The following is a 144,179-nucleotide window of genomic DNA, read 5'->3' on the forward strand; positions in this document are numbered from 1 at the left end:
TTCTTTTAACAGTCCTTTCTATATTTTGGGGTGGGAAAGAGGGTTAGGGCCAAGACACCCTTAAGCAGTTGCAATTTCAATTGGCAGACTCCGAGACTTCAATAGGAGGACAGCCGTGCAGGCAAAGGCCCCAGCAAGGTGCCACATCGGCATGCGCAGGATTGCTGTCTCCTATGGCAACAGTTCCTAACACAAATCGTTATGGTTCTCTTTGCTTCAACTTCTACTTGTAGTTCTTCAGCCCCCTGAGCTCCTGGTCTCTCACTGGATCCTCTAATTGACTGACTCTGAATCCCTGGAGCTCCTCAAAGCTTTGCGGTGATATCTCCCTCAAGCGTCACCCACACCTTCCTCCTGGTTCCCTAGCTTGACCCTCCAGATAATTCTCAAGCTTCAACCCTGCTAAACGGCTCTGTTCCTGACTTGACTCACACGGCTGCTCTGCCAGTGTCACCTCCGCTGATTGCGTCCTTGACTTGATCACCGCCTGAAGTTTTCCAGATTCTCCACCATGCCCGTTCGGCGAGAATGTTGCTCCGGTACTTGCTTCAGTTACTCACTATGGTCCCTGGTAAAGGTGGTTGGTCCCTTGGCGACAGCTTCCCTTCTACCTCCGACCACTGACAGGTTCTCCAGCCAGCAGAACCGTCACTTCTGGTTGGACTACAAGCTGCAATCCCAACCCTACGCTGCTCTCTTGCCCCTGGGATAGGCCCAATCTCCGGCCTAGCAGCCCTAGCAGACAGCCGTCCAGGTGGCACAGAACATAGAGCACCTGACCTCCCCTGGATATATAGGTTCTCCCAGCAGGCCAAGGGATTCAAGAAAACCCCTGCCCATTGACTGAGATACCCCATATACCCATAACCTGACCTTACGTTGCCCTTCTCCTATCTAGTACCACCAAGTACCCAGCCGCCTAGCGGTAGAAAAGTGCAACAAGGCCAATGGATCTCTAACAACTGACCAGGGTAACTACTCCTAGCAAGTAAATGTGTGTAGAGATCCCTGACTAAACCCCGGGGCACTACACAAGTATACCATGCCCACAGCCACCCCTCTGTCCAAGGTTTTACTTACCTCCTCATAAAAATAAATCAGATTTGGTTGACAACTTCTGTCTTTCATGAATCCATGCTATTTTTTTCCAGCATGAAATCGTCTATATGGTCTTTTATTAAACTCTCCAGTATCTTCCCGACTATAGAATTTAAACTAACATGTCTATAATTACTTGGTAAAGACTTTGGTCCCTTTTTTAAATATGGGCATTACGTTGGCCCTGCGCCAATCCAGTGGTACCATTCCAGTCATTAACGAGTCCCTAAATATTAGAAACAATGACACAGCTCAGTTCTTTTAGGATCCATGGGTGGATGTCATCTGGTCCAGGTGCTTTATCCACCTTTTTTCTGTCTCCATATATCTGGACCATATCATTTTAGAATGTCATGCCCATAATGGGGGTGGTAGTGAGCTCCCCCATGCTCCTTTGTATACACAGAACTGAAGAAAGTATTTAATACATTTTGCCTTCTCTTTGTCCTGTCACCCACTCTAGATTATTTTGTAAAGGACCTACATGCCCTGACCTTTTTACTACTAAAGGATATCTAAAGGTTCAGTTTAAAAAAAAAAAACATGTCATACTTACCTCCTCTGTGCAGTTGGCAAGGGTCTACAGCCCCTTTAATATATTTGAAGAGTTTTTGGGGGTTTGTCCTACTATCTTTTGCAATCTGTCATTAGTTTTCAATTTTTTTATCCTTGATTTCCCTTTTACATATTCTGTTATATTCTTTGTAAGATTTAAACGATGATAGTGTTCCTTCATTTTTATATTTTTTTTTACAAGCTCTTTTCTTATTTATAGCCATTTTAACTTTGGCCGTGAGCCACATAGGTTTTATTCTTAGCCTTTTAAACGTATTGCCCATGGGAATATACCTTGCAGTGAGTTTACATACAGTCCCTTTGAAGAATTCCCATTTCTGTTCTGTGCCCATTGATGCCAATATTCCCTTCCAGTCTAAGTCCTGGAGAGCAGTCCTCATCCTTGGAAAATCTGCTCTCTTAAAGTTAAGTGTTTTTATCTTTCCTGTATGTGTTTGTTGCTTACCAGCTAACATTAAATTTAATCTTGTTACAGTACAGGATGGGCAGGAAGGCATGGTACAGGATGGGCAGGAGGGCACATTACGGAGGGCAGGTGGCAAAAGTACAGGGTTAGGCAGGAGGGCACAGTACAGGGTGGACAGAAGGATACCTTATAGAGTGGGCAGGAGGGCACAGTACAGGGTGGACAGGAGGGTACTGTACAGAGTGGGCAGAAAAGCACAGTATGCGGGGCAGGAGGGCACAGTAAAGGGTTGGTGGGAGGGCACAGTACAGGTAGGCAAGAGGGCACAGTACAGGGTGGGCAGAAGGGCACAGTATGGGAACAGGAGGGTAAAGTGGACAGGAGGGCACGGTATGGGGGGCAGGAGGGTACAGTACAGGGTAGACAAGAGGGTACAGTATAGGGGGGAAGGAGGGCACAGTACAGGGTGGGCAAATACAAATCTGAAGGAAAACTTTTATAAATCAACTTACAAAAAATATCAAGAATTTATTTTCATAATAAAAAAAAGTAAATATAAAATATATATCTGAAAACGTCCTATTTTCCACTTTCAGCTTGCAGGTGGCACTCTCCACACAAATGAAACCGATAACTACCGCACTAAAAATTCGTCATGTAGTCTGGTCTCCCATTCTCTTCATAAACAAGCAATATCTAGCTCCTCTCTCACCATGATGTCTTCCTTTTGAGGCTTCTGCTGAAGATCAGGGGAGATCAGACTACACTGCTAGAGGGACCCAACCAGCAGTGACACCCCCTCCTCCTCTCTCCTAGAGGGACCCACCAGCAGTGACACCCCCTCCTTCTCTCTCCTAGAGGGACCCAACCAGCAGTGACACCCCCTCCTCCTCTCTCCTAGAGGGACCCAACCAGAAGTGACACCTCCTCCTTCTATCTCCTAGAGGGACCCAACCAGAAGTGACACCTCCTCCTTCTCTCTCCTAGAGGGACCCAACCAGTCGTGACGCCCCCTCCTTCTCTCTCCTAGAGGGACCCAACCAGTCGTGACGCCCCCTCCTTCTCTCTCCTAGAGGGACCCAACCAGCAGTGACACCCCCTCCTTCTCTCTCCTAGAGGGACCCAACCAGCAGTGACACCCCCTCCTCCTCTCTCCTAGAGGGACCCAACCAGAAGTGACACCTCCTCCTTCTCTCTCCTAGAGGGACCCAACCAGTCGTGACGCCCCCTCCTCCTCTCTCCTAGAGGGACCCAAACAGAAGTGACACCTCCTCCTTCTCTCTCCTAGAGGGACCCAACCAGTCGTGACGCCCCCTCCTTCTCTCTCCTAGAGGGACCCAACCGGCAGGGACACCCCCTCCTTCTCTCTCCTAGAGGGACCCAACCGGCAGGGACACCCCCTCCTTCTCTCTCCTAGAGGGACCCAACCGGCAGTGACACCCCCTCCTTCTCTCTCCTAGAGGGACCCAACCGGCAGTGACACCCCCTCCTTCTCTCTCCTAGAGGGACCCAACCAGCAGTGACACCCCCTCCTTCTCTCTCCTAGAGGGACCCAACCAGTCGTGACGCCCCCTCCTTCTCTCTCCTAGAGGGACCCAACCGGCAGTGACACCCCCTCCTTCTCTCTCCTAGAGGGACCCAACCGGCAGTGACACCCCCTCCTTCTCTCTCCTAGAGGGACCCGACCAGCAATGACACCCCCTCCTTCTCTCCCCTAGAGGGACCCGACCAGCAATGACACCCCCTCCTTCTCTCTCCTAGAGGGACCCAACCGGCAGTGACACCCCCTCCTTCTCTCTCCTAGAGGGACCCAACCGGCAGTGACACCCCCTCCTTCTCTCTCCTTGAGGGACCCAACCAGCAGTGACACCCCCTCCTTCTCTCTCCTTGAGGGACCCAATCAGCAGTGACACCTCCTCCTTCTCTCTCCTAGAGGGACCCAACCAGCAGTGACACCCCCTCCTTCTCTCTCCTAGAGGGACCCAACCAGCAGTGACACCCCCTCCCTTCTCTCTCCTAGCAGAGGAGGTCAGACAGAACTTTGAAGTCTTTATTGATCTGATTTCCTTATAAAGTGTTTCTTCCATGATAAAGATCAGAGGAGCGCTCAGCCACGTGTTTTCTAAGGTGTATATCAAGGTGAGCTTCTTCCCAGTGTGAGATCTCTGATGTATGGCAAAATATGATCCATATAGATGACATTTCCCACACTCAGGACACTAATACACCTCAAGGGTTGTGTGGGTTCTCTGATGCTGGGTAAGACAAAACCTCCATGAAAAATATTTTCTGCATTAAGGACACAAATTCACCTGGAGGGTTGTGTGGGTTTTAAGATGTCTGTAAAGATGGGACTTCTGTGGAAAACATTTCCCGCACTCAGGGCAGGAATATGGTTTCACCCCCGTGTGAGATCTCTGATGTATAACAAGGTGTGTTCCCAGTCTAAAACATTTCCCGCACTCAGGGCATGGATACGGCTTCTCCCCCGTGTGAGATCTGTAATGTATACCCAGTTTGGATTTACAAAGAAAATCTTTTCCACACTCAGAACATGTATACGGCTTCTCACCCGTGTGTAATCTTTGATGTCTGGAAAGATGGGCCTTCTGTGAAAAACTTTTCCCGCACTCAGTACAGGAATACGGCTTTTCCCCCGTGTGGCATCTAATATGTATTTTGAGATCTGATTTACGAAGAAAACCTTTCCCGCACTCAGAACAGGAATGAAGCTTCTCCCCAACGTGATATCTCTGACATACAGAAAGAATGAGCTCAGAGCTAAAACATTTCCCACATTCAGGACAGGAACATTCCTTCTCCCCCTTAATTCCGGTACCATCCCTCACAGAACGAGGTTGCTCAGAGTCGGAGGGATTCCATGGTCTATCCACACTGTGAAGTCCACCATCCATAGTGGAGATCATTGTCTTTTCTCCTCCACAATCTCCTGTGATGTCCTCATCTTCCATTCTACAACCTGGAGATAAAGTGAGACGATCCTTTGAGGGTTTCTCCATGGCGTGTCCTGGAAAAATATAAAAACATCATCAATAGATATGAGAGGGTTAGTTCACTTCCATCAAGATCCCATCTGGATCAGGTAGATATGAGTGAGGAGATGTCCCATATCTCCAACCAATCAGTCAATCAGTGAGCAGTAACAGAGCAGAGATAAGAGAAGAATATATGATGGGTCACCTGTGCCGATCTCTGTAGGAGTGTCCTCCTTTATGAATGTCCTCGTCATTCCAGCCTCCTCCGTATATTGCTGATCATCCCTCACATACGTCTCTTCTACTTCACCCTCAACTTTCATGTTCATCAGATCTTCACCCTAAACCAACAGAATGGCAGAAAATAACATCTGTAACATAGAAGTATTTATGATGTGAGATCACATAGAAAATATCATCTTGTAGAGTCCACACATCATCTCCACATGTCAGAGTGTTCAATCACTTTATGTTCCCGACCCTCAACTCCACCTACCTGATGATGGTGGGGGATGGTGTGACCTTCCTGTGTGGAATCCCGGGAATACAGAGGACGGGGACATCTCTCTGGTGGGTTCCTGGTATTAGGTGGCTCCAACATAATGTCCTCGTAGAGATCCTTGTGTCCATCAGAATGTTCCTTCATCACCCCATACTCCTCATCCTCTTCTTCATCCTCTTCTTTGACAACAATATTATAATCCCCGAGGTTTCCATTCTGAACATATAAAAGGATATTTAATGAAACAAACATGTTTGTGTATAAATCAAAACTACCAGTGATTGTTCCTCATCTACCTGATGATGGTGGGGGATGGTATGATCTTCCTGTGTGGAATCCCGGGAATACAGAGGACGGGGACTTCTCTCTGGTGGGTTCCCATTACTGGATCCATCTGTAGGAAACACACACACTGACTGAATACATTGTTTCTATGTGTTTATCAGATGATGGGGGATCTAGGTGGAGCCTCCGTACTGCTCTCTCCTTTACAATAAAGTCTCCTCTTACCCGGTGATGTGAGGGGCGGCTGATTGTCCATCATGACGTCCTTGTAGAGATCCTTGTGTCCTTCTAAATACTCCCACTCCTCCATGGAGAAATAGACAGTGACATCCTGACACCTTATAGGAACCTGACACACACAATGATACAGTCACCATCCAGACACATCCCTTGTCTGTTACTGGATAATGTCCCAGAATTCCCAGAATCCTCCTCACCTCTCCTGTCAGCAGCTCCATCATCTTCTTGGTGACTTCTAGAATCTTCTCCATGTTGTGTCTCTCAGGTTTTAGGGAGTCACATGGAGGCACTGTGATGGTCATATGATCACCTGACTTCACCAGAGGAAATCTCTGTATTGGAGAACCAATAGGAACATCATGTTAGAAACCCAAAATCCTCCTCACCTCTCCAGTCAGGTCTGTGTTTTATTAATAGAGATAAGAGTGATGTCATGTGACCTCCCAGAATCCTCCTCACCTCTCCAGTCAGCAGGTAGATGATCTCCAGGGTGAGGTTTAGTATCTTCTCAGTCATGTGACTCCAGTTCTCCTCCATCCTCATTGGTCATGTAATTTTTAAAAGTTTCCTGTAAACCAATAATAGAGAACAGAGAATTATCAGAACCATACTGTATGTACAATATCAGGATGGGGGTGTATTGGGGGGGAGGGGGTAATACAAGTGACATTCAGTTTACTGTTTCCTGTGTGTTGGGGGTTTGGGAGTCTTTTGGCCTTTAGGTCTACAGAAATTACCGTATATACTCGAGTATAAGCCGAGATTTTCAGCCTCTTTTTTGAGGCTGAAAGTGCCCCCCTCGGCTTATACTCGAGTCATCGCTGTCTGCCCGCTCGATCAGCGTGTCGAGCAGACAGACAGCGGCCATTCTATAATTCAAAAGCCGCGCCTCCGGCGCCGCCTTCGCCTGTGATAGGCGGAACACTGAATTTCCCAGCAGCCTGTGTTCCGCCTATCACGGACATCGTCTCATCCTCGTACTACGGACGAGGATGATACGATGTCCATGATAGGCGGAACACAGGCTGCTGGGAAATTCAGTGTTCCGCCTATCACAGGCGAAGGCGGAGGCGCGGCTTTTGAATTTTACAATGGCCGCCGAGGCGCCGACGAAGAGGGCACGGGACGGAGGCAAGGCAAGGCACGGCACGGCACGGGACGGGACGGGACGGAGGCAAGGCAAGGCACGACACGGGACGGAGGCAAGGCACGGCGGCAAGGAGGCAAGGCACGGGACGGAGGCTCGGGACAAAGGCTCGGGACACAGGTAGGCTGGACACACACACACACACACACACACACACACACAGGGATGGATGGATACACACACACACAGGGATGGATGGATGGATGGAGACACACACACACAGGGATGGATGGATGGAGACACACACACACAGGGATGGATGGATGGATGGATGGAGACACACACACACAGGGATGGATGGATGGATGGATGGACACACACACACACAGGGATGGATGGACGGACACACAGGGATGGACGGACACACAGGGATGGACGGACACACAGGGATGGACGGACACACACACAGGGATGGACAGGCATGTCTCACCCTCGGCTTATACACGAGTCAATAAGTTTGCCAGTTTTTTTGGGGGTAAATTGGGGGCCTCGGCTTATATTCGGGTCGGCCTATACTCGAGTATATACGGTAGCTTATTCTCTGTACTTCTCCAAAATGGAGATAATTGTTTCTGGCTTCGTAAGTGGGGAATAATATTCCCTAGAAGGGGTTACTCTAGGTTTTCTAGGTGTGCATCATCATCTGCTGGAGATAAAAGACGTCACAGTGACTATGGAGGAAGAGGACGGACATGACGGGGGGTTACTGGAAGTACACAAGAAATATTCCTCTCAACTTACTGAGATGGTAAAGAAAGACATTTTTAGCACCAAATATTAACTTACCCCCCCCCCCCCCCATACACAAACCATAAATGACTCAAAGCCCAATAAAAGTATTCCCTGTAAAGGTTTTTACATTTTCTCTACCTGTGCCACCATATACAACTCTGATGCTTCAAAAACCAAAAAGCGCATTTCCTGGTCCCCCATGGTAGTCTTTCCATTTACTTCATGTCACTGCTGTGTCCTTGTACCGTGTCCTGTAGTGATGAGGAGATCAGCAGGAGGAACCTCAGAGTTCTATGGAGGATCAGGAGATCGTCACTTCCCATTCGTGTAGATTTCTGAAGAAGACTTCAGCAGGCAGTGGAGCTCTGTGTTCCCGTACTTTGTCCATGTACCTTGTCACATACCCTGTCCTGTACTATGCCCTGTAGAGATGAGGAAAACAGCAGGAGGAGCCTCAACGTTCTATGGAGGACCAGAAGATCGTCACTTCCCATTCATGTAGGTTTCTGAAGAAGATTTCAGCAGGCAGTGGTGCTCCGTGTTCCCGTACTTTGTCCATGTACCGTGTCACATACCCTGTCCTGTACTATGCCCTGTAGAGATGAGAACAGCAGGAGGAGCCTCAGCGTTCTATGGAGGACCAGAAGATCGTCACTTCCCATTCATGTAGGTTTCTGAAGAAGATTTCAGCAGGCAGTGGTGCTCCGTGTTCCCGTACTTTGTCCATGTACAGTGTCAAATACCCTGTCCTGTAGTGATGAGGAGATCAGCAGAGGAAACCTCAGAGTTCTATGGAGGACCAGGAGATCGTCACTTCCCATTCATGTAGGTTTCTGGAGAAGACTTCAGCAGGCAGTGGAGCTCTGTGTTCCCGTACTTTGTCCATGTACCCTGCCACATACCCTGTCCTGTACCATGTTCTGTAGTGATGAAGAGATCAGCATGAGGAACCTCAACGTTCTATGGAGGACCAGAAGATCGTCACTTCCCATTCATGTAGATTTCTGAAGAAGACTTCAGCAGACAGTGGAGCTCCGTGTTCCCGTACTTTGTCCATGTACCGTGTCACATACCCTGTCCTGTAGTGATGAGTAGATTAGTAGGGGGAACCTCAGAATTCTATGGAGGACCAGGAGATCGTCACTTCCCATTCGTGTAGGTTTCTGAAGAAGACTTCAGCAGGCAGTGGAGCTCCGTGTTCCCATACTTTGTCCATGTACCCTGTCACATACCCTGTCCTGTACCATGTTCTGTAGTGATGAAGAGATCAGCAGAAGGAACCTCAGAGTTCTATGGAGGACCAGGAGAGCGTCACTTCCCATTCGTGTAGATTTCTGAAGAAGACTTCAGCAGGCAGTGGAGCTCTGTGTTCCCGTACTTTGTCCATGCACCGTATCAAATACCCTGTCCTGTAGTGATGAGGAGATCAGCAGGGGGAACCCCAGAGTTCTATGGAGGATCTGAAGAAGACTTCAGCAGGCAGTGGAGCTCCGTGTCCGTGTCCCCATACTTTGTCCGTGTAGCGTGTCACATACCCTGTCCTGTACTATAACCTGTAGTGATGAGGGGATCAAGAGGGACAACAGATATAGAGGACCAGGGGATCGGCACAAGCTGCTGTGCCTTTGTACTATATCCCTGTCCTCTAGTGATGAGGAGATCAGAGGGAAGAACCACAGCTCTCTGTGGAGGACCAGGGGATCGGCACTCCCCAGTCATGTTGGTTCCTGAAGAAGACTTCAGCCGGCATTAGAGCTCCGTTCAGAGAGATAAGAATTTACCTTTACAAGGAAAACTTTTATTTGGGTTTGATGTTTGGTGACATTGGGATCAGTTAAACCCACTTATGTTTTATTTTCACCGTTACTTTTCTTTTATACCAGTGTTTTTACTTCAATGCGGGAAGTCATCTGAACGCTGAGGAAACACTGAGAGCGATTGGGCAGAAAAATAGTATATTGATTTGTCTGTGTGTTCAACGGACTGAAAAGAGGGGCATTTAAAGGGCAAAGCAGTACAGAACAATATGGTTCCTAATAATGGACAGTGATGAGAGTGATCATAAAATAAGTTCTTATTACCTCCTCTGCTGCCAGATCCAGCAATGTCTTCTCTGTAAATCCTTGAACACGGAAATTCCTGTTTGTAACTGACATCACTTCCTATCTGTAGCTGACAACTTCCTGTCTTCCATAGGGACTTCCTAAGCAGAAGTGAGATCACCGCCTTGTGGAGCTCAGAGGAACTGCAGCCCGGAGAAACGTCTCTTGGTGTGAATACTTTGCTCTTTGCAAATGTCGTACAGATGAGCCACTTCACAAGCCGGGGCAGGGCAATGGAATGTTGCGTTTTCATTGCTTCGCTTTATTCATTACTAAACTCACTGCTCCCAGACAATTGGAAGTTTTTAAACTTCAGGGCGGCACAGTGGTGTAGTGGTTAGCACTCTCACCTAGCAGTAAAAAGGGTTCGAAGCCCAACCATGACACTACCTGCCTGGAGTTTGCATGTTCTCCCTGTGCCTGCGTGGGTTTCCTCCGGGTTCTCCGGTTTCCTCCTACACTCCAAAGACATGCAGGTAGGTTAATTGGCCTCTGTCCAAAATTGGTTCTGGTATATGAATGGGGACCTTGGATTGTGGGCTCCTTGGGGGTGGGGACCAATGTGAGTGTGCGATCTACAGGGATAGGGGTAGACACTCACTCAGGTTGAACTAGATGGACTGGTGTCTTTATTCAACCTTACTAACTATGAAACTATGAACCTTTTTTTGCTTTAGTGCATGACCCCCAGGGCTGTGCCCAACACCCAATGCCATTTATTTGACAATCCTTTGGCTATTGGAATATGGAATTCCACATCCTTACCACTTTAACAGTAGAGTGCCCCTTACACAGTCTAAGATTAAAAAGCTTCTTGTCCAACTTCATTGTGTGACTGCGTGTCTTCTTTAGAGACCTGAGATTAGTTTCCTGCCACTGCTAAAGTCACCATTCAAAGATTTGTGTGTATATATATATATAAAAGATATATACAGTATATCATCTCTCTTCCTAATCTTCTCCTCTCCAGGGAGAATAAGTTTAATGTTTAGTCGTTCCTCATAACTGAGGTCCACCATAATTGAGATCCTCCATCCCCATAACTAAAGTCCTCCATAACTGAGATCCTCCACCCCCCATAACTTAGGTCCTCCAGCCACCAAAACTGATGTCCACCATAACTGAGATCCTCCATCCCCCACAACCGAGGCACTCCATAACAAAGATCCTCCTTCCACATAACTAAAGTCCTCCATCACTGAGATCCCCATAACTAAGCTCCTTCATCCACCATAACTGAGGTCCTCTAGCCACCATAACTAAGGTGCTCCACCTCCAATAACTGAGGTTCTCCATCCCCTCCCCCCATAACTGAGGTACTCCATAACTAAGATCCTCCATCCCCAAAACTAAAGTCCTCCATAACTTAGGTCCTCCAGCCACCATAGCTGAGATCCTCCATACGCCCTAACTCAGGTCCTCCAGCCCCCATAACTAAGGTCCTCTATAACTGAGGTCCTCCATTCCCCATAACAAAGGTCATGCAGCCTCCATAACTGAGGTCCTCCAGGCTGCTTAGCTTTTTTAATGCATGCTAATAGTCTGCTGGCCTTGCATGCTGTAGCTTGGCATTGCACGCTATTGCTGAGTCTGTCATCTATGAGGACCCCCCCCCCCCCCCGAGGTTCTCCCCCTAGCCAGTAACCTCTGTTCGTATTTTTAGCTCCCAAGTGCATTACTTTACATTTTCTGTTATATAGCTGTGCACCCCTTTTTGTTATCAAGGTCTTCTTGTAGAGTTGTTATATGCTGTTGTGAGCTTATTACCCTGCTTAGTTTTGTATCATCAGCAAACACCGAAATAGAACTATTTAGTCCAAGCTCTATATTGTTTATAACCACCAAGAATTGGTCCCAGGACAGAGCCCTGGAGACACCGCTCACAACTCCATACCATTCAGAAAATATGTCATTAATCATTAGTCTCTGGACACGCTCCTATAACCAGTTTTCTATCCAGGTAAGTACCTGCCAGGGCTGGCTTAGCCCTTCCTTCTCTGGGCTGGCTGCTCAGCTGTCAGCTAATTGCCAGCTCCCATCTCTCTCCACAGTTACCAGCTGTTCCTTATCTAATTCGTCTGACCTGACTACTTAAAGCTGTCCAGCTCACTTCATATCTGCCTTCGCCTTGGTCACATCACAAGAAACCATCTCCTGCGGTTCAAAGACTGGATTGCTGACTTCCCTTCTGGCTCCTTATCCTGCTTGCTGTTGCTCTACTTGGATCCCTGACTTCTGGCCTGGCTGATTACCTGATCTGGTTATTGAACTCTGGCCTGGCTGACTACTCGATCCAGTTACTGGACTCTGGCTATGCTTTGACTACGCTTTCTCTATTTACCTTTTTATTTAATAAACAAGTGTGATTTAATTGTACTTCTGTCTCGGTCTGATTCATGGTTTCTGACAGTACCATGTCATCAATTTCCAAAGATCTCAAGTTGTAATTTCATCGTTGATGGGGTTTCGTGCCAAAATCTTTCACTAAATGTAGATCCACTCTGCCCACAGGCCTTCCTCTATCCAGATTACAGCTTACCTTCTCATAGAATGTTAATAGCTTTGTCAGGCAAGTACGGCCCTTCATAAATCCACGTTGGCTACTACTAACGGTACTATTTTCATCAGCAAATTCTTGGATATGGTCTTTTTATCATCCCCTCCAATAGTTTACATACTATTGATGTTAGGCTGCTGGTCTGTAGTTTCCATGTATGTATCTTGGCCCTTATTTTCAATATTGATACCACCATTGCTTTTTCACCAATCAACTAGTACCATTCCAGTCAGTAAGCTTGCCCTAAAAAATTATATACAGAGTCTGGCTATAACATGGCTAAGCTCTTTGAGAACTCTCGGGTGTAAGCCATCCAGCCCTTCACATTATGTTGTTTAAGTCGTTTTTGAGCACTGGCACATTCAACATACTGTTTTTAACATCACTGCCTATTATACCGTTCCCTCTCATTCGTAAAAAATTAGAAGAATGTACAGTGGTGTGAAAAAGTGTTTGCCCCCTTCCTCATTTCCTGTTCCTTTGCATGTTTGTCACACTTAAGTGTTTCGGAACATCAAACCAATTTAAACAATAGTCAAGGACAACACAAGTAAACACAAAATGCAATTTGTAAATGAAGGTGTTTATTATTAAAGGTGAAAAAAAAATCCAAACCATCATGGCCCTGTGTGGAAAAAGTGATTGCCCCCCTTGTTAAAACATACTATAACTGTGGTTGTCCACACCTGAGTTCAATTTCTCTAGCCACACCCAGGCCTGATTATTGCCACACCTGTTCACAATCAAGGCATCACTTAAATAGGAGCTGCTTGACACAGTAAGGTCCACCAGAAGATCCTTAAAAGCTACACATCATACCGAGACCCAAAGAAATTCAGGAACAATTAAGAAAGAAAGTAATTGAGATCTATCAGTCTGGAAAGGGTTATAAAGCCATTTCCAAAGCTTTGGGAATCCAGCGAACCACAGTGAGAGCCATTATCCACAAATGGCGAAGACATGGAACAGTGGTGAACCTTCCCAGGAGTGGCCGGCCACCCAAAATTACCCCAAGAGCGCAGCGACGACTCATCCAAGAGGTCACAAAAGACCCCACAACAACGTCCAAGGAACTGCAGGCCTCACTTGCCTCAGTTAAGGTCAGCGTTCATGCCTCCACCATCAGGAAAAGACTGGGCAAAAATGGCCTGCATGGCAGAGTTCCAAGGAGAAAACCACTGCTGAGCAAAAAGAACATCAAAGCTCGTCTCAAGTTCTCCACAACACATCTTGATGATCCCCAAGACTTTTGGGACAACATTCTGTGGACCGATGAGACAAAAGTGGAACTCTTTGGAAGGTGTGTGTCCAAGTATATCTGGCGTAGAAGGAACACTGCATTTCATAAAAAGAACATTATACCAACAGTAAAATATGGTGGTGGTAGTGTGATGGTCTGGGGCTGTTTTGCTGCTTCAGGACCTGGAAGACTTGCCGTGATAAAAGGAACTATGAATTCTGCTGTCTACCAAGAGATCCTGAAGGAGAATGTCCGACCATCTGTTCGTGTACTCAAGCTGAAATGAACTTGGGTTCTGCAGCAGGACAATGATCCTAAACACACCAGCAAGTCCACCACCGAATGGCTGAAGAAAAACAAAATGAAGACTTTGGAGTGGCCTAGCCAAAGTCCTGACCTGAATCCTATTGAGATGTTGTGGTATGACCTTAAAAAGGCCGTTCATGCTCGAAAACCCTCTAATGTAACTGAATTAGGACAATTCTGCAAAGATGAGTGGGCCAAAATTCCTCCAGGACGCTGTAAAAGCCTCATTGCACGTTATCGCAAATGCTTGGTTGCAGTTGTTGCTGCTAAGGGTGGCCCAACCAGTTATTAGGTTTAGGGGGCAATCACTTTTTCACACAGGGCCATGATGGTTTGGACTTTTTTTCACCTTTAATAATAAACACCTTAATTTACAAATTGCATTTTGTGTTTACTTGTGTTGTCCTTGACTATTGTTTAAATTGGTTTGATGTTCCGAAACACTTAAGTGTGACAAACATGCAAAGGAACAGGAAATGAGGAAGGGGGCAAACACTTTTTCACACCACTGTATGTAATACAGTTTCCTTTTCCTTGTCACTTGTGACCTATTCCCCTTATCATCTTTTATGGGGCCAATATGCTCTGACCTCGCCTTTTTACTATTAGCCACTTAAGGATCGAGCCTCTTTTTGAGATTTGTTGTTTACAAGTTAAAATCTTTTTTTTTTGCTAGAAAATTACTTAGAACCTCCAAGCATTATATATTTTTTTTAAAACACCCTAGAGAATAAAATGGCGGTTGTTGCAATACTTTATGTCCTACCGTATTTGCGCAGCCTTATTACAAGTGCAATTTTTTGGGAAGAAATACACTTTTTTTTAATGAAAAAATAAGACAACAGTAAAGTTAGCCCATTTTTTTTCTATATTGTAAAAAATAACGTTACGCCGAGTAAATTGATACCTGACATGTCAAGCTTCAAAATTTCGTCCCACACGTGGAATAGCGGCAAACTTTGGCACTTAAAAATCTCCATTGGCGACGTTTATAAAATTTCTACAGGTTATCACTTTACAGTTACAGAGGAGCTCTAGTGCTAGAATTATTGCTCTCACACTAACGATCGCGCCGATACCTCACATGTGTGGTTTAAACATTGTTTTCATATGGGGGCGCTAGGCCTCCTCTATAACTAGACCCTAGACCTCTATAACTCAAAACATGCAACCTGTAGAATTTTTAAAATGTCGCCTATGGAGGGTAAAAGTTTATCGCCATTCCACGAGCGGGCTCAATTCAATTTAAATCAATTTACTCGGTGTAACATCATCTTTCACAATATAAAATTTTTTTAGCTAACTTTACTGTTGTCTTATTTTTAAATTCAAAAAAGTGTATTTTTTCCCCAAAAAGTACGCTTGTAAGACCGCTGAGCAAATACGGTGTGACATAAAGTGTTACAATGACTGCCATTTTATTCTCTAGGGTGTTAGAAAAAAATATATAATGTTTGGGGTTCTAAAAAAATTCTATAGGAAAAGAAACTGATTTTAAGTTTGAAAAACTGTTCGCCCGGCGGTCGGTTCGCGGCGAATTTGGTGTGTTCGCGATTCGCCCGATCGGCAGACATATGTGTTTACAGTGTGAAAAAACTTTGACCCATGATGACACATCCATCATGGGATACAGGACAGCCAATTGAGACATTTCAGCACATGGACAATTGGATATTCCCCCTACCTTTATAAATAGACCTGATCTGGCGGCCATTTTACATTCTGTCTTATGTCAGTTTAGGGACAGGATGCTGTGTGGAGCAGGGAGAGACTGTAGTGACACAAAATCGCTAGCTATTAGGTCCACAAAAGTCCTTTTAAGGACTGGTATAGGTGTAGTACAGTATATAGGGTTCAGTGCACTGCTGTGCTGGTGATTGCAGCAGCCTGTCTTTTGTCAGTGTAGGGACAGGACGCTATGTGCAGCAGGGACAGTCAGTTTAATCACTAGCTAGCTATTACTATTAGGTCCACAAAGGTCCTTTTAAGGACTGGTATAGGTGTACAGTATATAGGGTTCTGGTGCACTGCTGTGCTGGTGATTGCTGAGTGCACTGCTGACTGATTCTGCAGCTGTCTTTTGTCAGTGTAGGGACAGGACGCTGTGTGAAGCAGGGACAGTCAGTTTAATCACTAGCTATTACTATTAGGTCCACAAAGGTCCTTTTAAGGACTGGTATAGGTGTACAGTATATAGGGTTGTACATGTATAATATACTTTCTTCCAAATATAGAAAGAATATTATACTTGACTGCTGCCCGATTCTGCAGCTGTCTTTTATCAGTGTTGGGACTGAGGGACAGTCTGCAAATCACTAGCTACTAGGTCCACAAAGGTCCTTGTAAGGACTGGTATAGGTGTACAATATATAGGGTTGTGGTACACTGCTGCTGACTGCTGCCCTATTCTGCAGCTGTCTTTTATCAGTGTTAGGACTGAGGGACAGTCTGCAAATCACTAGCTACTAGGTCCACAAAGGTCCTTGTAAGGACTGGTATAGGTGTACTATTTGGTGTGCAGTATATACGTGTGTAATACACGTATAAAATACTTGCACATATAGAAAGCATAGTATAGTGTGTTTCCACTGTGCAGCATTGTGACTGCTGAGTGGTTCTGCAGCGATACTACAAAGAGTGACAAACGCAATAAAAAAAAAGTATTAGAACTGGTGTGATAGACCAGTGGCCCCCAAAAACGACAGATTGAAGCGGGGTGTTATATACCTTCTTCCACATACATACTGCACTTCTCTAGAGACTTTTGTCACAGGGTCATTTAAAAAATGACAGGCAGAGGAAGAGGCAGGCCCTTCCGCAGGGGTGGTAGGGGTAGGGCAGGAGCAACAGGCTTGAGCCAAAGTGGCAAATTGCAGAAGGTACGTGCGATTACGTCAAAGGACGCACCAGACTTGGTTGAGTGGCTCACTCAGTCTTACTCTTCTGCACCCTCCTCATCCTCTCGATCTGCACCCTCTTCTTCACTCTCTGCTATGTGCACCCCCAAAGACACTACCACCAACAACACCATCACCACCATATACCTTCCGCTTGAGTCACAGGAATTATTTTTCGATCCATATTAAGACATTTCCGATGCGCAGCCACTCTTGGTATTGGATCAGGAAGAGGAGGTAGCAACAACTGCCACTCAGCAGTCTGACGACAGTACCCAGATCAGCCCAAGGAGGAGGTTGGTCCCCGGTGTTGCTGCCTACTCCGAGATCTCTAACTATAGCGGTGGGGAAGGTGAGATTGATGATGACGTGTCTAGTGATGTCACGTGGGTGCCCACAAGAGAGGAAGAGGAGGGGAGTTCAGAGGGAGATATGGACCAGCAGATAGGGACGAGAAGCAGGAAGAACTTACATTGCACAGAAGGGACAAAGCAGACTGCGAAGAATGTATCAGGAGCGAGGCACCAACCATGTACGGTCACATCTGGCGCTCCCAGGATGCCAGCACATGGCTCCGCAGTGTGGGCTTTTTTTAACGTGTCCGCTGCTGACAATAGTGTTGCCATCTGCAATCTTTGCAGTTAACGCATAAGTCGCGGTAAGCCCAACACTCACCTAGGGATGACCGCCTTAAGAAGGCACATGAGCAGCCATCACCGAGCCGAGTGGGAGCAACGGAACCCACAAAGCCACACTCCAGGCTCTCACCGTCCAGCCTTCTACTTCTCCTTACAATTGTCCTCCACTCCACCTTTCATCACGCCATCCTCACGTTTTTCTGCAAAAAGGCAGGCTTCCGTGGGCCTAATGTTCGAGCGTAAAAAAATGACACCGCCGGATAACCCTCTTGCCCAACGGTTGACGGCTGGCTTGTCAGAACTGATAGCCCGCCAACTACTGCCATATAAACTGGTGGACTCGGAGGCCTTTGAAAAATTTGTGGCCATTGGAACACCACAATGGAAGGTCCCAGGAAGGAAGTATTTCTCAGAGAAGGGCATCCCAGAGCTATATGGCCATGTTCAGCGGCAAGTGAATGTATCTCTGGCACACAGTCGGTGCCAAGATACATCCGACCACAGACACGTGGTCTAGCAAACACAGGCATGGAAGGTATATAACTTTTACTGCCCACTGGGTGAACCTTCCGATGGCTGTCAAGCATGTAACCCGTGGCACCCATGTAGATTTGGTTTTACCGCCACGGATTGCATGCAGGCCTTCTCCTCCTCCATCCTGCTCCCTCTCCTCCTCGGCTGACTCCTCCTTTTCATGCTAGCGTCTCTTCCGCTGCGCCGCCCAAGCTCCCCAAAACCTATTCGACATGCCAGGTGAGACGTTGCCATGCTGTGCTGCGTCTGTTGTGCCTGGAAGCCAAGAGCCACACTGGCCCTGCACTCCTTTCAGCTTTGCGTTCACAGGCAGATCAGTGGCTAACACCGCTCAATTTGACAGTTGGTAAAGTGGTGTGTGACAACGGTGCCAATCTGCTTAGCGCATTGAAACAGGGCAAAATCACGCACGTGCCATGCATGGCACACGTCTTAAACTTGGTCGTGCAGCGATTCCTTGTCAAATACCCTGGGGTCCAGGACATCTTGCGGCAGGCAAGGAAAATCTTGGCCCATTTCAGAAGATCTTACACGGCCATGGCTCGCCTTGCTGACATTCAGCGGCGACACAATCTGCCGGTCAGACGTCTTATTTGCGATTGCCCGACACGATGGAACTCAACCTTCTATATGCTTGATAGGCTGCTCCAGCAGAAACGTGCAGTTAACGTCTACCTGTATGAACTCTGCGGCAGACCAGGTTCTGGGGAGCTGGGGTTTTTTTTCACCGCACCAGTGGCTGCTCGTGCGCGACGCATGCAGACTTCTGTGGCTATTTGATGAGAGCACCAAACTGGTCAGTCGCAGCCATCGCGCCATCAGTGACATGGTACCTTATGCCTTCTTTATGGAGCGTGCATTGCGTAGTGTCATTGATCAAGCCGTGGAGGAGCGGGAAGATGAGGAAGTCGCAATGCTGGACGAATTCCCGGGGGGCTACTCTATCCGAGTTAAGTCAACAACAGGAGTCTGAAGTGGAGTCAGAGGAGGATGGTGCCAGGGCAGATGAGGAGGAGCAAGAAGAGCATGCTTTAAACCTTTCCGGGATCCCTGTTTTTGTGCGTGGATGGGGAGAGGAGAACGAGGACGATGACATTATCCTGGATGATGAGCAGGAGCCAGGCCACCACACTGCTTCCAGTTTAGTGCAAATGGGGGCCTTCATGCTCCAGTGTTTTAATAGGGACCCCCGTATAAAAAGCATAAGGGTCAAGGACCAGTACTGGGTGGCAACGTACTTAGACCCCCAGTACAAACACAAAATGGCAGAAATGTTACCGCCGTCACAGAGGGCTGTCAGAATGGAGCACTTCCAGGCTTTGCTTCAAGAAATGCCGCATTCTGCTTTTGCATGCGCTGGCAGAGGAGGAATTCCAACTCCCAGAGAAAGAGTTGCGGGTACCAATCCAACAGCACCTGCAAGAAGAGGACGGTTTGAAGATGAGGAGGATGGTGCCGGGGCGGATGAGGAGGAGCATAACTGAGGTTCTTCATCCTCCATAACTGAAATTCTCCATCCCCCATAACTAAGATCCTCCATCTGCCATAACTGGGGTACTCCAGCCCCCATAACTAAGCTCCTTCATCCTCCATAACTGAGATCCACCATAACGGAGGTCCTCCACCCCCCATAACTTAGGTCTTTCATCCTCCATAACTGAGATCCTCCCTCCACCATAACTGAGATCCTCCATCTCCCATAACTGAGGTCCTCCTGTTCTCATAACTAAGGTCCTTCATCCTCCATAAATGAGATCCTCCATTACCCATAGCTGGTATCCTCCAGCACCCATAACTAAGGTCCTTCATCCTCCATAACTAAGATCTTACATCTCCTAAAACTGAGGTCCTTCATCCTCCATAACTGAGGTCCTCCAGCCCCCATAACTATATGAAAACAATGTTTCCCCCTACAAATGGGACTTTGAAGGCACAGCAGCGTCACAACAATTGATCTAAAATATAGAGTTTTAACTGTACCAAAATATAAAAAGTTTTGTATATATGAAGAGTAAAAAACAATACTGAATTAACAAGGTATAAAGTACAGATTATCACATCACGTGGAACGTGTCAAAAAAGCATGTAATAATGTTACATAGAAGACTGCATTGACAATTCTGACATACCCCATAACTGAGGTCCTTCATCCTCCATAACCGAGATCCTCCACCCCCCATAACTAAGATCCTCCATCTGCCATAACTGAGGTCCTCCAGCCCCCATAACTAAGCTTCTTACCCCCCCTCCTTCTCTCTCCTAGAGGCACCCAACCAGCAGTGACACCCCCTCCTTCTCTCTCCTAGAGGGACCCAACCGGCAGTGACACCCCCTCCTCCTCTCTCCTAGAGGCACCCAACCAGCAGTGACACCCCCTCCTTCTCTCTCCTAGAGGGACCCAACCGGCAGTGACACCCCCTCCTTCTCTCTTCTAGAGGGACCCAACCAGCAGTGACACCCCCTCCTTCTCTCTCCTAGAGGGACCAAACCAGCAGTGACACCCCCTCCTTCTCTCTCCTAGAGGGACCCAACCAGCAATGACACCCCCTCCTTCTCTCTCCTAGAGGGACCCAACCGGCAGTGACACCCCCTCCTTCTCTCTCCTAGAGGGACCCAACCGGCAGTGACGCCCCCTCCTCCTCTCTCCTAGAGGGACCCAACCGGCAGTGACGCCCCCTCCTTCTCTCTCCTAGAGGGACCCAACCGGCCGTGACACCCCCTCCTTCTCTCTCCTAGAGGGACCCAACCGGCAGTGACACCCCCTCCTTCTCTCTCCTAGAGGAACCCAACCGGCAGTGACGCCCCCTCCTTCTCTCTCCTAGAGGGACCCACCCGGCAGTGACACCCCCTCCTTCTCTCTCCTAGAGGGACCCAACCAGCGGTGACACCGCCTCCTTCTCTCTCCTAGAGGGACCCAACCAGCAGTGACACCCCCTCCTTCTCTCTCCTAGAGGGACCCAACCAGCAGTGACACCCCCTCCTTCTCTCTCCTAGAGGAACCCAACCAGCAGTGACACCCCCTCCTCTCTCTCCTAGAGGGACCCAACCAGCAGTGACACCTCCTCCTTCTCTCTCCTAGAGGGACCCAACCAGCGGTGACACCCCCTCCTTCTCTCTCCTAGAGGGACCCAACCAGCGGTGACACCTCCTCCTTCTCTCTCCTAGAGGGACCCAACCAGCGGTGACACCTCCTCCTTCTCTCTCCTAGAGGGACCCAACCAGCAGTGACACCCCCTCCTTCTCTCTCCTAGAGGGACCCAACCAGCAGTGACACCCCCTCCTCCTCTCTCCTAGAGGGACCCAACCAGCAGTGACACCCCCTCCTTCTCTCTCCTAGAGGGACCCAACCAGCAGTGACACCCCCTCCTCTCTCTCCTAGAGGGACCCAACCAGCAGTGACACCTCCTCCTTCTCTCTCCTAGAGGAACCCAACCAGCAGTGACACCCCCTCCTCTCTCTCCTAGAGGGACCCAACCAGCAGTGACACCCCCTCCTCTCTCTCCTAGAGGAACCCAACCAGCAGTGACACCTCCTCCTTCTCTCTCCTAGAGGGACCCAACCGGCAGTGACACCCCCTCCTTCTCTCTCCTAGAGGGACCCAACCAGCAGTGACACCCCCTCCTCTCTCTCCTAGAGGGACCCAACCAGCAGTGACACCTCCTCCTTCTCTCTCCTAGAGGAACCCAACCAGCAGTGACACCCCCTCCTCTCTCTCCTAGAGGGACCCAACCAGCAGTGACACCCCCTCCTCTCTCTCCTAGAGGGACCCAACCAGCAGTGACACCCCCTCCTCTCTCTCCTAGAGGGACCCAACCAGCAGTGACACCTCCTCCTTCTCTCTCCTAGAGGAACCCAACCAGCAGTGACACCCCCTCCTCTCTCTCCTAGAGGGACCCAACCAGCAGTGACACCTCCTCCTTCTCTCTCCTAGCAGAGTAATCCAGACAGAACACTAAAGTCTTTAGTGAACTTTCTTTATAAAGTGTTTCTTCCATGATAAAGATCAGAGGAGCGCTCAGCCATGTGTTTTCAGAGGTGTATATCAAGGCGAGCTTCTTCCCAGTGTGAGATCTCTAAAGAATATAGAAGACATTTCCCATACTCAGGACACTAATTCACCTGGAGGGTTGTGTGGGTTTTAAGATGTCTGAAAAGATTGGATTTCTGTGGAAAACATTTCCCGCACTCAGGGCAGGAATATGGTTTCACCCCCGTGTGACATCTCTGATGTATAACCAGGTGTGATCCCAGCCTAAAACATTTCCCGCACTCAGGGCATGGATACGGCTTCTCCCCCGTGTGAGATCTGTAATGTTTACCCAGATCTGATTTACAAAGAAAGTGTTTTCCACACTCAGAACAGGAATATGGCTTTTCGCCGGTGTGTAATCTTTGATGTCTGGAAAGATGGGCCTTCTGTGAAAAACTTTTCCCGCATTCAGTACAGGAATACGGCTTCTCACCTGTGTGACATCTAATATGTATTGTGAGGTCTGATTTACAAAGAAAACCTTTCCCGCACTCAGCACAGGAATGAAGCTTCTCCCTCGTGTGATATCTCTGACATACAGAAAGAATGAGCTCAGTGCTAAAACATTTCCCACATTCAGGACAGGAAAATGTCTTCTCCCCCTGAATCCCGGCCCCATCCCTCACAGTACGAGGTTGCTCAGAGTCGGAGGGATTCCATGGTCTATCCACACTGTGAAGTCCACCATCCATAGTGGAGATCATTGTCTTTTCTCCTCCACAATCTCCTGTGATGTCCTCATCTTCCATTCTACAACCTGGAGATAAAGTGAGACGATCCTTTGAGGGTTTCTCCATGGCGTGTCCTGGAAAAATATAAAAACATCATCAATAGATATGAGAGGGTTAGTTCACTTCCATCAAGACTCCATCTGGATCAGGTAGATATGAGTGAGGAGATGTTCTCTGTGGAGGTCCCAACCAGCCGGGACTTTTCCCCCCTCTTCAGTCAAAGGTTCTTTGGTCCTCCACCCAGATCACTTCTACATTTACACAGCCTTGTCAGAAGAGCAGGAACCAATGGGGGCTGGGAGGTCCATGCTCTTCACACAACCACAAGCCTAGGCACTGGGTCATGTGACCTCTGATAGACAAGAGGGTCAAAGTTCAGACTTGTAGACCCTTTACTATAGAACAAGTGACCACAGGTCTAGGTTTCTGGCGATATGTTACTCAGTGTGCAGGAACAGAGCAGAGATAAGAGAAGAATATATGATGGGTCACCTGTGCTGATCTCTGTAGGAGTGTCCTCCTCTATGAATGTCCTCGTCATTCCAGCCTCCTCCGTATATTGCTGATCATCCCTCACATACGTCTCTTCTACTTCACCCTCAACTTTCATCTTCATCAGATCTTCACCCTAAACCAACAGAATGGCAGAAAATAACATCTGTAACATAGAAGTATTTATGATGTGAGATCACATAGAAAATATCATCTTGTAGAGTCCACACATCATCTCCACATGTCAGAGTGTTCAATCACTTTATGTTCCCGACCCTCAACTCCACCTACCTGATGATGGTGGGGGATGGTGTGACCTTCCTGGGTGGAATACAGAGGACGGGGACATCTCTTTGGGGGGTTCCTATTATTAGGTGGTTCCATCATTATGCCCTTGTAGAGATCCTTGGGTCCTTCAGAAAGTTCCTTCATCGCACCATACTCCTCATCCTCCTCTTTATACTCTTCTTTAACAACAGTATTATAATCCCAGAGGTTTCCATTCTGAACATATAAAAGGACATTTAATGTAACAAACGTGCTTGTGTATAAATCAAAACTACTAGCGACTGTTCCTCATCTACCTGATGATGGTGGGGGATGGTGTGACCTTCCTGTGTGGAATCCCGGGAATACAGAGGATGGGGACATTCTTTGGTACTCAATGGCTCCATCATATCCTTGTGTGCTTCAGAAAGCGCCCTCATCACTCCATACTCCTCATCCTCCACTATACACTCTTCTTTAACAACAAAATTATCCACAAGGATTCCATTCTGGATATATAATAAAACATTATTTGTAATAAACATGCTTGTGTGTAAACCATAACTACCAATAATTGTTATCATCATCCTGACACCTTATAGGAACCTGACACACACAATGATACAGTCACCATCCAGACACATCCCTTGTCTGTTACTGGATAATGTCCCAGAATTCCCAGAATCCTCCTCACCTCTCCTGTCAGCAGCTCCATCATCTTCTTGGTGACTTCTAGAATCTTCTCCATGTTGTGTCTCTCAGGTTTTAGGGAGTCACATGGAGGCACTGTGATGGTCATATGATCACCGGACTTCACAAGAGGAAATCTCTGTATTGGAGAACCAATAGGAATATCATGTTAGAATCCCAGAATCCTCCTCACCTCTCCGGTCAGGTCTGTGTTTTATTAATAGAGATAAGAGTGATGTCATGTGACCTCCCAGAATCCTCCTCACCTCTCCGGTCAGGTCTGTGTTTTATTAATAGGGATAAGAGTGATGTCATGTGACCCCCCAGAATCTTCACCTCTCCGGTCAGGTCTGTGTTTTATTAATAGGGATAAGAGTGATGTCATGTGACCTCCCAGAATCCTCCTCACTTCTCCGGTCAGGTCTGTGTTTTATTAATAGAGATAAGAGTGATGTCATGTGACCTCCCAGAATCCTCCTCACCTCTCCGGTCAGGTCTGCGTTTTTATTAATAGAGATAAGAGTGATGTCATGTGACCTCCCAGAATCCTCCTCACCTCTCCGGTCAGCAGGTAGATGATCTCCAGGGTGAGATTTAGTATCTTCTCAGTCATGTGACTCCGGTCCGCCTCCATCCTCATTGGTCATGTGATCTATACGGGTTTCCTGTAGACCAATAATTGATAACAGAGAATTATCTGGACTTTACTGGTTGTATAATATTAGGATGGGGATGTATGGGGCCTTTATGTCTACATCATTTCAAATTCAACCCACACTTCTAGCATAAGTCCTGTCCCCTGCCAAAGCCCCCCCAAGCACATAGCCTCTTAACACTCCAGTCACTCCACATATTTTTTAAGTTGTTCTCCTTCACAGCCACTCTGTCCATCTACAGAGTATAATAAAAACTTTCTAGAGACTTTGATCAGCCCATCTCTGCTCCCCCCTCCTCCTCCTGTGCGTGTATACAGAGCGGAGAAAGAGGAGGAAGCTTTGAACCACCATGTTGACACAGGCTGCCGTCAGGGAAGGGAGACCCATCAGATGGCAGAGCAGGCTCGTCACTCTTGGTGCAGTCAGGTCTGAATAATGTGCCCGGGTCTCAGGAAGGTGAAAAACCAAACACATCATTCAAAATCCGGACTGTCCAAGAGAAAACCGGACTGGTGGCACCCCCTAGTCCCCATACCCTGTCCTATACGATATCCTGTAATGATGAGGAGATCAGCGGAAGGAAGTACAAAGCTCTGCGGAGGACCAGGAGATCAGCGCTCCCCGGTCGTGTCGATTTCTGAAGAAGACTTCAGCCGGCATTGGGTCTCGTTCAGAGAGGTAAGAATTTACCTTTAGTTTCGAGGGAAGGTACAGAGATGGCAGAATTTGCCAATTACGTTGCTGGGACGAATAAATTTGTTTAACCACCTCAGCCCCGGACCATTTTGCTGGTTGAAGACCAGACCACTTTTTGCGATTCGGCACTGCGTCGCTTTAACTGACAATTGCACGGTCGCGCGACGTGGCTTCCAAACAAAATTGACGTCCTTTTTTTCCCACAAATAGAGCTTTCTTTTGGTGGTATTTGATCACCCCTGCGGTTTTTATTTTTTGCACTATAAACAAAAATAGAGCGACAATTTTGAAAAAAAAAACGCATTATTTTTTTACTTTTTGTTCTAATAAATATCCCCCAAAAATATATAAAAAAAAAATTTTCCCCTCAGTTTGGGCCGATACGTATTCTTCTACATATTTTTTGGGGGGAAAAAAAAAATCGCAATAAGCGATTATTGATTGGTTTGCGCAAAGTTATAGCGTTTACAAAATAGGGGATAGTTTTATGGCATTTTTATTAATAATTTTTTTTTTACTAGTAATGGCGGCGATCAGCGATTTTTATTGTGACTGCGACATTATGGCGGACACATCGGACATTTTTGGGACCATTGTCATTTATACAGCAATCAGTGCTATATAAATGCAGTGATTCCTGTGTAAATGACACTGGCAGTGAAGGGGTTAACCAGTGGGTGGCAGTTTAGGGGTTAAGTGTTCCTAGGGGTGTGTTATTAACTGTTGGGGGCTGGGCTTTAATTTAGTGAACACTGATCTCTGCTCCAATCACATGGAGCAGAGATCAGCGTCACTAGTTGCTAGGCAGAACGGGGAGATGCTGTTTACAATGGCATTTCCTCGTTCAGCCGCCCCGTGAGACGATCGCGGGTATGCCCGCAGCGATCAAGACCGCGGGACCCACGGCCAGACTCACGGGGGTCCCGACCAGCACGCGAGCGCGCTGGCGGCAGCAAATTTACAGGGACGTACAGGTACGCCCATTTGCCTGCCCGTGCCATTCTGCCGACGTACATCGGCGTGCGCTGGTCGGGAACCGGTTAAGATGATTTTTCTCCCCAAATTTCTGTACATCCTCTCCAATTCCCCGATGTTCGTGACACTGTGGATTTTCAAACATATTCACTCGATTATTGTTAGTTTTTTTGTGGGGATCGCGAGTCACCAGGCTATCTCTGGCGATCCTGAAGTTACCTATCACAAAGGGGGGAATGGGCCCTTCCGGACATGCGTTCCTATTTTTTTTGCCTCACAATTATCTTTCTTACACCGGCGACTCTTTCCCCAGTCTCCCAATGCCACTACTTTGATGGAGGCAGCGGTTGCCACCTCACAAGAAACCTTGCAATACATGGTGTATAGGGGGGGGGGGGGGGGGGGTCCGGGAAGAAAGGAGGAATCAGTCATGGCACTACCAGGGAAAATATTCCACCTTTGTTCTCAGCGGAGAAAAGATGAGCCATTATGGCTATCTCCAAATAACCCCTTATGGTGTAACAGGTCTTTGGGGGAATTTCTTGAATTACCAGATGGACAGGTGACCTGGGCTAAGTATGGCCCTAAAATATCTATGCCATATATGTCAGGAAGAGGGTCTCTCCACCTTTTCCCAGCTGAGGGACCAGTTTGGTATACCTGGGACATGGTTCTTCCGGTAGGCGCAGTTGCGGCGTTCGCGGCAGTTCGGAGGCGACGAGCCTCAGGTACAAAACACGGGGCTGGAGAGGGTACTGATAGATCCGGATCCAACTAAACAAATTTCTAGATACTATAGGGCAGTTGGGCTGGAAGAAATGGGGTCCACATCTAAAGCTCAAGCGAGGTTGGGTTTGAAGGTTGGTGACAATGTCGGTTAAACCCACTTATGTTTTATGTCCACTTCAATACAGGAAATCATCTGAAATCTGATGAAATACCGAGACCGATAGAAACACTTTAGGCAGATAAATATTTTTCTGAGTGTACATCAGACTGAAAAGAGGGACATTTAAAGGACAAGGATAGGCAGATGAATTTGGTTCCTAATAATGGACAGCGATGAGAGATATGATAAATTAAAATCGAATTACCTCCTCCGTTGCCAGTTCCAGCGATGTCTTCCCTCTAAATCTTCGAACAAGGAACTTCCTGTCTGTATCTGACATCACTTCCTGCTTGTACCTGACAACTTCCTGTCTTCCATAGAGACTTCCTGTCTGGGTAGACATGAGATCACCACCTTGTGGAGCTCAGAGGAACTGCAGCCCAGAGGAACGTCTCGTGGTGGGAACACTCAACTCTTTGTAAATATTGTACAGATGAGCCACTTCACAGAGGCAGGGCAATGGAATGTTCCATTTTTATTGCTATACTTTAATAATTACTAAACTCACTGCTCCCAGACAATTGGATGTTTTTCAACTTTTTTTTGTTGCTTCGGAACATGTCCCCCAGGGCCGCGCCCAGCCACCCATGGCATATTAGCAAAAATATGGCCGGACTTGATATTTAACATTCCGGATCTAATTAACTTCAATAGAGTTTGGATTTTGCACCCGAACTTTACTTATATTCGCCAAACCTGCCCAGAGCAAATCCAGGAGTGTTTGGCCCATCACTAGTCTTTCCATGATACGTTCTTCGATCCATAATAGATGTGGAGCCCTGGTGTTTAGTCAGGGAGCTCCTCACCAAAGTCCTCGTCAGGAATAGCTACTGTAGTTAATTGCTAGGGATCCATTGATTTCTCCCTAAGTTTGGCCTGGTTGTACTTTTCTCTTCTACCACCAGGTGACCGGGCACTTGGAGGTATTAGATTGAGAAGGACAACTCAAGGTCAGGTTATGGATATATGGCAGGGATATGCAATTAGCGGACCTCCAGCTGTTGCAGAACTACAAGTCCCATGAGGCATAGCAAGACACTTAGAGGCAGAGGCATGATGGGACTTGTAGTTTTGCAACAGCTGGAGGTCCGCTAATTGCATATCCCTGTTCTATGGAGTATCTCAGCCAATGGGCAGGGGTTTTATTGAATCCCTTGGCCTGCTGGGAGAGCCTATATATTCGGGTGGAGTCAGGTGATCCAGGTTCTTGTTTCCACCTGGACCGCCGTCTGGGTGGATAGGTGTCGAAGGCCCAGGGCTGCTAGGCCAGAGATTGGGCCTATCCTGGGGGCATCAGGCTGTGTGAGGACCTATCCAGAAGTAAAGAGGGCGGCGCAGGGTTGGGACTGCGGCCTGCAGTCCAACCAAAAGTGACAGGTTCAGCTGGAGAATCTATCAGTGGTCTGGGGTAGAAGGGAAGCTGTCGCCACAAAGCGACCAATCACCTTTACCAGGGAACGCAGTGAGTAACTGAAGCAAGTACTGGAGCAGTTTTCTCACTGAACGGGCACGGAAGGAGAATTGGGAAACTTTAGGCTGTAATCAAGGCAGGGACCCAGCCAGTAGAGGGAGACATTTGCAGAGCAGCCTTTTTTGCCAAGCTAGGGACCGAGCCGGTCAGCAGGGGTAAAGCTTGAAGGTTTTCCCGAAGTGCCAAGCTAGAGACCCAGCAGGGAAGCATGGGTGGTGCTTCAGGGAGATACCAACGCAAAAGCCTTGAGGAGCTCACGGGTTTCAGAGTTAGCGAATCAGAGTGTCCAGTGAGAGACCAGGAGAGACCATTATATATATATAAAAGTACTCCCCACTAGTGATGGGCTCAGGCGTATTTGGATCAAACCCACCAGGAAGCCGCCACGGCACACCACCAATTGTAGGCCATGAGGCATTTCCCGACTAGCAACTGCACATACACATGATGCCTACGCAGTCCCTGCCTCCTGGCGGGTCCGTTCCAAACTGCCCAAGCCCATTCTTACCCCTTCACATGTGATTGTGCTCCTCCAAACAGTAAGGCCCCCACCGTTGTGTAGAACCTCCCCATTACAGGAAGGTAACTCAACTTTATTGGTATCACCTTTGGTACTCCTTTATAACCACATTCCACTTGTAGTTGCCAAATGCGGCTTTTTTTTTTCTATGGCTCCTAGATGGGGCTGATGATCACAGGAAATAACCACATTGACCACATTGACCAAAATTCATCACAGTTGGATGAATGGTTGGGGCATTTATCCAACAAATTTCTTATAAATAGACCCCCATGAGATCTGGATATAATCAATAAAGAATAGTTCAAAGGTAGCAGATCAATGGCACGTAGAAAACTTTCACAGGGTCAGAGAGCATAAGCATGCATAATTATAGTTATGTGATGTTCTATCCCACTTATATATATATATATATTTCCTGTGTTGTATTGAACTGCATCAGGTTATTATTGTTTGATGTACGCTGACATCTAGTGGTGCTTTTGGGTGGCTACATGTTTACTGGTGTGATTTGGTATTGCCCTCTGTCCTCCCCTCCTGTTTAGTGCTAGTTAGTTGATTCCTAGCTACACACTCCCGCTTTCTTCTATGATGCCTTAGAGCAGTGGTCTCCAAACTGCGGCCCTGGGGCCAGATGCGGCCCTTTGCTTGCCTTTATTCGGCCCTTGTGGAGTTGTGCCTGCCACTGACACCAACAATGGGACATAATTCTCTGAGTTTGTGTGTGTTTATGTCTCTACCACTTTCCATATCTCTGTACATTGCATTCACCAAGAAACATATCTAAAAGGTTTTTAATTTATCTACGCTCCCCGCTGACACCACCCACTGTGGAAGGGAGGTCCACATCCTTACAGCTCTAACAGTAAAATATTCCTTATGCAAACTAAGATTGAATAGCTTCTTGTCCAACCTTATTTTTTTGTCTGACCTTTAGAGACCTGAGATTAAATAGTTTCATGCCAATGCTAGAGGCACCATTCAAAGATTTGTATATATAGATATACTGTATATATATATATATATATATATATATATATATATATATATATATATATATATATATATATATATATATATATATATATATACAGGCTATATGTATATATACCCTGTATATATATAGCATATCCCCTCTTAATCTTCTGCTCTCCAGGGAGAATAAGTTTCATGTTTCTAGTCATTCCTCTTAACTAAGATCCTCCAGCCCCCATTACTGAGATCCTAAAACCTCCATAACTGAGGTCCTCAATAACTGAGATCCTCCATTCCCCTATATCTGAGGCCCTCCATCCCCATAACTAATGTCCCCATCCCCCATAAATGAGGTTCTCCACCCCTCATAATATATGTCCTCCATCCCTCATAAATGAGGTCCTTCGAGCTCCATAACTGAGGTCATCCAGCCCCCATAACTGAGGTCCTCCATCTCCTATAACTGAGGCTCTCCATCCCCCATAATTGAGATCCTCCATAACTGAGGTCCTCTATCCTCCACAAGTGAAATCCTCCACCCCCCAAAACTGAGACCCTCCATCCCTCATAACTAAGATCCTCCATCCCCCATAACTGAGGTCCTACAACCCCCATAGCTAAGGTCCTCCATCCCTCTTAACTGAGATCCTCCATCTCCATAACTGAGGTCCCCTATAATTGAGATCCTCCATCCCCCATAATGAAGGCTCTCCATCCCCAATAACTGTGGTTCTCTATAACTGAGGTCCTCCACCCCCATAACTGAGATTCTCCATAACTGAGGTTCTCCTTCCCCCATAACTGAGATCCTCCACTCCCCAAAACGGAGGTCCTCCATCCCCCAGAATTAAGGTCCTCCATCCCTCATAACTGAGATCCTCCATCTCCCATGACTGAGGGTCTCCATCCCCTATAACCGAGGTCCTCTATAACAGATCCTCCATCCCCCATAACTGAGGTTGTCCATCCCCAATAACTGAGGTCCTCTATCCCCCATAACTGAGGTCTTCCATAGCTGAGGTCCTTTATTCCCCCATAACTGAGGTTCTCCATCCCCCATAACTGTGGTCCTCTATAATTTAGATCCTCCATAACTAAGGTCCTCTATAACTGAGGCCATCCATCATCCATAACAGAGAAACTGAGATCCTCCATAACTGGTGTCTTCCATCATCCATAACTGAGATCCTCCATCCCCCAGGAACTGAGTTTCCCTATCCCCCACAAATGAGGTCCACCACCCCCATAACTGAGGTCCTTCACCCCCATAAATGAGGTCCTCCATCACCCATAACTGAGGTCCTTCATCCCCCATAAATGATGTCCTCCATCCCCCAAAACTGATGTCCTTCATCCTCCATAACAGAAGTCCTTCATCTCCCATAATTGAGGTCCTCCAGCCCAAATAACTAAATCCCTTCAGTTTCCATAACAAAGGTCCTCCATCCCCCATAACTGAGATCCTCCATCCCTCTTAACTGAGGTCCTCCAGCCCCCTTATTAGCTTTGTTGCCCTTCTCTGGACTATCTCCAGTTCCAGCACATCCTTCCTGAGGATGGGTGAACAGAACTGGAAGGCATAATCAAGATGTGACCGAACTAGAGTTTTATATTGTGGTAGACCTTGTGAGACCCAGCCTGGAGTTGGAAGCGTGGACATGTGCATGCTAAATCCATCATTAATGAGGTACCATACGTGATAACGGACCCCTACATCTTAATTTACATAGAACGTGTATGGCTTATTTGGATCCTGACTGTCCACTGTGTGAAACATGTTGGAAATCTTGATGTAACAAAAGTTTTCTATCCAGGTAAGTACCATGTCCTTAATTTCAAAAGGCCTTCATTTGCAATTTAAGTGTTTATGGGGTACTGTGCCAAATGCTTTAGCGAAATCTAGATACATAGGGGTTGATTTACTAAAACTAGAGTGCAGAATCTGGCTGTGCATGGTAGCCAATCAACTTCTAACTTCAGCTTGTTCAATTAAGCAATTACAATGAAACCTGGAAGCTGATTGGTTACTATGCAGAGCTGCACCAGTTTTAGTAGATCAACCCCCCTATGTCCACGGGCCTTCCTCTATCAAAATTACCTTCTCATTGAATGTTAACAAGTTGGTCGGTCAAGAATGGTCCTTCAGAAATCCATGTTGGCTACAACTTTTATCATCAGATTTTTGGATATGGTCCTTTATTATCCCCTCCAATAGTTTACATACTATTGATGTTAGGCTGGCTGGTCTGTAGTGTCGAGGAGTATATCACCCTTTTGAATATTGGTACCATGTTTGCTTTTCACCAATCAGTTGGCATCATTCCAGTCAGTGCCCTATTACTAAACATTATAAACAAAGGTCTGGCTATAACATGGCTAAGCTCTCTGAGAACTCTTGGGTGTAAGCCATCTGATCCTAATGATTTACACACATTAAGTTTTTCAAGTCTTTTTTGAACACAAAAACACACAATCTTCTATAGTACATTCAATAAACTGGTATTAGTATTACTGTCTTGTTTATTACACCCCTATTTTTCATTCATATAAACTCAGAAGAATGTATTTAATACAGTGGCCTTCTCCCTGTCGCTCGTGGCCAACTTCCCTGATCATCTTTTATGGGACAAAAAATATGTACTATTAAAATATTTGAAAAAATTTAGATTTTTTTTTTAAACTTTCCTGCGGTATTTGTCTCCCGTAATCTATTTTAGCTGCCCTGATCGTTGGTGATTTTGCATTTCTTTTTGCATTCTTTGCATTTCTGGAATACCAACAATGACCCCTCGGCCACTGTAATCTTTTACTGACTGCTCTATAGTTTCCAGATATGTATCTTGGCCATTTTTTTTCCCAATATTGATACCACAATTGCATTTCACCAATCAACTGGTGCCATTCCAGTCAGTACGCTTTCCCTAAAAATTATAAACAAAAGGTCTGGCTATAACACGGCTAAGCTCTTTGAGAACTCTTGGGTGTAAGCCTTCCAGCCCTTGTGATTCACATGAAGTTTTTCAAGTATTTTTTCAAAATACCGTTATTAACATTACTGACTTGTCTATTATACCCCCTCCTTTTCATTCGTATAAACTAAGGAGAAGAATGTATGTAATAGTTTCCTTCTCCCTGTCACTCATGACAGATTCCCCATATCATCTTTTATGGGGCCAGTATGCTCTGACCACGTCTTTTTACTATTTTTATGTTTGAAAAAAATGTTGGTGATTTATTTTATTTTTTACTCTCTTGCGCAATGCATCTTTCGTAATCTATTTCAGCTGCCCTGATCGCCCTCTTGCGTTTCTTAGATTTTTGGAATGCCAATGATGAGCCCTCGGTATTTATTAAAGAACGTTTTTTTTTTTCCTGCTGATAATCCTTTTATTGTGAATTTATTTTCATTCTTAAAAAAAAAAAAGTTAACATTTTGTTTGTTTTTTTCAGGCAAATATAAAATGTTACATCTGAAAAGGTCAAATTTTCCACTTTCAGCCAGCAGTTGGTGATCTCCAATCAAGTGAAAAAGGCAAAATACTGCACTACAATTGTCAGTCCAGTCACGTAGGGTGATCTCCCTTTTCTTCATCTACAAGTAATATCCAGTTTTTTGCTCCCCATGATTTCTTCCTTTGAAGCTTCTGGGGAGATCAGACTACACTGCTAGAGGGACCAAACCAGTAGTGACACCCCCTCCTTCTCTCTCCTAGAGGGACCCAACCGGCAGTGACACCCCCCTCCTTCTCTCTCCTAGAGGGACCCAACCAACAGCGACACCCCCTCCTTCTCTCTCCTAGAGGGACCCAACCAGCAGTGACACCCCCTCCTTCTCTCTCCTAGAGGGACCCAATCAACAGCGACACCCCCTCCTTCTCTCTCCTAGAGGGACCCAACCAGTAGTGACACCCCCTCCTTCTCTCTCCTAGAGGGACCCAACCAGCAGTGACACCCCCTCCTTCTCTCTTAGAGGGACCCAACCAGCAGTGACACCCCCTCCTTCTCTCTCCTAGAGGGACCCAACCAGCAATGACACCCCCTCCTTCTCTCTCCTAGAGGGACATAACCAGCAGTGACACCCCCTCCTTCTCTCCTAGAGGGACTCAACTGGCAGTGACACCCCCTCCTTCTCTCTCCTAGAGGGACCCAACCAGCAGTGACACCCCCTCCTTCTCTCTCCTAGAGGGACCCAAATGGCAGTGACACCCCCTCCTTCTCTCCCCTAGAGGGACCCAACCGGCAGTGACATCCCCTCCTTCTCTCTCCTAGAGGAACCCAACCGGCAGTGACTCCCCCTCCTTCTCTCTCCTAGAGGGACCCAACTGGCTGTGACACCTCCTCCTTCTCTCTCCCAGAGGGACCCAACCAGCAGCGACGCCCCCTCCTTCTCTCTCCTAGAGGGACCCAACCGGCTGTGACACCTCCTCCTTCTCTCTCCCAGAGGGACCCAACCAGCAGTGACACCCCCTCCTTCTCTCTCCTAGAGGGACCCAACCAGCAGCGACACCCCCTCCTTCTCTCTCCTAGAGGGACCCAACCGGCAGTGACACCCCCTCCTTCTCTCTCCTAGAGGGACCCAACCGGCAGTGACACCCCCTCCTTCTCTCTCCTAGAGGGACCCAACCGGCAGTGACACCCCCTCCTTCTCTCTCCTAGAGGGACCCAACCAGCAGTGACACCCCCTCCTTCTCTCTCCTAGAAGGACCCAACCAGCAGTGACACCCCCTCCTTCTCTCTCCTAGAGGGACCCGACCAGCAGTGACACCCCCTCCTTCTCCCTTCCAGCAAAGTAAACCAGACAGAACTTTGAAGTCTTTAATGATCTCGGATTCCTTATAAAGTGTTTCTTCCATGAAAAAGATCAGAGGAGCGCTCAGCCACGTGTTTTCTGAGGTGTATATCAAGCTGAGCTTCTTCCCAGTGTGAGATCTCTGATGTATGGCAAAATATGATCCATATAGAAGACATTTCCCGCACTCAGGACACTAATACACCTCGAGGGTTTGTGTGGGTTCTCAGATGTCTGTAAAGATGGGATTTCTGTGGAAAACATTTCCCGCACTCAGGGCAGGAATAAGGCTTCTTGCCAGTGTGTAATAATTGATGTCTGGAATAATTGGTCTTATGTGAAAAACATTTCCCGCACTCAGGACAGGAATATGGTTTCTCCCCTGTGTGAGATCTTTGATGTACAACAAGGTGTGATTTTTGTGGAAAACATTTCCCGCACTCAGGGCAGGAATACGGCTTCTCGCCCCTGTGCAACCGCTGATGGCTATAAAGATGGGCCCGCTGTGAAAAACTTTTCCCACACTCAGGGCAGAAATACGGCTTTTCCCCGGTGTGAGATCTATAATGGATTTTGAGGTCTGATTTACGAAGAAAACCTTTCCCGCACTCTGAACAGGAATGAAGCTTCTCACTCAAGTAAGAGCTCTGATATGCAGAGAGAATTAGTTCTGAGCTAAAATATTTCCCACATTCAGGACAGGGAAATTTCCTCTCCCCCTGAATTCCGGCCCCATCCCCCACAGTACGAGGTTGCTCAGAGTCGGAGGGGTTCCATGGTCTATCCACACTGTGAAGTCCACCATCCATAGTGGAGATCATTGTCTTTTCTCCTCCACAATCTCCTGTGATGTCCTCATCTTCCATTCTACAACCTGGAGATAAAGTGAGAAGATCCTTTGAGGGTTTCTCCATGGCGTGTCCTGGAAAAATATAAAAACATCATCAATAGATATGAGAGGGTTAGTTCACTTCCATCAAGATCCCATCTGGATCAGGTAGATACGAGTGAGGAGATGTTCTCTGTGGAGGTCCCAACCAGCCGGGACTCTTCCCCCCTCTTCAGTCAAAGGTTCTTTGGTCCTCCTCCCAGATCACTTCTACATTTACACAGCCTTCTCAGAAGAGCAGGAACCAATGGGGGACTGGGAGGTCCATGCTCTTCATACAACCACAAGCCTAGGCACTGGGTCATGTGACCTCTGATAGACAGAAGATTCAAAGTTCAGACTTGAAGACCCTTTACCATAGAACAAGTGACCACAGGCCTAGGCTTCTGGTGACATGTAGTACCATTATCAACCTATTATTGGCTGATATCACTCAGCTCCCGCCCTACTCTGGACCAATCAGTGACCAGTAACAGAGCAGAGATAAGAGAAGAATATATGACGGGTCACCTGTGCTGATCTCTGTAGGAGTGTCCTCCTCTATGAATGTCCTCGTCATTCCAGCCTCCTCCGTATATTGCTGATCATCCCTCACATACGTCTCTTCTACTTCACCCTCAACTTTCATCTTCATCAGATCTTCACCCTAAACCAACAGAATGGCAGAAAATAACATCTGTAACATAGAAGTATTTATGATGTGAGATCACATAGAAAATATCATCTTGTAGAGTCCACACATCATCTCCACATGTCAGAGTGTTCAATCACTTTATGTTCCCGACCCTCAACTCCACCTACCTGATGATGGTGGGGGATGGTGTGACCTTCCTGTGTGGAATCCCGGGAATACAGAGGACGGGGACATCTCTCTGGTGGGTTCCTGGTATTAGGAGACTCCATCATAATGTCCTTGGTGAGACCTTTGTGCCTTTCAGAAAGCTCCTTCATCACCCCATACTCCTCATCCTCTTCATTATACTCTTCTTTAACAACAATATTATAATCTGCAAAGTTTCCACTCTAAATAAATAATAAAACATTTATTGTAACACATATGGGTGTATCAAAATCATAACTACCAACCAATTCGTCTTGATAACCTACCTTATACAGTTTTCCATAGTTGTCATCTTCCTGTGTGGAATCCCGGGAATACAGAGGACGGGGACATCTCTCTGGTGGGTTCCCATTACTGGATCCATCTGTAGGAAACACACACACTGACTGAATACATTGTTTCTATGTGTTTATCAGATGATGGGGGATGGGTGGAGCCTCCGTACTGCTCTCTCCTTTACAATAAAGTCTCCTCTTACCCGGTGATGTGAGGGGCGGCTGATTGTCCATCATGACGTCCTTGTAGAGATCCTTGTGTCCTTCTAAATACTCCCACTCCTCCATGGAGAAATAGACAGTGACATCCTGACACCTTATAGGAACCTGACACACACAATGATACAGTCACCATCCAGACACATCCCTTGTCTGTTACTGGATAATGTCCCAGAATTCCCAGAATCCTCCTCACCTCTCCTGTCAGCAGCTCCATCATCTTCTTGGTGACTTCTAGAATCTTCTCCATGTTGTGTCTCTCAGGTTTTAGGGAGTCACATGGAGGCACTGTGATGGTCATATGATCACCGGACTTCACAAGAGGAAATCTCTGTATTGGGGAACCAATAGGAACATCATGTTAGAATCCCAGAATCCTCCTCACCTCTCCGGTCAGGTCTGTGTTTTATTAATAGCGATAAGAGTGATGTCATGTGACCTCCCAGAATCCTCCTCACCTCTCCGGTCAGGTCTGTGTTTTTATTAATAGAGATAAGAGTGATGTCATGTGACCTCCCAGAATCCTCCTCACCTCTCCAGTCAGGTCTGTGTTTTTATTAATAGAGATAAGAGTGATGTCATGTGACCTCCCAGAATCCTCCTCACCTCTCCGGTCAGGTCTGTGTTTTATTAATAGAGATAAGAGTGATGTCATGTGACCTCCCAGAATCCTCCTCACCTCTCCGGTCAGCAGGTAGATGATCTCCAGAGTGAAGTTTAGTATCTCCTCAGTCATGTGACTCCGGTCCTCCTCCATCCTCATTCGTTATGTGATCTCTACAGGTTTCCCTGTAGTGCGATAACGGATAGTGTTTTCTATGTAAAATCTGTTTTGTTTTTCGCAGTTTATTTTTGCTTAGTTTTTAATCTGTCAGCAAAGAAGGCTGAATAAGATTCCTATCTATCCTCCACACATCTCCAAAATAAAGATAATGTTCCGGCCCTGTAAAAAAGGTTCTGCCCCTGGAGGGGTTAATCTACATTTCCACACTATATATGTGTGTATCATCATCTGCTGGAGATAAAAGACGTCACAGTGACTATGGAGGAAGAGGACGGACATGACGGGGGGTTACTGGGTGTAAATAGAAAATAAGATCTTATTACCTCCTCTATTGCCACCTCCAGCAACGTCTCCTCTCCACTTCTTCTCGACTCACCTCTCACCCGGAACTTCCTATTTGTACCTGACATCACTTCCGGTCTTTGTCTTTACATACTTCCTGTCCCTATCTGACATCACTTCCTGTCTTCCATAGAGACTTCCTGTCTGGGTAGAGGTGAGGTCACCACCTTGTGGAGCTCAAAGGAAACTGCATCCCCGAGAAACGTCTCGTTGTGTGAACACGGCCTTGTGCTGTGTGTGTATGTACTGTATATGCTTATAGATGGGGGTCATCTCCACTCCCACGAGGGGAATATAATTATATTATAAAAGCTATAATGTTTGCCGCACTGAACTCGTTGATCCATATCTGTTTAACAACCTTATAAAACTAGGAGTTTTACGCACACTCTCAGCTGCTAGGGCTACCAGGAATGCATGTAAATTTTACAAATCTACTGTGAACTTTAAGATGGATGGGATCCAATAGCTTCACAAAAACCAGATTGTTTTCATGGTTCCACTGGAGATGCACACCCTCCACCATCCTACTGTAGCACTGACCCCTGAAGGAGCGGCTGATTTTATTGGGCTTACGTTACCTTCTTCTTCACCTCGTGTGCGTCTAGGGGATTCCCGAGGTAGATGGCGCAAGAACTTGCAAAGACTGACTGACTGACGCCAGATCCACTTAAAGGGATTTCTATTTGCGAAAAATAGTTAACATCACAGTCTCTCAACATAGGGTTAGAGGGTTAGGTAGGAAAAATCCAGGTACTCTTCATACTAGTCTAGTATGAAAAACTCTCTCATATCAGTAAATCCAGAGAATAGCCATTCACAGCTGGATCCTCACCCTCATGGATAGTTCTTCTCTCACCAGGCCTAGCAGCCAACATGGTGCTCAAATCAAGAACAAGTCTCTGCCACAGATTTTGTGTAGATCACTTTGGTAAACTGAAAGTTTGTAGAGCCCTCGTATGGTACCAGTATCTTGCAGCCGGTCCGACGATACCACACAAGATTGGATTCACTTGGATCTCACGACTTGTCCGGGTTCTTGTTGAGAAGCCAACCGTTACGTGGCCCTCTCCCGAAGAGACCTCCCCTGGATACCTTCACAGTTGCTGGGCCTCTCCACTAACCGAGACGGCACCCGGACCACCTCCAAATCCTTCCTTTAGCTTCCTTGCCTCAGGCTAGCCAGCCCCGAGACGTAAAATCGGTTGGATCCGCACTCCAGGCCATGGAAGTCCTGGGGGCTGGTCAGGAGGACCAGGAGCATCAGCCAGAAACCCCTTCTGGACCAGAACCCCGAAAAACACGTGACATTCGCATCTTAAGTAGCCTCTCCCAGAAGGCACAGCAAGAGTGACACTCCCACTAGGCTGGTTCAGAGAGAGAATAACCTTAATGCACCCAACTGGACAGCGTTTCAATACCTGCTAAAGGCGACAGCGCCCCCTATGGTCAGGCAGAACACCATGCCGTTTAGTCAGACTGATGCTGAGGTCCAAATTTAGAATAATTAAACCCAAAACCAAACTGCAGTTCAAGGGTAAGGTTAAATGACAAAAACACATAGCGCGTGGTCTTCAGGAGCCGGCCTATGGGCTTGGGATTCGAATGAGGGGTGTCACCAGATAGGCATGCCTTCCAACTGTACCTGATTTCAAGGAACTGTCCCTGATTTGGAACAAAGTCCCTCTTTCCTCCTCATTTGTCCCTCATTTTGGTCTGATATAGATAGATGTATATAAAATGCACTTTTTATCTTTCAAAAGGTGTTTTCCAGAGCTAAACTTTTCATCCAATTTCTAAATGGCTGCATTTGTAAATTCCAAAAACGAATATAAGCAAATAGTAGTTGTTAAAAAAAAGCACTTTTGGGTTTAACTAATCTTTTTGTACAATTCATCTTCATGGGGGGGCGTGGCAAGGGGTGTGTGTCCTATGCCTACATACTTTTGCTAATAGGTGTCCCTCGTTCCTATCTCAGAAAGTTGGGAGGTATGGGATAGGCAAGATGCCATTCCCTGATCTTCCCCAGTCTTATTTCAGAGATGTTAATGAGGAACCTCCCGTACAAGAAAATCTATGGGGTTCCCTCCTAATTCCTACCAGACCCTTCAGGTTTGGTATGAATTTTAAGGTGCAATCCCCTCAAAAAAACACGAGGTCCTCCAAAAATGTATACCAGACCCTATTTCTGAGCACGAAGCCTCCATGCAAGAAAAGGAGGGGTGAGCATGTAGCCCTCTTCCTGAACCATACCAGGCAACATACCCTCAACATGTGAATGAGGACCCCTATTTATTAAAAAAAAAAACATGTAGCGCTGCTGTTGTAGGAGCCGCAGGAATACTGCCCCCCCACAAGCTTAACCAGGCATAAAGATGCATTCACACGTTTCTTCAGTGACCAATCAAGGGGTGTTGTTTTTTTTTTTGTTGAGAACTTAAGGAGAACAACAACTATGTACAACTATAGACTTAAGTATTCTTCAGGACAAGCTATAATAAAGTCTGTGTTGGTAGCAAACGTTGGACTTCATTTTTTAGTTAGTAGTAGTAGTAGTTAAAGTTAATTGTAATCTCCCTTCTTAGAGCCACAAGAGCAGAGTCCCTTTAAGTAGAAGATTATCTGGACAAACCTCTTCAAGGACAACAGCCGGTGTCCCCTTTAACTGGACACACAGCTGACTCTTTAGCACCCAGGGCTGGTGCAAGGATTTTTGACACCCTAGGCGAAACCTAATTTTGCAGCCCCCCCATTGGCTCCACCCCTGATCCCACCCCCTTTTCCCTGCCCATGTAAACCCCATCTTTTTAATGAAGCACACATTAAATGTAGCCTCACCAGCGCCCATCAAATGCAGCCTCACCAGTGCCCATCAATGCAGCTTACCAGCGCCCATCAAATGCAGCCTACCAGCACCTATCGATGCAGCCTACCAACACCTATCAATGCAGCCTACCAGCGCCCATCAAATTCAACCTCACCAGAACCCATCAAAAGCAGCCTTACCAGCGCCCATCAAAAGCAGCCTTACCAGCGCCCATCAAAAGCAGCCTTACCAGTGCCCATCAAATGTAGCCTACCAGCACCCATCAATGCAGCCTACCAGCACCCATCAATGCAGCCTCACCAGTGCCCATCAATGCAGCCTACCAGCACCCATCAATGCAGCCTACCAGCACCTATCAATGCATTCTTACCAGTGCCCATCAAATGTAGCCTACCAGCACCCATCAATGCAGCCTACCAGCACCCATCAATGCAGCCTACCAGCACCCATCAATGCAGCCTCACCAGTGCCCATCAATGCAGCCTACCAGCACCCATCAATGCAGCCTACCAGCACCTATCAATGCATTCTCACCAGCGCCCATCAATGCAGCCTACCAGCACCTATCAATGCATTCTCACCAGCGCCCATCAATGCAGCCTACCAGCACCCATCAATGCAACCTCACCAGCGCCCATCAAATGCAACCTCACCAGCGCCCATCAAATGCAACCTCACCACCGCCCATGAAATGTAGCTTCACCAGCACCTATCAAATGCAGCCTACCAGTGCCCATCAATGCAGCCTACCAGTGCCCATCAATGAATGTTTACTTCCATTGATTCTGGAGTTGGACACAAACACAGTCCTCCACCGCGCACTACGCCTCTCACACTATGCGCGAACAGAGCGGCGGCTGCCTGCTGATGCTGAGACTTAGTTGCTTGCTGCAGAGAGAAGGAACACCAGTGGCCGGGCGCCCTAGGCGGCTGCCTAGTTTGCTTAGTGGTAGCACCGGCCCTGCTAGCACCAGAGGGCTGTCATAAGCCCAAAGTTCCCCAAGATCTTTCAGAAGCATCTGTATTCACACAGCGCTCATGTTGTAATTGCTGGATTAAAATTGCATTATGAAGCAGTCGAGTGCCGGCTTTTTTTGACATTTAGAAGTGTTTTGGACATTTTAGCCCGAGCACCGACATTCCGTTGCGCGGCTGAGCTTGGGTGAGTCTCTGCACAAGGACAGCTGGTTGCCTCCTTCCAATTTCCAAGCAACACCTTACTCCAGAGATACCAAACCAGATCTTCAGCTGAAAGCCCCTCTCAGTCAGCTCTTTTTGGTTCCAGGGCTTAGCATCCAGGCTCTCAGGTCGCCCACCCGAGGCCTCACGACAGCAGACATAACAGCATTGCCTGGAAGGGCAGCATGCCCTCCAGGCTGGACTAATCTGCTCCAGGAAAAGACCCCAAATTTAGTGTGCTCACAGAATATATACAGTCTCCCAGCATGCCATGCTATCTCTCTGGGATAGTCCAGGGCTGTATCAATATTTACCCTGCCAACTGCATAGCTCCACACCTATCATCCAGAAACTTCTCAAGCCTTCTAGATGCAGAAGGAGCTGTCAGACTGGCAGGGCTGGACTGGGACAGAAATTTGGCCCTGGACTTCATCCAGACCGGCCCACTTACATTTTGAGTGTCCCATCAGCACTCCCTTACATCCGAGTGTCCCATCACCAGCCCCCTTACATCAGAGTGTCCCATCACCAGCCCCCTTACATCAGAGTGTCCCATCAGCATCCCCTTACATAAGAGTGTCCATCAGCACCCCCCTTACATCAGAGTGTCCCATCAGCACCCCCTTACATCAGAGTGTCCCATCAGCACCCCCTTACATCAGTGTCCCATCAGCAGCCCCCTTACATCCGTGTCCCATCAGCACTCCCTTACATCAGAGTGTCCCATCACCAGCCCCCTTACATCAGAGTGTCCCATCACAGCCCCCTTACAACAGAGTGTCCCATCAGCGCCCCCTTACATCAGAGTGTCCCATCAGCACCCCTTACAACAGAGTGTCCCATCGGCACCCCCTTACATCAGAGTGTCCCATTACCAGCCCCCTTAAATCAGAGTGTCCCATCAGCACCCCCTTAAATAAAAGTGTCTCATCACCACCCCTTACATCAGAGTGTCCCATCAGCACCCCTTACATCAGAGTGTCCCATCAGCACCCCCTTACATCAGAGTGTCCCATCACCAGCCCCCTTACATCAGAGTGTCCCATCACCAGCCCGTTTACATCAGAGTGTCCCATCACCAGCCCGTTTACATCAGAGTGTCCCATCACCAGCCCTTACATCAGAGTGTCCCATCAGCAGCCCCCTTACATCAGAGTGTCCCATTACCAGCCCCCTTACATCAGGGTGTCCCATCAGCACCCCTTACATCAGAGTGTCCCATCAGCAGCCCCCTTACATCAGAGTGTCCCATCACCAGTCCCCTTACATCAGAGAGTGTCCCATCACCAGCCCGTTTTCAGCAGAGTGTCCCATCACCAGCCCCCTTACATCAGAGTGGCCCACTGAGCCATCGGCCCACCGGGAAACTCCCGGTAGTCCCGATGGCCAGTACATGCCTGCAGACTGGCAGCAGCTGAACACACTGAGCAGAACTGACTAGCAGAGTGCAGCTTCACTGAGTACAATTAGTTACAGCCACACTGACTACAGAGGGGCAGGGTCTAACTAGTGATGTCATTATCCATATACACCTCGCTAGTACCAGGTTGGACCCACTTTTGCCTTCATTCTTCATGGCAGAGATACAAGGCGTTGTAAACATTCCTCAGAGATTTTGGTCCATATTGACAAGATAGCATCACACAGATGCTTCAGATTTGTCGGTTACACATCCATGATGCCAATCTCCTTTACCACCACATCCCAAAAGGTGTTCTATTGGATTGAGATCTGGTGAGTGTGGAGGCCATTGGAGTACAGGACCTCATTGTCCAGTGGTGAGATGATTTGAGCTTTGTGACATGGTGCATTATCCTGCTGGAAGGAGCCATCAGAAGATGGAGGACACTGTAGTCATAAAGGGATGGACATGGTCAGCAACAATACTCAGGTAGGCCCATGGCATTTAAATGATGCTCAATTGGTATTAAGGGGCCCAAAATGTGCCAAGAAAATCTCCACCCACACCATTACACCACCACCACCACCAGCCTGAACCGGTGATACAAGGCAGGATGGATCCATGCTTTCATGTTGCTTACGCCAAATTCTGACCCCACCATCTGAATGTCGCAGCTGAAATCCAGACTCATCAGACCAGGCAGCGTTTTTCCAATCTTCTATTGTCCAATTTTGGTGAGCCTGTGCCAATTGTAGCCTCAGTTTCCGGTTCTTAGCTGACAGGAGTGGCACTTAGTGTGGTCTTCTGCTGCTTCCATGTTGGATGTGTTGTGCATTCAGAGATGGTATTCTGCATACCTTGGGTGTAACGAGTGGTTAATTAAGTTACCGTTGCCTTTCTATCATCTGGAACCAGCCTGCCCGTTCTCCTCTGACATCAACAAGGCATTTTCCTCCACACAACTGCCGCTCGCTGGACATTTTCTCTTTGTATACCCGAGAGAGGGTTGTGTGCGAAAACCCCAGTAGATCAGCAGTTTTTGAAACACTCAGACCGGCCCGTCTGGCACCAACAACCATGCCACGTTCAACGTCACTTAAATCCCCGTTCTTCCCCATTCTGATACTCAGAAATTCAGCAAGTCGTCTTCATCACATCTAGATACCTAAATGCATTGAGTTGCTGCCATGTGATTGGCTGATTAGCAATACGTGTTACCAAGCAACTGAACGAATGTGCCTAATAAAGTGGATGGTGAGTGCATGATCAATGGCATCACCTTGAAGACCTAGCTTCTTAGCCCTTGTACACACGGTTGGACATTCCGAAGGGAAAATGTCCGCTCAGACCGTGTTGTCGGATAATCTGACTGTGTGTGGGCTCCATCGGACTGTTTCCGTCTGAATATCTGACAAAGTTTTAGAGCTGGGCTATAAAACTTTCCGACAACATGATCCGATCGGACTTTATCCGATCGTGTGTAGAGAATCCCGATCGGACAAAGTGCCACGCATGCTCAGATCAAATTCCTAGACCAAAGCTATTGGCTACTAGCCTGAACGTAGTCCCGTCGTAAGGAAATAACGTCATTACGTTACGTACGATCGGATTTTCCGACAACTTTGGCCGACCGTGTGTATGCAACACAAGTTTCGGACAAAATCCGATGGATTTTGTTCTCGGAATGTCCGACCCGCGTGTACAAGGGCTTTGTATATACCAGCTGCCATCCACTGGATCTGTCATTCAACGGGAACGGGCGTCTATCGGCAGGTGGCATTGTTTCTTTTGTTGGGATTGATGGTAGACTTCAATGGATCAATGGATGATTGATGGTAGACTTCAATGGATGTTGATGCCAATAAATGTGGCCAAAGTTGTGGCGAAGAGGTACTGCAAAAACAAGGAACAGAGGGGCGCACCAACCTAGCGCATTGCCTTTGGGATAGCTTTATTAGCATTAAAAGAACAGATGTATACTCACAAAGAACATCAGCAATAAGGCCCATCACGTCAAATCCACGATGTACTTGAAAACGGCCTAGTCATCGAGACAAGTCCCAAGCACGTGAAGACCTTCCAAAGGGTGGTTGAGGGCTCTGAGGAAGAGGGGATCTCCCCTTGAAACGCTTCAGCCTTCTGGAAGGTCTTCTCGCACTTGGGACTTGACTAAATGACCAGGCCGTTTCAAGTACATTGTGGATTTGACGTGATTGGCCTTATTGCGGATGTTCTTTGTGAGTATACATCTGTTCTTTTAATGCTAATAAAGCTATCCCAAAGGCAATGCGCTAGGTTGGTGCGCCCCTCTGTTCCTTGTTTTTGCAGTACCTCTTCGCCACAACTTTGGCCACATTTATTGGCATCAACATCCATTGAAGTCTACCATCAATCACGTCGTCCAATGATGTAGAGCCATGTCACAGTGACCGACACCCAACAAAAGAAACAATGTTTGTACATTGTGGGACTTTGATGTCCCTTATTGCTGATTTTATTTATGAGTATGCATTTATTCTTTTAACACTAATAAATCTATCACAAAGGTAATGAGCTAGGATGCTACACCTTCTGTCCCTTGTTTTTGCAGCATTTCTCCACAACGTCCACGGAGCCGCAGCAGCAGGCTGTGGGCGTAGGGACGGCATGACAGCTGCTTTGAATGCACTGTCGCCGTTTTAATGGGGGTAAGGAGAGTGGCCGCTTTAAGAGGACTGGAGTAGGCGGGGCGGTGGGCGGAGCCTGCCGTTTTACAGTCACGGGGCAGAGGAAGCCAGGGGCAGTTGGAGAGCGGAGGAGGAAGTGATTCCCACCCACCCTCCCCTTTTTTTGTTTTTCAGGGATGTTCAGCGGGGTATTATTAGGTGGGTTGGCAGTTTTTTGGGGTCAGTTGAGAAGGTCAAGTGGTGCAGGTGGAAAATAGGTGGTACCCATCCATGGTGATGGGGGTGGTTGGATTTGTACTTCACGGTTACATGGGGTTAACCGGGAAGAGTAAAAGGGGTAGGTCACTGCATTGGTTGGGTATAGCCTCCGAGACAGGGGTTTCCATCTGGAGGTCAAGAGGTTAAAGGTTATGTGCAGTGACCAGTAGGGTCTATTTATGCTATGACCCAGGATACAGTTTTACAGGAAAGTTGTTTACATGTTAATTATGGTTACCGTATATACTCGAGTATAGGCCGACCCGAATATAAGCCGAGGCCCCCAATTTACCCCCAAAAAACTGGAAAACTTATTGACTCGTGTATAAGCCGAGGGTGAGACATGGCTGTCCATCCCTGTGTGTCCGTCCATCCCTGTGTGTGTGTCCGTCCATCCATCCCTGTGTGTGTGTCCATCCATCCATCCATCCATCCCTGTGTGTGTGTCCGTCCATCCATCCCTGTGTGTGTATCCATCCATCCATCCATCCCTGTGTGTGTGTGTGTGTGTGTGTATTCATCCATCCATCCATCCCTGTGTGTGTGTGTGTGTGTGTGTGTGTGTGTGTATCCATCCATCCCTGTGTGTGTGTGTGTGTGTGTGTGTGTATCCATCCATCCATCCATCCCTGTGTGTGTGTGTGTGTGTGTGTGTGTGTGTGTCCGTGCAGCCTTGTGTGTGTGTCCAGCCTACCTGTGTCCCAAGCCTCCGTCCCGAGCCGCCGTCGTCCCGAGCCTCCTCCGTCCCGTGCCGTGCCTCCTCCGTCCCGTGCCTCCTCCGTCCCGTGCCGTGCCTCCTCCGTCCCGTGCCTCCTCCGTCCCGTGCCGTGCCTCCTCCGTCCCGTGCCTCCTCCGTCCCGTGCCGTGCCGATGGATCGCCGCTCTTCTCGGCGGCCATTCTACAATTCAAAATTCCGCCTCCGCCTGTGATAGGCGGAACACTCAATTTCCCAGCAGCCTGTGTTCCGCCTATCACGGACATCCTCTCATACTCGTCCGTAGTATGAGAATGAGCGGATGTCCGTGATAGGCGGAACACTGACTGCTGGGAAATTCAGTGTTCCGCCTATCACAGGCGGAGGCGGAGAAGGAGGCGCGGCTTTTGAATTTTAATGTCCGCCGTCTGTCTGCTCGATACGCTGATCGAGCAGTCAGACAGCGGTGACTCGAGTATAAGCCGAGGGGGCACTTTCAGCCTCAAAAAAGAGGCTGAAAATCTCGGCTTATACTCGAGTATATACGGTATTTATTAAAAGTTATATTTTGTTACATATATATATTTGGTTTAATAAATCGAGGCCTGTCGGCCATTTACTCCAAACATAGTCTGGTCTGGTTTATGGGGGGGGGGGGGGGTGTTGGGTTTGGAGAGAGGTGGATGTATTTTGGGTAAGAGTGACATTGAGGTGAGGTGTCAGACAATACAGAGGTCATGGGTTTTCCCTAATGCCGCGTACACACGAGCGGACTTTTCAAGGGACTAGATCCGACAGTCTTCCCGACGGACTTTCTGAATGAACGGACTTGGCCACACACAATCACACCAAAGTCCGACGGATTCGAACGTGATGACGTACGACCGGACTAGAATAAGGAAGGTCATAGCCAGTAGCCAATAGCTGCCCTAACGTTGGTTTTTGTCCGTCGGACCAGCATACACACGAACGGATTTTCTCGGTCCGGCGGAGTTCAGGCGGGAAAATTTAAAACATGTTCTATTTCTAAAGTCCGCCGGTTTTGTTTGCCAAGCAAAGGTCCCATGGAGCCAACACACACGATCGAATTGTCCGACGGACTCGTTCTGTTGGACCTTTGTGGTCAAAAGGTCCAGTCGTGTGTACGTGGCATTAGGGGGAAGCAAAGACGGTGCAAATGTTGGACTACCCGGAGATGTCTGATTGATTTTTTTTCCAGTGCGCTTCTCCCGAGCGCAGGAGATTGGTCTTTTTTGTCTGCATTTGGGGGGGGAGGGGAAGAGGTCCTTGTCCTCATTAACATGACAAGGCGCTTTACCAAAGGGGCTGCCTGGTAAGGTGCCCTCCCCATGTTGAAGTTTTAAAGGGGGCATGAGGGAGAGGCTAAATAGGTATATAAATGTGTAGAAAAGGAGGGTATTAGGGTTGATAGACGAGGTGAGGTAAGGTGGGGCATTAGAAGAGGGGTGAAGTAAGAGAAGATGGGGGAAGGTTAAAGGGGTTGTAAAGGTTTGTTTTTTATTTTCTACATAGGTTCCTCTAAGCTAGTGCATTGTTGATTCACTTACCTTTTCTTTTGATTTCCCTTCTAAATGTTTTTTTTCTTTGTCTGAATATCTCACTTCCTGTTTCTCCTCAGTAAACTTCTCACCATCATCCGAGCGGTGGTTAGTCAGCCAGAACAGCTTACTGAACAGCTTACTGAGGAGGAACAGGAAGTGAGAAATTCAGACAAAGAAAACAAAGAAAAAAAACATTTAGAAGAGAAATCGAAGGAAAAGATAAGTGAACCAACAATGCACTAGCTTAAAGGAACCTATTTAGAAAATAAAAAACAAACCTTTACAACCCCTTTAAGTCAGTAAATAATGAGATCCCTCAACTACAAGTTGTCCAAAACAGGGCAGCACAGTGGTGTAGTGGTTAGCACTCTCACCTAGCAGTAAGAAGGGTTGCTGGTTCAAATCCCAACCACGACGCTACCTGCCTGGAGTTTGCATGTTCTCCCTGCGCCTGCGTGGGTTTCCTCCGGGTACTCCGGTTTTCTCCCACAATCCAAAGACATGCAGGTAGGTTAATTGGCTTCTGTCCAAAATTGGCCCTAGTATATGAATGGGGACCTTGGATTGTGGGCTCCTTGAGGGTAGGGACCAATGTGAGTGTGTAATGTACAGGGATAGGGACAATTGTAGACACTCACTCAGGTTGAACTAGATGGACTGGTGTCTTTATTCAACCTTACTAACTATGAAACTATAAGACTAGTCACAGGGAAAAAAAAAGCCCTGGGAATCCATCTCCCCCTCCCTGAGGATCCTACACTAGGTAACCGTAATGCCGCGTACACACAATCGGAATTCCGGCCAGGAAAAAGACCGATGAGAGCTTTTCATCGGAAAATACAACCGTGTGTGCGCTGCATCGGAATTTAGCCGTCCGAATTTCCGCCAGCCAAAAATTGATAGCATGTTCTCAATTTTCCCAACGGAAAAACTTTCTATCGGTAATTTCGATCGTGTGTATGCAATTCCGACGCGCCAAAAATCACGCAATGCTCAGATTCAACTACGAGACGGAAGCTATTGGCTACTGGCTATTGAACTTCCTTTTTCTAGTCACGTCGTATGTGTTGTACGTCACCGCGTTATAAACGATCGGAATTTGATGTGACCGTGTGTAGGCAAGACAGCTTGAGCCGAATTCCATCGGAATTCCGTCGGGGAAAAACCATCAGAGCTTTTTCCGACGAGAATTCTGATCGCGTGTACGCGGCATAAAGGATCGGATCACATTCAAGACCCTCTGCCTGAACCACAAATGCACACAAGGAGAAGCTCCTCAATACTTATGCGGAAAAAATAAAACACTACGCTCCCAATCGCAACCTCCGATCAACCAACCAAAACCTCCTCCTCATCCCCAAGTCCCGGTACAAAATCAAGGGGAGAACGAAAATTCGCAGTCCAAGGACCACGGCTATGGAATGCTCTACCCACGAACATCCCATTGGAAGGAAACTATCGGGCCTTCAGGAAAAAAACTCAAGCCCTACCTCTTTTAAGAAGGAATCAACGCAGGTCGGATCAAGCACCTTGAGGCGATTCAGTTCTCATTTGCAGCGCTATACAAGTCATTCATTCATTCAATTACATATCAACAGCAAAAAAGTGTTGGAAATTAGCTTAATACACAAAATCCAGCAACCTGCTGAGCAGAATGGGAGATGTTGATGTTTTCAGGAATGAGAATGGAGTTGGCGTTCCAGAAACACGGCTTGACTCCTCACAAGACTGGGCCGTTTGTATTCATGCCGATCCTCTTGTTCAGGACACGGAACATAGAAAAGATGGAGGGGGGTTCCCCTGTGTTAGATGGGATGAGAAAGTGAGCAAGAAAGAGGATCTTGTGGTTGGAGATGTGGTTGGTGTTCCAGAAACATGGCTTGACTCCTCACAAGACTGGGCTATTTGTATACATGCTGATCTTCTTGTTTAGAGGGATATAAAAAAAAAAAAAGATGGAGGGGGGTTTCTCTATGTTAGATGTGATGTGAAAGTGAGCAAGAAAGATGATCTTGTGGTTGGAGGTGGTGATGGTGCGGAGGAGGAATTACGGGAGGAATGATAGACGGGTCTATGAACTGATGTATTTATCATTGGAGTCTACTACAGACATCCTGAGATTTATGAGAAGGGGAGAGTCGGCTGTTCCAACAAGTACAAGCCGGTAAAACCAAACTACTAAGACACAAGATTAAGACTAAAACTAAAACCTAGGGCCTGACGCGAATGGCAGCGGACGTGTAGTTGAGGAGCTCCCGCCGCTCACGGAGCAATCCGTCGCCATCCACCTGCCAACGAGCACAATCTGCCCAGAAAATTGTTGCGCCCGGTCCGCGCTGTGCCGCCACGGGGTCCTGGACGATTTTCTCTCGGAATTGAGGCCTCCAGCCGCCCGGACCTGCCACTAGTTTCTCAGCCGGCCGCCGCCATCTTGGGCCTCCGGGATCGCCTGAGGCCATCGGAGCCACGCCGGCGGGTGAGGTAAGGGGCTGTCATCGGTCCCCCCCAGTTGTCTCCCCCCCCCGCCCGGATCCTATTTGGGGTGGTTTCGAGCTTCCGCGGCCCTCGGGGGGCCCGCGGCCGGCCCCGGCCTAATGCGGCCTACTGAGGCCTGAGGATCCCCAGGGTTTCCTGCAACTGCTGCCCAGAAACGTGCTCCGTGGATGTTTTGGCTCGCATCTGCGGTCTGCCTGCTGGAAAACCCCCCCTCTCGGAGGATTGCTTTAGTAGACTTATCTCTCTGCTTGTGGTTCCCCATCCACCTTTGATTGTGACCCCAGCCTGCTCTCCTGGTCCACTACTCCAGGCATCCCCTGCAGCCCTCTGCACACAGACTCTGCTCTGGCTCCCTTGTCTATACATTTACTCTACTGCAGCAGGGGACTGACCACTTTACATTCCTTCTACCTGGATGATCCTTTAATCCTCTCAGATAATCAGCCACTATACCCCACAGAATTGCTACGGCGGGGGTCACCTTGATCTATCTCAAGATTGTACCTATAGAACCACGTTCTGCTTTATATGCAAGCCCCCCCTGAATGATCTGGACTTTCACCTCTAAGGGCCTGCCCCCACGTATGGAGAGGTAGGTCGGGCCTATACTCAGCTCCTGGCTCCCCCGGCCCTTCTTTCGGACAGTAAACCGGACTATACACAGCACCATGGGGAAAGACAAGCCCAAAGCACACAAGAGTGGTAATAACCGTCACCCGGGAGGGGATCTCGATGATTATTTTGGCCATGGACGGTCGTCCTCTCAGCACCGACCGGCATCCAAAGGGACGCCGGCCCCTCCATCCCCGGCACGCTCTGAATCAGCTCTGCAGTCTCAGGTGCGTCCCCACAGCCTGCTCTCACACTCTGAGGACACTGCCCTCTCCCCCAGGCTTACCAGAAGCCGCTCTAATGCCTCCCTAGGATCGGGGGATGGATGGGACATGGAATCGCAGATTAGATCTCTGCACAGCTACATGAGGTCTCTACCCACCAAAGCTGACTTTGAACACTGTGTACTCCGGATCGAGGAAACATACCGCAAGGAAATCTCTGACTTGAGAAAAGATGTGGGGGTGCGCTTTGATGATGTGGATAGCACAGTAGATAGCCTGCGGGACACTGTACAATCACATGATCGGATCCTCAATACCCACACTGTCCTGCTTCAGCAGCTCTCATACCAACAGGACGACCTCGAAAATCGCAGTCGCCGCAACAACATCCGTATACGGGGGATACCCGAGTCGGTTGACCCCAAAAACCTGCCTGCAGCTGTGACGACTATCTTCAACCAACTGCTCCAACGACCCAAGGATGACCCGATCGAATTGGACCGGGTGCACCGTACATCGGGTCCCCGTACCCCTGACCCCTCCTTCATTCGTGACACGTTGTGCCGTGTCCATTTCTACAAAATGAAAGAGAACATTATGAGGGCCGCCAGCACGCAGCAGTCGATCCTCTTCAATGATGCACCCATCATGCTCCTTCCTGATCTCTCTCGCCAAACACTGGCTTTGCGGAAATCCCTACGGCCCCTCATGCAACTCCTGCAAGCAAGACAGATCAAATACCAATGGCGTTTCCCGTTCCATCTTCGAGTGCACCACGCGGGTAAAACCGCTGTATTTCGTACGTTGGGGGACCTGCCTACATTTCTTAGTACGCTTGAACTGCCCCAAGTTGCCCTGCCTGACTGGCCGTTTGCACCGACCACTCCAGGTCTACCCTACACCCCGCAATGGCAGAAGCAAGGACGCAAGCGCACCACTCGGTCCCCGCAGCTTCAGGATCCCAACGACTGACCCGATCCAGTGGGCCCCCCGGGCCTGTTTTCTCCTCCCGCCGCTGGGGCCTTCCCCTGTGATGGCCTTGGACCCGTATGGGTCGAATATCTCACATGTTGATTAACCCTTTTGTTTACAGGTTTTTTGCATATCTTTTACAACCCCCGTTGCTGTGTTCCCCTCCCCCCTTTCCCAATAGTTGGGGTTCTCCGTTGTGCTGATAGTTCCTGGACTGATCTCAAGACTTGTCTTTGCAACCCACTGTATACAACGGTCCCCTCCGTGTTGCCCTTGACATACTTTATGATTATTGTTTTGTTTAATCTGATCCCTTTGTTGGGCCTATTGCATGTTCTTCCCCCTATGACTCATAGATGTTCTCTATTTTATGCCGGTTTACAATTGCATTTATTGATGACCACTAAGATGTTTATGCTTACTATGTTCTTTAGTTTACTCTTTAGGTCGCAACTGATACTGGTTTACCCATGGGGCCGGGGTGCTGGGAGCTGCCCGACTCTGTGTTTTTATCCCACACTCCAACCCCCCCCCCCCCCCCCCCTTTACGGGGTTTTTTTTTTTTTTTTTTTTTTGTGCGCCCCACGATGATCCTATGATCACTGTGCGATGCACTGATTTGTGCCTTTATGACAGGCTTCTTTTCTTTATAATGTTTGCCTTTTGGAGCCACCTAGTGGCCTTTTTTATTTTACTTTTCTTGCCTACTCCTCTTTTCTGCCTGACCTACTGGGCCCGTCTCCTATCACTGATGTTTCTAAATGCCCTGTTTCATGTCCCCCTGCTTATTGTGCTGGGAACGGGTTACCATACCTGCCACTGTTGTTACTACTTATGCAAGGTTGTCATACTGTTCTTTCTCTCTATTCTTTCTCCTCTTCTCCCCTTCGCCTTCTCTCTGCCTTTACCCTCCCACCCCTCCCCCCCTCCCTTACCTCCCCTGTACATCCTCTATTCCTGTTCCTTACCCCAATGGGGTTTGCCCATAGTGTCACTTATCCTATTGATCCCGAGCTCCACCCTAATGATCCCCCATGGCTAGTGACGATTCGATAACTTTTGCTTCCTTTAATTGTAGGGGTTTCAACACTCCCGAGAAGCGGAGCCAGACACTTTACCATTTTCACAAAAAGCGCGCTAAAATTCTGTTGCTCCAGGAAACACATTTTCGAGCTGGAGCTATTCCGGCACTGCGCAATAGATACTACCCTCAATGGTTCCACAGTGTTAATCCGCAGGCCAAATCCAAGGGGGTATCTGTTGCCTTTCATAAATCTTTTAACCCGGAGGTTCTGGACTCTCTCATAGACGATTCAGGCCGCTATGTATTTTTGAAATTGAAACTAAACGATTTTCTCTTTACAGTAGGCCGAACGTGGGCCAGGCTCGGTTCCTCTCTTCAGTCCTCACCAGACTATCCTCCTTTGGAGGGTCGGCTTTTATTGTTGGAGGTGATCTCAATGTTGCCCTCTCCCCATCCGCAGACACATCCTCGGGTAAGTCTTCTGTACCTTGCTCCACCTTGACACGTATTAAATCACTCCTCCATTCCTCCCATCTGGTGGATGCTTGGCGAGTCCAGCATCCCACGGAAAGGGATTACAGTTATTTTTCAGTCTCACACAACTCCTACAGTAGATTGGACCACTTTCTCATATCGCAATCACTTCTAGACACGCCTCTCCAAACGGCGATCGGTAACCTCCTATGGTCCGATCATGCCCCCATCTATCTGACTCTAGTCCGCCCCCCTGCTGCCCGCCGGGGGGCGAGCTGGAGGCTTAATGACAATCTGCTGCGGGACACCGTGTGCGTGGCGGATGTCTCCAAAGTCATTAAAAATTTCATAGGTGACCACTCCGCGGACACAACCTCCCCTTTGAACCAGTGGGACACACTCAAATGTGTGATCCGGGGTACCCTTATACAACACGGCTCCCGCCTTAAGAAGGCCCGCGCTCATGATATACGCAAACTCCTTTCTACCATAGCGGACCTTGAATCCCTTCATAAAAAAGACCTGGACCCTACGGTTTTTGTCCGGCTTTCCAACGCCCGCAGAGACTTGCTACAGCTCTTAGACGCGCACTCCCTCATTGCCCGGGATAAAGCGCGGAATCACTTCTACTCCCTGGCGAATAAATGTGGTAAACACCTGGCCAGAACTATTCACCCTAGACCCCCACGACATTCTATCCCCTTTATCGTCCAATCGGACCTTAGGAAAACGTTTAACACCTCCGGGATATCTGAATCCTTCCGGCAATATTATTCACAGCTTTATAACCTCCCGCGTGCAAACCCCTCCGATCGGTCCCCCCCCTCTCCCGACCCCACACAGGATTATATTATGGAAACTGCTCTACCCACTATTGATGATGCAGACGCGACATCCCTAGATGAGCCCCTAACTACTTCTGAATTTCTGCAGGCCATCAAAGCCCTTAAAGTGGGCAAATGCCCGGGTCCTGACGGCTTTACACCCCGGTTCTACAAGACATTTGCCCCACAACTTGCACCCCTTCTGACAAAGGCCTTTAATTCGGTAGACAGTCTTAACCTCCCCTCCAAGGAATCTTTATCTGCCAACATCTCTATTATCCCTAAACCAGGCAAGGACCCATCCCAATGCAGCAGCTATCGACCCATATCCCTGCTCAACATAGATATTAAGCTATTTGCGAAAGTTCTGGCTACCCGTCTGTCCCCTTTATTGCCTAAAATTATTCACAACGATCAAGTGGGTTTTGTCCCTGGCAGAGAAGCGAGGGACAACACCTCCAAGACGATACATCTTATCTCCCTGATCCAACGTAAAGGCCTGAAAGCTTGCCTTTTATCTTTTGACGCTGAAAAGGCCTTCGATAGGGTCAGCTGGAGGTTCCTACAGCTGTCTCTACAACAACTTGGCATCGGAACTCCCTTCATTTCTAAAGTTATGTCCCTATACTCACGACCCTCGGCTACGGTCCTAGTCAACGGTACCACATCAGCCCCCTTTGACATTGCAAACGGTACCCGCCAGGGCTGCCCCCTGTCCCCCCTCCTCTTTGTCATTATTATTGAACATTTAGCCTGTGCCATACGACAAAACCCCTCCATTCTAGGTATCCACACTCCGTCTGCGCATCACAAACTTTCCCTGTATGCTGATGACCTCCTTGTGTACCTTCAGAATCCGCACACCTCCCTACCATCCCTACTCAGAGAATTTAAACATTTTGGTACCCATAGTAACTTCAAGATCAACATTACTAAGACTGAAGCCCTTAACATATCCCTCACCCCCTCCACACTGTCCCTTCTAAAATCCAATTTCTCATTTAAATGGCAGACCAAGGGGATTTCTTATCTAGGGGTTATTATACCCTCCAACCTAGCTAACTTGTTTTCCCTGAACTATATTCCCCTGCTTAACCGTATACGGAAGGACCTTGGGGAATGGGGGGGGTCTCCCTTGCCCTGGTTCGGAAGGATTAATATCCTAAAGATGGACATCCTGCCCAAGCTCCTGTATTTATTTCAAACCATCCCCATCCAAGTCCCCAAATCATTTTTCATCTCCCTGCGTTCGATAGCCATCAGATTCATGTGGAACAGGGGCCTCCCCAGAGTTAAATTTAAACTGCTTACACTCCCGAAGACTATGGGGGGAACAGGCCTCCCTGACTTTGAGACTTACCACGCAGCTGCTCATATGACTCGCATCATAGAATGGTTCCCCCGTCCTCCTTGCAAGGCCTCGGTGGCCGTTGAACAGGACCTTTCTCCTGTGGATCTCCGAGCTCTTCTATGGGGATACAATCAGGACTACTCTAGTATGACATCCTTATCCCCATTGACCTTGGCCTCCTTGAAATTATGGTATAAGACAGGGCTAAACACCACCCTTTCCTCTGATCCGGGCCCCCTGACGTCCCTCTTTGACCATCCTGCTTTACCACAAAGTACAGGGGCAGCCTCCCTAGGACCCTTTAGGCGTGCGGAGTGGCCACAAGCTCACACATTTGTACATCCCTCTCAGGGGACCCCGGTCCCCCTGACAGACTCTGGAGATTGGCTCACGGCCCTACAGGTGTCCGCATTTACCAAACGCCTACACTCCTCCTCTCAAATACACCGCAAGCTTACCGACTTTGAGGTATTGTGCTCGCTCCCAGAAGCCCCCAAACACCTGCTATCCTCCTTATATAACTTACTACAGACTTTAGCGCATGATCAGCTCCCACCTTATACTAGGCTGTGGTCTGCGGATTTGGGTGAAGACATCACTGTGCCGGACTGGCAAACTTCTTTCCACTTCACACACAAGTCGACCATCTCCTGCTACTCTCAAGAGAAGAACTATAAGCTGCTGTCCAGATGGTACAGAGACCCTGCTACTTTACACAAAATCTTCCCGTCTACGCCAGCCACCTGCTGGCGCTGTGAAGCCTCAGTCGGAACCTATCTACATGTCTGGTGGGACTGTGAGAGGATCCGCCCCTTCTGGACACAGGTTTTTGAATGTTATAATCTTCTAGCTGATACTCCAGTTCCTATCTCTCCGAAAATTGCATTACTCTCAATATTGCCCGGGTCTATTAAATCGCAGAGACAAAGATTGCTTCGTTTTTTTATGTCCTCTGCTAGGCAGCTGATACCTGCTTATTGGAAGACGACGACTACCCCCCCATTGTCACGGTGGGTATCCATTATGAATGACACCATGAGAATGGAGGAGATGTTGGCACTGGACAATGACACTTACACCAAGTTTATATCTCAATGGTCGATCTGGCTCCGCTTCTCTTCCTCTGACACCTTAATGGAACAAATTTTGAATGCATAGGGACGCTGTGGGCTCTCTCCTACCCTTCCCCCCCCCTACCCGTATCCCTTCCCCTTCTCCCCTTTTCCCTCTCCTCTCATCTTGATATTCATTTTTTCCTGTATCACTCTGTTCCTCTTTCTTTTGCTCCTCTCTTCCCTTTCTTTTCTCTCTTTCTTTCTGTCTTCTTCGTAATGCTAATTACACGTTGTCTCATGTAGTAACCCATGAGTATTTTTTCCCTACTGTGGCCTTGTGGATCGGGAACAGGCTGTTTTCCCTGTTTTCCAAACTTTCCGACGGGACCGACCGTGGTTGATAGTCGTTAGCCGTCAATTCATAAATGTAGTCCTATTACTGTTCCTGCTTGTATTTGCTTCATGAAGGTTACTGTCTATTATTGTTTTTACTTGAAATGTTCAATAAATATATTTTCAACACTAAAACTAAAACCTACAGGATGGGCCTTACTTGTAGTGTTAGAAAAAGGAATAAAGGAAAAGAACATTTTGGAAGGAAAACTTTTAATTTTCATTTGCCTCAAACGAAAATTGGGTAAATATGAAATGTTACATCTGAAAATGTGAGGCTGATCACGGCTGCATTTAATTTGAAAGTTCTGTCATGTAGTCTGATCTCCCCTTCTCTTCATCCTCTAGCAATATCTAGATCTTCTCTCACCATGATGTCTTCCTTTGAAGCCTCTCCCGAAGAGCAGACTACACAGCTAGAGGGACCCAACCAGCAGTGACACCCCCTCCTTCTCTCCCCTAGAGGGACCCAACGAGCAGTGACACCCCCTCCTTCTCTCTCCTAGAGGGATCCAACCAGCAGTGACACCCCTCCTTCTCTCTCCTAGAGGGACCCAACCGGCAGTGACACCCCCTCCTTCTCTCTCCTAGAGGGACCCAACCGGCAGTGACACCCCCTCCTTCTCTCTCCTAGAGGGACCCAACCGGCAGTGACACCCCCTCCTTCTCTCCCCTAGAGGGACCCAACCGGCAGTGACACCCCCTCCTTCTCTCCCCTAGAGGGACCCAACGAGCAGTGACACCCCCTCCTTCTCTCTCCTAGAGGGACCCAACCAGCAGTGACACCCCCTCCTTCTCTCTCCTAGAGGGACCCAACCGGCAGTGACACCCCCTCCTTCTCTCTCCTAGAGGGACCCAACCGGCAGTGACACCCCCTCCTTCTCTCTCCTAGAGGGACCCAACCGGCAGTGACACCCCCTCCTTCTCTCTCCTAGAGGGACCCAACCGGCAGTGACACCCCCTCCTTCTCTCTCCTAGAGGGACTCAACCGGCAGTGACACCTCCTCCTTCTCTCTCCTAGAGGGACCCAACCAGCAGTGACACCCCCTCCTTCTCTCTCCTAGAGGGACCCAACCGGCAGTGACACCCCCTCCTTGTCTCTCCTAGAGGGACCCAACCAGCAGTGACACCCCCTCCTTCTCTCTCCTAGAGGGACCCAACCGGCAGTGACACCCCCTCCTTCTCTCTCCTAGAGGGACCCAACCGGCAGTGACACCCCCTCCTTCTCTCTCCTAGAGGGACCCAACCAGCAGTGACACCCCCTCCTTCTCTCTCCTAGAGGGACCCAACCGGCAGTGACACCTCCTCCTTCTCTCTCCTAGAGGGACCCGACCGGCAGTGACACCCCCTCCTTCTCTCTCCTAGCAGAGGAAGACAGAACTTTGAGGTCTTTAGTGATCTCTGATTTCCTTATAAAGAGTTTCTTCCATGATAAAGATCAGAGGAGCGCTCAGCCACGTGTTTTCTGAGGTGTAGATCAAGGTGAGCTTCTTCCCGGTGTGAGATCTCTGATGTACGGCAAAATATGATCCATATAGAAGACATTTCCCGCACTCGGGACACCTTTGAGGCTTGTGTGGGTTCTCAGATATTTAGTAAGACAAGAATTCAACGATAAACATATCCCGCACCCAGGGCAGGAAAACATATCTTATCTGTGTACAGTAAAACCTCGGATTGCGAGTAACGCGGTTTAAGAGCGTTTCGCAATATGAGCTTGTTTTTTCTTAATCCTGACTCGATTTGCAAGCGTTGTCTGGCAAGACAAGTAGGTATTAAGTCGCTGGGGTGTACAGTACCGCATTTGGCCAGAGGTGGGGGGGTGCCGTTCTCAGAGACACTCCGTAACTGAGTGTCTCCGGCGCCCCCGCACCCCTCTGGCCACATACAGTACTGCATACGCCAGCAGTCACTAAGGAACGAATTATCTGAGTTTCCATTGACTCCTATGGGGGAAACTCGCTTTGATATACGAGTGCTTTGCATTACAAGCATGCTTCTGGAAGGGATTATGCCTCGAAATCCAAGGTACTACTGTATTTTTAAGAAGTTTTCCTTTAAATGGATTAGAGTTCCCTCACACAAGTCCGGAAAAAAAACAGCCTTTTCTGAGTGCGACATACCTGACGTTTGTTAAGATGGAACTTTGGTGAAAAACATTTCCCACACTCAGTGCAGGAATACGGTTTCTCCCGCCGTGTGCAATCGAAGATGTCTGCCAAGTACGGGTTTTTGAGAAAATCGTTTCCCGCACTCAGAGCAGGAATACGGCTTCTCTCCCGCGTGAGATCTTTGATGTCGAAGAAGATCTGATCTTGATGGAAAACATTTGTCACACTCAGGACAGGAATACGGCTTCTCACCCGTGTGGGATATCTGATGTTTGGCAAGATTGGCCTTCTGTGAAAAGCATTTGCCGCACTCGGGGCAACAAAAAGGCTTCTCCCCCGTGTGAGACCTTTCATGTATAACACGTTCCGATTTAGATAAGAAGCATTTCCCGCACTCGGGGCAGGAATACGGCTTCTCCCCCGCGTGAGATTTTTGATGTTTAACAAGATCTGTTTCCCTTGGATAACATTTCCCGCAATCGGGACAGCAAAAGACTTTTTCCTGCGTGTGAGATATCTGATGTTCAGTAAGACTTGACTTTCGCGTAAAGCATTTACCGCACTCAGGGCAGGAATACGGCTTCTCACCCGTGTGCGATCTCTGGTGACTGACAAGATTAGTCTTTCGTGAAAAAGATTTCCCACATTCAGGACAGGAATGGGGCTTCTCACCCGTGTGCGACCTCAGATGTATAGTAAGACTGGACTTCTCTGAAAAACATTTTCCGCACTCAGGGCAGGAATACGGCCTCTCCCCCGTGTGCGAATTTTGATGCCTAACAAGTTCTGATTTCCGTGGATAACATTTCCCGCACTCGGGACAGGAAAACGCCTTTTCCTGCGTGTGACATATCTGGTGTGCCGTAAGTTGGGACTTTTGTGAAAAACGTTTTCCACACTCGGGGCAGGAATACGCCTTCACACCCGTGTGCAATAGCAGATGTTTGGAAAGACTGGAAGTCTGTGGAAAACATTTTCCGCACTCGGGGCAGCAAAACGGCTTCTCTCCTGTGTGAGATCTTTTATGGACAACAAGTTCTGATTTCCGGGCATAACTTTTCCCGCACTCAGGACAGGAAAACAACTTTTCCTGCGTGTGACATATCTGATGTTTAGTAAGACTGAACTTTCGTGGAAATTGTTTACCACACTCGGGGCAGGAATACGGCTTCTCACCCGTGTGATATAACTGGTGCATGGTAAGAGAGGACTTTCGTGAAAAATCTTTTCCACACTCGGGACAGGAATACGGCTTTTCTTTCATGTGACTTGTCAGATGTCTAGTAAGATAGGACGTCTGTGAAAAACATTTCCCGCACTCACGGCAGCAAAATGGCCTCTGACCTGCGTGAGATCTCTTATGTATAACAAGTTCTGATTTGCGTGTATAACAATTCCCGCACTCAGGGCAGGAATATGGCTTTTCATCCGCGTGGGATCTCTGATGTACAGTGAGACTTCGTTGTTTGTTAAAACCTTTCCCACACTGAGGACAGGGAAATGTCTTCTCCTGAATCCCGGCCCCATCCCTCACAGTACGAGGTTGCTCGGAGTCGGAGGGATTCCATGGTCTATCCACACTGTGAAGTCCACCATCCATAGTGGAGATCATTGTCTTTTCTCCTCCACAATCTCCTGTGATGTCCTCATCTTCCATTCTACAACCTGGAGATAAAGTGAGACGATCCTTTGAGGGTTTCTCCATGGCGTGTCCTGGAAAAATATAAAAACATCATCAATAGATATGAGAGGGTTAGTTCACTTCCATCAAGATCCCATCTGGATCAGGTAGATATGAGTGAGGAGATGTTCTCTGTGGAGGTCCCAACCAGCCGGGACTTTTCCCCCCACTTCAGTCAAAGGTTATTTGGTCCTCCCAGATCACTTCTACATTTACACAGCCTTGTCAGAAGAGCAGGAACCAATGGGGGACTGGGAGGTCCATGCTCTTCACACAACCACAAGCCTAGGCACTGGGTCATGTGATCTCTGATAGACAAGAGGGTCAAAGTTCAGACTTGTAGACCCTTTACCATAGAACAAGTGACCATAGGTCTAGGCTTTTGGTTATATACAGAACTGGAGGAAGCTTGCAGTATTTTTTCCTGGAAAGGTTACTTCTTTTTTTTCAAACCAACGAGATTGGTAATAGAGTTTTATGATAACATTTAGCTATAAGTCTTCTGGAAGAAGAGGAACCAACCTAAGAAAGGCTCAATCTGTGTTATCATATCTGTGCTACTGTAACTAGGAGTGACCCACAACCTAATACTGCCAGCTGAACCACAAATAGGGTATCAGTACAGGGAGGGGACCATCATCAACCTATTATTGGCTGATACCACTCAGCACTGCCCTACTCTGGACCAATCAGTGAGCAGTAACAGAGCAGAGATAAGAGAAGAATATATGATGGGTCACCTGTGCTGATCTCTGTAGGAGTGTCCTCCTCTATGAATGTCCTCGTCATTCCAGCCTCCTCCGTATATTGCTGATCATCCCTCACATACGTCTCTTCTACTTCACCCTCAACTTTCATCTTCATCAGATCTTCACCCTAAACCAACAGAATGGCAGAAAATAACATCTGTAACATAGAAGTATTTATGATGTGAGATCACATAGAAAATATCATCTTGTAGAGTCCACACATCATCTCCACATGTCAGAGTGTTCAATCACTTTATGTTCCCGACCCTCAACTCCACCTACCTGATGATGGTGGGGGATGGGGTGACCTTCCTGTGTGGAATCCCGGGAATACAGAGGACGGGGACATCTCTCTGGTGGGTTCCCATTACTGGATCCATCTGTAGGAAACACACACACTGACTGAATACATTGTTTCTATGTGTTTATCAGATGATGGGGGATGGGTGGAGCCTCCGTACTGCTCTCTCCTTTACAATAAAGTCTCCTCTTACCCGGTGATGTGAGGGGCGGCTGATTGTCCATCATGACGTCCTTGTAGAGATCCTTGTGTCCTTCTAAATACTCCCACTCCTCCATGGAGAAATAGACAGTGACATCCTGACACCTTATAGGAACCTGACACACACAATGATACAGTCACCATCCAGACACATCCCTTGTCTGTTACTGGATAATGTCCCAGAATTCCCAGAATCCTCCTCACCTCTCCTGTCAGCAGCTCCATCATCTTCTTGGTGACTTCTAGAATCTTCTCCATGTTGTGTCTCTCAGGTTTTAGGGAGTCACATGGAGGCACTGTGATGGTCATATGATCACCGGACTTCACAAGAGGAAATCTCTGTATTGGGGAACCAATAGGAACATCATGTTAGAATCACAGAATCCTCCTCACCTCTCCGGTCAGGTCTGTGTTTTAATAATAGAGATAAGAGTGATGTCATGTGACCTCCCAGAATCCTCCTTACCTCTCCGGTCAGGTCTGTGTTTTAATAATAGAGATAAGAGTGATGTCATGTGACCTCCCAGAATCCTCCTCACCTCTCCGGTCAGGTCTGTGTTTTATTAATAGAGATAAGAGTGATGTCATGTGACCCCCCAGAATCCTCCTCACCTCTCCGGTCAGGTCTGTGTATTATTAATAGATAAGAGTGATGTCATGTGACCTCCCAGAATCCTCCTCACCTCTCCGGTCAGGTCTGTGTATTATTAATAGAGATAAGAGTGATGTCATGTGACCTCCCAGAATCCTCCTCACCTCTCCGGTCAGCAGGTAGATGATCTCCAGGGTGAGGTTTAGTATCCTCTCAGTCATGTGACTCTGGTCCTCCTCCATCCTCATTGGTGCCGTCATCTATGAAGGCTTCCCTGAAGACAGATATAATTGATAACAGAGAATTATCTGGGTTGGTGTTGGTTGTACAATAATAGGATGAGGAGATAATATGAAGGTCAGTATGTATTTAAGAACTATGACCCGCAGTGGGAACATATTGGATCTGGAATGTTTAGTGTTTGCTATGACTCTTACATTTTGGCCTCCTTGACCTCAAATTTTCAATTTCATATGTTGGATGTGTTTTCTTTTAAGACTCGCGTTTTTTTTGTTTTTTGTAGTAGATCTGCAGACAAAGAACAATGAAGAGGATCCTCCTTCTGCTTTCTTGAATGGTTTCACCCTCAAGCATTGATATGAGGTCACTGTAGAGTCAGTGTGATGTCATAACATGTGCTGACTCCAGATGAAGGAGCTGTTGACCTCCAGCCTTTACCGGTTGATTCACACTTCGGTTCCTAGGCATGTACAACCTCTTCACACCTGGAACCAACAGGTGCCACCGTCCTACCCAACAGGTGGCCATATTGGGGAAATGTTGTCACCACCCTTGCCATATATAACCGACGACAGCTACGAAAAACAGCACACAGACCCCTACAAGGTCAATCTTCCAGAGAACAAAGTGGTTAGACACTTTTTTCCTTTGTAAATGTTGGCGCTGCTGCATCACAGAGATGCCCTTTCACAGGCGGGATTAGGACACCCCCCCCCAAGCATGTTATTTAAAGGAATCGGACATTTTTAATGCTTCTCTATCATTTAAAAAATAAAAAATAAAATAAAAAAAAAAGCAAAAAAATAAAAATAAAAAAAGGGTCAAAACATTTCCAACACACTTACGGGGGGGTCGGAACATTTGCCTTTATTTAGGAGATGTGTCACCTTTCCTACCAATGACCTTCTCACATCATCAGTCTATGCTAACGGATTATACGACTTTTATTTGGGTGCGGGAGATGGTGGACTTTAGAAATGTGCACTGCTAAAAAGTTTGTTTTCGTTTCCTTCGTTTTTTGCTTTTTTTCAGAAATTCTGAAATTTCGTGACTTTCCGAATTTCTAATTTTTTGGGTTTCCAAATTTCGAAATTTTAGGATTTTTGAATTTTCAAAATTAAAAAATAAATAAATAAATAGGAAAGTAAAAAAAATTTGAAAGTCCGAAAATCTGAAAAAATGAAAGAAAATCTGTAAAATTCGAAATAATAATTATAGGGATTGGAATGTCCATTCAAATTTGGCTGTTAGTGAACGTAACGAGTACGAATTTATCCGAAGTCTGAAATAACGAATGCCGCATCTAAGCAAATGGAACGGAACAAATTAATAATAAATAATTAATAATGATAAAAAGGTTTTTTATTATTATTATTGTTATTTATTATTATTATTAGATTGTTACGTTCCATTTGTGACTTCCGATAAATTTGTATTCGTTACGTTCACCATTATTAGTTATTCAGATTTCACGTTTTTGAATTTTCATTCTTTAGAATTTTAAGATTTTCATTCTTATTCTTGGATATTCAAAATTTCCAAATTTTAGAATTTTTAACTTTATGAAATTTTGAAAATGGTCCAAAATTTCCAAAATGTTCCAATTTCCGAAATTTTCGAATTTCCGAAATTTGTAATTTTGGAAATTTGAAATTCGTAACTTTGGAAACTTCGGGAACGAAAGACATTTTATTAGGGGCCTGACCGAAAGCCGGCCTGGACAGACGTGAAAGTTCCTCTCCAGCCCGCAGCTTCTAGGCAAAAAAACCCCCAAAAAACAGAGAACCCACATCCATCCATGGGCGGCTTGCGGACCACCCGATCCACCTCAGCCAGGGGATCATCTCAACCCCCATCAGGCCCCTCCACGTCATTCCGGGACTATTTTAAAGCAACCGACATGCCGCCGGGTGGGGAGGACAAAATGGCGCCGGACGCCTCAGCCTCGCGATCTCGGGCATCCTCACTCCCATCACCGCCGAGGCAAACTCCACCACACGTCCACCAGGTGGCCCGGATCCCAGACCCAAGCCTAGAGGGACCCCCCGCAAACGGTGATTTGCTCCCACCACCCTCCCCCCCCGCCACAGATGCATAACCCAGATTACTGTGGGCAGCAGCAGATCCTGGCCTCCCCCAAAGCCCAAAGGCAATCACGATGCTTGGACTCTAGCTCCACTAGAGGTCATGCAGAGACCCCCCCTCCTCCTAAGCCCAAATGGCGAGTGCACGAGCCCAGCCACAGAGAGGGAGCCCGGCTCCACAGGGCTCCTACACACTGCAAGCTGGTCTGAACCCTGGGGGCTACTCCCCCTGGCTACGCTACATCAGTGGAGGACATTCACCAACAGCCCCGACCCTTTTATCCCCACTCACACTGGGCCACGGTGGACCATCCCCACTCGCCCCCCCACCATGGCAATCCTATCTGCAGGCCATCCCAACAAGGGACGATTTCAAACAGCTCATAGAAGACGTGAAAGCTACCTGCCGAGCTGAAATTCAGGCCCTCCACACTGGCCTCAAACACCTTGCTGACAGAGTGGAAATGGCGGAAGAGGAGATACAGGAGACTAAACTAGAAGTACACCATACCCAAACTCAGGGCTCAGACCACCGCCTTATGCTGAGAGACAAGCAGCGCCATGTCGAGGACCTGGATAACAGGGGGCGACGGAATAACATTTGTGTACGAGGCCTTCCTGAAGAGGAGGAAGCGGAAAGATCTACAGGCCTCCCTTCAGGCCCTGTTTAACAAAACGCAGACAAACATATCGAGATGGACAGAGCCCACCGAGCCCTCAGACCTAAAGGCCCCTCTTCTAAACCACGTGACTCCATCTGCCGGGTCCTATCCATTAAAAGAGGATATCATGCAGAAAGCCCGCAAATTGGTCTTTGATAACAACCCGATACAGATCTACCCAGACCTCTCCTGGATCCTGCTTCAAAAACAGACTACTGCAACCCCTTCTGCATACCTTACAACAGGGTTATGCAATTAGCGGACCTCCAGCTGTTGCAAAACTACAAGTCCCATCATGCCTCTGCCTCTGGGTGTCATGCTTGTGGCTGTCAGAGTCTCTTGCTATGCCTCATGGGATTTGTAGTTCTGCAACAGCTGGAGGTCCGCTAATTGCATATCCCTGCCGTACAAGATAAGGACATTATCTATAGATGTGGATACCCCTTCAGCCTGACTGTAAGACACCAGGGGAAATCTGCTACTTTACGCTACCCAGAGTATTTGCACACCCTAGGCATCCCCATCCCTCAGTTACCAGAATGGCATTTGGTGGCCACTCTGCCTCCCCCGCCAGTGGTCTGGCAGAAGGTCCCTCCTTCCAAATGAATCAAGGGGACCAGACTCCTCCCGTAAACCTACTAAACACAGGAATGCTTGATCCCACTGGACAGTAGACCCCCCCGGGACTCAGTCCACACCCAAAAATGTGGTGCTTAGTATCGCTCCCCGATTGCCTTTGCTTCACCCTTGAGTCACACTACGGGCAAGTCTCAACCGAGACACCGAAGAGGTTGCCTTTCTGATTACCAACCCCACCTTGGTTTAACACCCAAAGTTCCTTCCCCAGCACCCTTATAGTTGAGTTGTTTTCTCACACCCATGTGCCCCTTCGACCTGAACGTTTTGGATTCCCTGGTCGGGAGATCATACAAGAACTACATGGGCCCTGTGATTCTATGAGTCAAAAGGGCCTGCTTGATGACGATGTGTGTTTTCTTCTTCTTCTAACTCTTTTTTGTCTCTAGATCCCTTTTCCTCTCTCCCTTGCTGACCAGAATCTCACGGAGACCCCGACGGCTGCCGGTGTTCTGCCAAAAACTGTCCCCTCATCGGATAGTGTCTGCCCGTACTACGCAGGTGCAGCGCTTGCGCAGTACGGAGGACAAGGAGACTCCGAAAGTCTCAGGAGATGAACGCCGCCTGTGCACTTGCTAGTACCTTCTGCCCTGAGTCTAGGTTCAAGCCCCACCATGAGAGTGGACATACGTAACTAAAATCTTTACATCCTTTTCCTGACAAACTTTCGGTCACTCTGCCACACTTCCTGGTAGCAAGGGCAATGCCAAGCTCACTCCTCACACAGGTTCCGCAGATTAGAAGCCTCCGGATGAGCTTCTGCTGCGATTGGTGGAGGGGGAGCTGGGCGGAAACGTTTCCACCCACCTTCCACCAATCTTAGCAGAAGTGCATCTCAAGGCGTCTAATGGAGTGAGCTTGGCGTTGCCCCGGTAACCATAAAGTGCTGGCGGAGTGACCGAAAGTGGCTGTCAGGCAGCGGGTGGAAATACCTTGGGGGCCCCCCCCCAAGACGCTCAGGACATCCGGACCCCTTACATGGAGTGTGGGCTGTACCCCCCTGATGGCGGCCCTGATAATAACTATTAAATTGTAGGTATTGGAATTTCCTTTCAAATTTGGCTGTTAGTGAACGTTAATGAATACAAATTTATCTGAAGTTACAAATTATCCGAAATAATGAATTCCGCATCTAAACAAATCAAACGTAACAAAATAATAATATGTTTTTATTATTTGTTATTAACTACTTGCGGTCCGGGCTATAGCCGAAAGACGGTTACAGCGCGGACTTAATTTGCCGGGAGGGCATCCATGGACGTCCCCCCGTGCTTGAGCGGCCTGCGCGCCCCCTGCAGGGTGCTTGCGGTGTGCTCTGTGATCAGTGAGCCTATGAGACTTGCTTGATCCCAGATCTGAGTAAGGGGTCAATCCCGACCCCTTACCACGTGATCAGCTGTCAGCCAATGACAGCTGATCATGTGACCTAAACAGAGCCGGTCAGCGTGAGGAGAATAAAAAAAAAAAAGGCTGATCGCCGATGGCTGCGAGAGGGACATCGGTCCCGATCGTGGAGAGGCTTCTGTGCCCACTAGCCTCACCTACCAGGGCCCACCAGCACCACCCACCAATGCCACTTATCAGTGCCCATGTCACGTCACACTCGGCTACCCATCACATTTTGCTGCCCGCTGAAGTGCGCATGAGGGACGCCGGCATATGCGTTCCAACACCGTTGTAAGACGACTTTGCCACAGGGCCCCTCGCGGGCTCGCCACGCTTCGGGCGCGGCTTCGCTCGCCACGCTTCACTTGAACCTGGACTCAGGGGTGTGGCCATAAAATTATGCACAATCGCAGATCGCCACAGTGTTGGAACGCATATGGCAGCGTCACGCATGCGCAGTCCAGCGGGTAGCCAACTGTGACGGGTCGCCATATGTGTCAAAACACCCACAGTGCCACCCATCAGTGCCCACAGTGTGTCATCACCTACAAGTGCCCATCAGTGACATCTATCAGTGCCACTCATCAGTGACACCCACCAGTGCCTTCTTATCAATGCTCATCAGTGTTGTCTTATCAGTGCCCATCAGTGCAGCTTCATCAGCGAATATCAATGAAGGAGAAAAATTACCCATTTGCAAAATTTTAGAACAAACTATTAAACATGTTTTATTTTCAAAAATTTTTGTTTGTTTAGCAAAAAATAAAAACCCAAAATGGTGATCAAATACCGCCAAAAGAAAGCTCTATTTGGGAGGAAAAAAATTATTAATTTGTGTACAGTGTTGTATGACCGCGCAATTGTGATTCAAAGTGCGTCAGAGCTGAAAGCTGAAAATTGGCCTGGTCAGGAGGGGGGTTTAGGTGCCTGGTAAGAAAGTGGTTAATTAGCTCCATTCCATTCGTTTAGATACGGCATTCATTATTACAGATGATTCGTAACTTTAGATAAATTTGTATTCGTTCACTAACTAAATTTGAAAGGAAATTCCAATACCGATAATTTATTCGTTTGTTATTTCAGATTTTTGAGTTTTTGAATTTTCGTTCTTATTTTTGGATTTCCGAATATTTGGAAATTCGGATATTTTTCCGAATTAACGAAGTTGTCTAAATTCGTTAACCACTTAAGGACCAAGCCTCTTTTTCAGACTCGATGTTTACAAGTTAAAAAAACAGTTTTTTTTGTTAGAAAATTACTCAGAACCCCCAAACATGATACTTTTTTCCCCCCTAACACCCTAGAGAATAAAATGGCGGTTGTTGCAACACTTTCTGTCACACCGTATTTGCGCAGCGGTCTTACAAGCGCACTTTTTTTTGTTGAAAAAAAAAATACACTTTTTAACCACTTGCAGACGGACCATTTTGCTGGTCAAAGACCAGACCACTTTTTGCGATTCGGCACTGCGTCGCTTTAACTGACAATTGCGCGGTCATGCGACGTGGCTCCCAAACAAAATTGACGTCCTTTTTTTCCCACAAATAGAGCTTTCTTTTGGAGGTATTTGATCACCCCTGCGGTTTTTATTTTTTGCGCTATAAACAAAAATAGAGCGACAATTTTGAAAAAAAACGCATTATTTTTTACTTTTTGTTATAATAAATATCCCCCAAAAATATATAAAAAACATTTTTTTCCCTCAGTTTAGGCCGATACGTATTCTTCTACATATTTTTGGTAAAAAAAAAAAATCGCAATAAGCGATTATTGGTTGGTTTGCGCAAAAGTTATAGCGTTTACAAAATAGGGATAGTTTTATAGCATTTTTATTAATAATTTTTTATTATTTTTTTTTTTTTACTAGTAATGGCAGCGATCAGCGATTTTTATTGTGACTGCGACATTGTGGGGGACCCATCGGACATTTTTGACACATTTTTGGGACCATTGTCATTTATACAGTAATCACTGCTATATAAATGCAGTGATTCCTGTGTAAATGACACTGGCAGTGAAGGGGTTAACCAGTGGGTGGCAGTGTAGGGGTTAAGTGTTCCTAGGGGTGTGTTACTAACTGTGGGGGGGTTGGGCTTTCATTTAGTGTATCACATGGAGCAGAGATCAGCGTCACTAGTTGCTAGGCAGAATGGAGAAATGTTGTTTACACAGCATTTCCTCCATTCGGCTGCTCCGTGAGACGATCGCGGGGATGCCCGCGGCGATTGAGTCCGCGGGTCCCGCGACCGGACTCACGGGGGTCCCGACCCGCTCCCGATGGCAGGGCAGCATCGAATATTGGACGTACCTGTACGCCAATATGCCTGCCCATGCCATTCTGTCGACGTACATCGTCATGCGCTGGTCGGGAAGTGGTTAAGACGTATGGGCGGAAGTGGCGTTTTGACGTCGCTTCCTCCATGCTATGGTATGGAGACGGGTGGGGAGGGCCCATCTTCCCCTCACTTGCCTCCATACCTAGCAAGGAGACAGACGCGATCGCCTCCGCCAACGGCTCCGGTAAGCGGCGGAGGGCACCGGATCGCGGAGGGAGGAGGGGGGGGGGCCCTCTCCCGGCACCGATAAAAGTTTATCTTGAAGCCGACCGCCGGCCGAACACGGGGATACCGGGGGTTATGGCAGCTAACTGTAGGGACGTACATCGTCATGCGGTGGTCAGCAAGAGGTTAAAAAACGAATTTGGAACTAAACGAATTGCACGTGTCTAATGTCTTCATATCTTTACTCTTAGAAATCTTTGCTGGGTGTATTAGTACTACTGCTGTCAGTTATTTTGGGTGAGTTACTAGTTATTGTCCTAGAAAGGGGTCATCTCTCCATACGTTGGAGCCAGGGGCGTAACTATAGCGGGTGGAGCAGTCGCTACCGCAACCGGGCCCTGTGATGCAGGGGGCCCATGCAGCCCCCTCTATATATGGCCGGCAGCAGCATAGGCAGCTAGGGGTACCAGTGCACCATGCACACGGGTGGCTGGCAGAGCTCCATGCTCGCCTATCGCACTGGCTGCTCTTTAGTTGTGCATTCCCCGCATGACCTGTGTCCTCGGCCGGCTCCTCAGAGTACCCCTCTCCTGCTCCATGCATTGTCGCTCAGTCCGATGTCTGTTCTCCCCAGCCAGAGTCCCGACCCCCCCCCCCCCCCCCCCCCCCCGAGTCCGGCCCACACTGCACTGCATACTTCTCCCAGGTAAACAAACTTTAAGCACACAGATGCAGTGCAGCCCTATGAGAGCCCCCCGGATGACACTGCAGGCTTGTCTGCCAGCCCCCCTCCACCCCCGTCATACACAGATGATGAAAGGTCTTTCTGGGAAATATGCTGATCGACCCGTCCAGCACACTGGATGGAGCCCAGGCCAACATGGATGAGATGAGTGCATGGCCTACAGCTTGGTCATGGTGAGTAAGAGGACCCCATCCCCCACACACCATTACATACCCCCTCCATCTCCCCCTGGGGACAGGGACCCCTTCTCACATGGGGACAGGGACCCCACCTTCTCACCTGGGGTCAGTAACTTCATCTGCCCTGGAGAAAAGAACCTCATCTCTTCTGGGGACGGGGACCCCATCCTGCCTAGGGACAGTCCCCCAATGGGGCACCTAAAAATAAAAAATATACTGATACCAGTGGTGGAACTACAGGGCTCACAAAAGGTCATACATGTGACCACTCCCTGGAGTTCCACCACCAGATTCGGAGGAAAGGGCCCTGGCTGGGGTTCAGGGGGGCCTTCATGGTTTCTTGCATCGGGGCCCTGAAGGTTCTACTTACGCCACTGGTTGGAGCCATGTTCTAGGTGGAGGTACTGACCATTCATAGTCCACTCTTCCTTTAGTGAAGGCTCTGGCTCATTTGGTTACCTGCAGGTTAGCCCCATAGCCTGTGTGGAGAGGGCAACTTCATATGACCTCCCTATAGTAGCGCTATATATGTTTTATTTTATGAAATTTGATTAAGAAGTATGCGTATCATCATCTGCTGGAGATAAAAGACGTCACAATGACTATGGAGGAAGAGGACAGACATGACGGGGGGGGGGGGTTACTGGGTGTAAATATAAAATAAGATCTTATTACCTCCTCTGCTGCCACTTCCAACGATGTCTCCTTACTACTTCCTCCCCGACTTTGGAACTTCTTATTTATAACCTGACATCACTTCCTGTCTGTACCTGACATCACTTCCTGTCTTCCATAGAGACTTCCTGTCTGGGTAGAAATGAGAAGATCACCACCTTGTGGAGCTCAGAGGAACTGCAGCCCCGAGAAACATCTCGTGGTGCGAACACGGCCTTGTGCTGTGTGTGTGTATGTACTGCAGTGTATATCCTTATAGATGGGGTCACCTCCACTCCCACCAAGGGGGAGAGAATTATATCAGTGATCAGGATGAATGGAGAGGTTTTCGCACCTTTGATTTTGCAGCAAAGTTGCTTATGGATTTGGACATAATCTCAAAATTTTCACTCTGTGGCATTGCTTAGATGATATTTGCTTGTAAAAACCCATCTACCTTGATGAAAACCTTCCCATGTGGCTTGGCAAGCTCTGTGATTATTATTATTATACAAGATGTATATAACGCCAACAATTACAGTAGGGCAGACAGTACAGTTACAATCAGGGCAGAAAATAGGTGCAGGAACTCAATCACAACTCCCTCCAGGGGTGCATTACGAGCAGAGTTCCGGGGTGCGTTTGGTACATAGTACTGAGTTTAGGGGTTCGCTATGTACAGAGTTCCGGGGTGCACTTGGTACATAGTATAAAGTTTAGAGATGCATTACATGCAGCGTTCCGGGGTGCGCTTGGTACATAGTACAGAGTTTAGGGGTTCACTATGTGCAGACTTTCGTGGCATACTTGGTACATAGTACAAAGTTTAGGGATGCACTACATGCAGAGTTCTGGGGTGCGCTTAGTACAGAATTTAGGGATGCACTACATGTAGAGTTCCGGGGTGCGCTTGGTACATAGTACAGAGTTTAGGGATGCACTACATGTAGAGTTCTTGGGTGCGCATAGTACAGAATTTAGGGATGCACTACATGTAGAGTTCCGGGGTGCGCTTGGTACATAGTACAAAGTTTAGGGATGCACTACATGCAGAGTTCTGGGGTGCACATAGTACAGAGTTTAGGGATGCACTACATGTAGAGTTCCGGGGTGCGCTTGGTACATAGTACAGAGTTTAGGGATGCACTACATGTAGAGTTCCAGGGTGCACTTGGTACATAGTACAGAGTTTAGGGATGCACTACATGTAGAGTTCCGGGGTGAGCTTGGTACATAGTACAGAGTTTAGGGATGCACTACATGCAGAGTTTGGGGGTGTGCTATGTACAGAGTGCAGAGTTTAGGCTTCGTCCACAGCTGCTTACCTCTGCATCCCCCATCCATATTTCACTTTCACCCCTCTTCAGCTCTGACCTCTGCAGGCAACTCTCCCCTCACTTCACCCATATTGCAACCCCCCCCCCCCCTAAAAGATCCACCATCTTCCACATAACTTCATTTTGTTGCTGTATTAAGCTGAAGCCCCCAGCAGGCACTAGTACCTCCCCGCACACTGTAGGTGACTCCTCCCGTCTCACTTGCAAGGAGATCATCTAGTGGGGGTGTCGGCATCCGCAATGCACCCTAGGCACCTGCAGCTCCCTTGTTACCATCCTGCTTTCAGTGGGTGCTGCTCAGGAGATCAAATCTGTGGGAGCCGTTGGGAGACAAACCATCACTGGTAAACACAGAAGCCGGACTTCTGTGTTTACAAGCGATAGTGGTGAGCGGGGAGCAGAGGGCCTGAGCCAGAGGTGGTGGAACTGAGTTCCACCAAGTTCCAGCTGAAAAAAAAGCCCTGGTTACAATACAATTCAATACAGGAGGAATCAGAGGGCCCGGCTCGTTAGAGCTTACCATCTAGGACAGGGATATGCAATTAGCAGACCTCCAGCTGTTGCAGAACTACAAGTCCCATGAGGCATAGCAAGACTCTGACAGCCACAAGCATGACACCCAGAGGCAGAGGCATGATGGGACTTGTAGTTTTGCAACAGCTGGAGGTCCGCTAGTTGCATATCCCTGATCTAGGAGATGCCCCCAATCATCCAAAGAAGTCTCAGGCAGTGGTGGAATGGATAACATGGGTTCCTCATGGTCAGATACATCCCAAGCTGAGATGCCCTGTCCACTCCTGCAGATTACATGATGGCGGTTATTCTGAATATCCGGCGCTTAGGTGTCTGAACCCTCAGGCCTTCAAGCCCCTTCCTGCTATCCAGCGCTGGGGTCTCTGAACCTCCAGGCCTTCATGCCTGCTCCTTGATAGCTACATTTCTGCTCCAGATTCTTCCCTTGCCTTCCAGGAGCATGTGACCCCCCAGCTTACATGCGAGTCCTGCCCCTGCCAATACAATTTAATGATTGGTCCAGGGCTCCATACAAACTGCCTGTACCTCAGTCCCCAGCCCGCCTTCCTTCTAGAACATTTCCAATGAAAGGTAAGGGAGATCTTTCAGGGTCAGAGCGCAGGTGGCCACACTCTCCCCTCTCTACTCTGTCACTCCCCTCTCCCAAAACAGACAACCAGGCCTTAAAGTGCAAGGCCCTGGTTAAATTTACCTAACACCTTATCTAAACTGTTAAGCACCCACCTGAAGGTGGTGGGCGCTACACTCCTTTTGACTAAAATGCCATTTTAGTTTTAGTCTCAATTTGGTAATCTGCAATTGTTTTCGGTTTAGTCATATTTAGTCGACTAAAATCTCCAGTACATTTTAGTCTACTAAAATTATTTTAGTCTAAAATCAAATGGGTTTAGTTAAATTTTAATGCATTATTTAAGCATTACTCTACAATTTCTAAACTCATTATGTACTCCTGGAGTAAAAAATATATATAAATAGCATGTTATTATTTATGGTATAAAGGAAGGTTTGAACTACACAGACACTCAGGACAGTGATCTCAGAGGCCTGAATTGCCACACAGTGCTCTGGATAGTCATCTGAGGAGGCCTGTAAGGAACAGTTCTCTGGATGGTCATCTGAGGAGGCCTGTAATGCACAGTTCTCTGGATGGTCATCTGAGTAAGCCCGTAATGCACAGTTCTCTGGATGATAATCTGAGTAGGCCTGTAATGCACAGTTCTCTGGATGGTCATCTGAGTAGGCCTGTAATGCACAGTTCTCTGGATGGTCATCTGAGTAGGCCTGTAATACACAGTTTCCTGGGTGGTCATCTGAGTAGGCCTGTAATACACAGTTCCCTGAGTGGTCATCTGAGTAGGCCTGTAATACACAGTTCTCTGGATGGTCATCTGAGTAGGCCTGTAATGCACAGTTCTCTGGATGGTCATCTGAGTAGGCCTGTAATACACAGTTCCCTGGGTGGTCATCTGAGTAGGCCTGTAATACACAGTTCCCTGGGTGGTCATCTGAGTAGGCCTGTAATGCACAGTTCTCTGGATGATAATCTGAGTAGGCCTGTAATGCACAGTTCTCTGGATGGTCATCTGAGTAGGCCTGTAATGCACAGTTCTCTGGATGGTCATCTGAGTAGGCCTGTAATGCACAGTTCTCTGGATGATAATCTGAGTAGGCCTGTAATGCACAGTTCTCTGGATGGTCATCTGAGTAGGCCTGTAATGCACAGTTCTCTTGATGATCATCTGAGTAAGCCTGTAATGCACAGTTCTCTGGATGATCATCTGAGTAAGCCTGTAATGCACAGTTCTCTGGATGATCATCTGAGTAGGCCTGTAATGCACAGTTCCATGGATGGTCATCTGAGTAGGCCTGTAATGCACAGTTCTCTGGATGGTCATCTGAGTAGGCCTGTAATGCACAGTTCTCTGGATGGTCATCTGAGGAGGCCTGTAATGCTGCACAGTGCTAAGCACACTACGGTTGCTACTCGCTACCTTGCTTTCTGATAGCAGAAGCTCTACAGGTGGAGCTCCAAGGAAACTGGAAGTCCACGTAGATAAACGTCCCTCCCTCACATTTTCATTTGCTGAAATTGATGAAAATGTGGGGTACTTTTCATTTCCATCACTGGAAATATGCTGCTGACAAAAATGATGCTGAAAATATTTTCGTCAACGAAATTAAAACTTCTGACCTCATCAGAGTGACCCAGCAGCAAGCCGTTCCCCTCCACTGCAGCAGAGCAGCCAAGAAGAGCCCCATAAACCCAAGTAAAGATGGAATGGGGAATCACTCATTAACCATGTTCCACCTCTGGTATATGAATGTAAAGAACCTCAGCAGAGAGGAAAGGGGGGGAAAGGGCTCCCGATCCCCAGGATTTGATGGTGAAAAATTAGCCAAGTATGAGAGGAGGGAGATATTCAAGGGTGAGGATATAGCAGAGAACCTATTCTTTTTAATATGTGTGCAACAGACCACACCCTTGTTATTTGAAGCTTCTGCCTCTAGCATATCAAGTGTGGCAATAACTTTAGCCATGTATGAAGAGACATCTGACCTTTCACCATGAAGCTCAGTGGGAACACCACCAGAATGCTCCTCATCAGGATAGGGCCAGCAATCCTCCTACTTCCAGCTTCTCCCTTTCCCTTTCCACCTTTACCTGCAGCATACACCATTCCACTTTGGCAGGCTTCAGAGATAGGGATGACGGACTATCAAGGGGTGTCAGAGATCCACTCTATGGCTCCTCCAGCAGGGATCGGCATCTGCATGGGACCATGAAGAATAGAGACAAGAACTTTGCTCTGTTTCCGTCAACCCCACTAGCTATAGCAGTAGGCAAAGGATGTGCTTAAAGTGGTTGTATACCCTTTTTTTACCTACAGGTAAGCCTATAATAAGGCTTACCTGTAGGTAAAATGAACCTGTATGGTTTAGGAGTTATTCAGTTTCAATGCAGCCGCTGACGTCAGCGGCGCTTGCGCTGTGAAGGCCTGGCTGAAGGTCCGGCAGGCGCTATCAAATCTTGCCGGAGCATGCGCAGGAGTGACGTCATTACGGCTCCAGCCACTCACATCGCCAGAGCCGGGGACCCGGAAGAAATGCAGAGGGCAAAATGTCAGCTCCCTCTGCGTGGACCGGGATGCGATACGGGACCTCGTTCTAAGGTGAGTATTTCATAATGAGCTAGTATGTAGTGCAGACTAGCTCATTATGCCTTTGCCTTACAGGGTTCTGTTTTTCTTTCCATGTGCGGGTATATAACCGCTTTAATGTTACTGCCTGCTCACTCCCTCTGGAACGTTGGAATAGCAAAAAGGCTCCGGGAAGGCTGCATGAAGTGTTTAAAATAGTTTAGGTATATGGTCTGACATTGTGATTTCTTTATCCCAGATAAGGTCTGCTGGATCCCCCTCTGACACAGAGTCTTAACAAATAAGTACATACTGTACAATTACTAATCAGTTCATTTTTTCTGGCTTGTTGCTCTAAAAAAAAAAAAAAAGCACACTGTCATGTATATTTTAGGAGAATCAAACCTGCCTAGTCTCTCCATCTTGCAATGCGGTCTAGTAAAAACACTTACATGGTGTGCTGCATGCCCGTGCAATATTTCTGTTGTGTTGCTGAATAAAACATCACAACAAACTTTGCTCTGACTTGTTTTGCCCCTGTCTGGCAATTTACATGCCATTGATAGCTTTAGCTTCTTTGTTTTAATATATATATATATATATATATATATATATATATATATATATATATATATATATATATATATAGATAGATAGATGGTCTGACACAGAGGTCTTTAGCTCAGTGGTAGATGCGTTTGTACAGTGAGCCCACATCACATAGGAACTGTGGTTAAGAGCCGGGTAGCCCACTTTTAAAAGTCTTGTAGCCCACTGGTCCCTCCTTCTCCCCCCCCCCCCCCTTCTGTTTGTTGAGTTTTTTCCCTCTCTTTTCCTCTTCTGCCCCACTGCCTTCCCATTCCCCCCCCTTCCCAATTTCCATTTCTTTCTAGTGTCGCCTCCCTTCCACCCCCACTCCCTTTCTCCTCCATTGATTTGCAAGTGCCCCCCCCCCCCCCGAGTCGCCGCGGGGGAGCTTTTTTGATTTTGTCTTGTGTCCTGTGCATGCCAGGTTTATAGGTAAGCAGCTCTGCTCTTCTTCCCCCTCCATATTTATCTTGTTACTGACATTATTTTATGAAATGCTGTTATTAATTTGGTTAATTGTACTGTTATTGATCATTTGCCAATCAAATAACAGATATCCTCCTGACGAAGTGGCATAGACCACGAAACTAGTTTGAGATGTATCTGAGATCAACTATCCCACTGTGATCTTCCCCGTTTGGGGGCCACGGTTTTGGTAAAACACATGGATGGTTACCATGCTTTTATTCTGTATTTGTGATGTTTTATTTTTGAATTAATAAACCTTTATATAAAATCTTTTACATACCTGTTTACACATTTGAATTTACCTCAGCTTATCTTTTACCGAGATAGTCCAATTGCCTCTGTTCTCTAAGGAAGCTTGGTTGGGGGCCAAGCTTTCGACCCCTATATCTCTAATGCCGCGTACACACGGTTGGAATTCTCGTCGGAAAAGGCTCTGATGGTTTTCCCATCGGAATTCCAATGGAATTCCGCTCAAACTGTCTTGCCTACACACAGTCACACCAAATTCCGACCGCCAAGAATGCTGTGACGTACAACACGACTAGAAAACGGAAATTCATTACCTAGTAGCCAATAGCTTCCATCTCGTAGTTGAATCTGAACATGTGTGAGTTTTTGCGCGTCAGAATTGCATACACACGATCGGAGTTTCCGATAGGAAGTTTTCCATTGGGAAAATTGAGAACATGCTATTAAATTTTTTGCTGGCGGGAATTCGGTCAGCTAAATTCCGATGGAGCATACATACGGTAGGCATTTTCCGATGAAAAGCTCTCATCGGTCTTTTGCTGACCAAAATTCTGACCGTGTGTATGCGGCATTAGTTTCTGGACGATGGTACAATTTTCCACATATTCTTTATCACCATTACTGTTGTAGAGGCTACTTCTATTTTTCTATACCTAGCTGCATCTGTCAGATGTGAATAAGGAAATGTTATATTGATTTGCACTCAAATGTCTATGTGATGCACATATTTTATTGATATTTATTATATTAATTTTGATTAATAACAATCAGTTTGGTGTAGCAGAAACACGGCTTGACTCCTCACAAGACTGGGCTGTTGGTATTTATGCTGATCCTCTTGTTTAGAGGGACACGGAACATAGAAAACATGGAGTGGTGTTCTCTATCTTAGATGTGATGTAAATGTGAGGCAGAAAGATGACCTAGTGGTTGGAGATGTAGTTGGTGTAGCAGAAACACGGCTTGACTCCTCACAAGACTGAGCTGTTTGTATTTATGCTGATCCTCTTGTTTAAAGGGACACGGAACCTAGAAAACATGGAGTGGTGTTCTCTATGTTAGATGTGATGTAAATGTGAGGCAGAAAGATGACCTAGTGGTTGGAGATGTAGTTGGTGTTCCAGAAACACGGCTTGACTCCTCACAAGACTGAGCTGTTTGTATTTATGCTGATCCTCTTGTTTAGAGGGACACGGAACATAGAAAACATGGAGTGGCGTTCTCTATGTTAGATGTGATGTAAATGTGAGGCAGAAAGATGACCTAGTGGTTGAAGATGTAGTTGGTGTTCCAGAAACACGGCTTGACTCCTCACAAGACTGAGCTGTTTGTATTTATGCTAATTTTCTTGTTTAGAGGGACTCGGTCCATAGAAAAGATGGCGATGTGGTTCTCACATCTGAAAAAGTCAGGCCGATAATTGCTGGACTAAAGTTGTACATCCTTGTCATGTAGTCTGATCTCCCCTTATTTTTTTTTCCTTTCAATCATAGACAAATTACTTTTGAATTGGGCCTATATGCTTAAGTCTTCCATATAAGTTATGCCGTGTACACACGATCGGAATTCTCGTCGGAAAAAGCTCTGATGGTTTTCCCAACGGAATTCCGCTCAAGCTGTCTTGCCTACACACGGTCACAACAAATTCAAGATCGTTTAGAACGCGGTGACGTACAGCGCGTACGACGGGACTAGAAAAAGGAAGTTCAATAGCCAGTAGCTTCCGTCTCGTAGTTGAATCTGAGCATGCGTGATTTTTGGCGTGTCGGAATTGCATACACGCGTTCGGAATTTCCGATAGAAAGTTTTTCCGTCTGAAAAATTGAGAACATGCTATCAATTTTTGGTTGGCGGAAATTCGGACAGCTAATTTCCAAAGAAAAGCTCTCGTCTGTCTTTTTCTATCCGGAATTCGGATTCGTGTGTACGCGGCATAACGGTGAAAAATATTAAATTAGCATACCACCCGTGTGAAGGCAGGACAACAGACTAGAAAATTCTTTCATGAAGTTCTATTCCCACTACGAGAAGAGAGACATTGTATAGTATGCTAATAAGCCCTTTTCTGGGAGGGATGAGATGCTGTATGGTCCTCTCGTTATCTTAAGAAACATAACAATTTTAGGGAACCAAGCTTCACATGGAACCAAACTTGAGAGAAACCCCCCCCAAAAAAAACATCAGAATCATAGAGGGAAATATGGCTGTAGGGAAAAAGAAGGATATCTAGGAAAGCACAGAGGGTAAGGACTCACTCCAGCATGGATATGTAGTAGGTGAAGCTGAATCACCTTCAGCCCATGTGATAAAATCCTTGGAAATAACGAAACACGGACCATGAAGTCCAAGTGATAGAGAACTGCTCTTTCTTCCCAGCTTCCTGGGCCAACAGACATTCCAGGTCTCTAATCCAGTCCCCTTCAGTAGCCCAGTACATCCGCCGATCTCCAAGGGCGGGGAATCGCCGTCCTAGCTGCGGCAAGAAAGTGTCAAAGGAGATCTTTTTTAATCAACTTGAGAGGCCCTGGGCTCATGGACAGAAGGGCTACCTCTGGTGAGGGTTTATTTGTGGCCGCCATCAGCCTGCAGTACAGGTCGAAGATATCCTGCCAGGATTTCCGTATGGGAGATCTCCCCTTCTACAAGCAATATCTTCCTCCACTCTAATCATGATGTCTTCCTTTGACTTTTCTTCTGAAGATCAGACTACATTGCTAGAGGGACGCAACCAGCAGTGACGCCCACTTCTCTCTCCTAGAGGGACCCAACCAGCAGTGACGCCCCCTCCTTCTCTCTCCTAGAGGGACCCAACCGGCAGTGACACTCCCTCCTTCTCTCTCCTAGAGGGACCCAACCAGCAGTGACACCCCCTCCTTCTCTCTCCTAGAGGGACCCAACCAGCAGTGACACCCCCTCCTTCTCTCTCCTAGAGGGACCCAACCGGCAGTGACACCCCCTCCTTCTCTCTCCTAGAGGGACCCAACCGGCAGTGACACCCCCTCCTTCTCTCTCCTAGAGGGACCCAACCAGCAGTGACGCCCCCTCCTTCTCTCTCCTAGAGGGACCCAACCAGCAGTGACACCCCCTCCTTCTCTCTCCTAGAGGGACCCAACCAGCAGTGACACCCCCTCCTTCTCTCTCCTAGAGGGACCCAACTGGCAGTGACACCCCCTCCTTCTCTCTCCTAGAGGGACCCAACCAGCAGTGACACCCCCTCCTTCTCTCTCCTAGAGGGACCCAACCAGCAGTGACACCCCCTCCTTCTCTCTCCTAGAGGGACCCAACCGGCAGTGACACCCCCTCCTTCTCTCTCCTAGAGGGACCCAACCAGCAGTGACACCCCCTCCTTCTCTCTCCTAGAGGGACCCAACCAGCAGTGACACCCCCTCCTTCTCTCTCCTAGAGAGACCCAACCAGCAGTGACACCCCCTCCTTCTCTCTCCTAGAGGGACCCAACCAGCAGTGACACCCCCTCCTTCTCTCTCCTAGAGGGACCCAACCAGCAGTGACACCCCCTCCTTCTCTCTCCTAGAGAGACCCAACCAGCAGTGACACCCCCTCCTTCTCTCTCCTAGAGGGACCCAACCGGCAGTGACACCCCCTCCTTCTCTCTCCTAGAGAGACCCAACCGGCAGTGACACCCCCTCCTTCTCTCTCCTAGAGAGACCCAACCAGCAGTGACACCCCCTCCTTCTCTCTCCTAGAGGGACCCAACCAGCAGTGACACCCCCTCCTTCTCTCTCCTAGAGGGACCCAACCAGCAGTGACACCCCCTCCTTCTCTCTCCTAGAGAGACCCAACCAGCAGTGACACCCCCTCCTTCTCTCTCCTAGAGGGACCCAACCAGCAGTGACACCCCCTCCTTCTCTCTCCTAGAGGGACCCAACCAGCAGTGACTCCCCCTCCTCCTCTCTCCTAGAGGGACCCAACCGGCAGTGACACCTCCTCCTTCTCCTCCTAGAGGGACTCAACCAGCTGTGACACCCCCTCCTTCTCTCTCCTAGAGGGACCCAACCAGCAGTGACACCCCCTCCTTCTCTCTCCTAGAGGGACCCAACCAGCAGTGACACCCCCTCCTTCTCTCTCCTAGAGGGACCCAACCAGCAGTGACTCCCCCTCCTCCTCTCTCCTAGAGGGACCCAACCAGCAGTGACTCCCCCTCCTTCTCTCTCCTAGCACAGGAAGCCCGATGGAACGTTGAAGTCTTTGGTGAACTCAGATTTCCTTATAAAGTGTTCCTTCCATGATAAAGATCAGAGGAGCATTCAGCCACGTGTTTTCTGAGGTGTATATCAAGGTGAGCTTCTTCCCAGTGTGTCAGGGCCAGGCTCAGCCCTTCCTTCTCTGAGCTGGCCGCTCAGCTGCCGGATAATTGCCAGCTCTTTTCTCTCCACAGTTACTCAGCTGTTGATGATCCTGCTCGTCAGTCCTGCCTACTTAAGCCATCCAGTCCAGAGGAGCTCTGCCTTCGCCTTGGTCAACATCACAGAAGCTGAGACGCTCTCTCTGAGCTGGCTGCTCAGCTGTCGGCCAATTGCCAGCTCCCATCTCTCCACATTTACTCAACTGTTGGTGATATGCTGCTCGTCAGTCCTGCCTACTTAAGCCGTCCAGTCCAGAGGAGCTCTGCCTTTGCCAACATCACAGAGACGATCTCCTGCGTTCCTGTTTAAAGACTGGCTTTGCTGACATCTCTTCTGGCTCCAGATCCTGCTTGCTGTTCCACTACATTGATCCCTGACTTCTGGCTTGGCTGACTATCCATTCCGGTTCCTGAAATCTGGCTATGTTTTGACTACGTTTGTTCTTTTTACTTTTATTATTAAAAAAGTGTGATTTAACTGTACTTCTGTCTCGGCCTGACTTCTGACACAGTGTGAGATCTCTGATGTACGGCAAAATATGATCCATATAGAAGACATTTCCCGCACTCTGGACACTAATTCACCTCAAGGGTTGTGTGGGTCCTTTGATGTACATTAAGATAAGACTTCTGTGAAAAACACTTCCCGCACTCAGGGCAGCAAAAGGGCTTCTCTCCCGTGTGACATCTTTGATGCCTAACAAGATCTGATTTCGATAGAAAACATTTCGTGCACTCGGGGCAGGGAAACGGTTTCTCCCCTGTGTGAGATCTTTGATGTCTAACCAGATCTGATCTCGATAGAAAACATTTCCCACACTCAGTACAGGAAAACGGCCTCTCTCCCGTGTGAGATCTACGATGTCTAACAAGATCTGACTTGGCTGGATAGCATTTCCCGCACTCGGGACAGGAAAAGGGTTTCTCCCCCGTGTGACAGGCCTGATGCACGGTAAGATGGTACTTTTGCGAAAAACGTTTACCGCATTCAGGGCAGGGATATGGCTTTTGGCCCGTGTGCAATCTGTGATGTCTTAAAAGATGGGCCTTCTGTGAAAAACACTTCCCACACACAGGACAGGAATATAACTTCTCACCTGTGTGTGACCTCTCGTGTCTGAGAAGACTGGTCTTATCTGAAAAACACTTCCCACACTCAGGGCAGGAATGCGGCTTCTCCCCCGTGTGACATCTTTGATGTCTAACGAGATCTGAATTTGACGGGAAACATTTCCTGCACTCATGGCAGGAAAATGGCTTCTCGTCTGCGTGGGATCTCTGATGTTTAACAAGTTCTAATTGCTGGGGATAACATTTCCCGCACTCAGGACAGGAAAATGGTTTTTCCCCCGTGTGACATACCTGATGTGCAGCAAGATGGGACTTTCGTGAAAAGCATTTTTCACACTCAGGGCAGGGATATGGCTTCTGGCCCGTGTGCGATCTCTGATGTCTTAAAAGATGGGAATTCTGTGCAAACTGTTTTCCGCAATCGGGGCAGAAAAACGGTTTCTCGCCTGTGTGAGATCTCATATGTACGTTAAGATCCGATTTACGAATGAAGCATTTCTCGCACTCAGGGCAGGGATATGGCTTCTCTCCAGTGTGAGATTTTTGATGTCTGGCAACTTCTGATTTCCATGGAAAAGATTTCCCGCACTCAGGGCAGGAATACGGCCTCTCACCCGTGTGAGACCTCTGATGTCTGACCAATTGTGCTTTATATAGAAAACATTTCCCGCACTCAGAACAGGAATGAAGTTCCCCCTCCCTGTGAGATCCCTGATGTATAAAAAGACCTAAACCAGAGCTAAAACTTTCCCCACATTCAGGACAGGGAAATGTCTCCTCCTCCTGAATCCCAGCCCCATCCCCCACAGTACGAGGTTGCTCAGAGTCGGAGGGATTCCATGGTCTATCCACACTGTGAAGTCCACCATCCATAGTGGAGATCATTGTCTTTTCTCCTCCACAATCTCCTGTGATGTCCTCATCTTCCATTCTACAACCTGGAGATAAAGTGAGACGATCCTTTGAGGGTTTCTCCATGGCGTGTCCTGGAAAAATATAAAAATATGATCAATAGATATGAGAGGGTTAGTTCACTTCCATCAAGATCCCATCTGGATCAGGTAGATATGAGTGAGGAGATGTTCTCTGTGGAGGTCCCAACCAACTTTTCCCCCCTCTTCAGTCAAAGGTTCTTTGGTCCTCCTCCCAGATCACTTCTACATTTACACAGCCTTGTCAGAAGAGCAGGAACCAATGGGGACTGGGAGGTCCATGCTCTTTACACAAGCAACAAGACTATTTTTATTTAAAAAAATTAGCGATAAGTCTTCTGGAAGAAGAGGAACCAACCCAAAAAAAGGCTCAATCTGTGTTATCATATCTGTGCTACTGTAACTAGGAGTGACCCACAACCTAATACTGCCAGCTGAACCACAAATAGGGTATTAGTACAGGGAGGAGACCATTATCAACCTATTATTGGCTGATATCACTCAGCTCCCGCCCTACTCTGGACCAATCAGTGAGCAGAAACAGAGCAGAGATAAGAGAAGAATATATGATGGGTCACCTGTGCTGATCTCTGTAGGAGTGTCCTCCTCTATGAATGTCCTCGTCATTCCAGCCTCCTCCGTATATTGCTGATCATCCCTCACATACGTCTCTTCTACTTCACCCTCAACTTTCATGTTCATCAGATCTTCACCCTAAACCAACAGAATGGCAGAAAATAACATCTGTAACATAGAAGTATTTATGATGTGAGATCACATAGAAAATATCATCTTGTAGAGTCCACACATCATCTCCACATGTCAGAGTGTTCAATCACTTTATGTTCCCAACCCTCAACTCCACCTACCTGATGATGGTGGGGGATGGTGTGACCTTCCTGTGTGGAATCCCCGGAATACAGAGGACGGGGACATCTCTCTGGTGGGTTCCTGGTATTAGGTGGCTCCATCATATCCTTGTGTCCTTCTGAAAACTCCTCCATCACTCCATACTCCTCTTCAATAATAACAATATTAAAATCCCTGAGGTTTCCTCTCTAAATAAATAATAAAACATTCATTGTAACAAACATGCTTGTGTACTATTGCTGTACAATCAATGATTGTTCTTCCTCTACCTGATGATGGTGGGGGATGGTGTGATCTTCCTGTGTGGAATCCCGGGAATACAGAGGACGGGGACATCTCTCTGGTGGGATTCTGTTATTAGGTGGCTCCATCATAATGTTCTTGTAGAGATCTTTGTGTTCTTCAGAAAGCTCCTTCATCACATCATCCTCCTCTTTAACAACAATATTATAATCCCCAAAGTTTCCACTCTGAATATGTAAAAAAAATCACTCATTGTGATAAACATGTTTGTGTATAAATTATAACTACCAATAATTGTTCCTCATCTACCTGATGATAGTGGGGGATGGGGTGACCTTCCTGTGTGGAATCCCGGGAATACAGAGGATGGGGACATCTCTCTGGTGGGTTCCCATTACTGGATCCATCTGTGGGAAACACACACACTGACTGAATACATTGTTTCTATGTGTTTATCAGATGATGGGGGATCTAGGTGGAGCCTCCGTACTGCTCTCTCCTTTACAATAAAGTCTCCTCTTACCCGGTGATGTGAGGGGCGGCTGATTGTCCATCATGACGTCCTTGTAGAGATCCTTGTGTCCTTCTAAATACTCCCACTCCTCCATGGAGAAATAGACAGTGACATCCTGACACCTTATAGGAACCTGACACACACAATGATACAGTCACCATCCAGACACATCCCTTGTCTGTTACTGGATAATGTCCCAGAATTCCCAGAATCCTCCTCACCTCTCCTGTCAGCAGCTCCATCATCTTCTTGGTGACTTCTAGAATCTTCTCCATGTTGTGTCTCTCAGGTTTTAGGGAGTCACATGGAGGCACTGTGATGGTCATATGATCACCGGACTTCACAAGAGGAAATCTCTGTATTGGGGAACCAATAGGAATATCATGTTAGAATCCCAGAATCCTCCTCACCTCTCCGGTCAGGTCTGTGTTTTATTAATAGAGATAAGAGTGATGTCATGTGACCTCCCAGAATCCTCCTCACCTCTCCGGTCAGGTCTGTTTTATTAATAGAGATAAGAGTGATGTCATGTGACCTCCCAGAATCCTCCTCACCTCTCCGGTCAGGTCTGTGTTTTATTAATAGAGATAAGAGGGATGTCATGTGACCTCCCAGAATCCTCCTCACCTCTCCAGTCAGGTCTGTGTATTATTAATAGAGATAAGAGTGATGTCATGTGACCTCCCAGAATCCTCCTCACCTCTCCGGTCAGGTCTGTGTTTTATTAATAGAGATAAGAGTGATGACATGTGACCTCCCAGAATCCTCCTCACCTCTCCGGTCAGGTCTGTGTTTTATTAATAGAGATAAGAGTGATGTCATGTGACCTCCCAGAATCCTCCTCACCTCTCCGGTCAGGTCTGTGTTTTATTAATAGAGATAAGAGTGATGTCATGTGACCTCCCAGAATCCTCCTCACCTCTCCGGTCAGCAGGTAGATGATCTCCAGGGTGAGGTTTAGTATCTTCTCAGTCATGTGACTCCGGTCCTCCTCCATCCTCATTGGTGCCGCCATCTTTGAAGGTTTCCCCTGTAGACAGATAGCGTTGATAAATGAAGAGTTATCTGTATTGGTTGTAAAATATTAGGATGAGGATATCAGGAAGGTAATATGAAGGCCTGTATGGATTTAAGAACTATGGCATAACATATTTACTCGGCATTGTTTGGTATTTGCTATCATTGTTGGGGTCCAAGAGCTTCTCACCTTTTGGCCCCCATGGATTACAGATTCCTATGTTTGTAATCCATGGGGGCCAAAAGGTGAGACGCTCCTGGACCCCAAGAATGATAGCAAATACCAAACAATGGCGAGTAAATATGTTCCTATGTTGGGCATGTTTTATTTTTGGACTTGTGTCATTTAGTATTAGATGTTCAGACAAGGAACCATTAATAGGATCTTCTGCCTTCTTGGAATGGGGTTTTCTCTCGACTATTGAGGCTGTGAGGTCAGAGTGGGGTCAGTGTGATGTCGTAGGGCAGTGATGGAGAACCTCGGCACCCCCAGATGTTTTGGAACTACTTTTCCCATGATTGCTCATGAAGTGTAGTTGAGTATCATGGGAAATGTAGTTTCAAAACATCTGGGGTGCCAAGGTTCTCCATCACTGTCGTAGGATATGCTGAATGGAGGGATATCGGGAGGAGGAGGAGGAGAGAAAGGGGAAACTCTCCAAAGAACAAATCCATGGAGATCAGTAATAGGGGTGTATAGAAAAACCTAAATTGAACGGGGACCTTAAAGTGGATCTCCACCCTTTCTACTGACTTGCCTCCACTCCTTCCCTACCCCCCCAAATCCGCTGCCCATACACTATATTACCAAAAGTATTGGGACATCTGCCTTTCCACGCACATGAACTTTAATGGCATCCCAGTCTTAGTCCGTAGGGTTTAATATTGAGTTGGCTCCGCCCTTTGCAGCTATAACAGCTTCACCTCTTCTGGGAAGGCCGCCCACAAGGTTTAGGAGGGTGTCTATGGGAATGTTTGACCATTCTTGCAGAAGAGCATTTGTGAGGTCAGGCACTTGTTAGACGAGAAGGCCTGGCTCACCGCAGAGTTGCCACCTCATCCCTTTAAATCCGAAAACCTTTGAATTACACGGGTTCTGAGGCTGATTTAATGCAGATAAGGCACCAAAATGAGTTTAATTACCACCTTAATTAGCTTCAGAACCCGTGTAGTTCATATGTGTTTGGGTTTAAAGGGATAGCTCACAGTCGCCACTCGAATTCATCTCAGAGGTGTTCTATCGGGCTGAGGTCAGGACTCTGTGAAGGCCAGTCAAGTTCCTCCACCCCAAACTCGCTCATCCGTGTCTTTATGGACCTTACTTTGTGCACTGGTCCAAATCATTTGGTGGAGGTAGGGTGGCCACCTCATCCCTTTAAAACCCGAACACATATTAATGACACGGGTTCTGTGGCTGATTAAGGTGGTAATTAAACTCACTTAGTGCCTTACCTGCATTCAATTAGCCTCAGAACCTGTGTAATTAATATGTGTTTGGGTTTAAAGGGATGAGGTGGCAACCCTAGGTGGAGGGGGGATTATGGTGTGGGGGGTTGTTTTTCAGGGGTTGGGCTTGGCCCCTTAGTTCCAGTGAAGGGAACTCTTAAGGCGTCAGCATACCAAGACATTTTCGGACAATTTTATGCTCCCAACTTTGTGTAGGCCAGTCAAGTTCCTCCACCCCAAATTTGCTCATCCATGTCTTCATGGACCTTGCTTTGTGGTCAAAACCATTTGGGGGAGGGGGGATTATGGTGTGGGGGGTTGTTTTTCAGGGGTTGGGCTTGGCCCCTTAGTTCCAGTGAAGGGAACTCTTAAGGCGTCAGCATACCAAGACATTTTCGGACAATTTTATGCTCCCAACTTTGTGTAGGCCAGTCAAGTTCCTCCACCCCAAACTCGCTCATCCATGTCTTGATGGACCTTGCTTTGTGCACTGGTGGGCAGTCATGTTGGGAACAGGAAGGGGCCATCCCCAAACTGTTCCCACAAAGTTGGGAGCATGAAATTGTCAAAAATGTCTTGGTATGCTGATGCCTTAAGAGTTCCTTTCACTGGAACTAGGGTGCCAAGCCCAACCCCGGAAAAAAAACAACCCCCACACCATAATCCCTCCTCCACCAAATGGTTTGGACCACAGAGCAAGGTCCATACTCTGCGTTACATCATGTTTCACATTATACAAAAAATTGGGGTAAATATTCTGGGGATTTTTTTTAGTTTTTATTCACTAAAGCGTATTTTTTCCAAAAATATTGCGTTTGCAAAACCAACGCGCAAATACCGTGTCACATGAAAAATTGCAACAGTTGCCATTTTATTCCCTAGGGTCTCTGCTAACAAAATGTATAATGTTTGGGGGTTATAAGTAATTTTCTAGCAAAAAATACAGATGTAAACAAAAAGTGCCAGAAAAAAGCCTGGTCTTCAAATGGTTAAGCATCCGTGCTGATGCTTAAACACTTGAAGACCAGACTTTTTCTGGCACTTTTTGCTTGGCCACGTAAAATACATTTTTTTTTTTTTTGGCAGGTGTCCCCCGGGGCAGTGCCGTCCCCACCATGTTATTTTTTTGACACCCCCTTTGCTTATTAGCCCCCCCCCCCAAAAAAAAGGGGCATTTTTATTTTGCCAGGCTCAGCTTCCATTGACTTCAACGGGGTTCGGGTTTGGCATCTGAACTTCTTTGAAATTCGCAAAAGAGCCGTCCGGAACCGAAACCCGGGGCGGCGACTCAGCTCATCCCGACTGATAATTATGTCGAAAGTAACTTCTGGAAACGTACATTATCCGCTTCGGGGTCACTTATGGAGATTTGTCACCTTTCCCACCAATGACCTTCTCACCTCATCGGCCTTTACTAAGGGATTATACAACTTTTATTGGGTGCGGGGGATGGTGAACTTATTTAGGTACGTATGTCTTTATTTTATAGTCTTTGATTAGGAATTGTGCGTATCTTCATCTACTGGAGATAAAAGACGTCACAGTGACTATGGAGGAAGAGGACGGACATGAAGGGGGGGGTTACTGGGTGTAAATAGAAAATAAGATCTTATTACCTCCTCTACTGCCACTTCCAGTAATGTCTCCTCTCTACTTCCTCCCGACTCATCTCTCACCCGGAACTTCCTGTCTGCACATGACATCACTTCCTGCCTTCCATAGAGACTTCCTGTCTGGCTAGAAGTGATATCACCACCTTGTGGAGCTCAGAGGAACTGCAGACCTGAGAAAAGGTGTGAACCGTGTAGGGTTGTCAACTTTTCTTCAAGCCAAACCTGAACATTTTTTTTTTTTACGGGGGAACGCTGTGGAACTCTGATGTAAGGGGGTTTCACCAAAGCCCCCACTTACATCAGAATTGTTAGCATTCCACCTTAAATCATGGTTCCCAAAGCCCCCCTTACATCGAAGTCTACAGAGCACCCCTTACCTCTGAGTCCCACCTCACTCGCTCAGAGAGAGAAGGAAGGAAGGTGGCCTAGGCACTTGGTGGTTTTGGTATTTGGTTAGTTGGGGAGCATACTGAAGGTATGTGCAACCCAGGCAGCAGAGGGAATCTGCACTACACTGGGTGATTAGGATGTGTCCTATGGTTGCCACCTCATCCCTTTAAACCCGAAAACGCATATGAATTACACAGGTTCTGTGGCTGATTAAGGTGGTAATTAAACTAATTTGGTGCCTTATCTGCATTTAATTAGCCCCAGAACCTGTGCAATTCATATGTGTTCGGGTTTAAAGGGATGAGGTGGTAACCCTACGGCTCAAACCCGAAAACACATATTCATTACACAGGTTCTGTGGCTGCTTAAGGTGGTAATTAAACTCATTTGGTGCCTTATCTGCATTTAATTAGCCTCAGAACCTGTGTAATTCAAAGGTGTTCGGGGTTTAAAGGGATGAGGTGGCAACTCTAGAGTGTGTCCAGGCACACCTAAGTTGGGGGGGGGGGGGCACAGTCCCGTCTGAAGTCTGAATAATGTGTCCGGGTTTCAGCGAGTCTGAATCCTGGACACATGAATCAAAACCTGGACTGGGTGGCAACCCTAGAACCGTGCTGTGTGCCTATGTACTGTATATCCGTATATCTCCACTCCCACCAAATGCGGTATAAACAGATTACTGATTGGGATGAGTGAGGGGATCTTGGCTACTTTTTATTTTGTAGCTAAACTGATTATAGATTTGGTCATAATTAGCCTCAAATTTTTTTTCACTATGTGGGAGTGCTTAGGAGAAATTTGCTTGCAAAAACCTACCTTGATGAAATCCTTCCAGTGTGTCAGAAACACACTGATCATGGTACCGCAGTAACTCTGAGGCATACACTGCCACAAAGGCGCCACAAAGGCGCATGTGCGCATGCGCGTGCGGTAGCCGTGCTTTCGGTGCACAGGGGCCTATAAAGATGCTTCAGCTGCACTAGTTCCTTGCTGTTTAATCTTACAAAACGACACCTGTGAGGGGTAAACCCGAACATGTATTAATTACACCTTAAGCCCTTGTACACACAGTCGGACATTCCGACAACCAAATCTGTCGGAATTTGTCCGAAACTGTTGCATACACACAGTTGGACAAAGTTGTCAGAAAATCCGATCGTACTTAACGTGATGACGTTATTTCGTTAGTACGGGACTACATTCAGGCTAGTAGCCAATAGCTTTGGTCTAGGAACTTGATCTGAGCATGCGTGGCACTTTGTCCGATCGGAATTCTCTACACATGATCGGACAAAGTCCGATCGGATCATGTTGTGGGAAAATTCTATAGCCCAGCTGGAAAACTTGGTCCATCAGATACTCCGACGGAAACAGTCCGATGGAGCCCACACACTGTCGGATTATCCGACAACACGATCCTATCGGACATTGTCCATCGGAATGTCCGACCGTATGTACAAGGGCTAAGAGTTCCCTTCACTGGAACTAAGGGGCCGAGACCAACCCCTGAAAAACAACCCCACACCATAATCCCCACCTCCACCTAGAGTTGCCACCTCATCCCTTTAAACCCGAACACATATTAATTACACAGGTTCTGAGGCTAATTGAATGCAGGTAAAGCACTAAGTGAGTTTAATTACCATCTTAATCAGCCGACGAACCTGTGTAATTAATATGTGTTTGGGTTTGAAGGGATGAGGTGGCAACCCTACTACAACTTGGTCCATATCTGCGTGGGGAACCAATGGAAAACAGCGTTCCTCACTAGGTTCGGCCATTATGAATACCTGGTAATGCCCTTTGGCCTGTGCAATGCCCATGCCACCATCCAACACTTCGCTAATGACTCTGAGGCATACACTGTCACAAAGGCGCCACAAAGGCGCATGTGCGCATGCGCATGCGGTAGCCGTGCTTTTGGCGCCCAGTGGCCTATAAAGATGCTTCAGCTGCACTAGTTCCTTGCTGTATAATCTTACCAAACTACACCTGTGAGGGGTAAACCCAAACACTTATTAATTACACCTTACGAGTTCCCTTCACTGGAACTAAGGGGCCGAGACCAACCCTTGAAAAACAACCCCACACCATAATCCCCCCTCCACCTAGAGTTGCCACCTCATCCCTTTAAACCCGAACACATATTAATTACACAGGTTCTGAGACTAATTGAATGCAGGTAAAGCACTAAGAGAGTTTAACCACTTGCAGACCGGACCAATTTGCTGGTCAAAGACCAGACCCCTTTTTGCGATTCGGCACTGCGTTGCTTTAACTGACAATTGCGCGGTCGTGCGACGTGGCTCCCAAAAAAATTGACGTCCTTTTTTTTCCCCACAAATAGAGCTTTCTTTTGGTGGTATTTGATCACCCCTGCGGTTTTTATTTTTTGCGCTATAACCAAAAATAGAGCGACAATTTTGAAAAAAACGCATTATTTTTTACTTTTTGTTATAATAAATATCCCCCAAAAATATATAAAAAAACATTTTTTTCCCTCAGTTTAGGCCGATACGTATTCTTCTACATATTTTTGGTAAAAAAAATCGCAATAATCGATTATTGATTTGTTTGCGCAAAAGTTATAGCGTTTACAAAATAGGGATAGTTTTATAGCATTTTTATTAATAATTTTTTATTATTTTTTTTTTACTAGTAATGGCGGCGATCAGCGATTTTTATTGTGACTGCGACATTGTGGGGGACCCATCGGACATTTTTGACACATTTTTGGGACCATTGTCATTTATACAGTAATCACTGCTATATAAATGCAGTGATTCCTGTGTAAATGACACTGGCAGTGAAAGGGTTAACCAGTGGGTGGCAGTGTAGGGGTTAAGTGTTCCTAGGGGTGTGTTACTAACTGTGGGGGGCTGGGCTGATCTCTGCTCCAATCACATGGAGCAGAGATCAGCGTCACTAGTTGCTAGGCAGAATGGAGAAATGTTGTTTACACAGCATTTCCTCCATTCGGCCTCTCCGTGAGACGATCGCGGGGATGCCCGCGGCGATCGAGTCCGCGGGTCCCGCGACCGGACTCACGGGGGTCCCGACCAGCGCGGGAGCGCGCCGCCAGCGGCGCGCTCTGGATGGCAGGGCGGCATTGAATATTGGACGTACCTGTACGCCAATATGCCTGCCCGTGCCATTCTGTCGACGTACATCGTCGTGCGCTGGTCGGGAAGTGGTTAATTACCACCTTAATCACCCAACGAACCTGTGTAATTAATATGTGTTTGGGTTTGAAGGGATGAGGTGTGGCAACCCTACTACAACTTGGTCCGTATCTGCGCGGGGGACGAATGGAAAACAGCGTTCCTCACTAGGTTTGGCCATTATGAATACCTGGTAATGCCCTTTGGCCTGTCCAATGCCCATGCCACCTTCCAACACTTCGCTAATGACATTTTCAGAGACTGTTTGGATATCTTCGTAATCGTGTAGCTAGACGATATCTTGAGTTTCTCCGCATCTGTTGATCCGCACCGGGGACGTGTCAAGAACGTACTCTGCCGGCTCCATCAACATGGGCTATATGCTAAGCCAGAAAAATGTGACTTTGAGCGGCAGAGCACTCAGTTCCTAGTCCTGGTAATATCCACAGAAGCACTCAAGATGGACCCACAAAAAGTTGCAGGCATTCTGGACTGGCCTGCACCCACAGACAAAAAGGGGGTGCAGCCTTTTGTCGGCTTTGTAAACTTTTACCAGAGATTCATCAAGAGATTCTCTGCTATTATCTCCCTGATTACCCAGCTGACAAAACAAAATATTCGGTTCCGCTTGAACAATATATCCGGTGCTTCACCACGTTCGTTCAGGACAATTGGGTAACACTACTGCCCTTGGCAGAGTTTGCCTACAACAATGCCAGCCACTCGGCTACGGGTCAGTCCCCTATTCTTCACTAACTATGGATTCCATCCAGTCTTTCTGGCATTGTTCCTGAACCCCTGGTTCCAGCAGTTCAGAGCACTATTGATTTCCTGGGTCTCAACAATAAGTTACTGCAAGAAGCCGCAATCAAGGCGCAGGCGACTCACTAAGAGGCTGTTTGACAGGAAGAGGAGAGGGGAATTAGGTCTCAAACCGGGCAATCAGGTGTGGTTGTCTACTACTAACCTCAGAATGGCTTGCCCCTCCAAGAAACTGGCACCCAAGTTTATTGGTCCATTTCCGGTAAAGGGGAAACGAAATGAAGTACCATACGAACTTTCTCTACCGGATTCACTTAAAATCTACCCAGTATTTCGTGTGTCATTGTTAAAACCCACCGTGCCGTGTCCCTTCCCCGACAGGGGATCGGGGCCACCTGAACTCATGAATGGGGGTGAGGAATATGAGGTGGAGGCAGTCTTGGATTGCAGGAGAAGAAGGAACCAGCTGCAATATCGGATCAAATGGAAGGGGTATGGCCCAGAAGAAAATTCCTGATAACCTAAATGAAATTTCCATGCCAAGTAGTTAATCCAGGCCTTTTTTCGCAGCCATCCTCAAAAGAGGGTTCATTTGGGCACCCGGAGGTTGGCCATGTCAGGAACACACTGATCGTAGTACCACAGTAACTCTGAGGCATACAGAAGCACAAAGGCGCAGTCGGGCTGATAACCATCCAGTTGTGAAGAAATGAGATTGCGCATGCTCGCATGGTAGACGTGCTTTGGCGCCCAGTGGCCTATAAAGATGCTTCAGCTGCACTAGTTCCTTGCGGTTTGATCTGCAGCTGTACCCTGTGTTCTGATCCCGTGCCTGTATCTGATCCAGTATTGACTCGGCTTCTTGACCAGGCTGCTATCGCCAGTCCTGACCTTTGGCTTGCTTGACCTTGCTATTCCTGCCTGATTCTCTGTTGCCAAACCCGGCCTGAACTCTGACCACTCTCTGCCTGCTGTTTATGCTGACTGACCCTCTGTGTATAACCTGGCTTGTCTGACTCCGCTCCAGCCTGCTGTCCTGCATCCGCAGCACACCTGTGTCTGCTGTTCCTGCTATCATCTGCTGCTTAGCGATCCAGCCTGGTCCTGCTCTTCGTCAGCTGCTACCACTTCCAGCAAGAGAACCTTGCAGGCATTCTTAGCTCACCGTGCTCTCGCGGCCACCGCCGCAACGCAACCAGTGGTCCCTGAGCCCGGGCTTTAACCCCTTGCAGACCGGACCATTTTGCTGGTCAAAGACCAGACCACTTTTTGCAATTCGGCACTGCGTCGCTTTAACTGACAATTGCGCGGTCGTGCGACGTGGCTCCCAAACAAAATTGACGTCCTTTTTTTCCCACAAATAGATCTTTCTTTTGGTGGTATTTGATCACCCTCTGCGGTTTTTATTTTTTGCGCTATAAACAAAAATAGAGCGACAATTTTGAAAAAAACGTATTATAATAAATATCCCCCAAAAATATATAAAAAAACATTTTTTTCCCTCAGTTTAGGCCGATACGTATTCTTCTACATATTTTTGGTAAAAAAAAATCGCAATAAGCGATTATTGATTGGTTTGCGCAAAAGTTATAGCGTTTACAAAATAGGGATAGTTTTATAGCATTTTTATTAATAATTTTTTATTATTTTTTTTTTTACTAGTAATGGCGGCGATCAGCGATTTTTATTGTGACTGCGACATTGTGGGGGACCCATCGGACATTTTTGACACATTTTTGGGACCATTGTCATTTATACAGCAATCACTGCTATATAAATGCAGTGATTCCTGTGTAAATGACAGTGGCAGTGAAGGGGTTAACCAGTGGGTGGCAGTGTAGGGGTTAAGTGTTCCTAGGGGTGTGTTACTAACTGTGGGAGGGCTGGGCTTTCATTTAGTGAACACTGATCCAATCACATGGAGCAGAGATCAGCGTCACTAGTTGCTAGGCAGAATGGAGAAATGATGTTTACACGGCATTTCCTCCAAATCGACCGCTCCGTGAGACGATCGCGGGGATGCCCGCGGCGATCGAATCCGCGGGTCCCGCGACCGGACTCATGGGGGTCCGATGGCAGGGCGGCATTGAATATTGGACGTACCGGTACGCCAATATGCCTGCCCGTGCCATGCTGTCGACGTACATCGTCGTGCGCTGGTCGGGAAGTGGTTAAGAGAGGCCTCCCTCTGCACATCAGGCTCATCTGCAATGTACGTGACACCATGTGGCTTTGCAAGCCCTGTGATGCCCCCCATTCATCCAAAGAAGGGGGGCATCACAGGGCAAACAGGCAGGAATAGCAAGGTCAAGCAAGCCAAAGGTCAGGACTGGAGATAGCAGCGTGGTCAGGAAGCCCTGTGATCCCCCCCCATTCATCCAAAGAAGGCTCAGGTAGTGGTGGAACGGATGACGTGGGTCACTCCCCTTCACTGCCCCTACCAGATGTTACAATCGGAAGCTGTCCACCTTTACTGCAGCAGAGCAGCAAGGGAAATTGAGGTAGGGTTCTGTATGCCAGTTTAGAAAGAATGGCGAATCACCTTCACGCTTTCAGCATGTTCCAGCTCTGGGGCACTTTGGCAAAGGACCCCAACAGAGAGAAATTGCTCCTGATCCCTAGGATGTGGTGGTGGTGGAATAGCCAGGTATGTGAGGAGAGAGATCCTGAAGGGGCAGCAGAGACAACAAGGACTAATATGTGGAAGTGGGACTTCAAGGTGGATCGGTTCTGTAGGTCAGTACACAAGAAAAGGGGGAGATCTACTCCTTCCGCATGTACCACCTCTGGCACATGGATACAAAGAACCCCAGCAGAGAGGAAACGATGGAAATGGCTCCTGATCTCCAAGATGTAAACGGTGGATAACTAGTCAGGTGTGGGAGGAGTGAGATGTTTAAGGTGAGGACACAACAGATTCTATAGACTAGAGGTGCGCACTGACATAAAATGTGTTCGTTTTCGTTTCATACATTTTTTAGCTTTTTTCGGAAATTCAAAAATTCTAATTTCCAAATCTTCGAATTCGAAAATTAAAAAATACGAAAATAAGAAAGAAAAATCTGTAAAATTCAAAATAATAACCAACTAATAATCACTAACTATTAAATGATGGGGATTGGAATTTCCTTTCAAATTTGATTGTTTCAGAGTGCAACGAATAATAAATAATGTTACAAATTATCTGAAATAACAAATACTGCATCTAAAAAAATGGAATGGGACAAATTAATAATAAATAATAATAATAAAACCTTATTATTATTATTATTATTAGATCATTACATTACATTCTTTTAGATACGGCATTCATTTTTTTCAGGAAATTCGTAAATTCAGATAAAGTCATACTCGTTACGTTCACTAACAGCCAAATTTGAAAGGAAATTCCGATACCTATAATTTAATAGTTATTAGTTATTTCAGGTTTTCGAGTTTTCGTATTTTCATTCTTTTGAAATTTGATTCTTATTTTCAGATTTCTGAATTCTCTAATTTCCGAAATTCCGAATTTTCAAATTTCCGAAATTCCGAATTTTCAAATTTCCAAAATTCCGAATTTTCAAATTTCCGAAATTCCGAATTTTCAAATTTCCTCATTTCGAATTTTCCAATTTCTGAAATTTTGAATTTTCAAATTTCCTCATTTCGAATTTTCCAATTTCTGAAATTTTGAATTTCCGAATTTTCGGAGAATGAAAAATTTGGAAATTTTAACAGGATGCCTGCGGCCAATTATAGCTCAGGGTTTAGTACATGCCCCATACTATATAAGACCGCCAGCGTGGCGGCCTTGTGTAGTGTGTTCCGGCGTGCAGGGAAAGAGCAAGATAAGCAGGGACAGTGTGTTCTTTTCTCAGGCATCTGCAGCAGTTAGTGGGTGTTGTGTGCCTCCAGCACAGTATACACCTGTATCTACCCTTTTTTGCTGGTGTTCTCTAATACAGGCATCTGCAGGAGTTAGTGGGTGTTGTGTGCCTCCAGCACAGCACAGAAAACACCTGTATCTACCCTTTATTGCTGGTGTTCTCTAATACAGGCATCTGCAGGAGTTAGTGGGTGTTGTGTGCCTCCAGCACAGTATACACCTGTATCTACCCTTTATGCTGTTGTTCTCTAATACAGGCATCTGCAGGAGTTAGTGGGTGTTGTGTGCCTCCAGCACAGTATACACCTGTATCTACCCTTTATTGCTGGTGTTCTCTAATACAGGCATCTGCAGGAGTTAGTGGGTGTTGTGTGCCTCCAGCGCAGTATACACCTGTATCTACCCTTTATTGCTGGTGTTCTCTAATACAGGCATCTGCAGGAATTAGTGGGTGTTGTGTGCCTCCAGCACAGTATACACCTGTATCTACCCTTTATTGCCGATGTTCTCTAATACAGGCATCTGCAGGAATTAGTGGGTGTTGTGTGCCTCCAGCACAGTATACACCTGTATCTACCCTTTATTGCCAGTGTTCTCTAATACAGGCATCTGCAGGAATTAGTGGGTGTTGTGTGCCTCCAGCACAGTATACACCTGAAGATACCCCTTATCGCTGGTGTTGTCTGTTACATATCTTACATATTAGCCTTTAAAATTAGCACTTTTGATTTCGAACGTTCGAGTCCCATAGACTTTAATAGGGTTCTAAAGTTCGTACAAATTTTCGGTCAGTTCGAAGGTTCTGGTGCGAACCGAACCGGGGGGGGGGGGGGTGTTCGGCTCATCTCTAACAGGAACCCTGCACTATGGCCAGGTCCTTCATTATATGGGCTGAGTGCACCTGCACTCACAGGCTTATGGTCTCCAGTAAGACCTGAACATTGGGTTGGAGACTTCTTCCCTCTGAAAGCTCTTCGAAATTTCAAAACTCTGGAAAACACTATCCGGAAATACCGAAACCCAGTTGAAAAACCACCTTCCTGCACTCAAAATCGAACAGGCTCTTTCAACAGTCCCAACTCTCTTAGTCCAATGGGCCTGGAATCTCACGAACATGGAGTGCTGTCTCTCAAGTAGATCACCTCTATCTCCAAACAGGAACACATACCTGTCTTCAGATGAGACACACCTCCCTTCTGGTTGGAGCCCTGAAGTATTACCAAGCCTTTGTTATATAGGGTTGTGTGAACCTGCGCACACACAGCCTTCTGGTCTTCAGTAAGCCCTGGACACTGGGTTGGAGACAACTTCCATCTGAAAACTTTTCAAAGTCTCAAAACTCCAGAACCCAATCTAGGAATACCAAGAAAGATGATCTTGTGGTTGGAGGTGGTGATGGTGCGGAGGAGGAATTATGGGTAGAATGATAGACGGGTCTATGAACTAAGATTTATGAGAAGGGGGAGAGTCGGCTGTTCCAACAAGTAAAAGCCGGTAAAACCAAACTACTAAGACACAAGATCAATACTAAAACCTACAGGATGGACCTTACTTGTAGTGTTAGGCACGCGGGGACTGTTCGCTCAACTTTGTCCGTCAAACAGTTTCAGCGGACAGTCCGCTCAAAATTAGCATGGACGGACTTGCCCACACACGACGAACGAACAGTCCGCTGAAACCGTGCGCGATGACGTGAACGGCACGTACGACGGGATGAAAAATACGACGTCCTATACACTGCAATGCAAACTTCGGCGTGTAAATCCTTTCTGAGCATGCGCGGAACTTAGTTTGACGAACAAGCCTACACACGAGGGGACTGTTCGCTGAAACAAAGTTTCAGCGGACAGTTTTTCGGAATTTCCGAAAAACTTTGTTCAGCAGACTGTCCGCTGAAACTGTCCGCTGAAACTGTCCGCTGAAACTGTCCGCTGAAACTGTCCGCTGAAACTGTCCGCTGAAACTGTCCGCTGAAAGCCCACACACGAGCGGACTGTCCGCCGAAACACTGTTCAGCGGACAAAGTTGAGCGAACAGTCCCCGCGTGTGTACGCGGCCTTAGAAAAAGGAATAAAAGGAAAACATTTCTGAAGACAAACCTTTAATCTTAATTTTCTTAAATATGTTAATATATTTGAATTGTTTTCAGGTAAATATAAAATTTTACATATGAAAATGTGAGACTGATAACTGCTGCACTGAAATTGTAAGTCCTGTTGTGTAGTCTGATCTCCCCATTTTTTCTGTACAAAAGCAATATCTAGCTCCTCTCTCACCATGATGTCTTCCTTTGAAACTTCTGCTGATGATCAGGGGAGATCAGACTACACTTCTAGAGGGAACCAACCGGCAGTGACACCCCCTCCTTCTCTCTCCTAGAGGGACCCAACCGGCAGTGACACCCCCTCCTTCTCTCTCCTAGAGGGACCCAACCGGCAGTGACACCCCCTCCTTCTCTCTCCTAGAGGGACCCAACCGGCAGTGACACCCCCTCCTTCTCTCTCCTAGAGGGACCCAACCGGCAGTGACACCCCCTCCTTCTCTCTCCTAGAGGGACCCAACCAGCAGTGACACCCCCTCCTTCTCTCTCCTAGAGGGACCCAACCGGCAGTGACACCCCCTCCTTCTCTCTCCTAGAGGGACCCAACCAACAGTGACACCCCCTCCTTCTCTCTCCTAGAGGGACACAACCAGCAGTGACACCCCCTCCTTCTCTCTCCTAGAGGGACCCAACCAGCAGTGACACCTCCTCCTTCTCTCTTCTAGAGGGACCCAACCAGCTGTGACACCCCTTCCTTCTCTCTCCTAGAGGGACCCAACCAGCAGTGACACCTCCTCCTTCTCTCTTCTAGAGGGACCCAACCAGCCATGACACCCCCTCCTTCTCTCTCCTAGAGGGACCCAACCGGCAGTGACACCCCCTCCTTCTCTCTCCTAGAGGGACCCAACCAGCAGTGACACCCCCTCCTCCTCTCTCCTAGAGGGACCCAACCGGCAGTGACATCCCCTCCTTCTCTCTCCTAGAGGGACCCAACCAACAGTGACACCCCCTCCTTCTCTCTCCTAGAGGGACCCAACCGGCAGTGACACCCCCTCCTTCTCTCTCCTAGAGGGACCCAACCGGCAGTGACACCCCCTCCTTCTCTCTCCTACAGGGACCCAACCAGCAGTGACACCTCCTCCTTCTCTCTCCTAGAGGGACCCAACCAGCAGTGACACCTCCTCCTTCTCTCTTCTAGAGGGACCCAACCGGCAGTGACACCCCCTCCTTCTCTCTCCTAGAGGGACCCAACCGGCAGTGACACCCCCTCCTTCTCTCTCCTAGAGGGACCCAACCGGCAGTGACACCCCCTCCTTCTCTCTCCTAGAGGAACCCAACCAGCAGTGACACCTCCTCCTTCTCTCTTCTAGAGGGACCCAACCGGCAGTGACACCCCCTCCTTCTCTCTCCTAGAGGGACCCAACCAGCAGTGACACCTCCTCCTTCTCTCTCCTAGAGGGACCCAACCGGCAGTGACACCCCCTCCTTCTCTCTCCTAGAGGGACCCAACCAGCAGTGACACCTCCTCCTTCTCTCTTCTAGAGGGACCCAACCAGCAGTGACACCCCCTCCTTCTCTCTCCTAGAGGGACCCAACCAGCAGTGATACCCCCTCCTTCTCTCTCCTAGAGGGACCCAACCAGCAGTGACACCTCCTCCTTCTCTCTTCTAGAGGGACCCAACCGGCAGTGACACCCCCTCCTTCTCTCTCCTAGAGGGACCCAACCAGCAGTGACACCCCCTCCTTCTCTCTCCTAGAGGGACCCAACCAGCAGTGACACCCCCTCCTTCTCCCTCCTAGCAGAGGAAGACAGACAGAACTTTGAAGTCTTTAGTGATCTCTGATTTCCTTATAAAGTGTTTCTTCCATGATAAAGATCAAAAGGAGCTCTCAGCCACGTGTTTTCTAAGATGTATATCAAGGTGAGCTTCTTCCCAGTGTGAGATCTCTGATGTACAGCAACATATGATCCATCCATATAGAAGACATTTCCCACACTCAGGTCATTAATACACCTCAAGGGTTGTGTGGGTTCTCTGATGTCTGGTAAGACAAGACTTCCATGAAAAACATTTCCCGCACTCAGAGCAGCAATAAGATTTCCCCCCTGTGTGCAAACTAAGATGTCTGGTAAGTACAGGTTTCTGTGAAAAACATTTCCCACACTCAGGGCAGGAATATGGCTTCTCACCCGTGTGAGATCGTTGATGTCTAGCAAGATCTGATTTTGACGGAAAACATTTTCCGCACTCAGGACAGGAATATGGCCGCTCCCCTGTGTGGGATCTTTGATGTCTAGCAAGATCTGACTTTCTTGGACAACATTTCCCGCACTCAGGGCAGGAATACGGCTTCTCCCCCGTGTGAGATCTTTGATGTATAGAAAGTTCTGATTTATGTGGATAGCATTTCCCGCACTCAGAGCAGGAATGAAGCTTTTCCTCAATGTGAGATCTCTGATGCACAAAAAGATTTAGTTGTGAGCCAAAACTTTCCCCACATTCAGGACAGGGAAATGTCCCCTGAATCCTGGCCCCATCCCTCACAGTACGAGGTTGCTCAGAGTCGGAGGGATTCCATGGTCTATCCACACTGTGAAGTCCACCATCCATAGTGGAGATCATTGTCTTTTCTCCTCCACAATCTCCTGTGATGTCCTCATCTTCCATTTTCCAACCTGGAGATAAAGTGAGACGATCCTTTGAGGGTTTCTCCATGGCGTGTCCTGGAAAAATATAAAAACATCATCAATAGATATGAGAGCGTTAGTTCACTTCCATCAAGATCCCATCTGGATCAGGTAGATATGAGTGAGGAGATGTTCTCTGTGGAGGTCCCAACCAGCCGGGACTTTTCCCCCCTCTTCAGTCAAAGGTTCTTTGGTCCTCCCAGATCACTTCTACATTTACACAGCCTTGTCAGAAGAGCAGGAACCAATGGGGACTGGGAGGTCCATGCTCTTCACACAACCACAAGCCTAGGCACTGGGTCATGTGATCTCTGATAGACAAGAGGGTCAAAGTTCAGACTTGCAGACCTTTTACCATAGAACAAGTGACCATAGGCCTAGGCTTCTGGGGATATGCAGCATTGTTAACAGAGTTTTATGGTAACATTTAGCTATAAGTCTACTTGACAAAAAGAAACAAACTAAGAAAGTCTCAATCTGTGTTATCATATATGTGCTACTGTAACTAGGAGTGACCCACAACCTAATACTGCCAGCTGAACCACAAATAGGGTATCAGTACAGGGAGGGGACCATTATCAACCTATTATTGGCTGATATCACTCAGCTCCCGCCCTACTCTGGGCCAATCAGTGAGCAGTAACAGAGCAGAGATAAGAGAAGAATATATGATGGGTCACCTGTGCTGATCTCTGTAGGAGTGTCCTCCTCTATGAATGTCCTCGTCATTCCAGCCTCCTCCGTATATTGCTGATCATCCCTCACATACGTCTCTTCTACTTCATCCTCAACTTTCATCTTCATCAGATCTTCACCCTAAACCAACAGAATGGCAGAAAATAACATCTGTAACATAGAAGTATTTATGATGTGAGATCACATAGAAAATATCATCTTGTAGAGTCCACACATCATCTCCACATGTCAGAGTGTTCAATCACTTTATGTTCCCGACCCTCAACTCCACCTACCTGATGATGGTGGGGGATGGTGTGACCTTCCTGTGTGGAATCCCGGGAATACAGATGATGAGGACATCTCTCTGGTGGGTGCCTGGTATTAGGTGGCTCCATCAAAACGCCGTTGTAAAGATCCTTGTGTCTTCTGGAAAGCTCCTTTATCACACCATAGGCCTCATCCTCCTCTTTATTCTCTTCTTTAACAACAATATTATAATGCCTCAGGTTTCCCCTCTGAATATGTAAAAAAAAAACAAAAAAAAAAAAACTCCACTCATTGTAACAAACATTCTTGTATATGAATCATAACTATTCATGATTGTTTCCTCACCTACCTGATGATGGTGGGGGATGGGGTGACCTTCCTGTGTGGAATCCCGGGAATACAGAGGACGGGGACATCTCTCTGGTGGGTTCCCATTACTGGATCCATCTGTAGGAAACACACACACTGACTGAATACATTGTTTCTATGTGTTTATCAGATGATGGGGGATCTAGGTGGAGCCTCCGTACTGCTCTCTCCTTTACAATAAAGTCTCCTCTTACCCGGTGATGTGAGGGGCGGCTGATTGGCCATCATGACGTCCTTGTAGAGATCCTTGTGTCCTTCTAAATACTCCCACTCCTCCATGGAGAAATAGACAGTGACATCCTGACACCTTATAGGAACCTGACACACACACAATGATACAGTCACCATCCAGACACATCCCTTGTCTGTTACTGGATAATGTCCCAGAATTCCCAGAATCCTCCTCACCTCTCCTGTCAGCAGCTCCATCATCTTCTTGGTGACTTCTAGAATCTTCTCCATGTTGTGTCTCTCAGGTTTTAGGGAGTCACATGGAGGCACTGTGATGGTCATATGATCACCGGACTTCACCAGAGGAAATCTCTGTATTGGGGAACCAATAGGAACATCATGTTAGATTCCCTGAATCCTCCTCACCTCTCCGGTCAGGTCTGTGTTTTATTAATAGAGATAAGAGTGATGTCATGTGACCTCCCAGAATCCTCCTCACCTCTCCGGTCAGCAGGTAGATGATCTCCAGGGTGAAGTTTAGTATCTTCTCAGTCATGTGACTCCGGTCCTTCTCCATCCTCATTCTTGCCGTCATCTATGAAAGTTTCCCTGAAGACAGATATAATTGATAACAGAGAATCATCTGGATTTTTGTTGGTTGTACAATAATAATATGAGGACATCAGGAGGTAATATGAAGGTCTGCATTATTTAAGAACTTTGCCTCTCCCCTCTAGTGGGAACATATTTAATCTGGACCGTTTGGTATTTATGATTTTTTGACCTCCTAGATCACAATTTACATTTTCTATGTTGGATGTGTTTTGATTAGCAATAGATCTGCAGGCAAGGAGCAAAAAATAGGATCTTTCTTCTACCTTCTGGAAGAATTTTGCTTTCAAGCATTGCTGTGAGGTCAGTGTGATGTCATAGGATGTGCTGACTCTGTATGGGAGGGACATTGGGAGGGGGAGCTGTGAGGTCAGTGTGATGTCATAGGATGTACTGACTCTGGATGGAAGAGCATTGGGAGGAGCAGCTGTGATGCCAGTTTTGAGTCGGTGTGATGTCATAGTGTGCACTGACTCTGAATGAAGGGAGACTGAGAGGCGGGGTTTTGAGGGCCCTCTACGGGTCTCCTGTGCAAACCAATGGTGTTTCCCCCGAAAATAAGACCTACAAGGACCTTAACTAGGGCTTATATTGCAGCCATCACCGACAGTCACGCTAGGTCTTATTTTCAGGGAAACAGGGTAGGTGCATCCCACATCTTCTAAACTGAAAAGTTTCTACAATACAGAAACCATATTTAAGTGACATCTGTGTACTCTGGAGACTTTGCCGATTAGATTTTAGTTTACTGATCACACCCCCGAAGGAGCCGATTCAAAAAGGGTTGTTTATTCTGAAAACATACCTAACGGAGTAAGACTTGGGCAACAATACCAATAAAGAGCAGCAAACCAGAGGCTTCGGCCAATCAAAGTCCTCCTGCTGTTGCGGGTGATGGGTGAGGGTCAATCACGGGGCCAGGAACATTGTCTTCACTTTGGAGATGTGTTACCTAATCCACCAATGATCTTCTCACCTCATCAGTCTATACTAACATATTATACGACTTTTATTTGGTGCGGAAGATGGGAGGTTTATTTAGATGAAAATTTGAATAGGTATGTCTTTATTTTAGTAGCTTTGATAACAAAAATAACAAAAAACAACAAAGGGAAAAATAACCTTTCCACACTATATATGTGTGTATCATCATCTGCTGGAGAATAAAGACGTCACAGTGACTATGGAGGAAGAGGACGGACATAACAGGGGGGGGGTTACTGGGTGTAAATAGAAAATAATTTGTTATTACCTCCTCTGCTGCCACTTCCAACAAAGTCTCCTTTCTACTTCCTCCCGCCTCACCTGGAACTTCCTGTCTGTACATGACATCGCTTCGTGTCTTCCATAGAGACTTCCTTTCTGGGTATAGGCGAGATCACCACCTTGTGGCGCTCAGAGGAACTGCAGCCTCATGAAACATCTTGTAGTGTGAACACGGCCTTGTGCTGTGTGTGTGTGTATATATGTACCCCATCTATAAGGATATACAGTACATACACAGCACAAGGCTGTGTTCTCACAAGACCTTTCTCGGGGGGCTCCAGGTTTTCTGACCCCCACAAGGTGCCGTTCTTACTTCTACCCAGACAGAAAGTCCCAGAGATTTGCCTCAACCGTGGGGATATTCAGAAGAGAACCCTCAAAACCAAGAGTCTGCCTAGTTTCTCGGGCGAGTTGACATGTTTACATCTATAAGGATATGCAGTACATACACACACAGCACAAGGCCATGTTCACACTTCGAGATGTAGTTCCTGCAGTTCCTCTGACCTCCACAGGGTGGCGCTATCACTTCTACTCAGACAGGAAGTCTCTATGGAAGACAGGAAGTGATGTCAGGTACAGATAGGAAGTTCCGGGTGAGAGGCGAGTCGGGAGGAAGTAGAGAGAAGCCATTGCTGGACCTGGCAGCAGAATCAGAAATAAGATATTACTTTATCATTGCTCCCATCACTCTCCATTATTACAAATTAAATTGCTGTGTACCTCTTTGTCCTTTAAATGTCCAGACTTTTAGTCTGATGTACACACAGATAACAAGAATGTACTATTTATCTGCCCAAAGTGTTTGTATCACTCTCAGTATTTCATCAGATTTCACGTTTTGAAGTGAAGACACTAATATATAAAAGGAAAAGTTTGACCAAAAGTCAAACTCAAAAAAAAGTTTTCCCTATAAAAGGTGAATTTTTACCTCTCAGAACGGAGCTCCGATGCCTGCTAAAGTCTTCTTCAGGAACTGGCACGACTGGGGAGTGCCGATCTTCTGGTCCTCCACAGAGCTCTGTGGTTCCTCCTATTAATCTCTACGTCACTACAAGACATGGTACAGAACAATGTACAGGATACAGTACAAGACACAGTACAGGGACACAATACGGGAACACGGTAGCAACAGAACAAAGCAAATGGGCACACTGGGGAAAAAAGCTCTGAGGCAATGGGACTCCTGAGGTGGCGCTAAATACCCTCCTAACAGCCAAAATCGGGAGAAGACTAATTTCTGGGACCTGCTGGGAGATACACTCTGGTGGATAGTGGAACGACACCCTTCAGGTCCAATGACGACAAATAAATAGTGCTCATCCACTGCCTTGGCATATAGTGAACTCCTCCTAGTAAAAAATGGATTCATCTTGGTCTCCTACCCATGGGAGAACCCTCTCGAACATGTTTTGCCCAGTTAATTGTAGAGATACCAGATTGTAGGAAAAATTTGTATCTGTCTTTGCGTGGCCAGCCAGCTAGATTTGGCTGAAGTCTTCCTCCAGTGGTATTGCAGGCTGTGATAAAGGCAACAGTTGGTTTTACCTTCTCAAAATAAGCCATTTCCCCGTGCCTTGACCACCAAACAAGGATCTTAATCAAGTTTAGTGAGTTACCATTGGGTTACGTTCTAGATAAGTCCTTTAACAAGAGATCGTCTAGGTATCTTATAATGTGCATACCCCAAGATCAAAACAGGTCTATGATATGGGAAAGCATCTTAGTGAAGACCCAAGGTGCTATGGACAGTGCAACAAATCGGTAATATTGTGTGCCCACAGCAAACTGCAGATAGTGTTGATGAGTGGGAAACTTGGGATGTGTAAGATAGCATCCCTGATGTCCACAGAGGCCAAGAGGTCCTCCAGAAGAAGGGAGGCAATCCCTTCCAGGTCCCTGCTGTGGTCAGTCCTGGATTCAAGGGAATGCAAATGCAGCCTGAGATTGTCATCCCCTACCATCCCACTGTGAAGATGCGGTCCTCTTCCGGATCCTGGGAGAATCCCGCTGTTGGATATCCAATAGGAAGTGTCGATGTCATGCAAGCATTGATGTGGACATCTGAAGAAGGATCCAAGCCGGAGGAAAACAGATGAAGGGCAAGACTTGGGGATGCCGTTTCATGTGTTCGTGGGTTAAGGTAAGTAAAAATGGTCATTTAGATTCGGATTTTTTTGTTTCAGTGATCAAATAGAGGGGGTGAAATAGAAGTTGGGGGCAGGGGCGACATTGATCTCAGATTGGGTCTTTAAGCTTCTGAGGGATTTTAGCAGAAAAACCTCTCTTTCTGATTTGACCTCTCAGAGGCAGAGGGATAGTCCCCTCTGCCTCTGAGACCAATCTGCTGTGGTCCCTGCTCTACGTGTGCTGTACTCCAATCTCTGCTTTGCTCTATAAGTAAACATACCCCCTAAGGGGTCTTCATTGACAGGGCTCCACCCACGGATGGACCATGATCATTGAACCATGCAACTAACTAAATGCAAAGCTCCACTTGCCAAGTTTAGGGCCCACTTGCCAAGTTCAGGATCCACTTCCCAAAAGCAACATTATAGGCGGGTTGGTTCTGCTCTTCTTCCATGCAGGGTCTGGGTATGGTCCCCCAAGGCTTATCCGAGGAGTCAACTGATCTGGAAAGCTGTAATAGGGAGATGCGACGGCTATAGGGCAGCTATAACGTTTCTAGAAGAAGCTTGAGAAAAAGGAACAGGAAAAATGGTATGCTTCACTTAGAGAAAAGAGAAGACTTCCTTCAACTAAGGAAATTTTTTTTTTTTTAAGTAAAAAATTGAGGCTTGCTGGGAGTGGTAGGGGTTATATAGATGATGTCCTTGCGGCTTTTTTTGTTAATATCCAATCACGGAGTTCTTCCATATTAGAAACCCTCATATTATCACCCATACACCCCCATCCTAATATTGAACAACAAGTACAGTACAGTCCAGATAGTTCTCGGTTATCAATTATTGAGCTACAGGAAACCTGTATAGATCAAATGAGGAGGGAGGAGGACTGGAGTCACATGACTGGGAAGATACTAAACTTTACCCTGGAGCAGGTCCGCCATCAGGGGGTTACAGTCGTCACAACTGTAAGGGGCCACGGGGCCGTCCAGGCCAGAAGAAGGCAGAACGGGTGGAGGGGAGCCGTGCTTTGTATTACAGAAACAATTCCACAGCTTCTGCTGTTCTTGACATCAAGCTCTTTACTGCCACCTCTGGCTACTATGTGCATGCCCACCCCTCGTGTGATCTGTACTGTGCTTCTCAGCAACATGTCAGCTTTGTGAAAACGAGGTGGGACTAGGTAGGAAGACCTTCTTTACAAGTAGGGGCTGTGAACAGTGGCGGTGCATCCATAAGGGCCCCCTCTATCACCAATAAATCTATCTATAGCCGCCACTGCCACCCCCTATCCAGGCGCCCGGCCCCTTTTTGGGCACTGGGATATTTTTTTTAAGCACCTGATTAGAGCCAAAGGCTCTAATAGGCGTCGAAAAAAGGTAAACAGCGATGCCTGCCGCTCGCAGTTTACTCAGCTGTTAGAAAAGCGAATGAATATTTGCTTTCCTAACTCTGAACCGCCTCGCCGCCAATCAGGTGTTCGGGTCTGTTACCCATCACACGATTGGCTGAAAATGACAGGCGCTGTAATTGGACGCCTATCAGGCGTCCAATTACAAGGAAGGACGGGAGGAGCGGACGTGAGAAGACATCGAGGACATGGAGGAAACCGCTCGCCTCCTTCAAACGCTACCAAGACAGGGTAAGTGCCAGGCAGACGGGGGGGGGGGCAGAGTGGCAGCATTCGATGGGCACAGTGGGAGCGTTTGATGGGCACAGCGGGAGCGTTTGATGGGCACAGCGGTAGCGTTTGATGGGCACAGTGGCCAGGTTTGATGGGCACAATGGCTGCGTTTGATGGGCACAATGGCCGCGTTTGATGGGCACAATGGCTGCGTTCGATGGGCACAGTGATCTCTCAGCGGATAGGTGATGTGAATCCTCTTCAGGGTATAAACACCTCAGGTGTGCCGTGGCTTCCTTACCTTTACCGCTGTAACAAATGGTGGTGGTCAGTAAATCCTCCAATGTCTCGCATCCGACGTTCCTCTTGTGTGGTGGTGGCGAGGGGAAGAGTCAATGGACTAGATAGACCAATATACCATGTTAGCCTGATGTCTGGTCTTCATATACAATGATAGGTTATCTCTATATGCCTCAGTGACAGTGGACAGCCTCCCCGGTACGTGAACATAGAGTAAAAAAGGAGAGGGGGGACCCAAATCGTGAAGTATGTAATCACAGATATTTAATTTTAGTTCGCAGGATTAAAAAGTATTCACATAATGCACTCTGTTTTTTTTTCCCTCTATCTTATCTTCTTAACATTTGGTAGTCATATCCCAAAAATATTCTAAGTAGTATCTTTTTTTTTTTTTTTCATCTCATGGACAAAATGTAAGAAATAACGTATATATCATCCAATCATTCCATAAACACACACCACATACACTACATATATAATTTGAAGAAAATATGCTCATAAAAGAGTTTACCATTTGCATAATAAAAAAAAAAAATTAATTAAAAATATGTCCCCGGATTTCATTAAAAAAAAAAATCTGGTCACCTTACGTTAAACCCACTTATGTTTTACGTCTCCATTACTTTTCTTTTTATACCGGTGTTTTCACTTCAATACGGGAAATCATCTGAAATCTAATAAAATACCAAGAGAAATATATACTGTACACTCAGGCAGATAAATAGTATACTGTGTGTGCATCAGACTGATGTAGCGGAATAATTAAAGAGCAAAGCAGAACAGAGCAACTTGGTTCCTTTTAATAGACAGTGATGAGAGCTATGATCAAATATTTTATTATCTCCTCTCCTGCCAGTACCACCAATGTCTTTTCACTAATTCCTCCTGTTTTGCCGCTCTCCTGGAGGTTCCTATTTATACCTGACATCACTTCCTGCTTGTGCCTGACATCACTTCCTGTTTTCCATAGAGACTTCCTGTCTGAGTAAGTAGTGAGATCGCCATCATGTGGAGCTCAGAAGACCTGCAACCCCCGAGAAACTCCAAAATTTAGCTTTAGGCTGGGTTCACATATATGAAAATTGGATGCTGGTTTCCCCTCATGATCCAATTCGCATGACAGGCGAGTGTGACCGGCTCTCAATGGAGTCGGATCACACTGGACTGGGGTGGCCGCCGAGCAGATAGCATAGGGGGTCCTGTGCGTGTTTGGGTCTGGTTCGGGTGTGAATTCAGGCGAAATCACACCTGAACCCAGACACGCAACGGACCCCGGGCATGAACCCGCGGCTGCACATATGTGAACCCGGCCTTCAGTGAGAAACTCGGCATTCGCTTTTATTCACAATTTTGTTCATGTTTGGGAAGTAATTGGTCACGCCTAAAAGTCGGATGCCGGAGTTCATCATGAAAGCAGAACATCTGGTACTACAGTCTGATTATTTGAATAGTTTAAAACCTGGCTATCTTTTCTAATTTCTGGCCAGTGTACGTAGTAGGTAGGGCAGTGTACAGAGGGCAATAGGATGAAGAGAAGTGTACAGAGGTCAGCAGTATGAAGAACAGTGTATAGGGATCAGTAGGGCAGAGGACAGGGATGAGCAGGTCAGAGGTTAGCAAGGCAGAGGGGAGGGGGTCAGGAGTGCATGGTACTGGGGGGTTGGGGGGGGGGGGTCAGGCGGGTATGGTACTGGGGGGTCAGGCAAGTATGGTACTGGGCGATCAGATTGGTATGGTTCAGGGCGGTCAAAAGGGTATGGTACTGGAGGGTCATAAGGGTGCTGTATGGGGGGGACAGTGCAGGAGGGTACAGTACTGGGGAGTCACAAGGGCAGGGTACTGGGGGTCAGGAGGGTATGATACTGGGAGGTTAGGAGTGTATGGTAAGGGGATGGGTCAGGAGAACACGGTACTGGGGGGAGGCAGCAGGGTATGGTATGGGTCAGGAGAACACGGTACTGGGGGGGCAGGAGGGTATGGTGTAGGAAGGTCAGAAGGTTACATTACTGAGGGGTCAGGCGGGCAGAGTATAGGGGGTCAGAAGGGTATAGTATTGGGGTGGGGTTCAGGGTACTAAGGAGGGCAGAGTAAAGTGGATCAAGAGGTTATGGTACTGGGGGCACAGTGCAGGGTAGAGTACAGGGGAGTCAGAAGGGCATGGTACTGGGGGGTTAGGAGGACACAGTACTGGGGGACCAGACGTATATGGTACTGGGGGTGTCAGGAGGGCACGGTGCAGGCAGGTCAGGAAGGCATGGTACTGGGGGGGGTAGGAGGGTATGGTACTGGTGGGTCAGTAGGGCACAGTGCAGAAAGGTCAGGAGGGCACGGTACTGGGGGGGACAGGAGGATATAGTACTGGGGGGTCAGGAGGGCATGGTACTGGGAAGTCAGAACAAAAGTTCTTTCCTTATGCAGAGTGGCACATGGAAACTGCCACGGCAGAACTGCATGTTCTGGCATTGATGAAATGACTCAGTACCCAGTTTCAGAGACAAAAGTGACACTATGGGCAGGGAGGAGATGCCACTTTAAGTAGTTCTGGAAGCTGCTGGAGTCCTGGGGAAGGGCACTGTCTGAAGGCAAGAAGTGATGCATCTGGTGAGCCAGGAATGACATCTCAGTACTATCAGAAGAAGCTAGTGGGAGCTTTGCTGGATGGAACTCTTGCCATGCAGTGGTCGAGCGTACACCTGTGTGCTCTGCAGGCATGGGGGAATACACAGGGTTGGCAACATAGGGACCTGTTCGTGATCTACCTGTCACCTGCCTGCGGGCATCAGGTACATCGCGATTGACGGGTTTCCGACCCTCATTGTAGAGCATCGCTGGAAAAAAATGATACCAGAGTCATGATTGCAGCTGCAGCCATGACCCCAGTATAACCACTTCAATTAAATGTACCGGTATGTCCTTTTGGAAGAAGAGTTAAAAAATCTGGAATGTGTGCCGCTGGTTTCTGGCAGAGACACGCAGCATATATGTGCCTGTGCTGAGTTTCTGAGCTTGTGACAGAAACCAGAGATCTGGGATCCCGATAACTGCGCCATCTTTGGGCATGAGCGTGGACAACCCCACACATCCGCAGATGTTCTAAAAGTCCAGAAAGAGTGAGAGAGGAGAGAGAAGCACACAAAAGCAGCTATTCCCGCTCCTCTTCTCTGCTGCCCATTCAAAGAAGCCTTTCTATTTTGTGAATGAGTTAAAATAATGCAAAGGCTTCTGTAATTGGGTAGGAGGAGAAGAGGGGAAAGCATATCAGCTGCACTGACTCTAATGTTGAAGATGCTTAGACCTGAAACATCAGTGTCAGGCTCCCAGGAATACAGCGATAAGGTTCTTTGAGGGGATGCTGGGGGCTCCTTGAGCAATTAGCATTTTCTGATAAGTTCCCACTGACACCATTAATCTTTTAGCTATCAAGGGGGTAATTCTTCCCAATGACCTCACGTGTAAGGTGCATTCTTCCTCAACCAGGGTTCCATGAAACCCCAGGGTTCCTCCAGATGTTTCTAGGGGCTTCTTGAGCAATGAGCAATTTCTTCCTCTCAGATAAGTTGCCACTGACACCATTAATCTTTTTTACTCTCTGTAAGGGGTTAATTCCTCCCAATGACCACAAGTATAAGGAGAATTTTTCTTCAAACAAGGTTCCATAAAACCCCAGGGTTCCTCCAGAGGTTGCTAGAGGTTCCTTGAGGAATGAGCAATTTCTGCCTCTCAGATAAGTTCCCACTGACACCATGGACCTTTTTAGCTATCTGTAAGCGGGAAATTCTTCCCAATGACCACAAGTCTAAGGAGCGTTCTTCCTCCACCAGGCTTCCATACAATCCAAGGGTTCCTCCAGACATTTTTTAAGGGTTCCTTGAGCAATGAGAAATTTCTGCCTCTCAGATAAGTTCCCACTGACACCATTGATCTTTTTAACTATCTGTAAGGGAGAATTCTTCCCAATGACCATAAGTCTGAGAAGTGGTCTTCCTCAACCAGAGTTCCATGGAATCCAAGGATTCCTCCAGAGGTTGCTAGGGGTTCCTTGACCAATGAGCATTATCTGCCTTTCAGATAAGTTCCCACTGACACCATTGACCTTTTAAGCTATCTGTAAGGGGGTAATTCTTCCCAATGACCACAAGTGTAAGGAGCGTTCTTCCTCCACCAGGCTTCCATACAATCCAAGGGTTCCTCCAGAGATTTTTTAAGGGTTCCTTGAGCAATGAGAAATTTCTGCCTCTCAGATAAGTTCCCACTGACACCATTGACCTTTTAAGCTATCTGTAAGGGGGTAATTCTTCCCAATGACCACAAGTCTAAAGAGTGTTCTTCCTCAACTAGGGTTCCTCCAGAGGTTGCTAGGGGCTCCTTGGGCAATGAGCAACGTTTGCCTCTCAGGTAAATTCCCACTGACACCATTAACCTTTTTTAACTTTCAATATGTTTTTATTAATTATTCAAAGTCAGATAACAAGACAATGTCATAAAAAAGTACATTCAGTAAACATCAGGTCCTAGAGATGTGATTTTAAACATAAACATCTGTAAGTTCTTCCGACAGCATAATTTAAGATACAGCCTCTCAAAACTTTAACCACTTCCCACCCGGCCAATGCATATACACGGCCGGGTGGGAGCCGTCTACTCCTGATAGGATGTTCAGGAACGTCCTTCAGAAGTAGCGGGATCGCGCGCGCGTGCCCTCGCAACGGCGCGATCCCGATGCGCTCGTGTCACCCGGACACGGCGCATCTCAGATCGGCAGGAGGGCTCTGTGATTGGCCCTCCTGATCACATGACGGCCGTGTCCAATCACGGCCGTCATGTGATGTAAACAAACAGCCGGTTGCTAGGCAATCGGCTCTCCTCTCCTCACACGGAAGTCATCGCTGAGGAGAGGAGAGCAGAACGCTGCAGCCGGCTGATGATCAGTGAGTATGGGCTGCTTTTTACAGATTTTTATTCACTGATCATCAGTCTACTGTAATACACACAACACACCACACAGTACAAACACAGTCCCCACATATGTCCCCAAAACACACATGTCCCCAAAACATACATGTCCCCAAATAATAAAAACACATGTCCCTAATAATAAAAACATGTCCCCCACATATGTCCCACTAAAATCACATGTCCCAATGATTATCTGCACACATATGTACGTGATCACCTGCACACATATGTACATGATCATTTGCGTACATATGTCCGTGATCACACAAACCAATTATTATACACTTAACGGAATTTTTTTTACCAAAAACATGTAGCAGAATACATTTTGGCTTAAATTTATGACAAAATTTGATTTTATTGAATTTCTTTTCAAATAGAAAAAAGAAAATATTGTTTTTTTTTCCAAATTTCCGCTTTTTTGCGCTTATATCGCAAAAAATTAAAAACAGAGTCGTGAATAAATACCACCAAAATAAAGCTCTATTTGTGCGAACAAAATGATAACAATTTCATTTGGGTACAGTGTAGCACGACCGCGCAATTGTCACTGAAAGCGCGAGAGCGATGAAAGCTGAAAATTGGGCTGGGAAGGAAGGGGGTGAAAGTGCCCTGTATTGTAGTGGTTAAGCTGTAAAATAAACTATATTTGGTAGGAATATTGGTGAGGTGCACACTACTTATTAACATAGAAGAATACAATTCGTTGTCGGCCAGGTCATGAAATGTGCATCATATTCTGCCGGGCCCAGTTATATCTCTCCTAGGGAGCCGTTTAGGCCCGTTTTGCTAGGAATGGTGATAGCCCAGGGAAAAGAGTATTGTGTAGGGGTCAAATAAGGGGGATAGAGAGGGGGAAGGGAGGGAAGGAGGGGGAGAAAGGGAGAGAGAAAAAAAAGGGGGGAAAAAGGGGGGGTGGTTCCCTTGCACCCTTATTCCGCAAGTATCAACAACGTAGAAACATATATAATATCGAGTTATCTTGTATTTCTAAGAATGTCCTGTTGGACAGTAAATATTGAGAAGAAAAATAAGAAAGGAGAAGAAGAAGAGAGAGGGAAAGGAGGGAAAAAGAAAAAGAGAGAAGAAGAGAGAGGGAGGGTCAACCAGAGGTAAATCACAAGGGAGATACATATCTTATCCACGGGTCCCATATCACATCGAATTTCTTGGTATTGTTGCGGAGAATACAGGTGAGTCTATCGTTAACCATGATCCACTTAAGTTTATTTTTTTACAGAGTCAATAGGAACCATCGACTGCTTCCAGTATTTAGCAATGGTTATTCTGGCAGCTAAAATTATGTATATTATTAGTTTCGAAGATTTTTTAGGAACTCCTTCAGGGAGTTTTTGGAAAAGTGCAGTTTTTCCGGGGCTCTACGAACATTAACCCCAGTCACTGTGTATATCAGGTTGGATATACGGATACAAAATCTAGTAATTGTTGGACACTGCCACCAAATGTGGTACATCGTACCCACTTGGCCACACCGTCTAAAGCACATGGGAGATGCAGATGGATGCATCTAGGTATGCTGGTTGGTACTAAATACCAGCGAAGGAGAGTTTTATAATTAGCTTCAATTAGTGTTGCGTTAATGGATACTTTCGATAAAGCATAAGCCATGTCCTGCCAGTCAGACAGTTCAAAAGTGGTGTTCAAGTCCCGTTCCCAGTGAATCATATAGGGGAGTTTAGTATTTGGATCAGTAATAGTGGTATAAACAGTAGATATTCGTCCCCCGTAGTAGATCCTTCGTTTGACAAGACAGTTCAAAATTCGTAAGTGTTAGCCCTTGTACACACAGTCGGAGATTCCGACAACCAAATCCGTCGGAGTAATTCTGACGGATTAATTCTGAAAGAGGTCCGGAAGTGATGTTGCATACACACGGTCGGACAAAGTTGTCGGAAAATCCGATTGTACATAACGTGATGACGTTATTTCGTTAGGACGGGACTACGTTCAGGCTAGTAGCCAATAGCTTTGGTCTAGGAATTTGATCTGAGCATGCGTGGCACTTTGTCCCTCGGAGTAGGCTACACATGATCGGAGTATGTCCAATCAGAGCATTTTGTCGGAAAATTTTACCGGCAAGTTGGAAAAGTTGGTTCGTCGGATATTCAGACGGAAACAGTCCGATGGAGACCACACACAGTCGGAATATCTGACAAAACGGTCCGATAGGACACATTCCGTCGGAATCTCCGACCGTGTTTACAAGGGCTAAGAGTAGGGTTGCCACCTGTCCATGATTCACACGGACAGTCCAGGTTTTGACTCATGTGTTCGGGTTTCAGGCGGACTGAAACCCGGACACATTATTCAGACTAGACTGTGGCACCCCAAGTAACCAGGATAGTCACACACAAATCTGTTGCCACCCAGGAGCTATAGGCGGCTGTCTGGGGGCAGGTTCGACATCACTGGGGGGCAGGTCGATGATGTCAGCGAGAGCAATTTGGCCACACCCACTGCTGTGGCACACTATGCGCACCGCATTACCACTCTCCTTGAGGGCACCCAAAGGTGTCCCAGGCTACTAAAATGTTCGGGTTTGGTTTGAGGAAAAGGTGGCAACCCTAGCTAAGAGGTCCATCTAGTAAGCTGAGTTTAGTACGTATAAAGGAGATAAGTTGATTATACCTAAACAATTCACTAGAGGGCATCTGCATTGTCTCTGCAAAATGCTGTAAAGAGTGAGGTTGATTTCCATCCAGATAGTCACATAGTCCATTTCTCCTTCACTGAGGAGCTTACATTGGCTAACCGTAAAATATCGGATCACGTTCAAGACCCTTTGCCTCACCCACAAATGCGTGCATAGAGAAGCTCCGCAATACCTAATGGAGAAAATAAATCATTACACACCAAACCGCAGTCTTCGATCAGCCAACAAAAACCTCCTCCTCGTGCCCAAAGCCCGGTATAAATCCAAGGGGGATCGGAGATTCACTGTCCAAGGGCCTCTGCTATGGAATGCTCTACCAATCAACATCCGCCTGGAAGAAAATCACCTGGCTTTTAGGAAAAAACTCAAGACCTTCCTCTTTTAGCAGATGATCAAAGCTCGCCACAGCGCCTAGAGGCGATTCAGTTCGCATTGTGCGCTATATAAGTATTTCATTCATTCATTCATTCAGTCACCTATCCTTAGGAGTCCTTTATTAAGCCACCATTGAAATACCCGTGGAGTCAGGCCAGGGGAGAATTCTGGATTACAGAACACCAGGGCTAGTGGGGTATGCAGAGATGATAGCGATTTACGATGCCGCACCCTATCCCAGACCCCCCAGGGAGTGAGACAGGGTGGGGCACAGAATGGGAGGGCGAAGGCGGCTCGGCAGCCACATCAAGGAGCCAATAGCAAAAGGGTGGCATGAGAGAGCTTCAATAGACACCCAAAGGGGCAGAGACCCCTTAGCTGTTGTGTTTGAAAGTTGTGTTATTTGAGCCGCTTGATAATAAGCTTGTAGATTAGGGAGGCCAAGCCCACCGCACGATTTTGAGGCATGTAACGTCAACTTATTCATGCGAGGCTTCTTATTACCCCAAATAAAGCAGAGAACATCCGTGAAAAAAAAATGCAGTAGAGAGTAGAAAGCTCTACTCTTAGTAAAATACATATTACTCTAGTATTCTACTATACTCACAGGGGCGTTTCTTAATGAATAGCAAAGTCTTTGTGTATTATGTGAATCAGTATCCCTTCTCCTAAAGGGTGTGTAGCGGAGATATGTATGTCTTCATCCAAGGCTGCATTTGCTACGTATTTTCAGGAGTAGGAATTGAAGAATCCTTCGTTCGTCCAATAGTTGGTTTATTGTTCAGAAAGATAAGCAAAGACAAGATTGACATCTGGTAACATATGGCATGGTTTTGGCTTCTAAGGTGGTACTTCTGGTGTTACATTTTCAAAGTATAGCGTTCCTTCTCTTCCCACCGATCTTCCCTACTCTCATAATCCTGCTCCATTCTTATACTGTTTCATGATGTTATGTCTATTCTAATAACACCCATATTTGCATATATACCTAATATGGTTCAGTCTATAGATAAGTAGCATAACTCCACCCATTGTCCTGACATAGTAACTCAAAAATAGAAATACCTACTCAGCAAAACCACTCCTCCCTGTACTCTCTGTTGTTCTGTGACCTTCAGAGACCATCACTTATTACGGTACATATAACTTACATATATTTTCAGAAACTTTTATCACTTAACCACTTCCCACCCATATATACGGCCGGGTGGGAGCTGTCTACTTCTGATAGGATGTTCAGGAACGTCCTTCATAAGTAGCGGGATCGCGCGTGCCCGCGCAGCGGCGCGATCCCGATGTGCTCGTGTCACCCGGACACGGCACATCTCAGATCGGCAGGAGGGCTCTGTGATTGGTCCTCCTGATCACATGAGGGCCGTGTCCAATCACGGCCGTCATGTGATGTAAACAAACAGCCGGTTGCTAGGCAATCGGCTCTCCTCTCCTCACACGGAAGTCATCGCTGAGGAGAGGAGAGCAGATTGCTGCAGCCAGCTGATGATCAGTGAGTATGAGCTGCTTTTTACAGCTTTTTACTCACTGATCATCAGTCTAGTGTCAACACACAACACACCACACAGTACAAACACAGTCCCCACATATGTCCCCAAAACACACATGTCCCCAAAACATACATGTCCCCAAATAATAAAAACACATGTCCCTAATAATAAAAACATGTCCCCCACATATGTCCCACTAAAATCACATGTCCCAATGATTATCTGCACACATATGTACATGATCATTTGCGTACATATGTCCCTGATCACACAAACCAATTATTATACACTTAACAGAATTTTTTTTACCAAAAACATGTAGCAGAATACATTTTGGCTTAAATTTATGACAAAATTTGATTTTATTGGATTTCTTTTAAAATAGAAAAAAGAAAATATTGTTTTTTTTTCCAAATTTCCGCTTTTTTTGCGCTTATATCGCAAAAAATTTAAAACGGAGTCGAGAATAAATAACACCAAAATAAAGCTCTATTTGTGTGAACAAAATGATAAAAATTTCATTTGGGTACAGTGTAGCATGACCGCGCAATTGTCATTTTGAAAGCGCTAGAGCGATGAAAGCTGAAAATTGGGCTGGGAAGGAAGGGGGCGAAAGTGCCCTGTATTGAAGTGGTTATTAAAATATTAATTAACTCAAAAACTTCTAACAATCCGCTTGTAGTCGCTGTAGTTCTCTCCTCGGGACTGCAATAGGTAAGGTTCTAAAATAATAAAGTAGCCTGAGAAGAAATGTCATCTTCATAGAATTGATTTTACCGAACCAAGATAAGGGATAGTCTGCCCACCTCTGTACACATCCCTTGTCATAGAAATAAGGGATGACAGGTCCTCTTTATGGAGAGATCTGGGGTCTATAACACTCCAGATCTCTCCTCTATACCTTTGAAAGCAAAAGATCAAAAAATATGTATATATATGTATATATATATATATATATATATATATATATATATATATATATATATATATATATATATTTACTTCGGCCCTAGACCAGAGGTGACATCATGATGTCGCTCTGGTACTCCTACATCAGTGATGGTGAACCTCAGCACCCCAGATGTTTTGGAACTACATTTCCCATGATGCTCACCTACACTGCAGAGTGCATGAGCATCATGGGAAATGTAGTTCCAAAACATCTGGGGGTGCCAAGGTTCGCCATCATTGTCCTATATCATAAAGGTGATCAGAAACAATCTGGTCTCTCCTCATCTCTATGGCCAGCCGTGCGAACCGGGCTTGTTGGTAAGAACGGTAAGCCCGAGAAACACCAGCGAGCATTAAAGGGGGGGGGAGGGGCTTCCACTGCTTCATAAAGCAGTCCAGCAGCTAATTAGCTGATTAGACTGCTTTCATGAGAAAGAAAATCACTGGCTAAGCAAACAAAAATCAGGGTTATGGCTTTAACCATAATCTCGGAAAATCACTTCAAAGCCGCAACGTATATATACGTATTGCGGTCGGAAAGTGGATTTATTCTTGGCCAATATCTTAGCTTGGTTGAGCTCAGAGGAACTTGTGGAGCTCAGAGGAACTTCAGCCCTATCTCCCTTGATAGGACTGAAAATTAAATTATGTATAAGGATATACAGTGTATATATACAAGGAAATGTTTCTTAGTGCTGAAGTTTCTCTGAGCTCCACAAGGTGGTGATCTCACTTCTACCCAGACAGGAAGTCTCTATGGAAGGCAGGAAGTGATGTCAGGTACAGACAGGAAGTGATGTCAGGTATAAATAGTAAGTTGCAGGCGAGAGGTGAGACGGGAAGAAGTAGAGAGGAGATGTTGCTGAAAGTGGCAGCAGAGGAGGTAATAAGACCTTATTTTCTATTTACACCCAGTAACCCCCCCCCATCATGTCCGTCCTCTTCCTCCATAGTCACTGTGACGTCTTTTATCTCCAGCAGATGATGATACGCACATATATAGTGTGGAAACCTAGATTAACCCCTTCAGGGGCAGAACATTTCCCCACTTACAGGTCAGGAACATTTTCTAATCTGGTGGATGATACAATTTTTATTGAGGACTGGGTTTTATATAAGGGTAGATTTGAATATGTATACCTTTATTTTTATTACATTAGTATCAATATTACCCTTCAAAGGTAACCCTGAAATGAATAAAGAATTGTCCTATTATTCCTTGTCTGCAGATCTAAAACAAGGATCTCTCCAAGGACGTCATGATGGACAATCAGCCGCCCCTCACATCACCGGGTAAGAGGAGACTTTATTGTAAAGGAGAGAGCAGTACGGAGGCTCCACCTAGATCCCCCATCATCTGATAAACACATAGAAACAATGTATTCAGTCAGTGTGTGTGTTTCCTACAGATGGATCCAGTAATGGGAACCCACCAGAGAGATGTCCCCGTCCTCTGTATTCCCGGGATTCCACACAAGAAGGTCACACCATCCCCCATCATCATCAGGTAGGTGGAGTTGAGGGTCGGGAACATAAAGTGATTGAACACTCTGACATGTGGAGATGATGTTTGGACTCTACAAGATGATATTTTCTATGTGATCTCACATCATAAATACTTCTATGTTACAGATGTTATTTTCTGCCATTCTCTTGGTTTAGGGTGAAGATCTGATGAAGATGAAAGTTGAGGGTGAAGTATAAGAGACGTATGTGAGGGATGATCAGCAATATACGGAGGAGGCTGGAATGACGAGGACATTCATAGAGGAGGACACTCCTACAGAGATCAGCACAGGTGACCCATCATATATTCTTCTCTTATCTCTGCTCTGTTACTGCTCACTGATTGGTCCAGAGTAGGGCGGGAGCTGAGTGATATCACCCAATAATAGGTTGATAATGGTCCCCTCCCTGTACTGATACCCTATTTGGGGGTCAGCTGGCAGTATTAGGTTGTGGGTCACTCCTAGTTACAGTAGCACAGATATGATAACACAGATTGAGACTTTCTTAGGTTGGACCTCTTCTTCTAGCAGACTTATAGCTAAATGTTCCCATAAAAACCTATTACCAGTCTTGTTGGAATAACAAGTAAGGAGTAACAGAGACTGAAACCCTTCTCTTTCCAGGAGTAAATCCTGCTGGAAGCTCCCTCCAGTGCTGCATATCACCAGAAGCCTAGGCCTATGGTCACTTGTTCTATGGTAAAGGGTCTACAAGTCAGGACTTTGACCCTCTTGTCTACCAGAGGTCACATGACCCAGTGCCTAGGCTTGTGGTTGTGTGAAGAGCATGGACCTCCCAGCCCCCATTGGTTCCTGCTCTTCTGACAAGGCTGTGTAAATGTAGAAGTGATCTGGGAGGAGGACCAAAGGCCCTTTGACTGAAGAGGGGGGAAAAGTCCCGGCTGGTTGGGACCTCCACAGAGAACATCTCCTCACTCATATCTACCTGATCCAGATGGGATCTTGATGGAAGTGAACTAACCCTCTCATATCTATTGATGATGTTTTTATATTTTTCCAGGACACGCCATGGAGAAACCCTCAAAGGATCTTCTCACTTTATCTCCAGGTTGTAAAATGGAAGATGAGGACATCACAGGAGATTGTGGAGGAGAAAAGACAATGATCTCCACTATGGATGGTGGACTTCACAGTGTGGATAGACCATGGAATCCCTCCAACTCTGAGCAACCTCGTACTGTGGGGGATGGGGCCGGGATTCAGGGGGAGGAGACATTTCCCTGTCCTGAATGTGGGGAAAGTTTTAGCTCTGGTTTAGGTCTTTTAATACATCAGAGATCTCACAGGGAGGATGAACTTCATTCCTGTTCTGAGTGTGGGAAATATTTTGTATATACATCACATTTGGTCAGACATCAGAGATCTCACACGGGTGAGAAGCAGTATTCCTGCTCTGAGTGCGGGAAATGTTTTTCAAATAAATCGGGACTTCTTGCACATAATAGATATCACACAGGAGAGAAGCCGTATTCCTGCCTTGAGTGTGGGAAACATTTCCTAGTTAAGGTCAGGCTTTCCAAATATCAGAGACTGCACACAGGAGAGAAGCCGTATGTCTGTCCCGAGTGCGGAAAACATTATAGGCAGAAAATGCAACTTATTAGACATCAAAAATCTCACGCAGGGGAGAAGTCGTATCCCTGCCCTGAGAGCGGGAAATATTTTCCACAGAAATCAGAGCTTATACATCAAAGATCTCACACGGGGGAGAAGCCTTATCCACGTTCTGAGTGCGAGAAACGTTTTTCACAAAAGTGCAGTCTTAATGTACATCAGAGGTCTCACACAGGCGAGAAGCCGTATTGCTGCCCTGATTGTGGAAAAAGTTTTTCATTGAAGTCTGATGTTACCAAACATCAGATATGCCACACACGGAAACCGCTGTTTCCTTGCTCTGAGTGTGGGAAATGTTATCTCCGGAAATCAACACTTGTCAAACATCAAAAATCTCACACAGGGAAGAAGCCGTATTCCTGCCCTGAGTGCGGGAAATGTTTTTCACAGAAGTCTTGCCTTACCAGACATCAAAGAATCCACACAACCCTCGAGGTGTATTAGTATCCCGAGTGCAGGAAATGTCTTCTATATGGATCATATTTTGCTGTACATCAGAGATCTCACACTGGGAAGAAGCTCACCTTGATCTACACCTCAGGAAACACGTGGCTGAGCGCTCCTCTGATCTTTATCATGGAAGAAACTCTTTATAAGGAAATCAGAGATCACTGAAGACTTCAAAGTTCTGTCTGTCTTACTTTGCAAGGAGAGAGAAGGAGGGGGTGTCACTGCCGGTTGGGTCCCTCTAGGAGAGAGAAGGAGGGGGGTCAGTGCCGGTTGGGTCCCTCTAGGAGAGAGAAGGAGGGGGTGTCACTGCTGGTTGGGTCCCTCTAGGAGAGAGAAGGAGGGGGTGTCACTGCTGGTTGGGTTCCTCTAGGAGAGAGAAGGAGGAGGTGTCACTGCCGGTTGGGTCCCTCTAGGAGAGAGAAGGAGGGGGTGTCACTGCTGGTTGGGTCCCTCTAGGAGAGAGAAGGAGGGGGTGTCACTGCCGGTTGGGTCCCTCTAGGAAAGAGAAGGAGGGGGTGTCACTGCTGGTTGGGTCCCTCTAGGAGAGAGAAGGAGGGGGTGTCACTGCCGGTTGGGTACCTCTAGGAGAGAGAAGGAGGGGGTGTCACTGCTGGTTGGGTCCCTCTAGGAGAGAGAAGGAGGGGGTGTCACTGCCGGTCGGGTCCCTCTAGGAGAGAGGAGGGGGTGTCACTGCTGGTTGGGTCCCTCTAGGAGAGAGAAGGAGGGGGTGTCGCTGCCGGTTGGGTTCCTCTAGGTGAAAGAAGGAGGGGGTGTCACTGCCGGTTGGGTCCCTCTAGGAGAGAGAAGGAGGGGGTATCGCTGCCGGTTGGGTTCCTCTAGGTGAAAGAAGGAGGGGGTGTCACTGCCTGTTGGGTCCCTCTAGGAGAGAGAAGGAGGGGGTGTCACTGCTGGTTGGGTCCCTCTAGGAGAGAGAAGGAGGGGGTGTCACTGCTGGTTGGGTCCCTCTAGGAGAGAGAAGGAGGGGGTGTCACTGCTGGTTGGGTCCCTCTAGGAGAGAGAAGGAGGGGGGCGTCACTGCTGGTTGGGTCCCTCTAGTAGAGAGAAGGAGGGGGTGTCGCTGCCGGTTGGGTCCCTCTATGAGAGAGAAGGAGGGGGTGTCACTACTGGTTGGGTCCCTCTAGGAGAGAGAAGGAGGGGGTGTCACTGCTGGTTGGGTCCCTCTAGGAGAGAGAAGGAGGGGTTGTCACTGCCGGTTGGGTCCCTCTAGGAGAGAGAAGGAGGGGGTGTCGCTGCCGGTTGGGTTCCTCTAGGTGAAAGAAGGAGGGGGTGTCACTGCCGGTTGGGTCCCTCTAGGAGAGAGAAGGAGGGGTTGTCACTGCCGGTTGGGTCCCTCTAGGAGAGAGAAGGAGGGGTTGTCACTGCCGGTTGGGTCCCTCTAGGAGAGAGTGTCGCTGCCGGTTGGGTTCCTCTAGGTGAAAGAAGGAGGGGGTGTCACTGCCGGTTGGGTCCCTCTAGGAGAGAGAAGGAGGAGGTGTCACTGCTGGTTGGGTCCCTCTAGGAGAGAGAAGGAGGGGGCGTCACTGCTGGTTGGGTCCCTCTAGGAGAGAGAAGGAGGGGGTGTCACTGCTGGTTGGGTCCCTCTAGGAGAGAGAAGGAGGGGGTGTCGCTGCTGGTTGGGTCCCTCTAAGAGAGAGAAGGAGGGGGTGTCACTGCCGGTTGGGTCCCTCTAGGAGAGAGAAGGAGGGGGTGTCGCTGCTGGTTGGGTCCCTCTAGGAGAGAGAAGGAGGGGGTGTCACTGCCGGTTGGGTCCCTCTAGGAGAGAGAAGGAGGGGGTGTTGTTGCTGGTTGGGTCCCTCTAGGATAGAGAAGGAGGGGGTGTCACTGCCGGTTGGGTCCCTCTAGGAGAGAGAAGGAGGGGGGGTCACTGCCAGTTGGGTCCATCTAGGAGAGAGAAGGGGGTGTCACTGCTAGTTGATTCCCTTTAGCTGTGTAGTCTGATCTCCCCTGATCATCAGTAGAAGCTTCAGAAGAAAGACATCATGGCGAGAGAGGAGCTTGATATTGCTTGTAGATGAATAGAAGGGGAGATGAGATTACAGGACGGGACTGGCCATTTCAGTGCAGTAGTTATCATCCTTCAGAGGCAGATTAATTTGCTTGGAGAGAGACACCTACTGGCAGGCAGTGGAAAATGTGAAATTTCCAGATGCAATATTTCATGTTTAGATGATGAAAATACAAATATATTAAAACATATTTTTTAGTATGAAACACATGAAGATTAAATATTTTCCTAAACTCATGATATTTGTAAGTTGATTGATAAAAGTCGGCCTTCAGATTTGTATGATGAAATGTTCTTCTCTTTCCCTTTATTCCTTTTTATAACATTACAAGTAAGGCCCATCCTGTAGGTTTTAGTTTTAGTCTTAATCTTGTGTCTTAGTTGTTTGTTTTTACCGGTTTGTACTTGTTGGAACAGCCGACTATGATATGTCCTTCAGTTCATAGACCCATCTATCATTACACCCAAAATTCCTCCTCCGCGCCATCACCAACTCCAACCACTGGGTCATCTTTCTTCCTCACTTTCACATCACATCTAACATAGAGAAACCTCCATCTTTTCTATGTCCCTCTAAACAAGAGGATCGGCATGAATACAAACAGCCCAGTCTTGTGAAAAGTCAAGACGTGTTTCTGGAACACAACCACATCTCCAACCACAAGATCATCTTTCTTCCTCACTTTCACATCTAACATAGAGAAACCCCCCTCCATCTTTTCTATGTCCCGTGTCCATCTAAATAAGATCAGCATGAATACAAACTGCCCAGTCTCGTGAGGCGTCAAGCCGTGTTTCTGGAACACCAACTAAGTTCTCAGATCTGTGTGATGAAATGTTCTTCTCTTTTCCTTTTTCTAAGGCCGCAAACACACGCGCGGACTGTTCGCCCAACCTTGTTCGGCAAACAGTTTCATCAAACAGTCCGCTCAAAATTTGCATGAGCGGACTTGCCCACACACGAGCGGACTGTTTGACGAACAAGGTTGGGCAAACAGTTCGCTCAACTTTTGAAATGAACGGACTCGCCCACGTAAGGAGGCAAATCCGCCCATTTCAAGCGCGTGTACAGGTAGGCGGGGCCCGCGAAGGAGACGTCGCGGGCTCCGCCGCCTGGAATGGACTTAAAGGGGAACCCCAACGCCGAAAAAAATCGGCGTGGGGGTTCCCCCCAAGTCCACACCAGACCCTTGTCCGAGCACGCTACCCGGCCGGCCAGGAAAGGGGGGCGAGCGCGCCCCCCCTCCTGAGCCGTACCAGGCCGTGTGCCCTCAACATGGGGGGGTGCCTTGGGGAAGGGGGGGCCGCGCGGCCCCCCCACCCCAAAGCACCTTGTCCCCATGTTGATGAGGACAAGGGCCTCTTCCCGACAACCCTGGCCGTTGGTTGTCGGGGTCTGCGGGCGGGGGGCTTATCGGAATCCGGGAGCCCCCTTTAAGAAGGGGGCCCCCGGATACCGGCCCCCCACCCTATGTGAATGAGTATGGGGTACAATGTACCCCTACCCATTCACCTGTGAAATAACGTACAAAAAAAAACACAACACAGGGGAAAAAATATTTTATTGCACAGCTCCGGGGGTCTTCCGTCTTCGGGGGTCTTCTCGCCGGACTCCTCCGCTATGTGTGTGTAGCTCTTTTGCTAGCGGAGGAGTCCGGCTTTCTTCCTCCCCGCCGCCGGCCTCTTCTCCCGACTTCGGGGGTCTTGTCCCCCTCTTCGGTTCTTCTGCCGGGCCACCGCGCCTGGTCCGGTGGCCCGGTCTTCTGTCGCCGTCTTCCGTTCTTCTGTCGCCGCCTTCGGTTCTTCTGCCGGGCCACCGCGCCTTCTTGTAGCTCTTTTACAGGCGGTGGCCCGGTCTTCTGTCGCCGCTGTCGCCGCCGACTTCCGTTCGTGTTCTTCTTCTTGTTCTTCTCCTGGAGATGTTGACACGTCGCTCCCTCCGGCCGGAATGCCAGAGCCGCCCTGCGCTGTCACTTATATAGTGACAATGGGGCGGGGTCACATGGTATATGTCACATGGGTTGGTCACATGGTGACCCCGCCCCCTTACGATGTCATAGTCCCCATGTGACATCAACCCATGTGACCAACCCATGTGACATATACCATGTGACACCGCCCCATTGTCACTATATAAGTGACCGCAGAGCGCGTCCCTGGCATTCCGGCCGGAGAGCTCGTCGAGTCAACATCTCCAGGAGAAGAAGAAGAAGAACAAGAAGAAGAACGGAAGGCGACAGCGGCGACAGAAGACCGGGCCACCGCCTGTAAAAGAGCTACAAGAAGGCGCGGTGGCCCGGCAGAAGAACCGAAGGCGGCGACAGAAGAACGGAAGACGGCGACAGAAGACCGGGCCACCGGACCAGGCGCGGTGGCCCGGCAGAAGAACCGAAGAGGGGGACAAGACCCCCGAAGTCGGGAGAAGAGGCCGGCGGCGGGGAGGAAGAAAGCCGGACTCCTCCGCTAGCAAAAGAGCTACACACACATAGCGGAGGAGTCCGGCGAGAAGACCCCCGAAGACGGAAGACCCCCGGAGCTGTGCAATAAAATATTTTTTCCCCTGTGTTGTGTTTTTTTTTGTACTTTATTTCACAGGTGAATGGGTAGGGGTACATTGTACCCCATACTCATTCACATAGGGTGGGGGGCCGGTATCCGGGGGCCCCCTTCTTAAAGGGGGCTCCCGGATTCCGATAAGCCCCCCGCCCGCAGACCCCGACAACCAACGGCCAGGGTTGTCGGGAAGAGGCCCTTGTCCTCATCAACATGGGGACAAGGTGCTTTGGGGTGGGGGGGCCGCGCGGCCCCCCCTTCCCCAAGGCACCCCCCCATGTTGAGGGCACGCGGCCTGGTACGGCTCAGGAGGGGGGGCGCGCTCGCTCGCCCCCCTTTCCTGGCCGGCCGGGTAGCGTGCTCGGACAAGGGTCTGGTGTGGACTTGGGGGGAACCATTTTTTTTCGGCGTTGGGGTTCCCCTTTAAGCCCATTCCAGGCGGCGGAGCCCGCGACGTCTCCTTCGCGGGCCCCGCCTACCTGTACACGCGCTCGAAATGGGCGGACTTTCCGAGCGGGAACAGTCCGCTCATTTCAAAAGTACAGCGGACAGGCCCACACACGGGCGGACTGTTCGCTCAAACACAGTTTCAGCGGACAGTTTTTCGGAATTTCCGAAAGACTTTGTCCGTCCAACTGTCCGCTGAAACTGTCCGCTGAAAGCCCACACACGAGCGGACTGTCCGCCCAAACACTGTTCAGCGGACAAGGTTGGGCGAACAGTCCGCCCGTGTGTACGCGGCCTAACACTACAAGTAAGGCCCAACCTGTAGGTTTTAGTTTTAGTCTTAATCTTGTGTCTTAGTAGTTTGGTTTGTACTTGTTGGAACAGCCGACTCTCCACCTTCTCATAAATCTCAGGACGCCTGTAGTAAACTCCAATGATAAGTCCATCAGTTCATAGACCCATCTATCATTCCACCTGTAATTCCTCCTCTGTGCCATCACCACCTCCAACCACAAGATCATCTTTCTTCCTCACTTACACATTACATCTAACGTACAAAACCACCCCTCCATCTTTTCTATGTCCCTCTAAAGAAGAGGATCGGCATGAATACAAACAGCCCAGTCTTGTGAAAAGTAAAGCCGCGTTTCTGGAACACGACCACATCTCCAACCACAAGATCATCTTTCTTCCTCGCTTTCACATTTATCATAGAGAAACCCCACTCCATCTTTTCTATGGACTGTGTCCCTCTAAATAAGAGGATCAGCATGAATACAAATAGCCCAGTCAAGCTATGTTTCTGGAACACCAACTAAGTTCTCAGATCTGCATGATGAAATATTCTTCTCTTTTCCTTTTTCTAATACTACAAGTAAGGCCCATTCTGTAGGATTTAGTCTTAATCTTGTGTCTTAGTAGGTTGGTTTTACCAGCTTGTACATTTTGGAACAACCGACTCTCCCCCTTCTCATAAATCTCAGGAAGTCTGTAGTAGACTCTGTGAAGAGTCAGCCTGGGGCAGGGTCAAGAGGGGGTTACTTGTAGGTACTTCCCCTACAGCCCTGATTATTAACCAGGTGAACAGAGAGAGGGTGGTTGTTGGTGGTGTCCAGAGGAAAAAGACCTATGTGCAGCCCGGATCTCAGAGAAAACTAGGCTTGTCTATCCTAATTGGTGAGCTTTCCCTTTTGTGTTTTGATAGAACTGTGTGGCAGATGCCTGTTTACTCCTCTGAATCCAATCAATTGGTGGAGGATGCGGGCAGTGTGAAGGGGCAGGTCAGTTCCATGTCCTGGATCAAATCTGCACAGGCCATAAAAATATCAGAAAACACAACAGAGGGACTGATTAAGCAGTTAGCACTGGCTAATAGTTGCTGATGATCAACAAGAAACAGACCACCTGCTGATTGAAGGCAGTGACCCAGCAACAGTTTGGAGATGACTTTGGAGAAGGGCTTTTTGAGTCAGATTGGGTGGAGGTGCTGGTCCTTTTTCCGACTGCAGATCCCCAGCTGGCATGCTGTGACTTGGCCTCAGAATCAGCTCGGAAGCATAAGCTGCTGAAGTCAGAAATACTAGACAGTCTTACTGTCACGTACCTAGTAGGCGAGCCCGGAATGCAGGGAGCGGCCCCTCGTATCCCCTGGCTCAAGAATCCTTGGAGGTGGTAACAGGGATTCAAAAGTTCAGAGGGCACAAGTGCCTGGCAGGTAGAGGCAGGTCCGGATAGTCAGCAGCACACAGACAGCAGGTAGATAAGGCTGATGACAATCGGCTGGTGATGGCAGGCAGAGGCGGCTCTTTAATTAGGCAAATTAGGCGATTGCCTTAGGCCTCGCCCACAGGAAGGGCCTCGCCATCGAGCGATTGCCTAATTTGTCTCTGAGGTGTTGTGCTGCACTGTCTGCTGCTGTGTGGAGTGTCTCTCAAACGGCGGGGTGAGCGAGCGGCGGGCGCGCTGCACACAGCTGCAGACAGAGTGAGCTCCGCGGCGGTGGATGAGGGGGGTGATAAGAGTATGTCCGACTGTCTAATATGCATGGCTTAGGCTGCCTGTGTGTCCAATAGCAGCAGCGCTGTCCTCCGAGTCCTAGCCCTTCCTTCCCCTAACGGCGGCCCCATTGCATGCCGGGAATTGTAGTTCTCCCACAGAGCACAGGCACATAGACTTTAACATGGCCGTCTGGTGCCTGTGCTCTGCAGAGACTACAACTCCCAGATTGCACTGCAGGGCAGAGCTAGAACATCATGTGTTGCTTCTCCAACTGAGTCCTGCTGCCTTTACCAATTTGTCACCAAGGCGAGGAGCAGGATCATCAGGTACAGTTTATATATAGGTTTTTCATATATATATATATATATATATATATATATATATATATATATATATGAAAAACCTAACAACAATGCACCCCCACCAAATCTAAGAGTCCAAAGGCCATATTAACTCTGCATTGACAAGACAGTTTTATTTTCACACATTCTAAAAATAACTTTTCATCTGCTTTACTGAGGATGCTTTACAGTGGCTGTGTTTGATGGCATGGTGGCTGCAATTGATGGCACAGTGGCTGGGTTTAATGGCACAGTGGCTGCAATTATTGAGCACAGTGGCTGCGTTTGATGGCACAGTGGCTGCATTTGATGGGCACGGTGGCTGTGTTTGATGGCACAGTGGCTGCGTTTGATGGCACAGTGGCTGAGTTTGATGGGCACAGTGGCTGCGTTTGATGGCACAGTGGCTGCGTTTGATGGGCACAGTGGCTGCGTTTGCTGGCACAGTGGCTGCATTTGATGGCGCAGTGACTGCATTTGATGGGCACAGTGGCTGAGTTTGATGGCACGGTGGCTGCAATTGATGGCACAGTGGCTGCATTTGATGGGCACAGTGGCTGAGTTTGATGACACGGTGGCTGCATTTGATGGGCACGGTGGCTGTGTTTGATGGCACAGTGGCTGCAATTGATGGGCACAGTGGCTGCGTTTGATGGCACAGTGGCGGCGTTTGATGGCACAGTGGCTGCGTTTGATGGCGCAATGACTGCATTTGATGGGTACAGTGGCTGAGTTTGATGGCACGGTGGCTGCAATTGATGGGCACAGTGGCTGAGTTTGATGGCACGGTGGCTGCAATTGATGGGCACAGTGGCTGAGTTTGATGGCACGGTGGCTGCAATTGATGGGCACGGTGGCTGCAATTTATGGGCACAGTGGCTGCATTTGATGGGCACGGTGGCTGTGTTTGATGGCACAGTGGCTGCGTTTGATGGCACAGTGGCTGCATTTGATGGCACAGTGGCTGCGTTTGATGGGCACAGTGGCTACGTTTGATGGCGCAGTGACTGCATTTGATGGGCACAGTGGCTGAGTTTGATGGCACGGTGGCTGCAATTGATGGCGCAGTGGCTGCATTTGATGGGCACGGTGGCTGCATTTGATGGGCACAGTGGCTGAGTTTGATGGCACAGTGGCTGCAATTGATGGGCACAGTGGCTGTGTTTGATGGCACGGTGGCTGCTTTTGTTGGCACGGTGGCTGCGTTTGATGTCGCAGTGGCTGCGTTTGATGGGCACAGTGGCTGCGTTTGATGGGCACAGTGGCTGCGTTTGATGGCACAGTGGCTGTGTTTGATGGCGCAGTGGCTGCAATTGATGGGCACAGTGGCTGCGTTTGAGGGCACAGTGGCTGCGTTTGAGGGCACAGTGGCTGCGTTTGAGGGCACAGTGGCTGCATTTGATGGCACAGTGGCTGCGTTTGATGGCGCAGTGGCTGCATTTGATGGGCACAGTGGCTGAGTTTGATGGCATGGTGGTTGCAATTGATGGTGCAGTGGCTGCATTTGATGGGCACAGTGGCTGAGTTTGATGGCACAGTGGCTGCAATTGATGGGCACAGTGGCTGTGTTTGATGGCACGGTGGCTGCTTTTGTTGGCACGGTGGCTGCGTTTGATGTCGCAGTGGCTGCGTTTGATGGGCACAGTGGCTGCGTTTGATGGCACAGTGGATGCGTTTGATGGCACAGTGGCTGTGTTTGATGGCGCAGTGGCTGCAATTGATGAGCACAGTGGCTGCGTTTGAGGGCACAGTCGCTGCGTTTGAGGGCACAGTGGCTGCGTTTGAGGGCACAGTGGCTGCGTTTGATGGCACAGTGGTTGCGTTTGATGGCACAGTGGCTGCGTTTGATGGCGCAGTGGCTGCATTTGATGGGCACAGTGGCTGAGTTTGATGGGCACAGTGGCTGCAATTGATGGGCACAGTGGCTGCGTTTTGGCACAGTGGCTGCGTTTGAGGGCACAGTGGCTGCGTTTGATGACACAGTGGCTGTGTTTGATGACACAGTGGCTGCGATTACTGGCACGGTGGCTGCTTTTGATGGCACAGTGGCTCCTGTATCATTGTCCGCCCACAGTCTCTGACCATTTCCTGTATCATTATCTGCGCACAGTATCTGACCATCTCCTGCATCTTTGTGGCATGATTGTCTGTCAGCACCCTGTCAGTGGCTCCAACTTTTCATACCGTGTTAGCCAGGTAAGAGTTTGCTTGTTATTACCATAATAAAACCGTCTCCTGTATCATTGTCTCTGCAAGTCTCTGACCGTCTCCTGTATCCTTGTCCACACACAGTCTCTGACCGTCTCCTGTATCCTTGTCCACACACAGTCTCTGACCGTCTCCTGTATCATTGTCCACACACAGTCTCTGACCGTCTCCTGTATCATTGTCCACACACAGTCTCTGACCGTCTCCTGTATCATTGTCCACACACAGTCTCTGACCGTCTCCTGTATCATTGTCCACACACAGTCTCTGGCCATCTCCTTATTCATTGTCCACACACAGTCTCTGACCATCTCCTGATTCATTGTCCACACACAGTCTCTGACCATCTCCTGATTCATTGTCCACACACAGTCTCTGACCATCTCCTGTATAATTTTCCGCAGTCTATGACCATCTCCTGCATGATTGTCTGTCAGCACCCTGTCAGTGGCTCCAACGTTTGATACCATGTTAGCCAGGTAAGAGTTTGCTTGTCATTACCATAATAAAACCATCTCCTGTATCATTGTCCACAGTCTCTGACCCTTGCCTGTATCATTGTCTGCACAGTCTCTGACCGTCTCCTGTATAATTGTCTGCATAGACTCTGACCATCTCCTGTATCATTGTCCACACACAGTCTCTGACCATCTCCTGTATCATTGTCCACACACAGTCTCTGACCATCTCCTGTATCATTGTCCACACACAGTCTCTGACCATCTCCTGTATTATTGCCCGTACACAGTCTCTGACCATCTCTTGTATCATGGATGTGAGGTCGGTGACTGTCCTTTAGCTGGATTGGACTGTCTCTTAGCTGGGCTGTCTCTTATCTGGGACTGTCCCTTAGCTGGATTGGATGGGTCGGACTATGTCTATCAGCTGGGTTGGACTATGACTATATCCCTCAGCTGGGACTGCTCCTTAGCTGGATTGGACTTGTTGCATTAAACAGGTTATGTTTTAGAATATGTTGTAAAATTACTTTTTTTTTTGTTTTATACTTTGTTGACAAATTAATTTCACATTTATGAGACAGCACAAAGGATAATGAGTAGGCAGCTGCACAATTTGATCTATATCTGTGTGCGTGTAACATATATACCCACCCACCCTATGTTTAATGATATTTGATTAAAGAATAATTGGCTAGAGAAATTTATAGAAACGGTGAATTCATAGTTCATAGGAATTAAGTTAATATATGCATTCATACAGTTAATTTTTATCATTTTTATAATATTTTTCCCATTATGGGCGTGAGTGGGGCCTCATGTCTAAGTTTTGCCTAAGGCCTCAGAAAGTCTAGAGCCGCCTCTGATGGCAGGCACAAGTGGATAGACTGGCAAGCAGACGATCGTCAGCGGAGACAGCAGGCACAGGAAATCCGAATGGATTGGCAGGAACAGCAGAGTCGGGTACAGGCCGGGTCGGCAGCAGGCGGTCGACACAGTACAAGGGGACGAGGCAGAGACGTGGTCAGACAGGCAGGTAGTCGAAGGCAGGCAGCAACGGATCGTGGTCAAGAACAAGCCGGGTCACAGGAATCTAGGCAACGGGTAACAGGTAACAGAATAGCAGAATCTCCGAACACGCTGTAGACTGGACAGCAAGAAGGGAATGGAGCAGAGACCTTAAGATGCCTTTAGGGCGCCAAAACGGTCGCACGACGAGTCAGCGTGCCCCCGCGAGTGGCCGTGCGCCCGTTCGTGACCCCGCGCACACGTGTGCGCTCGTTCGTGCCGGCGCGCACCAGAGTGCGTCCGTTCGCGCTAACGCGCGTCAAAGGGGAACGACGGGTTCTCGACAACAGGTTTCTGTGGGTAATTCTCCCGTGTGCGACCGGGACGCCAGGACGATCGTGACACTTACTCTTACCTTGAGAATGATCAGAGCTAATGCCTGGAACTTTGATGGGGCTAAATATGCCAGTGTGAAGCTGTATACCCTAATTCACCTACTCCAGAACTGACTGGAACTTGAGGAGTGGACTCCCACTCAGACTAAGGAGCAGGTCGCTCTGGACCAGTTTCTGCAAGGCTATCCCAAGCAGTTGCATCGGTGAGTGGTCCAGCCACAGCCCCAGTCCCTGGATGTGATAGCTGCTGTGTTTTGAACAATAAAGTTGTGCAGAAAGACTTTGCAGTGTTTAATTTAGCAAACCTGTGAAATCAGCAGGGTTGCTGCTGCTTTGAAAATTCAACATCTAAACAGTCAAACGGAGGTTCTAAGTGCTGTATTTCACTATATAACCTCAGTTTACCAGTTAAAAATAGGTGTAACATGCAAAACTATGGTGGGTGTAACAAGATGTCCGCTTGCCCCCTTCCCACTCCATCCTTACTGTGGGCACTTGCGGGGTGTAGCAAGATGGCGGTGATGTAACATCAATTCCGTTACACATTCTGACGGGTCGCCAAATCTGATGAAACAACGGCCCCAACTGTCCCATAGCTCCCAACTGTCCCTGATTTTTAGGGACTGTCCCTGATTTGGAGAAATGTCCCTCTGTCCCCTTTTCCCCATCATTTGTCCCTCATTTTGGTCTGATCTATACAGTTGTATATAAAATGCACTTTTTGTCTTTCAAAAAGTGTTTCCCAGTGCTAAACCTTTCATCCAAAATCTAAATTGCTGCATTTGAAAATGTTAAAAGCCAATATAAAAGGAATAGTGTGGCAGGAGGCGTGTCCTATACCTACATAGGTTTGTAAGTAGGTGTCCCTGATTCCTATCTCAAAATGTTGGGGGGGGTATGAACGGCCTATGTCTCCAATGAGACTGTACACTGCAACAACACTCATCTTGGTGCACCCTGCCCTTGGCCACAGTAAGCCTGCAGTCGCAAGGCGGCAGCGGACATCTTGTTACACCCAGTCCAGGGAGTTCGCTAATTATATGGGCTGGGTGTAACAAGATGGCCGCTGCTGCATTCTGACTAGGCTTACTGAGGCAGAGTCCAGGGTGTATCAAGATTGGCTCTTGTATAGTTACTCTCTTTATATCGTCGATTTCATTTTGTAATGCCAGGCTGCCAGCAATTATCTGCGCCACTGCCTACCAATCAGTTCCACCTATCATTGGCAATAATTGCCACCTATCAGTGCCAGCCATCAGTGCCACATACCAGTGCCACCTATCAGTGCCCATATCAGATCCCAACTGTCCCCGATTTGGAGGCACTGTCCCTGATTTGGAGAAATGTCCCTCTGTCCCTCTTTCCTCCTCATTTGTCCCTCATTTTGGTCTGATCTATACAGTTGTATATAAAATGCACTTTTTGTTCTATCAAAAAAAAGTTTTCCAGCGCTAAACCTTTCATCTGATTTATAAATTGCTGCATTTGTAAATAGATAACAAAAGCCAATATAAAGGAATAGCAGTGGTAAAAAAAGCACTTGTGGGTTTAAACAATCTTGTGTTTTTTTGTTCAATTCTCAAAAAGTTGGGAGCTATGCATAAATGCCACCTATCAATGCCCATAAGTGCCAGCCATCAGTGCCCATCAGTCATTGCACTTATTAGTGCTGCAAATCAGTGACCATCAGTAAGTGCCACATATTGGTGTCACCTATCAGTGCCCATCAGTCAATACCACCTAACGCTGCTGCAAATCAGTGCCCAATAGTGCCACCTATCAGTGCCAGCCATCAGTGCCTGTATTGTATTGTATTGTCTATCTGTATTGTACTTTGATAACTGTTACTTGACATACGTATCAGTATCGACGAGTACTTGAAAAAAAGTATCGGTACTTGTACTCGGTCTTAAAAAAGTGGTGTCGTTGCAACTCTAGTAAAGAGAAGGCCACTCTTATAATGTAGAGGAGAGGGGAGAAGGGGGGGGGGGGGGTGTATAGCATTTTTTACTTACCTGATACATATAAAAGAAGATCACAGTCACTCCCAACATACAAAGGAGCTGCAGGGGACCGGTAACAGCATCTTTCAGCCACTTGCTGGGGCCCCATCTCGATCCAGCAATGTGCACAAGAGCAGTCGCTCTCCAGTGGACTGTTTGTTTTTAGTGGACTGCTTTGCACTGTGTGTGTGTGTGTGTGTGTGTGTGTGTGTGTGTGTGTGTGTGTGTGTGTGTGTGTGTGTGTGTGTGTGTGTGTGTGTGTGTGTGTGTGTGTGTGTTTTTAAATAATCTTTATTTTAATGTTTTGGATGTACAAAACATATAAATGCAAGAGAGAGAAAAAAAGAAAAGGGGGGGGGCCAAAATGATAAAATATTAATCATAGAACCCCAAAAGAAAAAGGGGGGGTCATCATTTACAAACAGTGAAATAATCTTTATTTTAATGTTTTTGGATGTACAAAACATATATAAATGCAAGGGAGAGAGAGAGAAAAAAAGAAAAGGGGGGGACCAAAATGATAAAATATTAATCATAGAACCCCAAAAGAAAAAGGGGGGGTCATCATTTACAAACAGTTAAATAATCTTTATTTTAAAGTTTTCAGATGTACAAAACATATAAATGCAAGAGAGAAAAAGAAAAGGGGGGGGCAAAATGATAAAATATTAGTAATAGAACCCCCAAAAGAAAAAGAGGGGTCATCATTTACAAACAGTGAAATAATCTTTATTTTAATGTTTTTGGATGTACAAAACATATATAAATGCAAGGGAGAGAGAGAGAAAAAAAGAAAAGGGGGGGACCAAAATGATAAAATATTAATCATAGAACCCCAAAAGAAAAAGGGGGGGTCATCATTTACAAACAGTTAAATAATCTTTATTTTAAAGTTTTCAGATGTACAAAACATATAAATGCAAGAGAGAAAAAGAAAAGGGGGGGGCAAAATGATAAAATATTAGTAATAGAACCCCCAAAAGAAAAAGAGGGGTCATCATTTACAAACAGTTAAATAATCTTTATTTTGAAGTTTTCGGATGTACAAAACATATAAATGCAAGAGCGAAAGAGAGAAAAAGAAAAGGGGGGGGGGCAAAATGATAAAATATTAGTAATAGAACCCCCAAAAGAAAAAGCTGGGGGGTCATGATTTACAAACAGTTAAATAATCTTAATTTTAACGTTTTCAGATGTACATAACATATATAAATGCAAGAGAGAGAGAAAAAAAGGAAAGGGGGGAACCAAAGTGATAAAATATTAATAATAGAACCTCCAAAAAAAGAGGGGGGGTCATCATTTACAAACAGTTAAATAATCTTTATTTTAACGTTTTCGGATGTACAAAACATATATAGATGCAAGAGAGAGAGAAAAAGAAAAGGGGGGGGGTGGAACCAAAATGATAAAATATTAATAATAGAACCCCCAAAAGAAAAAGCTGGGGGGTCATGATTTACAAACAGTTAAATAATCTTTATTTTAACGTTTTCGATGTACATAACATATATATATTCAAGAGAGAGAGAGAAAAAAAAAAGGGGGGGCAAAATGATAAAATATTAATAACAGAACCCCCAAAAGAAAAAGCTGGGGGGTCATAATTTACAAACAGTTAAATAATCTTAATTTTAACGTTTTTGATGTACATAACATATATAAATGCAAGAGAGAGAGAAAAAAAGAAAAGAGGGGGGATCCAAAATGATAAAATATTAATAATAGAACCCCCAAAAGAAGAGGGGGGGGGGTCATCATTTACAAACAGTTAAATAATCTTTATTTTAACGTTTTCGGATGTACAAAACATATATAGATGCAAGAGAGAGAGAAAAAGAAAAGGGGGGGGTGGAACCAAAATGATAAAATATTAATAATAGAACCCCCAAAAGAAAAAGCTGGGGGGTCATGATTTACAAACAGTTAAATAATCTTTAGTTTAACGTTTTCGATGTATATAACATATATATATATTCAAGAGAGAGAGAAAGAAAAAAAGGGGGGGGGCAAAATGATAAAATATTAATAACAGAACCCCCAAAAGAAAAAGCTGGGGGGTCATAATTTACAAACAGTTAAATAATCTTAATTTTAACGTTTTTGATGTACATAACATATATAAATGCAAGAGAGAGAGAAAAAAAGAAAAGGGGGGGGAACCAAAATGATAAAATATTAATAATAGAACTCCCAAAAGAAGAGGGGGGGTCATCATTTACAAACAGTTAAATAATCTTTATTTTAACGTTTTCGGATGTACAAAACATATATAGATGCAAGAGAGAGAGAAAAAGAAAAGGGGGGGGCAAAATGATAAAATATTAATAATAGAACCCCCAAAAGAAAAAGCTGGTGGGTAATAATTTACAAACCGTTAAATAATCTTAATTTTAACGTTTTCGATGTACAAAACATATATAAATGCAAGAGAGAAAGAAAGAAAAAAAAGGGAAACCAAAATGATAAAATATTAATAATAGAACCCCAAAAGAAAAAGGGGGGGGGGGTCATCATTTACAAACAGTGAAATCATCTTTATTTTAAAGTTTTCGGATGTACAAAACATATATAAATGCAAGAGGGAGAGAGAGAAAAAAAAGAAAAGGGGGGGGGGGGACCAAAATGATAAAATATTAATAATAGAACCCCAAAAGAAAAAGGGGGGGGGGTCATCATTTACAAACAGTTAAATAATCTTTATTTTGAAGTTTTCGGATGTACAAAACATATATAAATGCAAGAGAGAAAGAGAGAAAAAGAAAAGGGGGGGGGGGGCAAAATGATAAAATATTAGTAATAGAACCCCCAAAAGAAAAAGCTGGGGGTCATGATTTACAAACAGTTAAATAATCTTAATTTTAACGTTTTCAGATGTACATAACATATATAAATGCAAGAGAGAGAGAAAAAAAAAAAAAGGGGGGGCAAAATGATAAAATATTAATAATAGAACCCCCAAAAGAAGAGAGGGGGTCATCATTTACAAACAGTTAAATAATCTTTATTTTAACATTTTCGGATGTACAAAACATATATAGATGCAAGAGAGAGAGAAAAAGAAAAGGGGGGGGGGGGTGGAACCAAAATGATAAAATATTAATAATAGAACCCCCAAAAGAAAAAGCTGGTGGGTAATAATTTACAAACCGTTAAATAATCTTAATTTTAACGTTTTCGATGTACATAACATATATAAATGCAAGAGAGAGAGAAAAAGAAAAAAAAAAGGGGGGGGCCAAAATGATAAAATATTAATAATAGAAGCCCCAAAAGAAAAGGGGGGTCATCATTTACAAACAGTTAAACATTAACGAGGTCCATGAGCCCTATCGGTGTTATAGAATCCATGAGGGAATCCCTAAGTCCTGGACAATCAGTCCCTGTGGACAAAAACACTTCCTACAAGGAGAGAGTAGGGAAGCTTCGCTAATTCAAGCACTATCTTGACCGATATGAGTTCTCAAAGGTGGGCATAATGAGGATGACAAAAAATATTGGTTAAATAATATAGATTATCAGAAATATAGATATATTAACTGTAGCTCACGCAATAGAAACTTGCTGTCCACACCGGACTCGACACCTAATTATCGACAACAACCTATGTTGTTACCAGTGGATAACACAATGCACATAGGTTGGACTTGATCGACTTGTGTCTTTTTTCGACCTCACCTACTATGTAACCAAGGGGTTACTATTGGTGGAAGCTCAGTTTGCTCGGACGAATTGTTCAAATTGGAGATCAGCCAAGGCCAGTAGGGCAATATCCGAAGCTAGAAGAGGCTGGGGGCTGTACCTGATATGTGGTCTCTCCAGGATGCCCAAGTGGAGTCAAACACTTTTCGGTTGTCCTTACATGTGGCCAGTTGCTCTGGGTTGTGTGTTTGATTTGCAGCACTGGGAGCTTGCTAGTAACTCTCGCACCAAATTGTGTTCAAAATGTACCATCAAAATTGAATTAGAGTTTGAATGTTATTTGGGAGTTATTCACATTATATGTTATAGTATTTAACATTTTTATCTATAGTCTACTCAAAAAATGAAAGACAGGATTGCCCAGCACCATAGTACTACTAGACACAAACAACCAGGTTTGCCAGTTTCCAGTCATCTTCTGGAACAAGGACACAAGGATTAAGATTTAAGGTTTATGGTTCTAGAGGAAGTATTCAGAGATTGGAGAGGAGGTGATAGGATTTTAAAATTGAAACAGAGAGAAGCATGGTGGATAAATAAAGTAACTGTATCCTGAAGGAATGAATAGGGACTATGATTTATATCTGTTCCTATGAAGATTGTGAAAGGTAAAAATCCAAGCTTCTTTACAGGTTGAATGGAACCACATAATACGGTCAACGTGGAGTATAAATTCGAGATGGATCATGGCTTTTATTCAGCCCAAGGAGAAAATAGAGATGTCATTTTGTGTGTTTTTTTTTTTTGTTTTTTATGCTTT

General features: G+C 47.0%; 4 protein-coding genes and 1 long non-coding RNA gene across 7 annotated transcripts; 1 reads left to right on the forward strand and 4 right to left on the reverse strand.

The window, feature by feature from the left end:
• Positions 1 to 2,583: 2,583 nt before the first annotated feature.
• Positions 2,584 to 27,942, reverse strand: LOC143956116 (uncharacterized). The gene is made up of 8 exons (XM_077466250.1): positions 27,888 to 27,942; positions 25,023 to 25,131; positions 24,471 to 24,605; positions 24,094 to 24,285; positions 23,801 to 24,013; positions 23,510 to 23,645; positions 22,376 to 23,091; positions 2,584 to 4,896 (listed from the first exon to the last, which is right to left on the reverse strand). Exons 2-8 carry the CDS (start codon positions 25,104 to 25,106, stop codon positions 4,375 to 4,377), a joined length of 1,998 nt encoding a protein of 665 aa, XP_077322376.1. The 5' UTR covers positions 25,107 to 25,131; positions 27,888 to 27,942; the 3' UTR covers positions 2,584 to 4,374.
• Positions 27,943 to 35,449: 7,507 nt separating this feature from the next.
• Positions 35,450 to 64,212, reverse strand: LOC143956094 (uncharacterized). Its single transcript, XM_077466227.1, has 7 exons — positions 64,049 to 64,212; positions 63,837 to 63,960; positions 63,625 to 63,722; positions 63,334 to 63,469; positions 60,998 to 62,625; positions 36,937 to 36,942; positions 35,450 to 36,063 (listed from the first exon to the last, which is right to left on the reverse strand). The coding sequence occupies exons 1-7, from the start codon at positions 64,151 to 64,153 to the stop codon at positions 35,626 to 35,628; spliced, it is 2,535 nt and encodes an 844-aa protein (XP_077322353.1). The 5' UTR covers positions 64,154 to 64,212; the 3' UTR covers positions 35,450 to 35,625.
• On the reverse strand, positions 36,926 to 38,854 carry LOC143955896 (uncharacterized). 2 transcript variants are annotated; one of them, XM_077466016.1, is made up of 6 exons: positions 38,769 to 38,854; positions 38,341 to 38,450; positions 37,858 to 37,992; positions 37,646 to 37,769; positions 37,434 to 37,531; positions 36,926 to 37,349 (listed from the first exon to the last, which is right to left on the reverse strand). In XM_077466016.1, the coding sequence occupies exons 2-6, from the start codon at positions 38,422 to 38,424 to the stop codon at positions 37,068 to 37,070; spliced, it is 723 nt and encodes a 240-aa protein (XP_077322142.1). In that variant the 5' UTR covers positions 38,425 to 38,450; positions 38,769 to 38,854; the 3' UTR covers positions 36,926 to 37,067. The 2 variants fall into 2 exon arrangements, with proteins under 2 accessions (XP_077322142.1, XP_077322143.1); XM_077466017.1 differs by lacking the exon at positions 38,769 to 38,854 and having other exon boundaries at positions 38,341 to 38,757.
• Positions 64,213 to 79,977: 15,765 nt separating the features above from the next.
• Positions 79,978 to 108,327, reverse strand: LOC143955562 (uncharacterized). Of its 2 annotated transcripts, XM_077465633.1 has the most exons (11): positions 108,166 to 108,327; positions 106,801 to 106,910; positions 106,539 to 106,673; positions 106,325 to 106,448; positions 106,111 to 106,208; positions 105,497 to 105,632; positions 87,625 to 87,722; positions 87,342 to 87,542; positions 87,072 to 87,260; positions 86,781 to 86,916; positions 79,978 to 86,256 (listed from the first exon to the last, which is right to left on the reverse strand). In XM_077465633.1, exons 2-11 carry the CDS (start codon positions 106,894 to 106,896, stop codon positions 84,776 to 84,778), a joined length of 2,694 nt encoding a protein of 897 aa, XP_077321759.1. In that variant the 5' UTR covers positions 106,897 to 106,910; positions 108,166 to 108,327; the 3' UTR covers positions 79,978 to 84,775. The 2 variants fall into 2 exon arrangements, with proteins under 2 accessions (XP_077321759.1, XP_077321760.1); XM_077465634.1 differs by lacking the exons at positions 105,497 to 105,632; positions 106,111 to 106,208; positions 106,325 to 106,448; ... (1 more) ...; positions 106,801 to 106,910; positions 108,166 to 108,327 and adding exons at positions 87,839 to 87,962; positions 88,051 to 88,185; positions 88,749 to 88,859; positions 91,909 to 91,973.
• A 15,529-nt stretch (positions 108,328 to 123,856) lies between these two features.
• Positions 123,857 to 124,560, forward strand: LOC143956150 (uncharacterized). Its single transcript, XR_013269850.1, has 3 exons — positions 123,857 to 123,980; positions 124,097 to 124,194; positions 124,350 to 124,560. It is a non-coding gene; the product is annotated as an uncharacterized LOC143956150 (long non-coding RNA).
• Positions 124,561 to 144,179: the final 19,619 nt, after the last annotated feature.

Source organism: Lithobates pipiens, unplaced genomic scaffold, assembly GCF_037356315.1.
Source record: "Lithobates pipiens isolate NorthernLeopardFrog02 unplaced genomic scaffold, aLitPip1_a1.2 Scaffold_35, whole genome shotgun sequence".
Taxonomy (NCBI): Eukaryota; Metazoa; Chordata; class Amphibia; order Anura; family Ranidae; genus Lithobates; species Lithobates pipiens.

What these genes read in the sequence shown, in the direction of transcription:
- LOC143956116 (XM_077466250.1), bottom strand. Translation starts at nt 25,106, where the DNA reads ATGAGGATGGAGGCGGACCGGAGTCACATGACTGAGAAGATACTAAAT. An exon ending in CCATCCCCCACCATCATCAG is followed by an intron (nt 24,014 to 24,093) that starts GTAGATGAGGAA and finishes TTATATGTTCAG; the next exon opens with AATGGAAACCTCTGGGATTA. An exon ending in TCCTACAGAGATCAGCACAG is followed by an intron (nt 23,092 to 23,509) that starts GTGACCCATCAT and finishes ATATTTTTCCAG; the next exon opens with GACACGCCATGGAGAAACCC.
- LOC143955896 (XM_077466016.1), bottom strand. Translation starts at nt 38,424, where the DNA reads ATGAGGATGGAGGAGGACCGGAGTCACATGACTGAGGAGATACTAAAC. An exon ending in TGGAGCTGCTGACAGGAGAG is followed by an intron (nt 37,770 to 37,857) that starts GTGAGGAGGATT and finishes TGTGTGTGTCAG; the next exon opens with GTTCCTATAAGGTGTCAGGA. An exon ending in ACTATGGAAAACTGTATAAG is followed by an intron (nt 37,350 to 37,433) that starts GTAGGTTATCAA and finishes TTATTTATTTAG; the next exon opens with AGTGGAAACTTTGCAGATTA.
- LOC143956094 (XM_077466227.1), bottom strand. Translation starts at nt 64,153, where the DNA reads ATGACCATCACAGTGCCTCCATGTGACTCCCTAAAACCTGAGAGACAC. An exon ending in TGGAGCTGCTGACAGGAGAG is followed by an intron (nt 63,961 to 64,048) that starts GTGAGGAGGATT and finishes TGTGTGTGTCAG; the next exon opens with GTTCCTATAAGGTGTCAGGA. An exon ending in GCCGCCCCTCACATCACCGG is followed by an intron (nt 63,723 to 63,836) that starts GTAAGAGGAGAC and finishes TGTTTCCTACAG; the next exon opens with ATGGATCCAGTAATGGGAAC.
- LOC143955562 (XM_077465633.1), bottom strand. Translation starts at nt 106,896, where the DNA reads ATGACGGCAAGAATGAGGATGGAGAAGGACCGGAGTCACATGACTGAG. An exon ending in CCATCCCCCACCATCATCAG is followed by an intron (nt 105,633 to 106,110) that starts GTAGGTGAGGAA and finishes CTGTTGGTTTAG; the next exon opens with GGTGAAGATCTGATGAAGAT. An exon ending in CCATCCCCCACCATCATCAG is followed by an intron (nt 87,261 to 87,341) that starts GTAGAGGAAGAA and finishes TTATTTATTTAG; the next exon opens with AGAGGAAACCTCAGGGATTT.